General features: G+C 44.0%; 2 protein-coding genes across 2 annotated transcripts in view; one reads left to right on the plus strand and one right to left on the minus strand.

The window, feature by feature from the left end:
* The first annotated feature begins 6797 nt into the window (after positions 1-6797).
* LOC137544320 (bone morphogenetic protein 8B-like) lies at positions 6798-90487 on the plus strand. Its single transcript, XM_068265382.1, has 7 exons — positions 6798-7182; positions 47004-47196; positions 51190-51338; positions 54074-54268; positions 64315-64394; positions 75400-75510; positions 89762-90487. The coding sequence occupies exons 1-7, from the start codon at positions 6798-6800 to the stop codon at positions 89909-89911; spliced, it is 1263 nt and encodes a 420-aa protein (XP_068121483.1). The 3' UTR covers positions 89912-90487.
* Positions 90488-131460: 40973 nt separating this feature from the next.
* PPIE (peptidylprolyl isomerase E) overlaps positions 131461-144179 on the minus strand; it is a 36548-nt gene continuing 23829 nt past the window's right edge. Inside the window, exons 8-10 of the mRNA XM_068268774.1 lie at positions 137508-137693; positions 133843-133985; positions 131461-131684 (exon numbers count right to left, since the gene is read on the minus strand). Of these exons, the coding sequence (XP_068124875.1) occupies positions 131616-131684; positions 133843-133985; positions 137508-137693 (398 nt within the window). The 3' untranslated portion in view covers positions 131461-131615. The remainder of the gene's footprint in view (positions 131685-133842; positions 133986-137507; positions 137694-144179) is intronic.

Genomic DNA, 144179 nt, shown 5'->3' on the forward strand with positions numbered 1-144179 from the left:
AACTACTAATGAGCCAATTTCACTGAACGGCTTGTCAGCTGGGGTGGTGTAGAAGATATACTCATTCTTAATGTGCTTGTCATGCTCTGCTTCTGCTGGTGACATCCCTGTGAATCTGGTGCTTGGACCTCTTCCCTTCACCAGCAGATGTCCTCATGAACTTTTCTTTGAATCATGTTGTTTCTCTGCCTGCCAGCAGAGGGCTCACTCCTCCAGAACTTGTATTACGCTTCAGACTGTTGGGAGGAGATCTGAATGGTCACCTGATCTCTCAGCACAAGGATATAAACCAAGCCTGAGCACTAATCCAGTGCTAGTTCATCGTACCAGTGTTCTGGCCCTCCTAGCCTGAGTTATCAGCCCTTGTTACCCGTGTCCTGATTATCCTGTATTCTTGTTCCTTGTTGCTATCCTGTGTATGACCTATTGCTTATCTCTTGACGATTATTTGCCAAAGGGATTACATTGTATGGTTTGATCTCCTGGTTTATGACTTGCCTGTATGACTACCCATTAGCCTTGTGTCCTGCGAATTGTCTTGTGTGTGTACATATACTTGTAAATATCTATTGTATATAGTAACCAGGTTCCAGGGTTTGTGTGCACACTATTGCATATACACTGGGTTGCTCTGCATTACTCCTTATGAAGGGAGATCTATTGTATATACTGTGGTTGGCATCTGTATGCCTATTTTAATACACCTGCCTGCAAGGTTATTATCTTGTGTTTATACCTGGATATTATTGCATTGATTTCTATTACCGTGCATGAGGTTAATGTACGCTACTTATTACGTTTCTTCATGTTCATTTGCCTTTGTTAATAAACTCACATTCATTTATTCCTTGCCTCGGCATTTCAGTTATTTCCTGAATAGTGACATCTCCATTTGGTTGTAGTTTCATGCATTGCTCATAAAGTGCTATGCAGGATGTGCAATGTATAATGTGTATGCAACCCTTACAGTGCTCATACATATATACAGTAAACAGACAGTAAAACCTGTGACTCGACATGTTTCAACCCAAAGGGCGTCGTCAGAAGTGCAAATTGGGGCACAAAGTGCCACCTACATACATATATACAATATAATAATTATTATTATTATTATTGATTTATATAGCGCCAGCATCTTCCGTGGCGCACACAGCATATCACCACCACCCAGCACTGACTGGGGCTATATGGGGAGTGGTGTTTTTTTTTTTTTCTTTGCTTTTTATTATACAATATTTCATTATTTAATATGTGGGATTGAATATTTGGTACAAGACAAAACCCTATCTATCCTTATTATCTATGTTAGGTAAGCTATATAAGAGCCACAATTCAAAAAAATGTCACAACACTTAAAGCAAAACTATGATCAGGCACAAAGAGCTTTTTGCTTTGGCGCTAGTGATGTGGTTAAATTAAAGAACGAGTAATTTATAACACCAAGTTTACTTGTTCATCCACCGATGCTGCGAAATAGAAAAAAATGATGGTGGTCACTATGTAGCAACTACCAAGCTCTCTGCTCATCCTGTCTGCCAGTGCCAGCCTGCAAGAAGCTCAGCTTTAGTGCCTACCAGTCTGTTTTATGGTGTTCCCTTGTAATTCTATACCTTTAGATTGGGAGCCTACAGTAGTAGGATTCTGCCCTTTTTAATTCTTGTAATTACTGTTTTGTATGTATATTGCCTACCAACTTTGTATTGTGTACTTGTCAGGAACACTGTTGAACCCTGATTCACCGGCTGGTGTTATCACAAGTCACCAGCAGGTGGCTCTGCTATCTCTGCTATGTTACCTGCAGTTTCCAGTTTCACCACAAGATGGAGTATCACCTTCTGGGCATGTCTCTGATCAACAGGTGCTCTCCTAGCAGTTTAACATTTCCTATTTAAGACTACCACACCGCTTGCAGGATTGCCAGATCTCGAGTTAGCTTGGCTTCTGTTGCGTGGTACACCTTCTGATACCCTGCTCGGTAATCTTTTATCCTGATCTGCCCATGTATGACCTTAGTTTGTCCTCTGACTTTGATCCTGTTACCTGATTCTGTCTGCTCTGTACTCGTTAATCCTGATCTGCTCGTGTATGACTTTAGCTTGCTGTAACGATTGGTGTCAGCAAGCACCTCTATTCTGATTATTGGTGATCTGCAGTATCGCCAATAATACAGATGCTATACCTGATTATATGGTGATCTGCAGAATCACCAATAATGCAAGTATAGTGTGACACAATCCAATCGTATGCAAGAGGGTGCTTGGTACAATAAAGTATCTCTATAAGGCACAGAGATACAACCTCCAGCAAGCTGGAACAGCAGACAACAATAATAATATACAGTGTACATTCAAGTCTGTGGAAATATCCACCACACCGTAATTCCTCAGAGGTGTGGTTACCTCTGAATGGGAACCCTGTGTGTGAGATCCTCCAAAGGACGGAGTGGAGGAGTCTCAGCCTCTAGCAGCAATGGTTTGCTAGTGGCGGTCGTCTCAAAGAGGCAAGCCTCTGATAGAACCCTACAGTGGGAGACGTTCCACTGAAGGGAGAAAGGTCAGACAAAATGAGGTTCGGCAACAGATCAGGCGGCAGCAGTACAGAAACGTGAGACAAGAGAATAGTCAGAAACCAAGCCAATAGTCGATAACGGTACGGGCTGGCGAAGTACAGAATCAGGAAGCAGAAGAGTAGTCAAGACAGGCACAGAATCATACACGATAAATCAAACAGTATAATATGTGTATATATTGGCGATAAACCAATATATAACACAATATCAGAGACAAGGCTGACTAGGTCTGAGTGCTGACACAGGGTATCACAAACACAGACGAAGTGTGACTGAAAAGCACTTCCTTATATACTGCCTGGGAGAGCAGTCTCCACCCCAGGTAGCAACTAATCAGAGCAGGCTAAAATGTCAGCTGACCTCCAGGTCAGCTGACACGCTTTCTAAGAGTATAAAGGCGTGTCTGTCGTGCGCGCCCGCCCCCTAGAGGGAAGATGGCAGAGCCCTGGTGAGCAGAATGCTGGTGAGTGTGGAGCAGAGTGCTCGGACGGGTTTGCGCAGCGGATGCGGACGAATTTCTGCATCCCACGTTGGAAAGTCCTCTTGCCGGATTGGATGCGACCATATTTCCGCAATCCATCCGGCGTTGCGGATTTTTCGTTACACTTGCTCTTTGACATTGCTCCTGTTACCTGATCCTGTACCTCGATTATATGAATATTGTGATATTGTATATTTTGTATATAGTTGCTAGTTTGCTGTGTGTTTGTGGAAGAGATTACTGTCACTTGTATGTATATAGCACAGTTTATTAAAAGTACAGTTTCACTTATCTTTGTGTCCAGACTTTTATATATGCTGCTAAACGTAGTCACCAAATATCTTGTCTACAGAAGTCGTAACAGTACTATTACCTTTATTTTCTAGCCATACGGTGGGTGAGACTAATTAATTAATACAATACTAATACTAATAATAGTATTAATATTTTTGTCAACAATAAATACAGTAATAATGGTTACACAACTTGTGACATCTCCCTTAAAGGGATACTGCAGGGGGGTCGGGGGAAAATGAGCTGAACTTACCCGGGGCTTCTAATGGTCCCCCGCAGACATCCTGTGTTGGCGCAGCCACTCACCGATGCTCCTGCCCCGCCTTCAGTTCAGTTCTGGAATTTCTGACATTAAAGTCAGAAAACCACTGCGCCTGCACGCCCGTGTCCTCGCTCCCGCTGATGTCACCAGGAGTGTACTGCGCAGACACAGACCATACTGGGCCTGCGCTGTGCGCTCTTGATGACATCAGCGGGATCGAGGACATAGCAACGCAGGCGCAGTGGTTTTCTGACTTTAAAGTCTGAAATTCCAGAAGTGAACCGGAGGCGGGGCCGGAGCATCGGTGAGTGGCTGCGCCAACACAGGATGTCTGCGGGGGACCATTAGAAGCCCCGGGTAAGTTCAACTCATTTTCCCCTGACCCCCCTACAGTATCCCTTTAAGGAGCTACAGAAGATGTCACAAACCAAATATTAATCTATACAATCACACAAACAAGCAATTATACACACTTGACGCTCCTGAGGATGGGCAGCCGGTAGTGTAATATGAGAGGGGAAGAGGCTAGCAAAGAGTATGGCAGCTCCCACACCAGGAATGCCATAGAGGCTTTTATACTCAACAGGGCAGGGTGCATGGAGTAGTAAACTTCACGTTAATACGTTAACTTGCCCTTTAATTATTAAAGGAATATGCTCCCAGACAATCCCATAAGTTTTAAATTAAAAAATGTGTTACTACTTTGTTTTAAATATTACCTTTAGTTTTGCAGAACTTAGGTTTCAATCAATCAAAATTTAATTTAACAATCAAAAATGCTTCATGAATACATAAGAAATATCCCAATGGTGCATGTACGGTAATAGTTGTCAAGTAGTCATCTTACCATAGCTCCCAACTGTCCCTTTTTCGGAGGGACAGTCCCTTTTTGGGAGCCCTGTCCCTCTGTCCCTCTTTCACCCTCATTTGTCCCTCTTTCAGGACTTTGTCCCTCTCTCTATGTAAATATATATATTTCTATACTAAAAATGTGTTTGATTGACTCTAAACTTTATTCCCATCCTTTAAATTGATATATTACTAATTTTAAAATGTTACTATGAAGGAAAATGAACCAGGATAGAAAGGCAAGACTAGAGGCATGGTGAGGGCGTGGCCAGGGGTGTGGCAGGGGCGTGGCTTAAGTGCCCCTTTTTCTCATCTCAAAAAGTTGGGAGGTATGATCTTACTACTGCAGGTAGCCATGACACCCTCTATAAATCACTGTCATGTTGTGTTACCATGGCAAATACTAGCTTAGGAAGGTTGGTATTTGCATATGGGATAGCAGAGGCTCCTGGTTCAGCCAGCAGTATGGATAGAGTAAAGACATATCTGATCTTTTGATAGGTTGTCGTTGTCTGTTTCTGTTAAAGAATAATTTCAGGAAATCCACCTTAGAGCTAGATAAATCAACTACTGCATGACTTAAAAGTTGACTTGAACAGGAAATGTCATCATAGGAAGAGGTTCTGTCGTGTCATTTTGATATTCAGAACCTTCTATCCGCTTTCATTACTGTTTACACAACACAGCCTAGTCCTGTGAGATTGCTCACTGCAAACTAAATTTCAGACAGACTTTCTATTCACTCAAAGCATGCAGATTAATAGGAATCAACTAGAGACAGTTGGTAAGGCAATCTCATAATGGCTGCAGTTGTTTAATTAAACACAAATTATGGTTACATTTTTCAGGCCCTGAACGCAAGCAAAGTAATTGGAGTTCTTCCTTAAGAACATTTCACAACCTTCCACTCCAAGTGAAAGTTGTCATAAAGAAATCAGGATTTATTTGTTTTATTGCTGTCACCTAAATGGCCACTTGTCCTGCTAGGAAAACTATTGATTTCCCTCTCCTTCCTTCAATCCTTCTGGAGAGTTTGCCTAATTTCTTGTTTTTCTGGGACATGATGTGAGGTGAAATCTGGGACTAAGACAATAGTAAAATTTGGAAAACTAAAAGAAAAGTTCTGCTTTGACTTTAAAGTTATTCAACATGGGAATTAGTAAGGCACAGTGTTTAATGACAACAAACAAATCAAGCTGTTATCCCTCATCTTCTACTTCCTTTTTTCACAGTACGGCACAGGAAGTAGAATTATAGGAGTGTTTTTTGCTTGCTGGCTTGAAAGATGGATATTTTTTACTTAGCATGAGATTTGGTAATACTGATGTGTTCTTCCATCAATTAATACAAAGTCAAATTTTTGGATGTAGGTCCATTATGTGCAGAAGATACAAGACATATGTTTTTTATCTCCATTTTAAGGATTATACGATATATGATATTTGTGTAACGTTTTCTGTTAAAGAAGTCTCTAAAACCTCTCTAACCAAATAACTCCAGTAACAAAATAACAAACATACTTATTATAATGGGTTAACATGATGTTAAAATTGATAATGATAACAATTCATGACTTTTTTTCTTCCTCTTTCATACTAAAAAAAGGTTATTAATCCTTAAAAAACCCTTTTCTAATATATTATTCTGTTTTACAGCACAGCACACAAAATGCAGAGTCATAGTAAATTAAATATTTTCTTTTTTCTTTTTAGTGCATAAGCAGTCATTCAGTGCACGGTGGTTAGATTACAAGTTAACACCTATAATCTAATTTGCCAAGTTGAAGAGCAAGGAGGGAGCTTTGAGACCTCTAGAGCTCAGTGCAGGGGGAAGGTCTGTAGACTGAAGAGGCAGGCAGCAGGTTTAAGAATAAGAGCTGGCTATCACTTTAGGAAGCTGTACTCAGATCCGCTGCTACACCCTGCTCTGAGGACTAATTTCCTTATGGTGAGCAAGATTGCCTTGGATTTTTGCTATGTGTGAGAGAGGTATCCAGTGACACTGCATCACAAAACTGTAATATGTTTTCTCTTGTCCTTACAAGTACTTCCATCTGCTTAGTGTATAAACTGGGATTCCCTAGGCAATTAAGATCAGCAATGTTCATTTACTTAACTTGGAATTAACTTATTGAAGTTTTACAAAGGAATGCTTTGTAAAAAAAATATTAGTCTACGCACATTGTACAATGTGCCTGCTTTTGGAGAAAAGACACTAATATAACTATACAGAAATGTTCCTTCTCTTCTATTTTTGCATTGAATTTATGTAATTTTTTTTTTAAATATATATAAGTGATAGTACAGATATTTAAAGACTAAATTGTTTAATTCATGGTGAAGATGTCAAATGTTTTACAAAATCTTTGGACCATGATTTTTATGATTGGATTTTTATGGCATTTTACCAATGAAAGCTTTGTGAGGAATCATCTACGATCAAGTTTTATCCAGAGGAAGCTGAGCTTCAGAGAGAAGCGTGAGATGCAGAGGGAGATACTCTCCATCCTGGGGTTACCGGGGAGACCCAGACCTGTGAGTGGTGGTCATTTTCCATCGTCAGCACCCATGTTTATGCTGGACTTGTACCATGCTATGTGTAGTGATGAAGAGGATGATGGAGTACAAGGAGTATCAAGGGCACTTTTCACTACATTAAGCACCCAAAGCCCTCCCCTAGGAGCGGTGATGAGTGAGGCTGACACCGTCATGAGCTTTGTCAATATGGGTAAGATCAATTTTTTTTCATTGGTGACAGTTTTTTTTAATTGTCCATAGAGTCATAGGTATGAACTGCGCATACTAACAGATATTAATCTTGTAGGTTGCTTAATCCTGATACATTTAGCAGCCAGAGTCTAATTAGCGACAAATTTATCAAAACCAGTTAATTAACTAACTTTAATCTGTTTTTATCAGTTATGAGTGTTATACCAGGCTCAAATTCTAATAACTGCAAAAAAAAAATGGACATTATAATCATCTTTTTAAAGAGAACCTGTCAAAAATGGGCATTTATAGAAATTGGAATCTCCACTATCATTTAGTAAGGAAGAGTTATTTGTATGGGAGCATTGCTTTTCTTTTTTTCTTGCCACTTTACCAGTGCAGAGTAGTGGGATCAGTGCTAGGTTGGAGAGCCGACTTATGTTCTGCATGGGCTTATTACTAAACCTAGGGATATGCAGAAAATAATAATAGATAAACACACACCATAAATCCTAGAAGTCACTGGGTGGTGATCAGCTGTCAGCTGATTAAATAACACAGCCAACTGATTGATCAGCAGCCAGTGGCTTTCATTTGCTAGCAAATTTTCCAGTTCCTGGGTCAGTGGACATCTATAATGTGAATAAGGTGTTGTGCTCATTCCTAATGATATCGTACACTCAAATTGGTCAGATACTTTAGTTCCTGTCAGAAATACATGAAATAAATTTAAGGATATGTTAAAGTGAGACTTCCCCTTTAATCAGGAGAAAACAAACGTATCCAGGTTGCTTTATATGTTAAAAGGGAATTATCAAATATTATCTCATACTCATATTTTCATTATATTATGAATAAATAAAATACTGCAGGATCTTCCAAATAGTAAATGATACCTGGGTATGTCAGTCTGCTATAATGATTTCAGCAGTCCAGGGTGTGCAAGAAGTTGAAATGAGAGTGGGCTTCATTTGCAAAGGCAACGCTACAGAACTCCAAGTTTGTCTTGTGGTAACAGTCTAAGTGATCCAGCAAAATCAGACCGGTTTTATTAAACATTGTCTGCTATTAAGTAGTACAAGATTGCAATGTTTTCCTGGGTCATGCTGAAACATAATGAGGTATGTATATTAGCAGTTGTTTGTGATTGGTAGTCTCCTACCGGCATCCGCCACCAGAACTTTTTTGGAGATTTTCTAATAAACCCAGCCTGTTCAGAATATATCAAAGAGAAAAACCTCTTACTGTGTATAATATACCCTATTCATCTGCAATCACACAACAAATAATTCACAAACATCTCTCAGCAACCTTCACTATCAGATCTAAGCCCAGACAAAGTTGGCAAATCTTAAGCAGTTTATTTTTAATTCATCCAGCCCAGATTTGTTGGATCACTTGCAATATCCCCATTAGAGATACCTAGAAACCTCTGGAGATGCACTGGCAAAAAAAGCTTGTTTAAATGTAACAGTTTTTCGATCTGATTAAATTAAATGTAAGTTTTCTTCCAATACACACTCAACATTTACCTATTATTCTGAGCATCAATTACCCAAACAGGGCAATGAATATTTGAAGATGTTCTGTACAACAAATGGATCATTCTGTATGTTAGTTATGTTACCATGGCTACAAGGAGGTGATATTTGAACTTCCTGGCCATTTAAAAAATATTGTAGTTGGCTGCAAATAGTAATATGAACATTAATTTTAATTGCATGCACGTTTTAAATAAATTTCTAGTTTAAACAGGCACCATAATAACATATAGCAGGATGTGGTAAATTATTCAAGATATCCACTTTTACATTAACCACTTAATCACATGCTGACTTATAAAAACGTCCTGCTAGAGCCTCTTAAAGGCTCCAGGACGTTTTTATAAGTCAGACAGTGTTACTGCTGCTGTGCGCGTGCGCGTGAGCGCTCCCACGGGTGCAGGTGCATCCCCATGCACGTGAAAATAGTGGGGGGAAAAAACCCACCAAAACAAAAATACACCTTTATTTCCAAATGATGTATTATCACCATACTTTGTACTAGGGACATAATTAAAATCTTGTGATAACCAGGACAAATAGGCAGATAAAATGTGTAGGTTTTATGTACAGTAACAGTGTTTATATTAAAACCATAGGGGATGAAATTGGAGAAATTGTGTATTTTTTCCTTGTATTTCCCTTTAAGATGCATAGAAAATAAAGTAATTACTGAAAACAAATATCAACCCCAAAAAGCTCAATTGGTGGTGAAAAAAACAAGATATAGATCATTTCATTGTGATTAGTAGTGATTAAGATATTGTCAAATGACAGAAATGAGCATGGAAAGGTGAAAATCGCTCTTGTCCATAAAAACCGCCTTGGGGTGAAGTGGTTAATCATCCTGGTTTTAGCATCAGAAATGCTTTTTATGTCTATTTATTACTATATATTGGTATGCACGGTAAAGGTGGCCATACACTGGCCCGATTCGCGGCCGTTTCGACAGCAGATTCGATCCTGGGATAATCGATCTGGCAGGTAAATCTGTCAGAAAATTGTATTGTGTGGACGTAGTATTAGGTGGCAGATATAAATATAAATATACATATGTATATAAACACATCTTGTATTTAAAATAATTTTTTGGCACCCTGCAATTGAAAAATACCAAAAAGTTTGTGAAAAGGTAATACGTACATTTTTATCTTGTTTGCTGGTGAATTAAAAGGCAAGTTGTGAAAGTATCACCTAGAATAAAACTTGGGTAAAAATATTAATTGCATATGGACCCAGGTGCTGTTTCTAATCACTTTGGAACACACAACAAACAAACATTCTGCAGTGATGGTCCTTGCCAGCAGTAAAGATGTCGCCACCTTTGATACATTTAAGAGTGTAGATTGGGGTGAGGAAAGATTTTACAATGTGCAAACACTGACTAAATTATTTATAAATGAATATTGTAAAAAACAAAAAAACTATGTTATTCATTAATGTACATTCAGTACAGTAAAGTTTGTCTTTAAATTTAAGTATACTGTAGGTTTTAAAGGTAACCCTAGAGATTTTGTTATCAATGCTTAATTCTAGGAGGTTACAGACAGACTTCTGTGCGGTTCATCCAGCCTGCTACAAAGCTGAAATATTTAAAGAGAACCTGAAGTGAGAGGGTTATGGAGGCTGCAATATTTATTTCCTTGTTGCCTGGCCTCCCTGGCTGTTGCCTGGCTGTCCTGCTGATCCACTGCCTCTAATGCTTTCAGCCACAGACCCTGAACAAGCATGCAAATCAAGTGTTTCTGACAAAAATCTGACAAGATTAGCTGCATGCTTGTTTCAGGTGTGTGATTTAGACAATACGGCAGCCAAAGAGATCAGCAGGGTTTCAGGCAGGGTGGAGCTAGAACTCACTGGGCACCATAGCAATGTTTTTGCTGCCCCCCTCCCCCCTCCTTTCTGGACCCCTCAGCCACCCATTGTCTAAGGGTCCCCCTTAATCCCTATACCTTTCCCTGGTAGTCTAGTTGTCCCCCACATACCCCTATATCTTCCACTGGTAGCCTAGTAGTCCCCCTTTGCCCCCTGCCTGGCTGCCTGGTAGTCAAGTGGTGCCCACTCCCTGGCCATCTGGTGGGTAGCTACAAATTAAAAAAAATCCTCTGCCACTGGGGCTGGATCCCCAGTGGTGTAGGGCCACATATGGTGATCCTTGTGCCCCTGATGCCAGACAACTTGCATTGTTTAAAATGAAATAAATATACCTTTCATTTTAGGTTCCCTTTAGAGATAATAAAGTTAAATAACAGGGCAAAAAAGACATTTCTATCTGGTAGAACTGTACAAGTAAGCATTTCAGAAATAAAGTTCAAATGATTAGAAATGACTATTTGGGACTTTTTGGGCCTTGATCCAATTCACTTTTCAATTTTCTCCTAGGAGATCATTTTTCATCTCTGTTTTAAATTACTTTTCAGAATTCTGCAAATGAAAAAGTCCCACAAAGTAGGTGACAAAGTACTGCCAAAATTATTCAGAGTATTTTCTTGCTTGCTGGTTGCTGAAAAGGCATTTTATTAATAAGATGGGAAAATATCACCCAGGAGAAAACTTAGGGGAAAAGGGAATTGGATTGAGCCCATTATCATTTACGCAAACCTAATGTGAAAATAAATTAATAAAATAAATAATTTTATCTTAAGTCCTAATGCTATAGAGGACTTTCCTAGAATTGTATAGTATATAATCTGTACATTTGTTCCAGAGTTACATTTTTCTTACCCATGTTGCTGTCACTTACAGTAGGTAGTAGAAATCTGCCTATAGGTTTTAGACTAGTACATCTGCTTACACGGGATTCTCAGGATATTCTTTATCTTCATAAACACTTACTGGACGGCAGTTGCTCACTCCAACTGCCAAAATATTGCACAAAAGAGTAGGGAGGCTGGCTGGCACTTTGTACAGATCTTTTCCTGAAATCCCCTATAAGGAGATGGACTGGTCCAAAACCTATCAAACTTGTCAGAACGTTACTACCTATTGTAAGTTACAGTGACATTGGAAAAAAGTAATTTATAGTGCAAATTACTTAGATGTAGAGGCTCTAGGCAAGGTAGTAGATTTGGGGCCCCCTTCTGGTCCTTTTGGTAAGTTGAAGTGGAGAGTCAAATAAGGTGGCAGGGGGGCCCCACACCCACTAGACCCCTAGCTCCTGCCTAGGTAGCCTAATGGAGGATCCTGCTCTGCATCTTCTATAAATGTGTTAACAAGTATTTTAAATCTGAAATGGTTTGCAGGACAGTGGTCCTTTCATGAAATGTTGACTGACTTGCAGTGTGCACTTTTCTAAGAAATTAAAGTAATTTATAATACGACTTAATAAGGCTTTACACGTGTGAATTTGAAACCAGGCACACATCCAGAACTGCTGAAGTGCAATGTGTGCTTTCCACTGATGTGGAGCGGCTACTCCAAATCAGCTGTATGCACCATAGCTTAGCATGGCTCAGTAACATTAATAGGTCATAGGCACACTTTGCACTACAGCAATTCTGGAAGTGTGTCTGGCTTCCAGGAAATGAAAGGGTTGATTTACATAATAGCAGTGTTGGACCATAGGAGATCTTTCTTGCGCACATAAAGCTGAATAATTACAAATATTTTCTGTAACACATATTTATATTTAAAATAGCATTTTCAGTAAAAGGGATTGTCTAGCCCCTTTAAGTCCTTTATAACATCCCAGTGGTTCTAGGACACCATGGGCTTTCTGAATACTCTAAAATACTTTCTGGGAAAAAGAGTGCCTATGGAACTCAAATGCATTTAATAGTCACATATATGTCAAAAATGTACTACTTCATATCTACTTCTATTGTAAAACAGCTGGAATTGCATTTAGCAATTGTTGCTCTGTTTTGATGCTAGGTACACACGATACAATTTTCTGGCAGATTTTCCTGCCAGATTGATTATTTCCAACATGTCCAATCTGATTTCCGATGGGTTTTTCGACTAATTTTCCGTTCACTTCTATGGAAAATTGGTTGGAAAAATCAATCGGAAATCAGATCGGACATGTTGGAAATAATCGATCTGGCAGGTAAATCTGTCAGAAAATTGTATTGTGTGGACGTAGTATTAGGTGGCAGATATAAATATAAATATACATATGTATATAAATATATTGTATATATTCAAATGGGATGTTAAAATCAAAGCCTATAAGACAATCTCCAAACAGCTTGATGTTACTATGACAACAGTTCTAAATATTATTACATGGACCATTTGAGGTCCATGGTACTGTAACTACTCTGGATACTAGTGCAAGGGGAAAAATCATCTTTAGAATGGGCCGAAGGGTGGTGACAACAGTAGACAAAAAGCCAAGGACATCTTACAAAGAAAGTTACCTCGAATTGAAGAAACAAAACAACAAATAAAAAATAGCTTTATTAATACAAAAACAAAAGTTTGCTTTCTTAAAACAGAAAGAATTTGCGATAATTCAGGTTGGAGTGAGCTTGAGATTTCTCCTAGGGCATCACTGCTGAATATATGCAAATTAACCATTGTACCCTCAGAAGCTAAACACACCTCCAGAACCGCTGGAATGCAATGATGTGTCAGCTTGTTAATTTGTACAGAGCCATAATAATCCAACATGCATACAGACTGTTTCGGATTGTTTGATCCTCATCAGTGCATGGCATGGATTAATTTGGCTCTATGCAGTAGGGCTTGTAACACCGAGAGGTACAGACTAACCAGCAAGCTCATGGTGACCCAGAACTCATTGGAGTGTGTAAGGGACAAAATACAAAAAAAAATCCTTCTGATAAAAAAAATCTTTTAATAAACTTTCTTTTTTTCTTCAAAAAAGAGTGTGTCTTTAGTAAGGTAAGTAAGTCGACTACTACCTAAGTTTTAAACTGTTTTTAATATATTTTATATTACTGGTGGCGCTGTTTTACCTACTGTTACCAATACTTGTCATCCACCCTTGGTGGATGAGTGTCACCCCATTCCTGCTACAGAGAGTGACTTCTTAACCGAAGTGGGGTTGGGTTTGTTATCCTCAGCTGCAATTACAGTGGTTGCCTTTGTGGTAATCCTTGTTTGTGAGTATTACTCTACTGTAAATTCACTTACTAATTTTGTTTGTTACATACTACACTATATCGGGCTCTTGGTGTCCCCTTTTCTGTATTTCCTCAAGCATTTTCCAAAGAGGAACTAGACTGGTGACAGCGGGCTCAATTCAAAAAGACTTAGGAGGATTCCACAGTTGAAAAAAGCTTAAAAAGCCAGACTGGAATTTGCTACAATGCATTTTGACAATCCACAATGCTTCTAGGCTAATGTCCTTTCGGGAAATGAAACGCAGGTGGCACTTTTTGGCAAGTCACATAAACTATATGTCCACAGATAATAAAATTAAGCTTTCAAAGAAAATAACAGATTGCCTGCTGTGGAACAATAAAGAAGCTTGGTTATATTTTGGTGCTGCTTTGCTGTGTCTGTTGGTGTGAAGTGAAGCTGCCCAGTGTCAGGAAGCTCCAGTTTTGGGATCTTCCAAGAGGGTATTGCCCCACATCACACAGCTGACAGCACCCAAGAATGGCTAAGAACAAAACATTGGACTAGCATGACATGGTCTTCTGTGAGCCTTGTTTTGAATATTGTTGAACATCTACAGGGAAAAAAAACCTTCAAACATGAAGTCTAGAGAACACATCTGACAAAGCTATAAAAGCTGTAGCAGTTTTCTCAGGAAGAGTGGTCCAAACCACCTGTTCACATACTGGATCTTGTGAGAAACAAAAGACACAGAGGGACCAGGAGCCCGATCGGGTGTGATATCGTCAGATCACCAAGAGGTCTACGTAATAGTGTAGTTGTTATACTCACAAAATTAGGTTGCTCATCTTGCAACCACTCTTTGGGCACGTGGGGAAATACCGTCCCCACTCGGCCTTGCTTCCGTCAGGGGTTTGGATGTGGCTCAGAGACTCGGTCGCTGCTCCGACAGAAAAAGTTCCTTTTGGAGGCCTTCCAAAAAGAGAGCACTCCCCAGAGTGGGGGTGGTTCATAGTTAGGAGAGGGATAGGAGGCGCCCGTAGAGTCAGGAGATGTTTGGTAAATCTCCTTATACTCTAAGTAGTTATAACCAGGGTTGGTAAGAATGACATTTTCCTACCTTAAAGAAACAGTATCTTAGACGTGGTATCTTAAACAAATTTTCTTACGATTTATTTGTTCAAATAAGCACTTGACAACGCGTTTCACGGCGTAAGCCGCTTCCTCAGGTCTATGGAAAGTGCCTGGAGGAGAAATGTGCAGTCCTGGGCGCCGTAGCATGCCGTAGCATGCTATGGCACCCAGGACTGCACATTTATCCTCCAGGCACTTTCTATAGACCTGAGTAAGCGGCTTACGCCGTGAAACGCGTTGTCAAGTGCTTATTTGAACTAATAAACCGTAAGAAAATTTGTTTAAGATACCACGTCTAGGATACTGTTTCTTTGAGGTAGGAAAATGTCATTCTTACCCACCCTGGTTATAACTACTTAGAGTATAAGGAGATTTACCAAACAGCTCTTGACTCTACGGGCGCCTCCTATCCCTCTCCCACCTGTTCACATGTCTCATTGAGAGCTACAGGAATCACTTGTTTGCAGTGATTGCCTCTAAACATTCTGCAACAAAATATTACTATAAGTGTTGTATTTTTTTGTCCATGCCCTTTTCATTTGCGTTATTTTTTTAAATATCATGAATCAAACTTTAAAATAGTACAAGTGTTGCTAAGTATGGAAGTAACAATGATGGAAGCCTGTTTCTTGTGGCAGTTTAAAATTATTTTAGAGTCAATTATTTGTTATTGCTTTTTCGTGGAGGAGTACCATACCAAAAAATCTCTATAAATCTGTATATTTACATGTATTTGTCTGTCTATATGTAACATGTATGTGTCTGTCTATATGTATACATATACAGTATATATATAACTGTGTACACACATATTATATATACAGACATATACATATACATTGCTAAAAATATGTCCTGATTGTGACCATATGTTATATTTACCTGGGTTCATTATGCAAATAGAAACACAGGCAACATATCTTGGCATTCTCAACTTATAATTTTCTTGTGGTTACTTTGGTTGCTCCACTAAAGAACAGGTTACCACAATTCTCCCACCCACATTCTTCCTGGGCTAGCACATGCTGCAAAAACTCTAAAGTAATGCTGAAACTACATCTGGAGAGAGAAAGGGTTGATTTTATCTTATAGTGGGGTTTTTGTTTAGCTGAGATGCAGGCAGAGCTAGAGAAAACGAATGTAGGGATAGTATGTCATAAAGTTCTAAGTATGTGACTATATAAGTTCATGTATATGTCATGAGGTAAGAGAACGTTACTAAGTTGACAAGGTTAAAGAGGGCACATAAGTATTGGTATTTTAGGAAGAAATCCCAGAAACAACTTTTATGGTGTATTTGTATTTTTTGTACAATACACCTCTGAGTGATATTTGTTGCTGTCCGCATCCCTAGTGAAAATATTTATCCCCTTCCAGTCTAAGCATAAAATGTATTGGTGTTAATGGACTGTCATAATCACTAAATCCGAGCAAGTGCCTGAATTCAATCCATTGCCACTTGCTCATCCAGTCAGCCTACAAACAGTGAAAAGTCCACGGGCCTCAGCTAATGACACTGTATCACGAGGAGTCACAGATTAAGGTGGGAGGTACATCAAGCCTCCAAACAACTAAAGTCCATACACATGCAATCCAATCCGGACTCGACTCTTCAGAACCTATTTGGTTCAGAAAGAGTTGACTCCGGATTGGATTGCATGTGTATGTCATCCAGTCAGCCCCCTTTCACATTATTTCAATTCCTTATTTTGCATCTCTCTCCTTTGCTTTGAGCGTGTATCTTTCTCTATGCCTGTCTACCCCTCACAGCCATGGCTCAAGTAAAATTATAAGACAGGTATTTATCGGACCACTATTGTGAAAAATTATTACATTGAAAATACATGTAAACACTAATAAGACATTCATTTCTCCTAGAGTAAAATGCACTATAATTTTTTTTTTCCAAGATTACTGTCACTTATGGTAGGGAGGAAACATATGAGAGATCTGACAGTTTTGTACTAGTCCTTGTCCTCCTGGGTGTTTCTCAATATCTCCTTAATTGTTTACAAAAGCATTTCCTGGAAAAAAATATAAGGGATAAGACCTCATCTGTTTAGGTCACGCTACTATTTTTAGTCTTGAACCAACGGAGCAAGACATTTCCATTAGGACATGTAAATAGGCTTCCCTAGAACCAGCCACTACAAGTGATTTAAAGTAAATCAGTGCTGAACAGATTGTGTAGGTTGCCATATTCAACTACATCATAAAATGAAAACTACTGACTATACTGACAAAACCTGTGTGAGGCAGCCAAAACAATGATGAGTGAAGTACACTGGAAAGGCAAGTCCTACATCCATACTTGAGCACCCACAAAACTACAGATGATCATCATGTCCAGCACTATCCAAGTATGGAGAAGTGTCCTCCTTGGGACCTGTAAGAAATAGGAGTCCCTGACACACATCATTGCAGAGGGGCTGTGATATTCTGTTGGAGTGCACTGTGGTAAGGTTATGTTTCTTGTTTGTTAAATGAACATCTACAGTCGAGGCCTGCTTTCAGGTATAACGTGTGTGTGTATTCTCTAAATTAATAGGAGTTATTAGCAGGAAAACTAATATAAACTTCATCATCTAACTAGCTAGAAGTCATTGTCAAATTTGCTGATATATTTGTGAACCTCTCAAGAAACTGCAATATTTTTCAAAGGCCCCCAGGCTCAGTTTATGTTGACCACTACTGCACATGCAGTGCAAGGGTCTTTGGTGTTTCTCTGTGAAGCCACACTCTGTTTTGTGTTTTTTTTAGTTAAAAAAGGTAATTTGTCCTAAGCAGTACAACAGGAGAACTTGTGTGAACACTGTAGGAGAATTGTGGTATGAGGCTACCTGGAGAACAAGGTGTTATAAGGCTATTAGGAGGAGAAGGATTAGTGTTATGATGCTACTAGAACTTGTATTAATGTTATGAGACTTCTAGCCTAGAATAATTTGAATTAGGGGAATTAAAATGAGAAGAATTAGTGTTTGGTTTAGGAGAACTTATAGATCAGCAAGATAAATCCATTCACACAGTGACAGGCCTTGCTGCCTTCTGAGGGCACATGTAAAGCTGGCCATTAGATGAAGTGCTTTGGAGATCCCAATTTGTGTGCATAAAACTACTGTCAGAACAACGTATCTAGGGATAGCTGTCTTGTTTTACCTGCATTTGGATGCAGATTACCGTTACTTATTTCTATGGTAGGAGAAATATTTGTTAGCACTTAATAAAGTATATTTACCTTATAATCCCCTTTCCAATCATTTATTGCTGCTTTTCATTAAAAATACTTGCGTAGCTGGAATTCTGGTCCTCTGTCCTGAGCTGCAACAAGCACATGAAATAAGAAGTTCAGAATCATAGCCAGAAACAATCATATTTTGGGAAGCCTAGATTTTTTTTCAGCAAATTGTCTCTACTTCATTTAGATGGGATGGTCATGCAAACTACTGGAAAAACCACATTAGCAGTTTCCAGGCATCTGCAAGCCAGCTCTCAAGTGGTTATGAGGTGGCTAAACCAGGCACTTAGCTGCTCTTATAACTGCACCTTGCAGTACATTCTACAGTTCTCTGTGAAGAATCAAAGCAATACTGCTACATCGGTATGTGGGTGAGAAAGATTGATGCAGCCCAAACACTCAAGTAGCAATCTCTTTCCACAACTGCACTACCCCATAACTGTATAAGTGTGTATGGGCCTTTAGGTTAATTTCTTCCTGTTTTAGAGGGTAGTAAAACACAGCCCTTTCCCTCACTTAAAATGGCCATATAAACAAGGCCTTAAAGAGAACCCGAGGTATGTTTAAAGAATGTTATCTGCATACAGAGGCTGGATCTGCCTATACAGCCCAGCCTCTGTTGCTATCCCAAACCCCACTAAGGTCCCCCTGCACTCTGCAATCCCTCATAAATCACAGCCGTGCTGTGAGGCTGTGTTTACATCTGTAGTGTCAGTTTCAGCTGCTACCCCTCCTCCTGCATAGCTCTGGTCCCTACCCCCGTCCCTTCCCTCCAATCAGCAGGGAGGGAAGGGATGCAGGCGGGGACTGGAGTTCTGCAGGAGGTGGGGAGAGCAGCAGACTGACACTATAGAGATAAACACAGCCAGCTCTGACAAGCTGTGTGTCAGCAGCGTGGCCGTGATTTATGAGGGATTGCAGAGTGCATGGGGACCTTAGGGGGGGGGGGGGGGGGGGGTTGGGATAGCAACAGAGGCTGGGCTGTATAGGCAGATCCAGCCTCTGTATGCAGTTAATATTCTTCAAACCCACCTCGGGTTCTCTTTAATGTTGGCAGCACAACTGTTAAAAACCGCTTAGTGAAGCCAAACAACCGTTAGTTGTCCAAATTGCCACCCGGCACCCACCAGCCTCAACCCCTCAGCTTCAAAGACTAAGGTATGTGTACACTATGATGTATGGTAAATTAATGACAGAGATGCAAGCTCACTGAGGTATCACCTCACTCCTTTTGCACAGATTGCCATCTATTACCTAAAGCTGAGAACGCTAAGCTTTCAAGTAGCAGAAAGAATCCATCAGGTATACATATTCCAACCGACTTGAACAATTTATTTAAGCTAAACTATGTTCCTCTCCTCTCTAGAATCACTAAAGACCCGGAAGGATGGACTAAACTAAAGATCTCCTGGCTGGGCAGAGCAAACCGTTTAAAATGGATATGTGCTTTCTAAACTGTTCTATGTATTGCAAGCAATTCCAGTGAACGGCCCTAAGCAATTCTTCCAAGCACTTAAAACAACAGTGATTGGTTTTCTTTGGAATGGCAAAAAATCCTAAAGCAATTTTAATTTTCTAATGAGATCCAAAGAGATTTGGGATCCTTTGCTTCACTAGATATCATTCTGCAGTGCATTTAATACTAATCTTTTTCATAGCGAAGACCAGAAACCATAGGTTTCACTTATTTCAAAAGATTCCCCCATGGATCCAAAAGCAATACTGTGGACACTTAAAAAGATGGACCCTTAAATGATGCTCTACCATTCTTGTTGAGGGAACTATTAGAGTTGGGATAGAGCCTGATCCAATCACAACTTGTCCACAATCCAATGCCCATCGACACATATCCTAGATAACATAGAATTTGTACATACAGTAGATTACAGTACACGTCCTATCCTTTTTAGGCCGAGGATGGGAAATGGCCTCAGGTCAGACACTACCTAAGAGCAAGCGCATTGCTCCCCCCAAAAAGTTGGATGGGGAACAACAGTACAGTACAGTACAGACAAGATGTATCGGGGAAGGATCGCTGGTCGCCGCTGATCCCGATCTATCCTTATGTGGGTACTCAGCTTATATTTGAATGATGACTGTTACAACCAGTAACAGTCATGATTTATAAAAACAAGTAACAATGTTAGGTAAATAGTAAGGCTCTGTCGTGCAATGCGAAATCACACACAATGCTTTTCAAAGACGACGCGGGCTTTTGTTTTCTGCCTGTGATTTATGCATTGTAACAAAAGATGATTCCGGGCAGTATGAAATCACAATGCTCATACAATTCTCATGGACTGCTAGCAGGTGCTGGCTTTTTATGGTGGATGATGCATGTGTGACAATGCGCAAAATTGTCCATAGGAAAATGCTAGTGCTTTCCACGCAAGTGTGGCCTCTCCCTAACTGAACCTCTCTTACAGCAGTTCTGTTTTACCTCAGATATAGATGTTCTGAGGTGAGAGGAGCTGTTGTGAGGTGTCACATAAATTTGGGTGCAGTGTGCGCTGATAAATTTGGCTGCCACCATAGGCACCATGTAAAAAGCTGATAATATCAGCTATATCTGGGGCAATGCAATCAAAGAATGGTTCTGTAACAATTAGCGCAAAAAAAAAATACCTGCAAAAAAGCCATAGTCACACCTTGAGAATAATTGCTGTGCATCAAGTTTGTTATCAAATGACATACAGTCAATAATTTTGTGGAGCCTATTTTTGTAGTTTTGTGTGACAGTACACCATTTTGAACACTGCTATTCCAGCGCAGGAGACTTGGGCGCAGCTGGTGCCACCATAGGCCGTAATAGGAATTACGGCTATAGCGGTGCACAGGGAGTAAGTTTGGCGTGTCAGAAGATGGAGCTGAAGATACTTGTAAAACACTATAATTTGGCTTCCATTAATTGCTGGAAGCCAAATGATTTAATTCCCCACTATCCATGGTGGCCTAGAGGGGGAATAGTATTTAACGTCGCCGGGAACTTGTGCAACAGCAGGATCTGCCATATACCGGCTGTATCCTGCGCCGATTCCTCTTGCATGCTGTCCAATTTCCCTTTTTTTGTTTTGTGTCCTCCTCTATGCCCCTTTGTGTCCTCCTCTATGCCCCTTTGTGTCCCCGTGTCCTCCATTTATCCCCATGTGTTCTCCTCTGCATGGGCACAGTACAGGGAGTCCCCGACATTGCGGCAGGTTGGAGGTTCGTATTGGCAGCGTTCACAAGTCAGGAGCTCTCTGCATTTGTACTATAAGACTCAGTGACTTTTTTCTCCACTTTTGGGGGAGAAAAAGTGAGTCTTATAGTCCACAAAATAGAGTAATTTGGGGCAAAAAAACCCCACAAGATATAGATCATTTAGGCTTGATGTGTAGTGATAAAGCTATTGGGGAATTAATATGAGGAGCGCTGAGACGTGAAGATTGCTTGGATGCATGAAGTGGTTAAACACACTTACATTCTTCTTCTCAAGGAAGAATGCCTTAAGTGAGCACAGGTTCACTTCACTGCACTTTATTATATTGTCCTTTAGTAAGTCATTCCACAGATTGTGCTTGTAGCTTGTCTTCAGAAGGGTGCAAACACCACTTGCTGTTCTATATACATAAATCAGTGATATTTATGGTCTGCCTTTCTTGGCACAATGCTCAATCCATTTTTTCCTCTTATTTTTGGACTTTTCCTCATGTGATGTGGTTCATCACTTTAGTGTCCCTTCTAATTTAGTGTCTGAAAGAAAGAATGCCAGGCTAGTAATTATAGATGATGTGTCATTTATAGTAGAAGAAAAGCTTACAAAGTCAGCTTACAATAAAAACTGGACCACATTTCAGTGGAAATACATTTTGCTGACAATGTGTGGGAAGCAGACTACAGTGTAGCAGGATCATTAAACAATCAGCATTACAGTAGGAACAAAGTGTCACAATGGGAAGCTTTGTTGCTCTTTATTTCCCAATGGCCTCTAATATTTATGTTTGGCACCGATATGTGGACTTTAAGCAGGGCTGGAGACAAGCACCAGGCTATTTTAACATCTGGACCCATGAATGCACTTCTTCTGTTCTTTACATGTGCTATTATCATTGCTGCAACAAAAGCTCACCTCAAGTAAACTTACATATTCTGTACTCTGTTGCACTTTCAGCTTTGCTTACCTCCTATTCATAAAGAGATCATTTGCATATTCCGTAGTGATGCATTGTGGAAGACCACAGTCGTTCATTTAAAGCTGATTTGTCGCAAATACCTTCTATTTTAAGAAGGCAAACTACACTGAGCATTGGCTTTTTAGTAGGAGGGCTTTTTGGTCTCTTTTAGTCCCCGATACCTTTCTAGTAGTTTTGGTTCACCCCAAGCTGCTTGGGTATTCTCTTCCCCTATTTATTGTGATAGTAAAACTAAGAATGGACAGTGCAGTTGGTAGGAAGGACATAAAGAATGTCCAGGCACTCAAACACTTCAAATCTGAAGTGCAATTGTAATCTTAATATTCACAAATGCAGACTTATTCTTTATTCTTATAGTGAAATACCACATTTGTAAAAACAAAATTGCTATGACATGTATTAGTGGTATACAAGGCATTTTTTAATGTAACGTATAGTAACAGGTGTAGATTGGACTTACCCGTTTCTCCCAATGTTGCTCTGCATTGGGGTCACCCAGGACAGCTGTTTCTGCAGCATGTAGAGCTAATATATTCTGACATTCCAGCCTCAGTCTCTACAAAGCCACAGGTAGGCTGCTTTCCAGCATGTAGCATGTAGTGTGTAAAAAATACAAAAAGAGTTCATCTCTCAACTGGCCACAGGAGAAGAAGGGGTGGGTGGGCCTTTAAAGCATATTACAGAAAACTGGAGTGGAATGTGGAACCTATTTGTTCTCCCCACTGCTCTCTCCACTATCCTGTGTACCCCTGCTACATACTCACTTATCCCATGCATGGTGTCTTTTTACTGCTCCCCCTTCCATCCTGTGCACTCCTGGTGCTTCTTCTTTTCTCCTATCCTGTGCCTAGATCTGTCGATTCCACTTCAAATATTTGTGCTCACCTGCTGCTTCCTACCCATCCTGTCACCAGTCTAACTGCTGTTCATCTCATCCTGTTTTTCCCCCCTGTAGCTTCCCCTTCAGCCTTTGCGTCTGTCTACTGCTACTCTTGCAACTTTGTATGTCTACTGCTGTTCCACTCACGCTATGCTCTCTCTTCTGTCTTGTGTGCCCCCTTGATGCTGCTTCTCTATTTCTATGTGTCACTTCTTTGCTATTCTTTGTGTTCATTTGATGTCTCCCTCCAATCCTGTGGTTCTCATACTGCCCTCTTCCTGACCACTTTGACCAATGTACCCAGTTGCTGTTTACCCTCATTCACCTCAACTTGTACCTGTGCCATCTGTTCTCAGTTTACGGCTATGTTCTGCACTTCCAATTCCCATAAATGCCTCAATGCTCTCTCAAATGTGCAGTTTGATCCCCGTTTCTATCTGAGATATGCAGTAAGGGGAGCACTAAAACACAGTAGAAGAGTACCTAAACACTGCAGGGGATGGTAGAAAGGTGTGGCACAGTATGGAGTGCAGTGAAAAGCTGCAGCACACTACTGAGGGCACTGGAACTTTGGTACAATATACTTTTACTGTATGTCACAAATACATCTGTCCACTTTTAGCTAGACACAATTCAGCTCTCCCGACCCAACCCCCTTCTTAAAAGCCTCTTGTTTGTCTTTGGCCGCCAAGTCAGGTGGTTCCCAACTTTCCCTTGGGTCACTCTTCCCTCAGTTTTCTGTGAAGGTTTGGATTGGTTCAGGCTATGGTATAGCCCAAGAAAAATAAGACGGTGTCTTGTCAACTATCTGTTTCTCTTTTTGCTGTCTAGAAGATGTTTCATCACAACTCCAAGTTGCTTCTTAATTTCAGATGAAGTAGGACATTTCAAGATATTTAAATGTATGGTTAATTCACTGACTCCAGGCACCAAAAACCTAGCCTAGTTTAGACTCATTAAGCAGAAATTAATTATTCAAGATTTTTGTTTGCTCAAAGTGGTTAGTAAAATCCACGAAAAAGGGTATCTATGCTAGTGTGGCCTAGTGTTGGGCGAACAGTGTTCGCCACTGTTCGGGTTCTGCAGAACATCACCCTGTTCGGGTGATGTTCGAGTTCGGCCGAACACCTGACGGTGCTCGGCCAAACCGTTCGGCCATATGGCCGAACTAAGAGCGCATGGCCGAACGTTCCCCGAACGTTCGGCTAGCGCTGTGATTGGCCGAACGGGTCACGTGGTTCGGACCCGAACGCGCTCTGATTGGCCGAACTGTCACGTGGTTCGGGTAAATAAATACCCGAACCACGTCATATCTCCGCCATTTGTCTGTGGGTTTAGCTTTGGGTAGGCAGGCAGGGTAGTTCGCGCTCCAGCCACGCTAGCCAGGGTCCCCCCCAGTCATTGTGTGTCGCTGCTGGGAATAGTAGTACACCGCTCGCTCAGCATTCTGTTTACTGCCACTCTGTGTACCTCGCTCAGCCACACTATATAGCATTCTGTTTACTGCCACTCTGTGTCTGCTGGGAATAGTAGTACACCGCTTGCACAGCCACACTATATAGCATTCTGTTTACTGCCACTCTGTGTACCTCGCTCAGCCACACTATATAGCATTCTGTTTACTGCCACTCTGTGTCTGCTGGGAATAGTGGTACACCGCTCGCTCAGCCACACTATATAGCATTCTGTTCACTGTTCTGTGTCTGCTTGGAATAGTGGTACACCGCTCGTTCAGCCACACTATATAGCATTCTGTGTACTGTTCTGTGTCTGCTGGGAACAGTAGTACACCGCTCGTTCAGCCACACTATATAGCATTCTGTGTACTGTTCTGTGTCTGCTGGGAACAGTAGTACACCGCTCGCTCAGCCACACTATATAGCATTCTGTTCACTGTTCTGTGTCTGCTGGGAATAGTGGTACACCGCTCGCTCAGCCACACTATATAGCATTCTGTTCACTGTTCTGTGTCTGCTGGGAATAGTGGTACACCGCTCGCTCAGCCACACTATATAGCATTCTGTTTACTGTTCTGTGTCTGCTGGGAATAGTGGTACACCGCTCGCTCATCCACACTATATAGCATTCTGTTCACTGTTCTGTGTCTGCTGGGAATAGTGGTACACCGCTCGCTCAGCCACACTATATAGCATTCTGTTCACTGTTCTGTGTCTGCTGGGAATAGTGGTACACCGCTCGCTCAGCCACACTATATAGCATTCTGTTTACTGCCACTCTGTGTACCTCGCTCAGCCACACTATATAGCATTGCGTACTCTGCCAGTCAGTGTGTATATTGCTGGGATCAGTAATACTCCACTCACCGTCAACCACTATATGAGCTCAACATGAGTTCCCCAGAGACCTCCGCTGTGAGCAGCACTCCCAACAACAGCAACAGCCAACGCCCCACGCAAGCTATAACATCCACCCCAGCAGCCAGTGGTCAGCAGCAGCCCTCCCCGGAGGAGAACGTTGTGTCCATCAGTCCGTCGCCAGAGCGATTAATGAGGGCTGCCATTGAGGAGATGATGGGGCCTGATGTGGAGGAGGAGGTCTGGCTCAGGCCAGCATCCCAAGTTAATGTTGAGGACGATGAGGGGTCTGTGTCTGGGGATGTTGGGGTGGCAGAGGTGGTGGGTGGGTCAGACTCAGGAGAAGAGTTGTATGATGAGGATGATGATCGGGACCATCTGTATGTGCCTCAGAGTCCGACCCCGGAAAACATGTTGTATCGTGTGTTTAGGTACTAAAATCTGCGTTCCCTCCCAGTAGTGTTGGGCGAACAGTGTTTGCCACTGTTCGGGTTCTGCAGAACATCACCCTGTTCGGGGTGACTATATAGCAGACTATATAGCATTGTGTTTAATGCCACTCTGTGTACACGGCTCAGCCACACTATATAGCATTGTGTTTACTTCCACTCTGTGTCTGCTGGGAACAGTAGTACACCGCTCACCCGCCACTGTATAGCATTGTGCTCTGTGTCACTGCTGACAATAGTGGTACACCGCTCACCCACCACTGTATAGCATTTCTGTACTGCCACTGTACTGCTGCCAGTCAGCGTGTACTTTAAGGATAAGTGAAATGAGGAAGAAATCCGGTGAAAGAGGGAGGGGCAAGGGAAGAGGTGTTTCCCCTGACGGTTCACGTACAGGCCACAGGGGAGCACCCAAGAAAACCCACTCAATACTGCCCATGTTGTCCAGGACAACAACCCTCACAGATCCAAAAGAACAGGACCAGATAATTACTTGGATGACCTCTCAAGCGTCCAGCAGTGGGTTAAGCAGCACCAGCACATCACGCACGAGGTCCGAGTCCTCAGCCAGTTAAAGTCTGGGCTTTCTTTGAAGACTGCACTGAGGATGTTACCATGGCGATTTGCAAGGTGTGCAAGACCCGCCTGAGCAGGGGGAAAAGTATTAACAACCTCTCCACCACCAGCATGAGCCGCCACATTCTATCCAAACATCCCACTCTGTGGGCAAACGCGGCAGGACAGGGTACCACCAGCAACACTGCCTCCCTTGGGTTCACCAGACTCACCACCAGACCCGCCTCAGCAGCAGCAGTAGCCCAGCCATTGCGTGGTTCACAACATTCACAAACATCAGACGATGCTGACACTGTCACTTTCCGGACTAGTGCTCTTGAGGTCTCCCAGTGTTCATCAAACACAACAACCAACAGCCCTTCGGTGTGCAGCGCTACGGTTGAGTTGTCTGTTTCTGAGATGTTTGAGCACAAGAGGAAATTGCCAGCAAATGACCCCCGGGCCGTGGCAGTAACAGCCAGCCAGCATAGCCAAGCTTCTGGCCTGCGAAATGCTGCCATATCGAGTGGTGGAGACAAACAGCTTCAAGGGCATGATGTCAGTGGCCATCCCACGTTACGTGGTTCCCAGCCGCTACCACTTTGCGCGCTCTGCAGTGCCTGAGTTGCATGAGCACGTGGTCAGCTAAATAACCCGAAGCTTGAAGAATGCCGTTGCCTGCAAGGTTCACCTCACCACTGACACCTGGACGAGTGCGTTCGGCCAGGGTCGATACATCTCCCTTACCGCGCACTGGGTGAACCTTGTGGAGCCTGGCAGCGATTCCTCACCTGCTACGGCGCGGGTGTTGCCCACGCCGCAAACAGCTGGATAACAACAGCAGCACCTACCTCTCTGACTCCTTCTCCTCCAACGCATCTCAAAGCTGTACCTCATCCGGAAATGCTAACCCAGCACCAGCAGCAGTAGGATCGTGGAAGCAGTGCAGCACAGCTGTTGGCATGCGTCAGCAAGCGTTGCTGAAGCTGATCTGCCTTGGGGATAAGCAGCACACAGGGGAGGAAATTTGGAGGGGAATAAAGGAACAGACGGATTTGTGGCTGGCACCGCTGGACCTGAAACCGGGCATGAAGCTAGACACCTGGCACGAACTGGCAATGTACGCAATAGAGGTGCTGGCTTGCCCGGCAGCCAGCGTTATGTCGGAACGCTGTTTCAGTGCTGCCGGAGGCATCATCACAGATCGGCGTATCCGCCTCTCCACAGAAAATGCAGACCGTCTGACTCAAATTAAAATGAATCAATCCTGGATTGGAAACGACTACGCAACACTCCTGGACCCCAACCAAGTAACATGACCGATGAACATCTGGGATGGTTTAGCGTTTCCGGTCCCTGTTTATTGAACCTCTCATCTGTATTACATTTATGACTGCATGGCGGCAAAAAGCATTGCTGCTATATCCGCACGCTTTTTGTCCTCATGCAAGGCCTGGGTTGTTGTGTCTCACAAAGCGTGGCCTTCTCCTCCTGCGCCTCCTCCTGTTCCATCACGTGTGCTGCTGCTGCTGCTGCTGCTGGGTTAGCGTTGCCGCGTGGTCCCTGTTTATTGAACCTCTTATCTTTATTACATTTATGACTACATGGCGGTACAAAGCATGCTATCCGCACGCTTTTTGTCCTCATGCAAGGCCTGGGTTGTTGTGTCTCACAAAGCGTGGCCTTCTCCTCCTGCGCCTCCTCCTGTTCCATCACGTGTGCTGCTGCTGGGTTAGCGTTGCCGCGTGGTCCCTGTTTATTGAACCACTTATCTTTATTACATTTATGACTGCATGGTGGTACAAAGCATGCTATCCGCACGCTTCTTGTCCTCATGCAAGGCCTGGGTTGTTGTGTCTCAAAGCGTGGCCTTCTCCTCCTGCGCCACCCTCCTCCTGTTCCATCACGTGTGCTGCTGCTGGGTTAGCATTACCGGTCCCTTTTCCTGGAACCTCTTATATGTATTACATTTATGACTGCATGCCGACAAAAAGCATGTTACCTGTGCAAAGAAAACAGACATTTCCCGCATTTAAAAGACAGTTTTCCCTTTGAAACTTTAAAATCGATTTTCTCAAAAACTATAAGCTCTTTTTGCTAAATTTTTTTTCCCTCTTGTACCCACTCCCAAGGTGCACATACCCTGTAAATTTGGGGTATGTAGCATATAAGGAGGCTTTACAAAGCACAAAAGTTCGGGTCCCCATTGACTTCCATTATGTTCGGAGTTCGGGTCGAACACCCGAACATCGCGGCCATGTTCGGCCTGTTCGGCCCGAACCCGAACATCTAGATGTTCGCCCAACACTAGTGTGGCCATACACTGGAAAGCATTTTAATAGATTAGACGTTAGATTCAAACCAAATCATAATGTATCAATTCCCAGGGCACTCTCTGATGATTATATATATATATATATATATATATATATATATATATATATATATATATACTAGCTGATTGCCCGGCGTTGCCCGGGTATGTATTTGGCTGGTGTTGGCTCCGCCCATTTTTTTTAGCCCTAACACACAATTACTCAATTACCAAGTTTATGAGCTTTGGGTTCCTTGCAGGGGCGTACCTAGAAATCCCCGGGCCCCCCTGCTAAGAAAAAAAAAATCCGCCCCCCTAGGGTCCGCTCAGGGACTTTTGGGGGGCAGGAGGGGTCGCAGCATAAGAGGAGAGTGTGGCAGATCGGTGGGGAGGGGGGAAATTCCCTCCCCCCCTCAATTCCCTCCCCTCCCTCACCTCGGACTCTCCTCTCAGCGCTCCCCTCCTGCAATCATTGGTGGCAGCAGCAGCGGCGGCGGCAGGCTGAATCCATTCCCTCCTCCCAACCGATCTGCCACACTCTCCTCTTATGCTGCGACCCCTCCAGCCCCCCAAAAGTCCCTGAGTGGGCCCCTAGGGGGGCCCGGGCCCCCCCACGACGGCAGGGGTCGCATCCCCTATTGTTACGCCAGTGGGTCCTTAGCATAAATAAGTTGCATTTTACCATTGAATTTAAACAAAACTGATTGGCTGTATTTGGCCCGCTCCCTTCATAATTTAAACCCCAGTCTCCCAGAGACTGACTGTACCAGATTTGAGGCCTCTGCCATTGAGGGTGTATGAATGGCAGCAATGTAAATATTCCCCTTGAAAATCAAAAGGTGAATTTTGATTTCCTGCTGTAGGCTCCACGCACTTTCCTGAATATTAGTCCCAGTCACCCAGTGGCCAACTGTGTCATGTTTGAGAACCCTGCCAATAAGAGAACAGCTGAAATCAATGTAACAAATCTGATTGGCTGTTTGTGGCTCCACCCCTTTAGTGAATTTGGACCTCAGTCACCGCATGACTGATTGTATAAGGTTTGAGGCCTCTGCCATTAACAGTGTAAGAATGGTAGCAATGTAAATATTCTCCTTGAAAATCAATAGATCAATTTTGATTGGCTGTTGTATGCTCCACCCACATTTCTGAATATTCATCCCAGTCACCCAGTGGCTAATTGTGTAAAGTTTGGGAACCCTGCCACGTTAAAAATGTAGTTGTTGGCACCGGCCACTTTTTCTAACCTTGACATACAGTCACTCAGTTATCAAGTTTATCAGCTTTAGGGGCCTTGGTATCAATACTTTGTATATTCCCATTGAAAAATAAACAAATATGGCTGTTTGTGGCTCCACTCCTTTTCTGAATTTGCACCCTAATCAACCAATGACTGATTGTATCAGGTTTGAGGCATTTGCTATTAACAGTATAATATTCTCTTTGAAAATCAAAAGGTGAATTTTTATTGGCTGTTGTAGGCTCCACCCACCTTCCAAAATCTTAATCTCATTCACCCAGTGACCAACTGTGCAAAGTTTGAGAACCCTGCCATTAACGGTGTAAGAATGGCTGCAGTTTATATTTTCCAGTAAAAGTTGTTTTTAGCTCCGCCCACAATTTGTAACCTTGACACAGTCACCCAGTGACCAAGTTTGTGAGCTTTCAGGTTCCTGGCATCAAAATGTGTGAATGGAAGCAGTTTATCCACCAAGGAAATCTGATTGGCTGTAGGTGGCCCCGCCCCTTTAGTGAATTTGGACCCCAGTCACCCAATGATCAACTGTAGCAAGTTTGAAGCCTCTTCCATTAACAGTGTAATAATGTGTGAGAAAACGTGGAAAAGCCGCCGCGAGTACTCAAGGTAAGGCGGCTGATTCCGCGTTCAACATGGCAGTTTGCGCGCATGGGCCTGCATCCACTGGCCTGACGGAGCACGGAGAAACCGCCGCATGCCCAGTAAACAAGGCGGCGGATTCCGCGTCCGACGCAGGGGTTTGCACACATAGGCCTACATCTGTCCGCATGGCGAAATGCGGAGAAACCGCCGCGTGCTCGGATAGCGGTGCGGCTGGTTCCGCATCCTGCACAGCAAAGACATTGCAAAACAGGTCTGGTGTGGCTGGGACTGATAGTCCACACAGGTTTAGAAGGACGCGCGCGCGCGTTGAGAGGCAGAGCTTTTATGACAGCCAGAAGGGTGTCAGCTGACCAAGCCGGTCAGCTGACAATTTTACCACTTCCCATTGGTCCAGCACTTAGGGGAGGCACTGGAGAGCGCTAGGGTATATATACTGGATGCTGGTCATTTCTCTGGTGTCTGCCATTGCGATCACTACGTGGTAGCACTCAGACCTTTTGCTAAAATCTGTGTTGTTATTTCTCTGTTATACTTCAGACTAGTTCCAGGGTGTTGATGATCAAGAAACTAACACCCAAGACTAGGGAACTGTATTATCATTCTGTTATACTTCAGACTAGTTCCAGGGTGTTGATGATCAAGGAACTCACACCCAAGACTAGGGAACTGTATTACCACTCTGTTATATGTCAGACTAGTTCCAGGGTGTTGATGATCACGGAGATCACACCTAAAGAATAGGTATTGCTATTATCTGTTATGACTTCCTGCTTTCCTGACAACTCTCTTGATCTCTGATTTGGTACTTCGCTATATCTGATACTCTGTTGCCAAACCCTGCTTGTCCTTGGATTCAGATTCTGTCTTCTGTCTTTGTACCTGATCTGTCTGTCTATTGCCGACCTGGCTTGTCCAACCTCGAGAACTATCTCTTCTGTTTAGAGATAGTTCACAGATCTGTCAGTAACACTCCACCATTGGTGTCACTCACACTCTGGTCCTTCCCACTCTCAGTCTGACTCCTCCCCTTGGGGGAGCCTCAGGCCATTGGAAGGAGCTTGTTCTTGGGCAGTATCTCTTACTGCCTTGCACCTTCGATACGGGTGCTCTCCTCAAAGTATTACTGTTGCACCAAACACTCATCTTACTCAGGTGTCCAGAGGTTAGAGCTATATCTGATTATCGGTGATACTGCAGATCATCAATAATCAGGTATATATCTGTATTCTCGGTGATACTGCAGATCACCGATAATCAGATCCTCTCTGTGTTAAACCGATGATCGTTACAGAACGGCAGACCAAACACAAATGGACGCTCTCACCAGCCGTCTGGGCACACTTACCACTTCGGTGGAAAACATCAACCAAGTGCTGGGTAGCCACCAGACGCTAATAAATGCCCTGTCTGGATCCGTACAAACCCTTCAGACGGCTGTGGATGAGGTGCGATCCCCTCCTAGCACAGACATACGTATGCCTGTACCTGAAAAATTTTCTGCCCACAGATCTGATTTCCGAAATTTTAGGAGTAGAGTGTTATCATACTTTGAGTTGAGACCTAGATCTTCAGGAACCATGGCCCAAAGGGTCACATTTATTAAGACTTTGTTATCAGGCGATTCCCAGACCTGGGCATACAGTTTACCCGCTGGAGACTTAGCCCTGACCTCTGTAGAGGAATTTTTTAAAGCCATGGCAATAATTTACGATGATCCAGACATTGCCTCGACTCATGAGCGGAAGCTCAAGTTATTACGTCAAGGCAAGAGTCCGGTCGAGGAGTATGCTGCTGAATTCAGAAGGTGGTCAGTGTCAGCCAGGTGGGACACCTTTGCCCTGTTAGATTGTTTTTTATCAGGGTTGTCAGATGAGGTCTCTGATCTAATGTTAAGTCAGCCTGAACCTAAGACCATTGATGAGGCCATTTCATCGGCCATCAGGATCGACCGTAGGCTACGCTATCAGAGACAGACCCGGGGTAGAAGCCATGTAAGAATGGGGTCCTACGCAGCACCTCCTGCGACTCCACCTCCTCCCGTTTCACCTCCACCTGAGCCAATGCAGATTGGTCGGTCAAAATTGTCGCAAGTGGAGCGGAGACGCAGGATTTCCGAGCAGTTATGTCTTTACTGTGCAGAGGGGGGTCATAGAGTTCAGAATTGCCCTAAAGAAGTCGGGAAACCCTACTGCCTAGGAGTAGTTGGGGGTAATACCCTAGGCGTACAACTTTTACCCCTAGATGATAAAAGGTTGCTTCTTCCTTGTACGATTACATGGGAAGATAAATCTGAAGTCACTGGGGCCTTCGTTGATTCAGGCTCAGCGGCTAATTTTATGGATTACGAATTTGCTAAGAAATTGGGTATTCCACTCACCCCAGTGACACCACCTATCCAAGTTACGGCAGTGGATGATTCCCCCCTGCAACGTAACCGTCCTCTGTCTCAGACACCAGAGGTGGGAGTCACTATAGGGGTGCTGCATAGGGAGAAGTTGCATTTTTTTGTGTTACACATGACAACCTCCACTATCATCCTTGGCATGCCTTGGTTACACCTTCACTCCCCTCAAATCAATTGGGCCACTGGTCAGCTAACAACCTGGTCAGCCCATTGCTTTCATCATTGTTTAGTGAAGGTGACCTTGGGTCAGACCAGAATTCATGTGGAGGGAGTACCGGAACAATATTCTGAATTTTCAGATGTGTTTTGTCCCAAAGCTGCAGATAAACTACCTCCACATCGCCCTTTCGATTGCCCCGTCTGGTTGTATGCCCCCTAGAGGTCATCTCTACAATTTGTCCGGGCCGGAAAAAGTGGCCATGCAAGAGTACATCCGGGAAAACTTAGCTAAGGGTTTCATTCGCCCTTCCCGGTCGCCTGCCGGAGCAGGTTTCTTTTTTGTGAAGAAAAAAGACGGAGGCATTCGGTCATGCATTGATTACCGGGGCCTGAATAAAATCACAGTAAAAAATCGCTATCCATTGCCTTTGATAGACGATTTATTTACTCAGGTCACCAGTGCTAAGATTTTCTCGAAATTGGATTTGCAGGGTGCATACAACCTGGTGCGGATCAGAGAGGGCGATGAGTGGAAGACGGCCTTTAACACACCCGATGGGCATTACGAGTATCTGGTGATGCCCTTCGGGTTGTGTAATGCTCCGGCCATCTTTCAAGAACTCATTAATGAAGTATTCAGGGAGGTATTGGGTAAATTTGTCCTGGTATACCTAGATGATATACTAATCTTCTCAGATAACCTCTCTGAGCACAGGGCTCATGTCAAATGGGTGTTGCACAAGTTAAGACAGAACATGCTTTATGCTAAATTGGAGAAATGCATTTTTGAGGTAACATCTGTCACCTTTTTGGGGTATATAATTTCCACCTCGGGCCTGTCTATGGATCCTGCCAAAGTCTCTGCTGTCCTGGAGTGGCTGCTGCCAGTGGGACTGAAATCGCTCCAGAGATTTTTGGGATTCGCTAATTAGTATAGAAGGTTTATAAAGGGGTACTCCACAGTCATAGCACCCCTCACCAGTCTCACAAAGAAAGGGGCAGAAACTAACCACTGGTCCCCTGAGGCTCTGGCTGCTTTCTCCACCTAGAAAGAATTGTTTTGCTCTGCACCCATTTTGAGACACGTCGACACCTCCTATCCCTTTATTGTGGAGGTAGAGGCTTCGGAGGTCGGGGTAGGGGCTGTGCTGTCTCAGCGTTCTGGGTTGCAGGGAAGATTACACCCGTGTGCCTATTTCTCTCGTAGGTTTTCACCAGCAGAGAAAAACTACGATATAGGCAACAGGGAGCTCCTAGCCATTAAATTGGCCTTCGAGGAATGGCGTCACTGGCTAGAAGGAGCAGAACATACGATTACCGTTTACACTGATCACAAAAATTTGGAGTATATTGAGGGGGCTAAGAGATTGAGTCCCCGTCAGGCTCGGTGGTCACTGTTTTTCTCGAGATTCAGATTTGTAATTACATACACTCCGGGTAGTAAAAACATTAAAGCGGATGCTTTGTCCAGATGCTTTGAGCCAGAGACAGCACAGACCTCAGACCCAGAGACTATTATTCCACAGAGAGTTGTGTTGGCAGCCACAGAGACCTGGAGAAACTGGATGGAGACTTTAAGTCCCTTCCAGCAGGATGTCCCTGAAGGAAAGCCTGAAGGGGTGATGTTTGTACCACTGCCATTTCGTCTCCAGATATTGCAGATGTTCCACTCCCACAAGAATGCTGGACATCCCGGGGCCACCAGAACACAGGACCTCGTTGCCAGGTGTGCTTGGTGGCCTTCATTGACAACTGACTGCAAGGAGTATGTTAGGGAGTGTGCAGTATGTGCAAAAAGCAAACCCTCCCGTCTGGCACCTGTGGGAACGTTGCAGCCTTTGCCCACCCCGAGTGAACCATGGACCCATGTGTCCATGGATTTTGTGGGTGAGCTTCCGAAGTCTGAGGGCATGTCGGTCATTTGGGTGGTAGTCGACCGTTTCAGTAAAATGGCCCATTTTGTGCCCCTGAAAGGACTCCCCTCGGCCCAGGAGTTGGCCGATCTTTTCATCATCCACATTTTCCGGCTACATGGCATTCCGGAAAACATTGTGTCAGATCGGGGAGTCCAATTTATTTCCAAATTTTGGAGGGCATTTTGTCATCAAATGGGCATGGAACTGTCATTTTCGTCAGGCTACCACCCACAAACCAATGGTCAGACTGAGAGAATTAATCAGTCATTGGAACAATTTCTAAGGTGTTATGTTGCGGATGCGCAAAAGGATTGGGTCAAATCCTTGCCGTTTGCAGAATTTGCGCACAATAATTTGAAAAGCTCTTCCTCTGGATTTTCTCCGTTTCAGGTGGTAACTGGAAAGTTGCCTAAGTTCTCCCCACTCCCAGTAGCTTCCACTCCGTTTCCAGCTTTGGAGACTTGGCAAAAGTCGTTTAAAAACATTTGGGGGATCGTGAAAAGTAATTTGGAGAAGGCTTTTCAAAGTCAGAAAGGTCAAACTGACAAGAAATGCTCCTTAGAGTGGAAGTTTCGGCCAGGAGACGTGGTCTGGGTGTCCACGCATCATTTGACCCTGAAACAGCCCTCGCCCAAGTTAGGACCCAGATTTGTGGGCCCTTTTCCAGTAACCAGGAAGATCAACAATGTTACTTATGCCATTGATCTTCCTGCCAGCATGCGTGGTGTAAGATCCTTTCATGTGTCCCTGCTTAAGCCAGCAGTGCATGTAGGTTCCACTCCTCCTCCTCCTGTGATGATAGATGACCAAACTGAGTATGAAGTAGAAAAGATTTTAGATTCACGTGTTTTACAGAACTCAGTGCAGTATCTGGTTCACTGGAAAGGGTATGGTATTGAGGAGAGAACGTGGGTACCTGAGTGTCGCATGCATGCGGATAAATTAAGGAGGGAGTTCCACGCCTTATATCCTGAGAAACCGGGTAGGAGCTGTCCGGAGTCCACTCCTCAGGGGGGGGGGGGTACTGTGAGAAAACGTGGAAAAGCCGCCGCGAGTACTCAAGGTAAGGCGTCTGATTCCGCATTCAACATGGCAGTTTGCACGCATGGGCCTGCATCCACTGGCCTGACGGAGCACGGAGAAACCGTCGCATGCCCAGTAAACAAGGCGGCGGATTCCGCGTCCGACGCGGCGGTTTGCACACATAGGCCTACATCTGTCCACATGGTGGAGCGTGGAGAAACCGCCGCATGCTCGGATAGCGGTGCGGCTGGTTCCGCGTCCTGCACAGCAGAGACATTGCAAAACAGGTCTGTTGTGGCTGGGACTGATAGTCCACACAGGTTTAGAAGGACGCGCACGCGCGTTGAGAGGCAGAGCTTTTATGACAGCCAGAAGGGTGTCAGCTGACCAAGCCGGTCAGCTGACAATTTTACCACTTCCCATTGGTCCAGCACTTAGGGGAGGCACTGGAGAGCGCTAGGGTATATATACTGGATGCTGGTCATTTCTCTGGTGTCTGCCGTTGCGATCACTACGTGGTAGCACTCAGACCTTTTGCTAAAATCTGTGTTGTTATTTCTCTGTTATACTTCAGACTAATTCCAGGGTGTTGATGATCAAGGAACTCACACCCAAGACTATGGAACTGTATTATCAATCTGTTATACTTCAGACTAGTTCCAGGTTGTTGATGATCAAGGAACTCACACCCAAGATTAGGGAACTGTATTACCACTCTGTTATATGTCAGACTAGTTCCAGGGTGTTGATGATCATGGAGATCACACCTAAAGAATAGGCATTGCTATTATCTGTTATGACTTCCTGCTTTCCTGACCACTCTCTTGATCTCTGATTTGGTACTTCGCTATATCTGATACTCTGTTGCCAAACCCTGCTTGTCCTTGGATTCCGATTCTGTCTTCTGTCTTTGTACCTGATCTGTCTGTCTATTGCCGACCTGGCTTGTCCGACCTCGAGAACTATCTCTTCTGTTTAGAGATAGTTCACAGATCTGTCAGTGACACTCCACCATTGGTGTCACTTACACTCTGGTCCTTCCCACTCTCAGTCTGACTCCTCCCCTTGGGGGAGCCTCAGGCCATTGGAAGGAGCTTGTTCTTGGGCATTATCTCTTACTGCCTTGCACCCTCGATACGGGTGCTCTCCTCAAAGTATTACTGTTGCACCAAACACTCATCTTACTCAGGTGTCCAGAGGTTAGAGATATATCTGATTATCGGTGATACTGCAGATCATCAATAATCAGGTATATATCTGTATTCTCGGTGATACTGCAGATCACCGATAATCAGATCCTCTCTGTGTTACACCGATCGTTACAGAATGGCAGCAGTTTAAATATTCCCCTTGAAAATCAATAGGTTAATTTTGATTGGCTGTTGTAGGCTCCACCCATTTTCTTGAATCTTAATCGCATTCACCCAGTGACCAACTGTGTCAAGTTTGAGAACCCTGCGATTAAGAGTCTAAGAATGGCTGCAGTTTACATTTTCCCATTTAAAATGAATGGCTGAAATTTGATTGGCTGTGTTATGCTCCTCCCATTTTTTCCTGGATTCGTAACCGCGGTCACCAAGTGACCAACTGTGCCAAGTGTGGGGACTCTGGCTTGATTACTGGCAGAATGGCAGCCTTTTCCATTTTTTCCATTGACTTGAATGGGTGAAATCTGATTTGCTGTTTGTAGCTCCGCCCAGGTGTGCAGGGGGGACGCGAGACCCCCAGAACATATCATCCCAGGTAGTAAGGAATCTGCATACCAAGGTTCGTTCAAATCGGTCAAGGCGTTTTCGAGTGATCGCGGCACATACACACACACACACACACACGCATACATACATACATCTGATTTTATATATATATATATATATATATATATATATATATATATATATATATAAATATAAATATAGGATTAATCAGAAAACCTTTTTTCTTTTTTTGAAATTAAATTAACGTGTATGATGAAGTTTCTTATGGCATAGTTAGCATTTATCTCCTACATCTTACTTATGTGTACTGTTCCACCCACAGATGTACAGCAACTTTCCCACCATTTAGCCAGCGAGGCCATTGTTTCATGGGAACCTTAATTTATTTTAATAGTTAATTAGAGTTGCTGTGAAGTAATACAATTGTGCCCATTGGGGTGGGTTGGCTGGGTGTGTAAACATTGACTTTGCTGGCTGTAAAGCAGTGAAGGGATTCAGGGCTGTGTACCTATGCAGCAGGGATTAAGTGCTAGGTGTAGGGCAGAGGGAGAAGGAGAAGGAGTTAAATGTTGGTTGGCTGCACAGGTAGAGAATGGGATGTGTTCAGGGTATTAATACTATTTTAGACCCCACATCTCCTTTAGTCACTGTGTACAAAGCACAGATGTTCTAACTTCTAACTAAAGGGACATTGTATGAATCTTTGAAAATCATGAATCATTTCCCTTGTAGCTCAGGAAGCCTGCTCATGGTGTTCTCATTTATGTGTAACGTTTTCATCTATTTATATAAAGAGAGGTGGCTTGGCACAGCAAGCTGCATTGTGGCATCGCAATTGTCCCAAAGTCTCAAATAATCCTACTAATGATGTGTTTTGGCTTTACCCATCTGGCTCATGAGATGGACTACAGATTTGTTTATCTTCTTACTGCAAGATCCTGGAGAGAGAAACAATGATACATTTTCACTCTATAGAGCAGACCTGCCATGAAAAAAATGACAATTTGAATGTAATTTATACTACCTGGTTAGTTTTGTTAAGTAAATGAAATGTGTGAGAACAGTCATTTTCAGGTTAAAATACCCTGCGCACATCAAAAATTCAGGCATGCCAGTGTTGACAGGCTCCTCCGGGTAGTCTAGTGTTGTGCTGTCAGCAACATCACTTTGACAGATTGGCAGCTATCCTACAGCACCATATCAGTATTTGGTGTATCTGTACATATTGCTTTTAAAAAGGAACAGAGAATAGGTAGCCGGGGTATGCTCAGATCACTTTAGAATGGGTAGCAAAATCAGTGGTACATTATCATTGCATTATTTATCTTTGGGTGGAAGTTTGGAATTAAGTCTGTAAATGTATGTTATAACGAAATATCTTTTAGAGTGTATAATTGGTTTCAGAAATAGGACATTATTGCTTTCCATGTGGCCTGGATTCAATTTAATGGCATATGATTATGATTACAATTGTTTTTGTTTTTTTTTATATTCAAAAACGTTGATGCACAAATTGCAGAGAAAAATTTCACAGTTATTATATGAAGCTGACTGAAGCGTGAAGTCTAACCTTTGATGTTGAATGAACTCCACTACCCATGTTAGCACTGTCCACTAGACTGTGGTATCCACTAATAAATACTTGAAATACCAGCCTCCACAGATGGAGGGTGCATGGCCCTTTCACAGCCCAATGCTATAGGACTTTCAGTTCACAGGGTATACCACCAAAATGCTGGGATTCAGGATGTCATTCCTAGGTGTCAAAACCTTCACTGTCTGGATATGTACTGGTAAAAACAAGATGGCAGCAGCAGAGCTGGATCATCCACAAGGCAAACCTAGGCAGTTGCCTAGTGCCTGGATAGCATCTAGGGGCCTGGTGGATGCTAGCCCCACCAAAATTTTACAAAAAAAGGCCAGGTGATCATCAGCGGTGGGAAAAAAAACTGCCATCTTGCCTAGGGTGCAGGTATGGGTGTGGTCAAAGACTTCCTAGAATGGAAAACAAACACTGAGAAAATGGGAACCCCAATGGTGTAAGTCACAACAGGAAAAAAGGAAAGCAAAAAAGCTAAATGTGTTCTCACAAGGGAAGTTAGCAGAAGGGCAACCAATTGCTATAGGGAGGTGGAGAGATCTATAAACCCAACTCCACGTAGGTGTCCAGGCCAGCTGGGTGTGGTCACATTCTTGATGTAAAAAACAGGACCCCATTTCATGTTAATCCTTTTTTTGGGCATCAGCATATATTAAGAGCCAGGGATTCACTAGAAGCAGACTAATCCAATAAGTAGATGTAGACCTTAATTTTCTGTGGGTAGAAAGGAATTTCTATCTCTTCCAGGTGAATGAGAAATTTGTACATTTTATTGCGTCCACAGCTGACTTTTTATTCAACATTTTTGGGAGGCTCTCTACTCATATTTGAACTGATCTGCAAGCAGTAGATAGACTTCATTGTATCTGTACAGATCTCCAAGTCCATTATGCTCTAACCTAGAGTGTGTCTTTCAAAACAATTTGACAGAAGGTAAAAACATAATACCACCATTCAGGTCCTAGATAATCTTGGGTGCACCTCCTATGGCAGTCCAAACTGGAACCACTGCAGTTCCTATTCTCCATCAGAGCCTGGTAGCCTTTAATTTGGAGCTTTGTAAACCAAGGCTACATTCACAATTTCTTTCAGTTTTACAGATCTGATAATGGACGTCAACGGTGAAAGGAAGTGGTCACTTTACAGACTCACTGGACCTTCAGGAATGACCTAGAAATAATACTGAGATAATACTTTGTGATATCCTATGTTATTAATAGGATTCATTCACACGTGTCATTTTTGCAACAATCCTTGCATTCGTTGTGGTCAGGCCTGGGATTTAGCTCAAAGGCCAAAGTTCTGCTTTATGTGCACCCCCCCCCCCCTTCATTATACAGTTTGGGGAAATATCCATCATTCACAACAGCACTTTTAAGAATGATTTACTGTTTTGCTTATAGCATTGTTATGATTGAGAAAAATCACTGACCTGGGTTATAAAGAACACTAGTTCATTGTTTCCCATAAGGTGGTCCTAAGAGCCATACAACACTTCATTTCAAAAACTAAAAAGAAGTTCCATTTCAATCAGGAGTTCTCAATCCTAACTCCTACAAACGTTATTCTCTGGTTGTAGCTAGAGCCATCAAAGCCTTTCTTAAAGGAGCAAAAGCCTTCAGGTTCTGAGGCAGGCTATTCCTGACTTCAGTAAGGCACATCATGCTTCATTAGAGTTGGTAGCTCCCTGGTCAATTAAGACAGACCTAGAAAGGAGCCAAACTTAGTTCTCCAAGTCATTTAACAGCTCACTTCACCAGAGGGATAGCATTATTTTGGGCAGTAGCAATGGAGACTATGGGGCAGAATTATCAGAGCCAATGCAAGGAAAACTGGAGTAGGCCTGCTATAAAAATGGAGCAGAGATCCAAGCCAAAAATTTTGTTTGGTTGCCCTGAGCTAATGATCCACTTCTGCATTTTTGTACAAGATCTATTCCAATTCTCCTTCCACTGGTTGGTTTCTCATTTGAGTCAGAACTGTCTCTCAGTTAATATATTTATGCACACCACATAGTAAACTGAGTGGCTTTATTTTCTGTTGAATTTGGCAAAAATAAACTTTTCTCTATTCACTTCTATTGATCATTAAATCATGTTTTCCTTCTCATTCAGCATTTACATTTTATAGCATCTCATTAGATCCCACATGTGTGACATCAGGAAAGTGGAAAATTGTGTCCTGAAATTGTTTAACCTCCCTTTGCTATTGTATCTCCCTTGTCACAATAGCCCCCCCCCCCCCCCCCCCCCCCTACTTGTGGCAGCTCACTATAGCAACTAAAAACACCTGTCTAAGGGCAGAGGCCTTCTTTATGTAGCGAACAGCCCTTTCAGTGCTGGGGCAGAGCTACTACTCCACACACATACTGCTGTGGAGATATAACAAGAATTGAAAATTACACAATTCACAGACACAGTTTTGCATTTTGTAAAATCACAAATATGTTCTTTTTTACTATATATTTATCACAAATATGTTCTTTTTTACTATATATTTACATCTCAGATATTCTCTATTTACTTCATGCAGGGATGGAGGAAAATAAAATAAAACAAATTGAAAAACTGTCTAGACTTTAAATTGACATGTCCAGAAGATTTCCACAATGAGTGCAGACCAAGTGCAGGCAAGACAGTGACAGTGACAACTCTGAGATGTAGATATATTAAAAATAAAATAGGATATTTACAATAGTGTGGCCATCATGCTACAAAGAACCACTTTACAGTGAGTGCTATATAATGTGAAGGGTAAAATAACTTAACTCTTCCTTCATCATAATATGCCAAGGGTTAAGATCAGATCAGATTGCTTGCTTTATACTTTGCAAATATTCAGTTTACCTTCCTTATATTTTCAGCTTGCTCCTCCGTATATAAATGTTTGGCAAGATATGTATATTAAAACCACATAAAGAGGTCCTGAAAAGTAAACTCATTACTGTATTCACATGGTAGGAAATACCCTCAGGGCTTCTGAACACTGGGAACTCCTGTTTCATTCCACAGGTTGGCATAATTTGTCCCGGATTAGTTCTATTCACATTTCATAGCTGGACATCACAGAACCACTCTTGTAGGCTTGCTTAGAAAAGCAACAAGCGCAGACACGTACTGAACTGCCTCTATTTATATACTGTAAATGTTGAAATTTAATGGTTTGTCACACAAGATTAAAAAGCAGGAACACACAATATAATGATTTCCATCCTGTCCCTGTACAGCTCTCCACCTCAGTAGGCCAGCCCAGAGCCACAAGTGTTCCCCACATACGTATGACAGACTTTGTCTCGCCAATATCTGGATCCTTTAATGGTGTGCAATGCTAAGTCTTTCAATTACATTTTCTCATTGTATTGTCCAAAAGGCTGATACAGCTAACCATTTGTTTGCAAAAAAGATGTGCATGTTTTAAAGGCAAGCAGCAGATGGAAGATTATACATTTCCCCATCATCCACAGCTACAATATAAAATAAAAATAAGTAGCAATGTGGCAAATGTTTTCAAACATCCAAAAAACATGTTTTTTTTTTATTTTTATTTGCTATAGGTTGTCAAAATTCATACGTAAACCTTGCACAGATTGTTACCTGACAAAAAATTGTCTGTAGTCATTTTGGGTGACAGCCTGATGCATTTACAGACATCTCACCTCATCTGCACATAACCAAGCTTGGCGGAAAAGCAATTGGCTAATTGGATTTATTCAGGCGATTGCTACTGTATATGCAAAATTGGGTCAAGGATACAAGTTTTGTCAGGGGCAGTGTTCCTTTTCCTGACTCCAAAAGTTGGGAGGTATCTTTTACTCTTTTGCTTTCTGTTTGTGGTGATGATGGGTATCTCTACGTATATTATGAAGATCATAAGTTATTTTAGCAGCAATGCCCTTGCTTTCAGCACATACTTAAAGAGACACTGAAGCAGAAAAAAAAATATGATATAATGAATTGGTTGTGTACAATGAATAATTACTAGAAGATTAGCAGCAAAGAAAATATTCTCATATTTTTATTTTCAGGTATATAGTGTTTTTTCTAACATTGCATCATTTTATAATATGTGCAGATTACACAACACTCAGCATTCAAAATGATTCTTTCAGAGCAGTCTGTGAACTAATGACCTCTCCTCTGTCAGAGAAAAAGGAATTTGTTTAGTAGCAGTTGAGATAATAAAAGTCAGATAACAGCCCTCTCCACGACTTTGAAAGTCGTAGAGCTTAATGGCTTTTTTCCATAGAGATAACAACTGGAGTTTCTTAACTCTTCCTGTACTGGAAACAATTAGACTGATGTATCTGATCTTAATGTTTTATTTCTTAGCTGTACTACACATACAAATCATAATATCATATTTTTTTTTTGCTTCAGTGTCTCTTTAAAGGACACCCGAGGTGAATGTAGACTGATGAGATAAACAATTGTATCTATCATCCTCCTCCTAAACATGACTTTTTTTTAGATATCTCCATTTTATTTTATATTTAAATCGACTTTTTTACGTTTTTACGGTTTCATTGTCTCTGCTCAATGACACATTCATTGAAGTATGCTTAAGCTAAAATCTATGAGCTATTGACCCTTTTTATCTCTTTCCTGCTTTCAGAAGCCATTTTCTGCTTGGAAAGTGTTTTATGGTTGTAATTCCTTATCACTGAGGGCTACACTGCCGTCTGACCCAGTCCTAACCCAGACAGACACTATCACTTACATACCTGATGTTTAACTCTTTCAGGCAGATAAAGAAAAAAAGGAACACAGCATAGTTATTTGTGTGTCTGGCACTGTACATACACATGTCTGTCTCATCATGTCACATGTCACCTCGGGTATCCTTTAATGTCTATGATTCTTATTCTGTCTGCAGCCATTTTGCTTGGTCTCAGTCATAGGCATTATACATTTTTCTTCTAAGGCCTCTTGCATTACCTGCAGCACTCCCCACAGCTGATTTTTCAGCACTTAAAATTGGTTTGTTTCTTTCCTCTTATGTACGGGTCTCTGTATGGAGAGCAGCCTACAATAGCTGCAGTTTTTTTTTCTCCTCTCTCGCCAGTTTAAAATTTTTAAGAGTAAAATCATCAAAACCATAAGTCATTTTTACCATCAACATTTCTCACATAAACAGAACCATATTTGGCTACTTCATGTGCTGTAGGCAAGCATGTGTTTCGCTCTACCCATTCAGGCAAGTAGCAAAACAATTACTATTGTTTGTGACCCTCTTAGAAAAATATAAATCAATTCTTGTCCTCACATGAATCATGAGAATACCCAGGTACCTCATGGTGACCCAGAACCACTAGGAAAGTACAGGGGATGAAATGAGGCCCAAAAGCCTTCTTACTAAAAGCGACACTCAGTTCAATCTGCCTTCTTAAAACAGAAGGTATTTGCGATAATTCAGCTTTAAGTGAGATACTGTGGTTTCCCATGATTCCATATTCAGGAGTCATGAACGACAGTAAGTGAGAGAAAACCCAGGGCTGGGTCTCGTAACAATGCCCCAGGGCAAAATTAACCAGCCCACCCCAGCAGACCCCCCCCCCCCCCCCCCCTCTGACCAAAAAGTGGCATTAGGGGTTATTGCACCCAAATTTCCCTCTTGGGCCCTGAGCCGCCTGCTGACACTTCCTCCCAATCACCTCTCAACTTACAGTAATTATGCTCCATGGGGCCCCTGCAGAGTGTTTGGCCTGCCTTCCAGCACAGGTGAGATGCTACTCTGCCAAAGACTGTGCAGAAGCCCCGGGGAGCAGCAGTTAAAGAGGAACTCCAGAGAAAAGAATGTAATAAAAAAAGCTTAATTTTTACAATTATGTATAAATGATTTAGTCAGTTTTTACCCATTGTAAAATCTTTTCTCTCCCTGATTTACATTCTGACATTTACCACGTGGTGACATTTTTACTGCTGGCAGGTGATGTCACTGGAAGGAGATGCTGCTTACTTTTTTGGCAGTTGGACCCAGCTGTTATTTCCCACAATGCAATGAGGTTCCCAGACAGGAAACTGTCAGGACCATGGTCCTGACATCACACTGTAGGAGGGATTTCACCACAATATCAGCCATACAGAGCCCCCTGAGGATCCGTTTGTGAAAAGGAAAAGATTTCTCAAGGGAAAGGGGGTATCAGCTATTGATTGGGATGAAGTTCAATTCTTGTTCACGGTTTCTCTCTTGAAGATGGGGAGAGACACCTTGGGAGCCCCTACAGGCTGTGGGGCCCTGGGGCAATTGCCCCCTTTGCTTCTATGGTAGTGCCGGCCCTGAGAAAACCCACACACAGGGACACAAACAGCAATAGAATCTGTCTAAAAATAAAAAATGTTTTGGGTGGACTAGAGCTTTATCTTTACATTTTTCATTTGCACAGCGTCTTTGACATAGTGGTTTTATATTAGTTAATATGTACCTGTGTTGCATTGCTGCACAGTGCATAAGCGTCCCCATTAGACAGTGCTGTCTATGTACTGTCTGATGTCCCTGCATATCACACACTGATACACATTGCTGAAATATGCTCAGCAACACAGTGTGCAGGCCTTTACAGCTGAAATATTGTTTTGTATATGACAACCCTTTAAAACTGTATGGATGATATAACTGTAACGGTGGCCACACACCATGCAATTTTTTAAATTTCTTTTCAATTTAAGGATTGCAATCAAATTTGCTTTTTGATTGTTTAAGGATTGCCATCAATTTTGCTGTTTGATTGTTATATTTAAAAAAATCTGACTAATTTACCACACACGTGTTCAATTTTTCCACAATTCTGAAAAAAATAATAATTGAAAACTCTAAAAAAAATTGCTTGGGTGTATATATCAATAAATTGACAATCTACCCTACACCATTACATTTTCAGAAAAATTGATCAGAAAAATCCACCACTCTCGATCGACTTATATGGGGGAAAAACCCAAGAAACCGGATTGGATTTCTTGCTCGAATAATTAAAAAAAAGCTTTAGATTCTTTGGGACAACTGATCATTTTTATAGAATTGTTGTAAAATTGGATCATTTTATTGTATTGTGTGTGGCCACCTTTGTAGACATCTTAAGGAACAGTCAGTAAAAATTTGTGCTCTGTCCATCAAGAGGTCAATATGATTAAGAGGACTGTAATTCTTTTGTGTATTTATTGCATTGAGCTCTTTTAGGAATCGCCGGAAGTAAGGCTATGTTCACAGTTGTGCGTTGTGGTGTGACGCACTGGCCACATTGGAATATTGAACTACAATGCACCACTTATGCGACAATCACAGACTACATGCTGTGTGGTGACCCATACTTTTCATTGATTGCCTGTTTTACTGTATGCAATGCAACGGATTTACGCAATTCCCACTGTGAAGGCAGCATTAATGTTTTGGGTTTTTCAGCAGTCTGACAGGTGAAAGAATTTGGTTGTTCTCTTGCACAGGTTACTAGTATCTGCTCATCTTCTTGGTAGAGGAGAAAGAATGTTCTATTTGAAGCCTTTATTAGAGTACTCCTGATTTATTCACACTTTTACATTGTTACAGTTGAACATGACAGAGATATCTTCCATCAAAAGCCATACTGGAAAGAATTCAGGTTTGACATGACGCAGGTACCTGCTGGAGAAATTGTGACAGCAGCTGAGTTTCGACTTTACAAGACTCGCAGTTTCACGCGACACTTGAATCGGACGCTTCACCTGAGCCTGTACCAGATACACCGAGACCATGCAAATCGGTATGTGATCTATAGCTTAAAGTGAACCGTGCACCATTTTTAGCACCCAGGGCATCTCAATAGCACATCAAAGATGCATGCCAACAATATGTTTCATTATTGAAATGAACTTCCATTTTACCTTTTATTTAACATTCATAGTAGTTTTATTAGCCTACTTCAGGAGGCCTGCCCGACGGCTGCAGAGATTTCAGGAAGCTGATTGTTTTATTGGGGTCATTACCAATAAGTAAACAATACCTTTTCATCAACAGAGGAGGTTTGGTAATTAGGACAGTTTCTTCAAAGACGTTGTGTGTGTCAATGTGTCAAGATAGCATTTCTGACTTGTATAAATAAGGACTGTGAGAAGGGGAGGGGGGAACATGGCAGCTTCTATGCCAGGAGAAATTCCAATGAGAGAAAAGGTGGTTAGTTCACTTTAATTGTGATATGCAGCCATTGCCACCGGTGCACATACCCGAGTGCAAGCAGAGAAGCACTCAAATGGATTGGGCGTATCCCAGAATAGATACTCTGAGGGATTGTTACTGTACCAGTGCACCTCACAGACAGCAAATGATTGGCCTCAAGGCTCCTGTGACTACTCTGCTCTCTGGATCTCCTCTCTGCATAATGGTCATGCGGAGGGGCAGAGAGCAGTAGTCACAGAAGAGAGCAGAGTGGGAGATTCGAAGAGGAGGAAGAAGACAGCAAGCGAGACTCCGAGTACCCAGAAAGCTCATGGTGACCCAGAACTACTAGGAGAGTGTAAGGGGCAAAAAGAAACCAAAAAGCACTCTTACTGAAAAGTGATGTTAAATATAATAAGGCAAAATTATATTTAATATCGATTTTTTAGTAAGAGGGCTTTTCGGCCTCTTTTAGCTCATTATACTCTACTATTAGTTTTAGGTTACCATGTACTATCTGGATACTCTGTAGTGCTGGTGTAAGCCCTATTCCATAGACCTATATCACCCCATGCTATGCACTGATGAGGACTATAAAGGCTGAAACAGCTGTATACATGCTGGATTGGTGTGGCTCTGTAAAATTTATAAGCTATAGGCTCCCTATACACCAGCAGCTCTGGGTGTGTGCCTGGCTTTCAGGGGCATAAAGAGATGATTTGCATAGTCAAGCGTGATGCAACATGGGAAACCATACTTGCTCACTTAAAGCTAAATTATAGCAAATACAAGCGAGAAACAGAGGTAAAATGTAGACACTCTTCTGCCAGCTCTGCTCAGTGCATAGATACATTGCCCGAGGACACGGAGGAGGAACTTACAAGGTGGACAGGCAGAAAAAAAAGAGCTTAACTTTCTAGGTCCTCTTCAGCTTCTCCTCAGAATCCTTAGAGTCCTGTCTCCATGGCTGCAGTCAGTGTCTCTCATCATATGACTAGGCAGTATGAGCTACTGAGTCATGCGGTGAGAGAATGGCAGCTCAACCTGCTGCCACTAATATTTCCGGCGACGTTAAATACTATTCCCCCTCCGAGTCATAGCAACTCGGAGGGATTCAGAACCCCAAATTATCCTTACGTGCCCCGCACACTATAACATTGCTGCTATAGGAGCACCCAGCTTTGCTGCTTGGTGCAGAGTGCCGAAACCACCTGCTTCATGAGCGATGCGGAGTGCAGCCATGAAGACTGGACACTTTGCCGCACTGACGAGAAGAAACTGAAGATTCAGCGTGGGAACCTCGAGAGGTGAGATACTTCACCAGGCTACCTCCACTGGGGGCATTACGGCTACCTATACTGAGGGGACTCTTGGGCACCTATAATGGGGGCATTATGGTTACCTATACTGAGGGGACACTTGGCTACCTACACCATGGGGATACTTGGGTACCTAAGCTACGAGCATTATATTTACCTATACGGGGGGGGGGGGGGGACACTTGGCTACCTATACTGGGCGCATTATGGCTACATATACTGGAGGTATTATGGCTACCTATACTGGTGGCATTATGGCTACCTATACTGTGGGAAATTATGATGAGAGGTCATACTGGAGGTATTATGGCTACCTATGCTGAGGGCATTATGGCTACCTATACTGGGGGGAGTTATAGCTACCTATAGTGAGGAAATCCTTGGCTGCCTATACTGGGGGCATTATGGTTACATGTACTGGATGTATTATGGCTACCTATAATGCTTGCATCATGGCTACCTGTACTGGGGAAATTATAACTACTTATACTGAAGGGACATTGGCCACCTATACTGGGGGCATTATAAAAGATGTGGTTTTCATCAAACTGAGATAAGGAAAGGGGTGTGAACATGCAGGGGCAGGGGCATCAAAGTTTTGCTTGGGGGCCTATGATGGAATTTGCTGGGGGGGGGGGGGCAGGTGGAATATCTAAATGATCCCCTTCTTTCATGCAAGTTTTCTTCATGTTCAGAAGGCAAAATTATATATTGTGGTGCTTTATCAGTGTGATAAGGTGCACTACAAAAACAAGAACAAAAAAAACAGTTGTGCCTTGTTTTCTATGATCATGATATGATTCTCTGCTGCTGACAGTCTATTTTTTCCCTGCATGCGAATTTGGAGGCAGTGTCTCCCCGCCCAAATTTGCATGTGGGGAAACACTGCAAATTGCCCATGGTAGATATGAGCCCTAACTTATTGCCCTAACTTGTTGCGCTCTCACAAGCCCTACCTATAGTATAATACTTTGAGACCCAAATAATGCTGATATTCAATAATATTAATTGCAATTAAAGCCTATTATAATAAATAATGAGCTGCACTGGTCCTTTTCTGCCCTATTTGATGATCACGCATCATCATAGCTTTCTACTTCCTGTCAGGCGTCTTACTCTACTACATATGCAATACAAACTTTTGATGCCCTTAAAAGAAAAAATACAAAAAAATAATACTGTTAGTGAAAGTGATCAAATAGTACAGGATATAGGTAAAATACCCTGTCAGGTATTTTGATACATAACATTTACTTCCAAATACAGTATATTATGTACAGTATATTATTGAATGCATGAGTAACATGCTATAAATTTACAAAGTACACCATTAAAGAGTACTAAAAGCACAATTTCTTGCAACGGTTTTATGCATGTATGGTGAAAAGTCCCAAACGATCTTTAATGTCACACACTTAAAATTACTGCCTGACACATATCATGGCTCAGGCCTCTACATACAGTACGGTATGAGTGTGTTTTTATCACTACAATACTCCCTGCTCAGAAAATAGACAATTCCAGCTAAGCTTTCACTGAAGCTAAATATACAACTACTCTCAAGTCACTCTCCAGTCACTGAAGCAAACCTGAACTGAAAATAAAAGTCAGAATAAACATATACACGTCATACTTACCTCCTGTGTAGTCTACTTGTCAATTTCTTTCTCCTTTCCCGCATCCTGTTTGTCCACTGTGATCAATGGAATTCTACGTACTCCATTTTAAAAATGGCCATTACCACATAACAGCTTCCTGGTCAGCACACTGTTAAACTGTAATATTGCCCACTTGAGCCATAGGGAAGCATGAACATTACCTTGTACATCACTTGTCCTGTCAGTTATAACTGACAGCAACTGATATCTGACAGCAACTGATATATTTCAGTTCTGACAAAATCTTGTCAGAACTGTAAGGAATCATGGTTAGAAGAAAATGGTGAGCTTCTGAGAGGAACTGACAGCGAGGTAAGTATAGTATGCAATATTCATTTGTAGGTACATCATGTGTTTATTTTAAGTAATTTTGCGCGGTTCAGATTCACTTTAATGATGTTCATCTTTGGCCAAAAAGTACACAGCTGTGTACTAGCAACATTCTTTTCTACCTCCACTTGCCATCGTGGTTAGTGCATACTTATCTCATTATGCTACATACCACTTTAGGTACCCTTTAAAACAGTCATAATAAAATCAGGAATGCTACAGTACGTCTGTGCATGTATTCAGCTGTTTAAGCCTATTTTTTTATGATTTGAATTGTATTGCTTTCTTCTCTAGGCAACCGGAGTTAACCTTACTAGACCATGAGAACATACAGACAGGGGAAGAAGGATGGCTGGTCTTTGATGTCACAGCTGCCAGCAATCACTGGTTGCTCAACCCGAAGCATAATGCAGGACTCCGACTCTATGTGGAGAATGAGGAAGGTGAGATAGGAACATGCTGCATCCGATTTACTAATGTTTCCCAAGACCAGACTTATCATAGAGATCTGGCTTGGATTCATTTAGAAATTGGAAACATCTCACTATAGATTTATGCACACCACTTCTACTGTACAACCTCTAGTGCTCTGTGGCCCAATCTGACCGGGGTGAAGATTCAGTTGAGATCATATACAGTATGGTTCATGTATCTTCTTATTTACCGGTACTTGCAATGCAAAATCCAGTATCTGCAGGCAGTACTACAAAAACTGCTCTCAGAGTTCTCTTTTAGCAAATACACCATAAGAAGTTAACCAAAAACATGCTGGAGCAGGATATTAGAGTTAACTTGTGGTTGCGGAATCATGACTGAAGCCAGTACCTAAGGCTCATACACACATCAGACCATAGTCTTTTGAAAATGAAAGATCACAGACCAATTTTACCCCCTTCCATGTAGTATGAGAGCCATACCTACACAGTCTATTCTATGGAGCTGAGCTCCCCATCAGACAGAAATCTTTGCAAGATGCTGCACACAAAGATGCTGTAGACATTCAAAAGATCAGTATCTGCAAAAGATCTGTTCCTGCCAAAGATCCGTTCCTGCAAAATGCATTCACAGTCTATGATATCTGCAGATCATCATACACACCTTGTTTAACAGACATTCATCTGTAGATCAGATCCACCAGGATGGATTTTCAGATCTGCAGATGATTGTCTGATCCAGGGGCGTAACTAGGCCCCACCGGGCCCCCCTGCAAAATTTCAGAGCGGCCCCCCCCCTCTCTCCCTGGGGCCAGCTCGGGGCCGTGGTGTGGGAGCTGGAGGGGTGGCAGCATGAGGGGAAAGCCTTGGCCACAGTCGGCGGGGAGAGGGGAAGTTCCCCCCTCTCCCTCACCTCGGGGCTCTCCCCTCTGCGCTTCCCTCCAGCTAACGTTATACTGTGGGCAGCGGGCAGCGGCGGGCTGATACATACCTTCCTTGCGTTCCACCGCATAATCTTCGCTTTGGCGTCTGGCGTCACTTCCGGAAGTGACGTCACTTCCGGAAGTGACGTCATAGGCCAGAGCGAAGATTATGCGGTGGAACGCAAGGAAGGTATGTATCTGCCCGCCGCTGCCCACAGTATAACGTTAGCTGGAGGGAAGCGCAGAGGGGACAGCCCCGAGGTGAGGGAGAGGGGGGAACTTCCCCTCTCCCCGCCGACTGTGGCCAAGGCTTTCCCCTCATGTTGCCACCCCTCCAGCTCCCACACCACGGCCCCGAGCGGGCCCCAGGGGGGGGGGCCGGGCCCCCCCCGCAGGCGCAGGTGCTGCAGGGCCTATTGGTACGCCAGTGGTCTGATCTGCAGATGAATGTCAGTTAAACAAGGTGTGTATGATGATCTGCAGATATCATAGACTATGAATGCAATTTGCAGGAATGGATCTTTGGCAGGAACAGATCTTTTGCAGATACTGATCTTTTGTGTCTGTACAGCATCTGTGTGTGCAGCATCTTGCAAAGATTTTTTTCTGATGGGGAGTTCAGCTCCATAGAAAAGACTGTGAAGGTATGGCTCTCATACTACATGGAAGGGGGTAAAATTGGTCTGTAAATCTTGCATTTTCCAAAGACTTTTATCTCAAGTCTGTATGAAGCATAACACTGCAGTGTGGCCTGTTGAATGTGCCCTTCGTGACTGCACCTCTAATGCACTTTGAGTCTAATCAATCCAATCGACCTGATTGAATTGGTTAGCGGGAATTCGTCCGTTAATGGGCACAACCGATCGTTGCTGGTCAATTACAGCGGTGATCAGAAACAATCAATTGGCACTGGGATTGTATGGTTAATGGACACCTTAAATGCCTTTTAAGCCACCAGCAAGCAAGAAAATACTCAGATTAATTTTGACAGCATTTTTTCTCCTACTTCTTGGTACTTTTTCAATTGCAGAGAGCTGAAAAGTTATTTTAAAGGGGAACTGAAGTAAGAGGTATACCGAGGCTGCCATATTTATTTCCTTTTAATCAATACCAGTTGCCTGGCAGCCCTGCAGGTCTATTTCTCTGCAGTAGTATCTAAATAACACCAGAAACAAGCATGCAGCTAGTCTTATCAGATCTGACTTTAAAGTCTGAAACACCTGATCTGCTGCATGCTTGTTCAGGGGCTATGGCTGAAAGTATTAGAGGCAGAGGATCAGCAGGGCTGCCAGGCAACTGGTATTGCTTAAAAGGAAATAAACATGGCAGCCTCCATATACCTCTCTCTTCAGTTCCCCTTTAAACAGAAGATGAAAATGATCACCTAGGAGAAAACGTAGCAGAAAAATGAATGAAATTGGGCCAGACCCTTTATGTTCAACCTCTAGAAGTATTCTCATCTATTTATTTGGTGATTTAAACTACCCAACACACTAAGATATAATATATTAGGTCACAAGGCTCTGTGACCTAATGCATAAAGGAGTTATTACTTAGACCTGGAGTTATGCCACCGCCACAATCAGCATCGGTCCGAGTAAAACCTGCCCTGAAAGCTGGAACCTTGTTATTGACTATGGAGAGATCACTCCATTTCTCAGTAAGAACACACTGAACACATTGATACGTCAAAGTCCTCTGCTGCATTTTGCTAAGCAAATGTGTTTTCTGTGAAGTATACTGGAAATGAATGGAGGAATGTACATATATGTGTCAATATGCCATACAGCATTTGTATAATTATGTGTTTTAATATAACAGGGCAGAGCATTGATCCAAGTTTGGCAGGCATCTTAGGAAGACGTGCACCCCGCTCCAAACACCCATTCATGGTCACTTTTTTCCGGGCAAATAAAAATCAGATCAGATCTCCACGGGCAGTAAAACAGCTGAAGAAACGGCAGCAGAAGAAGCATAACGACTTACCACATCCCAATAAACTTCCCGGTGTATTTGGTAAGAATTGGAGAAAGGAAAATGGACTATACTGAATTCTGTATTATTCCTATAAATGGCTTTACTGTAAATATCAGGCACAGGGCCATACCAGGAAGAGCACCTCATATTTAGCTCTGTATTGTCTGACAAGAGTTAAAAATCCCCCCAGCATGCAAATCTTCACTGACCCAATGCTAGCAAATTAAAGTCACTAGCTGCTTACAGTTTAACTGGCAGTTGTATTAATTAATTGGCTGTCAGCTGATTGATTGGGAACAATTAGCTTACATTTGCTAGTGTGGCTTCCACTTCCTGTGTCAATAGAGATTTACAGGCTATGTTAATGCTCAGGTCATTCCTAGTTAGCCATGTATAGTACAAACGCATCTTGTACAATCCCTTTTCCAAAGAAAAGTTGTAGATACAAATAGAATGCAATAACTTGCAAAAGTACAAAGTTAGCATGGCAAATGTTAAACTGAAAAATGTCATTTTTTCAAATAGAAGTTCATTTTGTCAGAAATACCTTTCAAAAAAGTTGGAGCAGGGACAACAAAGGATAGGAAAAGGTGTGTAATGTAATAATGACAATCCCCAACGTAAAGGTACAAAATGATAGATTTTACCATCTGCACTACATAAATCATTAAAAGATTTTGGAAAATCTAAAGTTATCTCAGTCAGATAGGGACAAGTGCAAAATTCAGTAATGGATGTCTATGATCTTCAGACACAATTGTCTACACAAAAACACTGCATGAGGTCAAAGACACTAGTGAAAATCATTGTCTGTGATTGATTCATCTACAAATGCAACTTAAAACTATGTATTGAAGTTAGTAATGAAGGGTTAAGATAGAAAGGAAGATAGGCAATTTAAGAGATACAGTATATAATAAGATAAGGGATGCGCTCAAAAGTCCAGTCCCACACTCAATAGAGTCAAGTAACCTACAAAAAATCTCACAGAGATTGCAGCAGATACAGTTCATATATTGGTGAGTGACATTTACATGCCACCCCTCTTGTGGATTGACTCACCAGATGATGCGGCCTAGCTGGGCCCGTCTGCACGTCAGGGTATTGGCCACCCCTCAGCCTCTCTGGCAAACCTCCTCCACAGCGTGTCTCCAATCAGTTCAGGCCTTGGCTATTCAGCTATATGGAATTTTCCTCCCATTGCATTCTGGGAGACTGGGCGTTATTTTCTGAAAGCCCCTCTGTGTAGCTTACCAGTTGGTGTGATCTCCTCAGTGCACAGATTCACTGTAGAAGAGGTGGCGACATCTTTCAGTCAGGGGCAGCTCTGTGGAATCTTTGTTTCTGTGAATCCCGAAGCCAATGAAAATAACGCCCAGTCTCCCAGAATGCAATGGGAGGAAAATTGCATATAGCTAAATAGCCAAGGCCTGAACTGATTGGAGACACGCTGTGGAGGTTTGCCAGAGAGGCTGAGGGGTGGCCAATACCTTGACGTGCAGACGGGCCCAGCTAGGCCGCATCATCTGGTGAGTCAATCCACAAGGGGGGTGGCATGTAAATGTCACTCACCAATATATGAACTGTATCTGCTGCAATCTCTGTGAGATTTTTTGGAGGTTACTTGACTCTATTGAGTGTGGGACTGGACTTTTTAGCGCATCCCTTATCTTATTATTATCTACTGTATTTACCAACAGGAGAGCGCTCCACCGATTCCTTTTTGGTGTTTGTATTCAGCCTCATAGGCCGCACAGGCCTTTACTAGATTGTACTGTATTGTTACATTGTGTGCGCTTTCATACTTTTATGTTTAGTAATTTAAGAGATACGGTTTAGGCTTATTTAAATGTGTTAAAGGTAGGGAGAAAGCCTAATGGGATAAAGAATGGGATTCCAGAGAATGGGGGAAGCCCTAGAGAAGTAGACTCAACAGAATCATTCAGTACTTGCTGACTACACTGCCACATACAGTAGTCCTCCCAATTACTGAACTGCCCGTCACTACCTAATACTATTATCTGGGGGAAAGGAGTCATACATGGCAGAGTGTAGACTACACATGATTTGTGATGTGCTCCTCCCCCCTGATGAATTCCTCCTCAGAGCCTGCTGCTATCAATACAGCAGGTGTGTTGGTTACCTCAGAAACAGCAATTCCCCTCACACACTGCACCAGGGGCGCCTCTAGCCATTTTGTCACTCCAGGCGAGAAAACCTGTGGCGCTCCCCCCCCATGAAAATAATAGTAATGCGGCAGCGTTTCACTAGAAAATAATCGTAATGTTGCAATGTTTCAACAGAAAATAATCGTAATGCAGCAGCGTTTCACCAGAAACTACACTTATTGCGGCAGTGTTTCACCAGAAAATACGCAATGCGGGCAGCGTTTCACCAGAAAATACACATAATGTGGGCAGCGTTTCACCAGAAAATACACATAGGCAGAGCTCCTCTCCCCCCCCCCTTCCCATTAGTTCCCCCTAATATCCCTGATACCTGCCTGCACCTTTAAGAAAAAAAACATTTACTCACCTGCAGAAGACTCCACTCCTTCCTGTGCCCAGCAGCTCCCCCAATGATCTTCGTGCAGCAACTGCGGCTGCAAAACTCCCGCGCTGATAGAGAAGGGCTATGTAAAAATTGCACCCGAAGCCCTGCACTGGAGACATAAATAGTTTCCAGTGCAGGGCTTCGGACGCCATTTTCCTGTAGCCCTGCTCTGCTTGCCAGAACTCACAAACTCCGTCGGCTGCAGAAGTGAGCTTACGGGCTGCGGCCAGTAAACTGCTGCGGCCAGTTCACCACCTGGGGACACACCATCGGGCAGGGGGGTAGACGCAGTCCTACCCCCCATGCCTCCCCTGCACAGCAACCGTGACCACCTGGTTGGCCTGGTGGACCAGGGGCCTCTGCAAGAGAGTCAGAAGGAGGCACAAAAGGGGACACAAGGAGTCACAAAGGAGGACAGAAGGAGTCACAGAAGGACTAAAAGAGGCACAATGGGGGACAGAATGAGGCACAAAGGGGGGCAGAAGAAGGCAAAGAGGGACTGAAGAAGGCATACAGCGGGACATAGGAAGGCACAGGGGGACAGAATGAGGTATGAGGGTCAGAAGAAGTAGAAAAGGAAGACAGAAGGAGGCAAAAGGGGACAGAAAGAGGCACACAGGGGGACAGAATTAGGCACAATGGTGGACAAAAGGAGGCACAATGTGGGAAAGAATGAGACACAAAGGAGGGCTGAAGGAGGCACAGGAGGACAGAAGGAGGTACACAGAGGGGCAGCGGGAGGTACAGGGGGGCAGAAGAAGGCATGATGGCCAAAAGGAGGCCCAAAAGAGGACAGAAGGAGGCACAGGGGGACTACAAGAGGGGGTACACAGGGGGACAGAAGGAGGTAAAAAGTGGGGCAGAAGGAGGCACAAAGTGGGTGTGACGATGGGTGTCTGCACACAGAGAGTGTCTGATTATTGGGGATCTGCAGTATCACCAACAATACAGACGTATACCTGATTATTAATGATCTGCAGAATCACCAATAATACAAGTATGACTAACCTCTGGACACCTAACAAATGTAAGTGTTTGGGTGCAACAGTCACTTTAATAGTTTGACCAGACCTCACCAGAGGGCTGGTGAGGTACTATCAGTACACTATACGTGCACTAGCGTAAGTTCCAGCAGGCTGGAGAGTACAGTAACGAAGAGGCTGAATCTCCCGGGGAGCGGGTGATTCAGATACTACTGCAGGCACGAGGACACCCGTGGGGCGGGTGACCCAGACTGAACAACAGCCAAGGAGATACAATACAAGTGTGATGACAGATGCTCTAATAGAGCAGGTAATTGGGGCTGTACTACAGCTTAACAGAACGGTTCCACCAGAGGAGCTGGTGTAACCAGTACCTCACCAGTGGCGAGGGCCTACTGGTGAGTAGAGTGGTCAGGCAGGCAAGGTTCGGCAACAGTGAGGTAAGTATATACAAAATCGTGAGACAAGAGAGTAATCAGTAATCAGGCAGAGGTTCAGCAACAGGAAGGTACGTATCGGTATAGAATCGTGAGGCAAGAGAGTAATCGGTAATCAGGCAGAGGTTCAGCAACAGGAAGACAGATGGGCAGAAGTACAAGATCAGAAGACAGATACAAAGTCAGAGTGCTAGCCAGAGTCATATACAGGAGATCAATACAATAGTAATATCCTAGTCTGGGTGTGACGTCCTTGGTATCAACACCCCGGATCTATTCTACACACAATAACAACAACAAGAGTAATATTCCTAACTTGGTGTGAAATCCATAGCATCAACATCAGGGAAGCTATCTAAGGTCTGCGCGCTAACATTCAAGTATTTACGACAACAGACGAAGTGGTAATGCAGGCTGGAGGCTTATGAAGCAGAGGACACCTCACTGGCACGCGCCCCTCTCATCAGCCAATCCTGGGTGCCGTGGGTTTCCCCTGACGTCAGCCGACCAGCAGGTCAGCTGACGGGATACCTCCCCGCATAAAGTTCTTGTCTATGCGCGCGCCCGCTCGCTATGGCAGCCCCCTGCCCGGGAGAACGTTCCGTCCTCGGCGTCCTGCACGCCGAACGGACGGATGGCCACATGGAGGCAGCTGCGGCGGCGGTGCTGTTCGCCGCAGCTGCCTCGGATATTACAGTGGGGCAGGAGGCAGCACAATGGGGACAGATTGAGGCACAAACTGGGACAAAAGGAGGCACAGGGAGACTAAAGGAGGCACACAGGGGACAGAAGGAGGCACAAAGGGGACAGAAAAAAGAACAAAAGGGGGCAGAAGGAAGAACTGGGAGACAGTAGGAGGCACAAAGGGGGGCAGAAGTATGCACAAAAGAGGGACAGAAGGAGGCACAAAAGAGGGACAGAAGACGGTAGAGGAGGACAGAGAGAGCCACAGGGAGACAGAAGAAGGCACAAAGGGGCACAGAAGGAGGCACAGAGGGACAGAGGAAGGCACAGGGGACAGAGGTGGCACATGGGGATTGAAGAGGTACAAAGGGAGACAGAAGGAGGCACAGGGGGAAAGAAGGAGGCAGAGTGGGATTGAAGGTGGAACAGGGGGGCAGAGGTAGTACAAGGGTGCATATAAAGGCAAAGGGGACATAAGTAGGCACAGGGGGACAGAAGGAGGCACAAAGGGGCACAGAAGGAGGAAGAGGTGGCAAGGGGGACTGAAGGAGGCAAATGGAGACAGAAGGAGGCACAAAGGGAGACAGAAGGTCAAACAGGGGGTCAGACAGACATGGGACAAGGGAGTGAAGGAGGCACAAGGAGACAGAAGGAGGCACAAAGGGGGAAAGAAGGATGCACAAGGCACAGAGGTGGCAGCTGCCTGCAACTTACGCTAAGTAGATGCAGCAGAAGCAAGTAACAGAACACACATGGAGTGAGGCTTAGTCTGGGGGCGGGGCTTAATTTGGGGGTGGGGCTTAATCCAGCAACAAGGCGCCCCCCAGGACCAATGGCACTCCAGGCAATGGCCTATGTCTAGAGACGTCCCTGCACTGCACTGTCTGAGAGATCTTCCTAGCGCCTCCTATTTTACAACAGTTTTAGAAGGACTCTGCACCTAATGATTTCTTAAGATGCCTGAGACCGTTCTGCACGGATTTCTAAAAACATACCAATATTTTGTCTCAGCCACTTAGCCTTCTTAGATGTTGTATCTGAAAGCGCGTGACTACTTAATTCTTGTTTAAGAGCAGCACCTGGCTACTTCATTTTTGTATTTAGGGAGCACCTGGCCACTTACCGGTAATACTTTTATTCTGAAGCAAATGGCTACTTATTTTATCTGGCAGGACATAGCTACACAATTCTTGGGGGTATTGTGGCTATTTAATTTTGGTATCTGAGGACATCTATTGCCTTTGCTGAGCATCCTTTCAACTGATAAACTGGGAGCTAAATATCTCTGGCCAATCGCCATGATACATACAGTGGGATGCGAAAGTTTGGGCAACCTTGTTAATCATCATAATTTTCCTGTTTTTTTTCACTGGTTGTTACGAAAAAAATGTCAGTTAAATATATCATATAGGAGACACACACAGTGATATTTGAGAAGTGAAATGAAGTTTATTGGATTTACAGAAAGTGCGCAATAATTGTTTAAACAAAATTAGGCAGGTGCATAAATTTGGGCACCACAAAAAAGAAATGAAATCAGTATTTAGTAGATCCTCCTTTTGCAGAAACGACAGCCTTTTAAACTCCTGTAGGTTCCAATGAGAGTCTGGATTCTGGTTGAAGGTATTTTGGACCATTCCTCTTTACAAAACATCTCTAGTTCATTCAGGTTTGATGGCTTCCAAGCATGGACAGCTCTCTTTAACTCACCCCACAGATTTTCAATTATATTCAGGTCTGGGGACTGAGATGGCCATTCCAGAACGTTGTACTTATTCCCTTGAATGCCTTAGTGGATTTTAAGCTGTGTTTAGGGTCATTGTCTTGTTGAAAGATCCAGCCCTAGCGCAGCTTCAGCTTTGTCACTGATTCCTGGACATTGGTCTCCAGAATCTGCTGAAACTGAGTGGAATCCATGCGTCCCTCAACTTTGACAAGATTCCCAGTCCCTGCACTGGCCACACAGCCCCACAGCATGATGCAACCACCCCCATATTTTACTGTAGGTAGCAGGTGTTTTTCTTGGAATGCTGTGTTCTTTTTCCTCCATGCATAAGGCCCCTTGTTATGCCCAAATAATTCAATTTTAGTTTCATTAGTCCACAGAACTTTATTCCAAAATGAAGCTGGCTTGTCCAAATGTGCTTTACCATACCTCAAGCGGCTCTGTTTGTGCTTTGGGTGGAGAAAAGACTTCCTCTGCATCACTCTCGAATACAGCATCTCCTTGTGTAAAGTGCGCTGAATGGTTGAACGATGCACAGTGACTCCATCTGCAGCAGGATCAGGGCCGGCCCGCTCATGAGGCGGGGTGAAACTTTTGCCTCAGGCGGCACTTCTTGGGGGGCGACAACCACAGGAACCACAATTCAGTGGGCGGCGTTGCAGGAAGTGAAGTCAGTGGAGCACACGCTGGAACCGGAAGAGGTGAGTGATCCCCGCCCGTCCCTCTTACTATCGGCAGCTATGGAGCTATTTAAAGCTGAAGGTGGAGCGCAGATCGGGGGACCCAGGCGAGGGAGGGGGGTCCGACCCCCCCTCCCCACCACTAGGGCCAATACCCCCTTCCTGCCCGCTACCCCCTCCAGCTCAGCGGCCCGCCCCCCACCTACGGCTTGGGAGGGCGGCAATTTTTTCTAAATTGGCCTCATGCGGCAAAAAGTCTAGGGCCGGTCCTGAGCAGGATGATGTTCTAGGTCTTTGGTGCTGGTCTGTGGGTTGACTCTGACTGTTCTCACTATTCGTCGCTTCTGTCTATCCAAGATTTTTCTTGGTCTGCCACTTCAAACCTTAACTTGAACTGAGCCTGTGGTCTTCCATTTCCTCAATATGTTCCCAACTGTGGAAACAGACAGCTTAAATCTCAGTGACAGCTTTCTGTGTCCTTCCCCTAAACCCTGATGGTGAACAATCTTTGTCTTCAGGTCATTTGAGAGTTGTTTTGAGACCCCCATGTTGCTACTCTTTAGAGAAAATTTAAAGAGGAGGGAAACTTACAATTTGAGTTCAAATAATTAGTTCTAAAGGTTTTGGAATCAATAAAATGACAACAGTGCCCAAATTTATGCACCTGCCTAATTTTGTTTAAACAATTATTGCGCACTTTCTGTAAATCCAATAAACTTAATTTCACTTCTCAAATATCACTGTGTGTGTCTCCTATATGATATATTTAACTGACATTTTTTTATCGTAACAACCAATGATTTTTACAGGAAAATCATGGCAAATAACAAGGTGAAATTCAGTATGATTGCGCTCTCAGTATAAATCTCATACATCCACCTCTCCCCCCTTCATGGACTCACTCACCAGATGTTGTGGTCTATTAGAAGACCAAGCAGCGCTTTCGGGGTATATGGCCCCCCGTTGCCTCACGATCTCACTGGTTCCACTCCTCAGTAGGTGCAGACTTTCCCAGTCCGTGTTGAGTAAGGTCCTTGGGTTGTAGAGTATGTGAAAAAAAAAAGGAAAATGGGAAGACCAGCTTCCTATCGTGTAATCCAGTTTATTTTAAAAAAGTTCATTGTAGAGCGAGCGCTGTTATATTTATTTATTTTTTAAATAACAAGGTGGCCCAAACTTTTGCATCCCACTGTATCAGGAAGAGCTGACATAAGTTAGAAAGACAAATGTATATACATGTTTGAGAGCTTGAGTATAAAGTCTATTCTAATACTAAGACGTTACTGGCTAGGCTTTCACTCTCTACTGTGTCTAGCTGTCAGATCCTTGTATTTCCCCCTCTGGTGATCAGCATGAAAAGTTACGCAAGTCCTATGAGCTACGAAATATGTTTCCATTGCACTGCACAAATCCTTTTCACAACACGTGGAAATGAGTGATTATAGTGTTTGCTGTTTAAGTATGATGTTTACTTTTTAAAAAACAATTGATAATTCATAGCCTTGAGCAATCTGGGAGAACAGAGGAGTATGTTTTGATAACTAAAGCAATATAAATAACTGTGCATCCAAAATCTGGGCAAGAGCAACATAAATATACAAAAATGCTTATAGTTATGGATATGTTTACAAGAATTGCTATGTTGTCATGTATATGACTTCATAAATAGTTTTCCTTTCTGTGTTTCTTTTAGACCCCTAGAGCATAATTTTCTTTTGTGGCGTTACTATTATATATATGCTACTTTTTTATCCTTGCCACTTCCACACAGTCCATTTTTTGTTTAAAGGTAAACAATGGGATCATATCACCACTAAATATCATACATTAGGAGTTACTAGGTTTCCTCTACCTAGGTAGCGTTTTTTTTCGGGATATACATTTCCTAAATTGGGAGGAAAAGTTAATTGTGTTAAATGTCGAAGGTCTGGCCAGGCATTCCTTTCCACAAGCTCTTACCGATCCTGAAATGTGCGCCGTCTCTTCCATCCATCTCCGACGCTGTATACAGACAATTCTGCCGCAGTATACAGTCGTCCTGTGTGGCTTCTGTCTTTCCGGGGTTCACTGGTGCCCTCTAGCTGTGCACTGCATAAGGTCTTATATGCTGAAAATACGGTAAGCATCTAATTTTTGTGGTTCACTTTAAATTTATTTGCCTGTTACAGTTGAGCTCAATCCTTAGAGCAGCATTGCAGGCAGTAAGCATTATACAGTCAAATTGCTCCTGTTTTCCTGAGCAGCATGTACTATTTATATGGAGAAGAGGGACAACATTGCAGCATACATTGGACAGGCAAAGTGCAAGGAAATAAGCACATTTATTGGTGCTGTTTAGAAATCAGGCATGCCATGCCAGGTCTTTAAGAGACTGCTCGTCCGATGCAGCTCCATTGGCTGCCTTGGCCCAGTTCCGGCTAGTGCGTGCGTGAGGCTTTAACAACTACACGACCGCGTCACACCGATGGGCGTGATCGTGACAGCAGCCCCAGGACCGCCTAATGCCATAAAGTCCTGGGGCGGGGATTTGCAGGAGATCGCACACACGGATGCGTACGCATCTCTGCTTGGTCATCAGTCTCCCAGTGGGCGCTAGGAGACTGTTAGACAGCAAAACCGCCATTTATTTAGTCTGTACAGCGCTATGATCTACGGCAGCGCTGTACTGGAGACAGCCGTGTGACACGGCTGTCCCCCGGGACGCAGGAGAGCAATCAGCTCTCATTGGCTGCAGCCTATGACAGCCATTCGCAGTTAAAAAAAACATCCTGGGAGCCATCACAGAAAAGGGGGCGGCTATCAATTGTGTGCTGAGTTGTACAACCCTGCAGCGAGGCCTTAAAGCTGCAGTGGCCTATTTTGTAAAAAATGGCCTGGTCACTAGGGGGGTTTAAGCCCAGGGTCCTCAATTAAACCATGCAAGGATAGACTTGGCAAACACATTTGATAAGTAATGTGCTGCAGGTGCAAGCATTTGTTTGTTTTAAATCACTTACTTTTTATAAACATTATGCAATTTCAGATCACGTTCATGTTCCTGATGGCAGACAAGTATGCAAAAGGCATGAGCTGTATGTTAGCTTCCGGGACTTAGGATGGCTGGTAAGTCTCTTTTATATGGATAAACTCTTTACTATCGTATAAACTTAAAGCGATGCTTTACCTTATTCCAGTAGTCTAGTTTTCCAAACTCTCACTGTATTCAGGTACATCAAAAGCAGAGAAAACTAGCAGAAAAGCATAAGTGAGGGAAAAATGGTGAAATAAAATGGTTCTGTAAATCTGCTCAAAGAAAACTGGAGATCTGATGCACTTAGCTTCCTTAGGCCTCTTTCAGAAGAGAGACTGAACTGTGTGCTTGTTGAGCAGTTCGGCATTCATTCTGCTACCCACAAGCACCATTCGGGTGCAATTAAAATGCAGCCAAATACCATTGTTTATATTACCAAATGTGTGTCAGCGTTTGACACAAATTGGCATTACTTGGCAGAAGAGAGGTCAGATGTGATGCCACGGGGTGGGAAGTTGCCTGTCCAGCGCCAGTACTGACTGCTAACAAGCACCCCGACCAGTGCAGGAGAGCAACTGACAGGGAGCGAATTTCCCTCCTGCCAGCTGCCCATCTGGAAGAGGCCATAGCACAAGAGTGTCCATTGAGTAGATCTTGATCTACCGGTACACTGCAATGGAATTCTGGGTAGATCCCCCACTGTCCACCTCAGTGCCGTGCTCTGCCTCTTACTTGGATGAGCTTAGCGCAATATGCTGTCCTGAAGTTTTGCTCAGCACTGTGACTCTATTTGATTGAGCACTTTTCTATTTGACTTACTGAGGAGGACTCTAGGATATGCATCTAATTGACTGGCGGCTCGTGGTAATCCCTGATGGACTGCAGCCGAGCATGTGCAGCAATTGTGGCTTGCATGTGTAGGTAGATTCTACCTGGTAGACCACTTTTAATTCATAGTTTTTGAAGTAGCTCACAAGCTGAGAAAGTGTGGGCATCTCTGCCATAGCAGGTCCATAGCCTGTTTTATCTCATGATTTTAGGATTCTACTTATCTGATGGTTTATGTACGGTTAATACGTTTTAGTGCCTAATTATACATCCAAGTTAATGCATATACAGATTACCAAATAATTTACAGCACTCTTTCAACTGTCTTTCATGCAGTAGTATATGAATAAAACCTGAAGAAAAGATAAATATCAGCACACTTGCCTCATTAGTGTGTGCCAAGGCTGTCAGTGTATACTCATTAGAACATAAGGAAATACAGCCCTTAGAAAATGGCACCACCCCAGGATATATATGCAAATTACAAAAATATTTATTCTTAGATATACAACACTACAATTCCTTAAAATCATGGTGCCATTTTCTAAGGGTTGTATTTCCTTACGTTCTAATATTAATAAAACCTGTGATCATAGGGGGCATGGAGGACAGAGAGGTCATAGGGAGTCCGGGGGCCAGAGATGGGCATACACTCTTATCCACCCTCCAGAGCTCCCCTGGCTGCTGCCATAGCAGAGGGGTGGTGCTGTTGCAGAATGAAGTAGGGAACCATTTAAGGCTATTATATTTATCTGGAGCACCTGCATTCTCTCCTTGTATCCAGTTCCCATTGCTGGCATTCATGGCTGAGATGTCACAGTGGCTCAAGCAGCAGGAAATGAAAGGATGCGAGGAGAGAAGAAAACTCGCCAGACAGCAATGCAGACAGCAGAAGGAACAAAAGTTTGCATTAGACTTGTAAAATAAATGGTTTATTACCAGATACGATTTGAAGCTGTCCAGGGATGGAGTTTCATGGGCTGGGCTGAGGAGTGACTTCCATAGAATTGGGGCTGCATGTGAGGCCTGTGCACCATATGTTTGTAAGTGTATCCTGGGAATCATCAAGTTACATTTGTCTTCAGAGTGTGTCACAGTGTGCAATTCCAGTAGTTGCTGCAGATATTTTGGATGTAGGTTATATAACGCTTTGAAATTCAGCAAACTAAAGTCTCTATTTTACTGGAAGCCATTGAGAATTTGGAAAGATGTGTGAGCAGCAGGAGGGTGTGCTAGGGGTCTAGAAGTAGCATATTAGACTCACTGTAGGGGGTGAAGGACTTTTTTGTTGTTTTGATGATGCGTAGTTATGGACAATCACGTTCGCCCTATACTTTACCATGATGTGATTTTTTTTACCCATTACCCTTAAGTCAGGTGGGGCAGGACAGCCAATCAGACATTTTTACCACGTGGGCCACACTTCCCCACCCCCATAAAAGAAATAAACGTGGCAGCCATTTTACATTTTGCCTGAGTCACTGTAGGGAGAGGTGTGCTGCTGTTGATTGAGGGATGCAGAGATAGGTGTTTCCTGTGTGATCCACTGCTGTCTAGCTACTTTATAGGTATTCTGCTCCTTGTAGTTCACCAGCTGGGGACCCTAATAGTCTTTGTCAAGGTTGACCATGACCCCCAATTGTCCTTGACAGGACTGATATTGAGCTTACTGTTAATTTTATTTATTGTAGTTGCTTTTCGAGGTGTGCTGTGTTGTAGTTCATATTCAGCACCACCCATATACAGTGTAGTGTGTGGCTGCGTCTCTGTTACAGCCTGTCAATGTATAAACTGCAATTGAGTGTCACCATCTGACACTGACTTTTGTGATAACCACTGCAGTTTTCACAGTTACTGAAGTGCAGTGTTAGTACCACACTGCTTCACGCAAACAGCATTGTGTTATCACTATCACTGTTATTATTATATGGACTATGTATCAAAATTTATGAGGTATAGATCTCAGAGGGTTACAGCTAGAGATGTTGAGCGGAAGGTTTGGTTCGCGCGAACATTTGCGAACTGCAATAGACTTCAATGGGGAGGCGAACTTAAAAATTTTGAAAAATTTCTGCTGACTGCAAAAATGATAGAAAAGATGTTTCAAGGGGTGTAATACCTGGAGGAAGACATGGTTGAGTGAAATACACTCAACCATGGCTTTTGACATGCTACAAATCCTTAAGCAAGCTAATTTTTCTCTTGGATATATCATAATGGTACATGCTAGGCTGGCTTCAGCATGTAGTGTTGGTGGTGGTATAGTGGGTAAGTGAGTTACCTACCACACACTCAGACCTGGGTTCCATTCCCAGCCAATGTGAGTTGGCTTTTGACATGCTACAAATCCTTAAGCAAGCTAATTTTTCTCTTGGATTGATCATAATGGTACATGCTAGGCTGGCTTCAGCATGTAGTGTTGGTGGTGGTATAGTGGTTAAGTGAGTTACCTACCACACACTCCGACCTGGGTTCTATTCCCAGCCAATGTGAGTTGGCTTTTGACATGCTACAAAGCCTTAAGCAAGCTAATTTTTCTCTTGGATTAATCATAATGGTACATGCTAGGCTGGCTTCAGCATGTAGTGTTGGTGGTGGTATAGTGGTTAAGTGAGTTACCTACCACACACTCAGACCTGGGTTCAATTCCCAGCCGCAGTATGTAAGCTGGCTTTTGAAATACTACTATTCCCTGGAAGACGAGACCCGCCTCCCTCCGGGAACAGGGAGAGAGGGTAATATAAGGAATAACAATCAGCTAGGAACAAGGCTACAAGAGCTTAACTAAACTCTCCCTAGCAGAGTCTGTCAGCAGCTGTCCCTTAACTAATCACTGTAGGCAGACGAGTGAGTAAAACGACAGGAGAACCTTGCCTTTTATAAGGGGGGGGGCTCCAAGTGTTAGTGTAGTCTGATTGGTGCTAATGTGCCTGCTGACTGTGATGTAGAGGGTCAAAGTTCTGCTCAATGGAGCATTATAGGGTGAATCGAACTTCCGCAAAAGTTCGCCTTCGCCGGCGAACGCGAACCACCTAAAGTTCGCCTGGAACCGTTCGCGGGCGAACCGTTCGGGACATCTCTAGTTACAGCATGGACATGTAATGGCCATTCCTTAGGCCCACCCATAGCTATCCTTCACCACTACCCACTGCAAAATATTGTCCTACCTGAATTTTATTTATACTATTTATCAATAGGCTGGTGCATGCTACTTATTTCAGGTCTTTAATACAGTGGATGAAAGTAAACATTTATTAGGTAGGTAACTACCCTTTTTTTCAGGCCTCTCATATAGTGGCTGCACAGAACAATTTTTAGGCAGGTAAACAGGGCAGTCATTCTAAAGACCTTCATTTGAAAAGTCTAGTAAATATATGTAATTTTTCACATAAAAAAACCTGTAAGTAAAATATGTATTTTTTTATGAACACTTTGCCACTGATCCCCCTGCCCTATGCCACTGTAAAGGTTTTTGGACACTTTGGATATCTTTTTTTTTTTTTTTTTTAAAGAAATTGTGGCTGCAGAGCATTGAAGGTTTTAGATGTCCGCCGCAATGTTAGGTTTGCAAACTTTGGCAGAAACGTTAGTGAGTAGTCTGCGAACGTTTCTTCTCGATTTTGTCCATCCCTATTGGAGAGAGATTTAGCCAGCAGACACATGTAAAGAACAGCGAGTGTGACACTTCCACTAAGTTGCTAATGTGATTTTAGTATGGTACTACACAAACCTGCATAAACTGAGAGCTTTCTTTGATATTAGATGGGAAAGACCTAAGTTCCCATTTTTCTTCCCTTCTTTAATCAGCTCTCAATAACTCATCCTTAACTAAAGTTCTCAGCTGACTACTTGATTACAGGATTGATATCAAGAACACTATTTCAGTGTGCCATGCCTGAAAATCTGGTTCCTCACTGCTGTGAAATTAGAGTCTGCTTGATGCTTGTTCATTGGGTAATGAATGGCCACAAAACCACACAGCCTCCTTGTAGAAATTTTCTAATGTAAGCAAACTGATTGAAGTTATGCAGACTCCACCCAACCCTTCCTGTGTTTAAGTAAACCTATGGCACATTCACACTATTCAGTGTAAGCCACTGGCAGTGCATTGTCGTTCTAGAAAATGTACTTATGTTCGGAGAGGCTTGACAATGTGCTAGTGGGCCGCATGCAGGATTTTACTCTGTTATATTTTTCTGTCCTTCCTTTCCCCTAAGAGTCTTTTAGGTATTGGTGTATAAAACTTACTAAATAAATGCAGTTTCCAAATTCTAAAAGGCATTGTATTTTTCTACACGTTATTATTTTTTATTTATAGAACGCCAACATATTCCATAGCATTGTACAACATGCAAAACATACAACAATAGAAGCATAGATACATGAGCAGTTCAACATACTGTACAATCACAAGTACCGATCCATACAACTGATGCGTAGTTTGAATAACATCGCCAATACTGGTAGATGTTTGATAAATTGCACAGAAACAGGAAACAAAAGGGGAGGTCCTTGCACTTGCAAGCTTACAGTCCAGGGGGTTGTGGGGTGGAGATACTGGGGGAGTAGACAAAGGGGTTAGCAGATGAAACAGCGAGCTTTAAATTCTAGCTATAGCAAATTATAAGCATGTCTTAAGAGGTGTGTCTTGAGGATACGTTTGAAAGTTTCTAAGTTTGGAGCATGACTGATAGGCTGTGGTAGAGAGTTCCAAAGGAGAGGTGATACCCGTGAGATGTCCTGATGCGAGAGTGAGAGATGGTGACCAAGCTGGATAACAAGAGGGTCTTTTTGGAAAAGAGAAGGTTTCGGGATTGATGATATTTGGAGATTAATAAGGAAATGTTGGGAGGGGATAGCTTATCTAGCACTTTTGTATGATAGAGTTAGGAGTTTGAACTGGATCCCTTGGGTGATTAGTAGCCAATGGAGGGATTGACAGAGAGGTGCAGCATCAGAGGAGCAAAAGGAGAGGTAGATGAGAAAGCAGCAGAGTTCAGTAGGGACTGGAGAGGTGCCAGTCTGTTTTCTGGTAGGCCGCATTGTAGGCTATTACAGTAATCAAGACAAAACATGATTACAGCATGTACAAGCATTTTAGTAGCTTCTTGTGTAAGGAAGGGACTCATTGTGAAGGTTTTTTTTTTTTTTTTAAGACATTTATTGAAAAGTCAAGTTGAACTTATACATTAGAGTTGGCTATTACATGCTTTATCATCTTATACAGTAAAAGAGTAGCATTAACATGTATTTTCTTCACTTATTATTATTGCAAACATACGAGTTGTAGAGGTATGGTGTATAAATGTCATAGTGGAACAAATATATATATATATATATATATATATATATATATATATATATATATATATATATATATATATATATATATATCATGCACTTATTCAATTTGTCGTTCCGTAGAATGCAAGGAGGAGTATTACAACCTCTCCCCATTCCTGGAAGAGACATTTGTGAGCTTATTGACCGGAGGGCTAAGACTAGCCTCAATAAGCTATAAGGTTATATGTTTTATGTATTATGTACCGTGCATTCCTTGGTGTACCAACCATCATATTGTTCAGTCTTTCTGCGCATGGAGCACCTCAACATGCAACATTCTTAACTTTATTCAACAAGACCTAAAACTGAAAGGATTAATAATCTGAAGTAATAACTTTTACCATGAATTAAACATTGTTTCTTTATTGGTCCATAAAGTGTGCTTTTTATTAGTTCCCTATCCAAGTATTTGGGATACTAAAGTCATATTTTCCCCCTGTTGTTCTGCTTTTGATTTATTCTGAAGGTATTTTTGAGATGGAAGTAACATGAGGTTATTAATGTGTTAATATGTGGTTGAAATGAGACTCAGGGTTCAGAGTTACCTCCAGACAGAGAGCTCTAGGAGTTGAGGTTATTGCGCCATTTTCTACATTAATTGTAACTATAGGTTGGGGAGCAGAGAGGAATGGAGGAATTTTGTTTTTGTTAAGTTCGAGGAAACGGGATGACATGAAAAGCACACAGACAGTCAGGAACTCTAGATACTGTAATAGTGTAGAGAGGTCAGGAGCTAAGAGATAGATTTGAGTGTTATCAGCATAGAGGCGATACTAGAAACCAAAAGAGTGTATTACAGTAATTGTCCCAGGCCATGAGTATAGATGGAGAAGAGAAGAGGTCCTAGAACAGAGCTTTGTGGTACACCAACAGATAGCGTGCGTGGAGAGGAATTAGTGTTGGAATAGGAGACAGTGAAAGAGTGTCTAGACAGGTAGGAGCTAACCCAAGAATGTGCTAGGCCCTTGAGACCCAGTGACAAAAGTATCTGGAAAAGCAGAGTGATCTACAGTGTCAAAGACAGGAAAGCTCAAGAAGTATTAGTCCAGTAAATTGGTCTTTGAATTTTGCAACGAGGAGGTCATTTGCAACTTTAGTAAGAACTGTTTCAGTGGAATGGTGAGATCAGAAGCCATACTGGAAGAGGTCTCTCAAGGAGCTAATAGACAGGAAGTTAGACAGTTCTGAGCAGATGTGTCATTCCAGCAGTTTGGAAACAAAGGGAAGATTTGAGACTGGACAATAATTATAGAGGGCTGTAGTGTCCAAAGAAGGTTTTTTTGATTAGTGGTGTTATGATCACTTGGTTAAATGAGGAAAGGAAAATGCCAGTTGAGGTGAAAAGGTTAAAAATAGTAGTTAGGGCAGGAATGGAGGAGGGAGAGGAGAGCTGGGGGATGAATAAGATAAGAGGGAATTTGGTCCAGAACACAGGTAGTGACATGAGCTTTAGAGATTAGTGAGGAAAGGAGCTGTTCGGTGAAAGCCGTTGCATAGAAGCTGTGCAGAGAAGTGGTCTATAAGGTAGAGGCTGGTCATGAGGATTATAGATTACAGCAATCTGGAAGTGGTGGGTAGAGTAGACACTGACAGCATGAAGTTCAAAGATGAGAGAGATAGTGAAGGTGCAGGTTTAAGAGGTTTGAAGAAACAGTGTTCAGAAAGGAGAATACCCACTCCACCCCCCTTTTTGTCATCAGATCTAGGAGTGTGGCTAAATTTAGGCCCACCATATGAGAGGGCAGCTGGAGATACATTATCAGATGGATTTAGCCATGTCTCAGTAAGGCCCAGGAAGGTGAGGTGAGTTAGAAATGAAGAGATCATGGATATGGGCTAGTTTGTTAGGGCCCTGGATTTGGTGATATGTCCCCAGCAGAAAGTAGCAATAATAGTGGTTAGAGAAGTGAGGATGAGATTTGTATGCAATAAAGTGCTGTATAATAGAAGCTGAGGAGGGCATGTGGGAGCTGAGAAATAAGAATAATTCATGGCTAGAGAGAAGGGAAGATGGTAACAGAGAAGGAGCGATGTAAATGGCATTGCTGACAGCTGGGAAGGGGGAGGGGGTTGAAGTGTTTGTATTTTGAGCAGAAAGGATGAAAGAGCAATGGCTGTAAAGAAGACACTAAGCATTTTGGTTGCAAAGTAATGTATGCACAGGGCCGGTTCTCTCATGAAGCAAGGTGAAACATTTGCATTAGGCGCAGAGATTACAGGGGCAGCATGTTTGTACTGTACACTAACAACATGCAGTCAGAGTAGGAGAAGCAAGAGGAGAGCAAGATGAAGAGGTCATCTTTGGGGAAAAGCAGCTTATTGTACTGTGTGAGGAGTCTGACAGTAAGTGAGGAGGGGGGAGGCAGGAGAGCAGCAGTGTTTAATGGGGGGGGGGCACATCCTCAAAAGTTTGCCTCAGGCAGCAAAAAGTCTAGAACCGGCCCTGTGTATGCAGCATGAAAATGTCTTGTATGACACACTTATGGGAAGCACAGCAACCCCTCTATTAGGACTTGCTAATATAATGATGGCACCCCTTGTTTATAAATGCTTCCAGAAGTAAACTTCACATTGAGGTAACTTCAGGGGAGCAGCCCATGAGACCGCAGGGAGCCAAGAGCTGTAAGGGGGGCCCAACTACTACTGCACTCCCTCTAATAAACGCGTTTATCCTTCAGATCAGCTGTTTTTGTGGCTTCACTTGTTATGGGTGTGAAGATTACGATGTCCACACTTGTTTCATGACCATTGCAAGATGGGCCCCAGGCTGTGAGAGTTGCCATGGATAGGCAAGGGAAAGGGTGTGAACACTGAGGCACCCCATCAAATGTTTTGCTGGGGGCTTTCTGATTTATACTTACACCACTGGTAACATAACAAAATAATATTTCATAATATTACAGTAACCCTACCATGCAGTTTCTAATGATGCAAACTGTTTTATACAGGTTGATATTTAAGATTCTGAAAGTTGTATAAATGGTTTATTTGTATGAAAAATAAAGTTGAATGTTTTTGTATGAATGGACAGGACAGCTAGGTAGTCTCAAACAGTTAAAAAAAGAACAGGTCTAAGAGGAAGTCAGTAAAATGTGTATCGGATGTAAAGTGTTTTGCTTTGGATGTACTGGGATTCAGAAGCTATTCTGGACAGAGCGGATATACTGTATATAAAGATAATTCCCATGTGTTGAAGTGGAGGATATATAATTAGTGTGACACTGTTTTGGATTTGGGTTAGGTTGGCTGGAGCATAGAGTCAGCTGTGGGTAGAACTTTTAAAACAGTGCGAACACAAGGAATGTGGGTATTCTCAAAGACGTGTGTAAAGAAGACCAGCAATTTCTCAATAACCACTTCCATAGAGTACATTGCTTGGTCTATGCCAAAAGTAAAGTAAACCTGAAAATGTGTGTGGTCTGTAAATATAGTTCCTTCCATACTATGCCCCTTTATGGTCTCTCCAGTTATGCCACCCCTTTTCACAGCCCACCTCATAGTGCAAACTGGTTTCCTCCCATCCTTGCCGAACTGACTAGAGCATGCTTCAAGTATGGCTTCTTCCCCTTGATCCTCCTAATGCAGTCACCTGCCATGCTTCTACGAGACAAGCCTTCTGTACGATTTCTTCCCAGACCCCAACATGACATGACCAGGATGCCAGGTGGAAGGCACAGATGAAACATGACAGGGAAACTTTGAATGGCAGCAGATGACTCTGTCTAATAGGTACAAAGAGAGGTCACTATTAACTTACTGGGAATAGTGGTCTGTAAGCATAAATACAGACAGCATGCTATACACTTTGGTGGCCAATTTTACCAAATAAGCAATGTACAGATGGGATAAATGTCCCTGAGCAGCCCATACTGTTCTATGGTGAGGGGATTGAGGAAGATCAGAAGTCCCTCTGCTGGCTGCAGGAGGAACTAGTGGCCACGGTATTTACCACGGCTCATAACTTGAGGGTGAGACACCCATAATTACCTGAAGTAATCACAAACAGTTGTGCCAGGCGCCAAATGCAGCTTAAATAATTGCAATTCATATTCATACCTTTTACCACTTGCTTGTAACTGGCTTTGAAAGGTTGCTAAAAACAAGCTGTTTAACGCCTTTATGTCACGGCACAAATGTAAATTGTGCTTTTCTGTGATAAGAAAAATAAGTAAAGCCTCCTAGGCAGAACTTGGCCATTCTGAATCTGTTGATTTGGTAGCTGTCAATCAAGTACTACAACCGATTTGACTGGTTTCTCAAACTACTACAATTAATAAAGCAAACAAGCTTAAAAATGCATATATTGCAAATATATATCAATGTACTTTCTCTTGTTACTGCACATTTTATCTTATTATTACCATTTGCAATGTGACTTTTGCCCCTTATGCTTACTGTTCCTTCTTAAAGCGGATCCGAGATGAAAAACTAACTATAAAAGTAACTTGTCTATATATCTTATCTAAAGTTTAGATAGTTTACACAGCAAATCTAGCTGTAAACAGCTTTAATAGAATATGATTATTTCTTCCTGTGATACAATGACAGCAGCCATGTTGTTTGTAAACGTTACACAGAGGCAAGCTTATCTGCATCTTGATAAAAAAAAACCTAATCCCCCCCTCCTCCTCCCTCCTCCCATCTGCCTCTGAAATCTCTAGCTAGTAATACCTCCCCCTCCTCCTGCCCAGACTGAGCTCCCATGAGCCCTTGCTACTGTCTGAAAGTGCCTTGGCTCTCTGAAATCCTGTGGGCGTGGCTTGTTTCGTTTATAGGGAATTAGAGTATTAAAACAAAAACAAAAAAGTATTTGGCTTGAGGAATGCCCTATAACCTATATGTAAGGAACACAATTATGCAATGAGTAAAAGTTCACCTTGGATCCACTTTAAGGCTAGTCCTTATGACGTATTTTTTCCTTTGTAGGACTGGGTGATTGCCCCGCAGGGGTATTCAGCATTTTACTGCGAGGGAGAATGCTCATTTCCACTTGACTCTTGCATGAATGCCACCAATCATGCCATCCTACAGTCACTGGTAAGGAACATTATTCTGAAATGTGAAATTTGTGTTTATTAATTATAAGGCAACTACTATAAACTTCCTTCCTTTAGTGCAAACCATAAAATGAGCTGTGATCGAAAACTTTACTAAAAGTGGAATTACAGAGAGATCGGATCTTGATTAGTATAAGAAACAACAATGATATAATTATTAAACCTGGAGTTGGCACTGGGCAAGCATATTGTAAAATGTGTTTCAGTGTGTTACTGAGGAACTTTATAGCGGTATAAAACCCTGACATAATATTCAGTAAAAACATGTTTTCCTACTTTTTATATGTCATACGGTTAGCATATTTGATTTTGTGCATAAGTATTATTATTCATTTAGAAATTATACGTTTCTAAAATACACTTATTTTACTCTGAGAGCTGACTTTGCATTTTATTTATAACTGCTTTATTCATCCTCTAACTTAATCAGAAAGCATTTATGCTTGTCTGACTTTGTTCAGGGGACCGGGCAGTGTGAGAGAAGGCTTTGTTTTCATTTCTCACTTGATACAATTAAACACAAGATAACATTATGTAAAGTTCGGAAGCGGCCAGCTCATCAGGCAGGGAAGCTTCTAAAGCCTGTGTTAACCCTTTGAATGCAGTTCTAGTAAAAAAATGTGGGTTGTATATAATATGCTGTAAATAATCTATTAGAGCAAAGTAGAAATGCTGGGTTTCATTCCGCTTTAACCTAGGATTAAACTTCATCCCAATCGATACATGATACCCCCTTTCCCAAGAGAAATCTTTACCTTTTCTCATATAGATCATCAGGGATCTCTATGGCTGTTATTGTGGTGAAACCGCTCCCACAGTCTGATGTCAGGACCATGGCCCTGACAATTTCCTGCCTATGAACCTCATTGCATTGTGGGAAGTTTCCAACTGCCAAGCAAGCAATATCTCACTCTGTGCATAGAATTGTCAGTAAACAAACACCTGGAAGGATTAAAGATTTTGCCACCTGTGATGAATTTCAGAATGTAGTTGAGGGTGAGGAAATACTAGAAAGATAAATCATTAATAATTGAATATTGAAAAATATAAACAATTTTATTTATTATGTTATCTTGTGTGCTGCATCCCCGCTCATCCAAGGGATGACAAGCGTGTTGTCCCAGCACTTTGTTACACCCAGGCATTTAAGTGCGCAAGGTATAGAGACTGATAATCAGAAGGCAGAAGTACCACCAACCCAAACTGAATACTCAGGCAAGTGTATGTAGACAGTCCAGGGTCATTCACAGAGTGAGCAATATAACAAGCCAAAGGGCAATCAGATCCAAGCAAAAATGTCAGTCCAGGCAGCAATCCAATAGAGTTGTCAAAGTCTAGGCAAATATCAATCTATTGAGCAATCTAATAGAGTACTCAGAGTCCAGGCAATATTCACAACAAAAGATCAAAAATAATATCAGCACACCCGGCAGCTAGAGTAGCTAATGCTATAAAGGGCATTTTCAGAGCACGTTTAGAGCACAGTTCCCCAACCCTGTCCTAAAGGCCCACCAACAGTACATGTTTTGCAGGAAACCACAAACATTCAGGTGGGGTAATTAGTGTCTCAGCAGAGCCGATTACCTACCTATGTGGATTTCCACAAAACATGCACTGTTGGTGGGCCTTGAGGACAGCGTTGGGGAACACTGGTTTAGAGCAAAAGCAAATTGTTTATATCAGCACTCACCAATCAGTGGCGGGCCACAAACACCATCCGCTAATCAGGTATCAAACCTCACTTCCTGTTATGCCCCTAACAGCTGACTTCCACTCTACATTTGCGTCCTATTTCAATTAATCTTTGCAAAATTCAGCAAAACCAGTTTATGGTGGTTTTTGGCAATTAGATCTATATGCATGTGGGGTTGATGTGGCTCTGTAAAATGTAAAGCTATATGTGTGATATACACCAGTGCTTCTGGATTCAAGCCTGGCTCCAGGGGCATAGAGAGATAATTTGCATATTCAGTAGCAATGCATTGTGAGTAACCACAGATGTTCAATTAAAGCTGAATTATTCGCAAATACCTTCTGTTGTAAAAAGGCAACTCACATTAAACATTGCTTTTTAGTAGGAGGGCTTTTTAGTCTCTTTTAGTCCCCTATACTTTCCTTGTGGTTTTGGGTCACCCGAGCTGCTTGATTACTCTGTTATCTAAGGGAAATGACCATAAAACAGCAAACACTTTCTTATAGACTTCAATGCATTTTGGATAAAATTGTCAAAACCTCGTCGGCTCCCTACCGGCAGAAATTAATGCTTACTTTGTATTGTTCTAATTAACTCCAACTCAGGAAAATTATAACGACATGTTTTTATATATTACTGCACATAGTTATTGTCACAGGAGCCCTAGTGGTCAGACCGCAGATTGCCTTCCAATCGATTTTAGCACACAGACCATGCAAGCTTTGGTCGCGATCTTTGCGCAGAAACAGACAGGAATTTGGGCAGCAGCCCGACCAGAAGGGAGCCTGTGAGATATGGGTGATTACAGCTTACACAATTCCAGGGTATCTGCCACCACCACTGGTATGGGCCAGTGGACCCGATTTACTGACTGACTGGTCCTGCGAATAAAAACGGTTAAAACACGCTGTATTCTGTCTAGCCAACAACAAACAATAGTAGCGTCTCTTCCGAGGTCTGGTTCAGTTGTGCGGCTGATAAGCAGGGTAGTGGACAGTGAATGACTTTGATAAAGTCGTTTATTCACGGCAATATAAATAATTAATGTATACAGACAATTATTAAAATCAACAATTATTAACACAGTTATAGCCAGTATGAAAAATAAAAGAAGGGAGAAAAAATACTTAGTTCCTGGAAAGATGTCCTTTTTGTGGGAAGAATCATAAAGTTCTTGGTTTCAATCAAAGTTCAGAGTTCAGACCAGGTGGATGCCAGCATATCCTCAAGCTGGCACAGATGAGTTCAAGATGTTTCAGGGTGAAGGACACTGAGTTTGTCTCCTCTGCCATTCTTATGCCCCTGATCCAGTAGGAGGGAGTGAGGGCGGGGCCACACACCCCCTTAGAACATGAGATGAGTCCTCCCCTTGTCCTGGGGACTAGAAATCATATCTTAACCATATATGGGCTCTATCTCACAGAACCGTACAGGTCAGGGCAGATTTACTAATATTTTCAGGTCTGCCTCGATGTACCCAGCAGCCTGATACCAAACATGAGGGGTGGGACCCCTGTGGTATCATCAGGGCACTTTCGAACTGCCTAACTGGCAGTCTTTACCTCAGAATGTTCTGAAAGCCACATGTCGGCTCCCCTGCTGGGGGAAGGAGCCAGAGTGTCTGAGTTTTCCCACTCTAGATTGCTTCTGTCATGGTGCTTGTCACCTATACCTGATGGATGGGCCATCAGCACAGCTTGAAGCCAGGGACTCTCTGCAGAAGGCTAGGGCCCTTTTGGTGGAAGGAGCGAAAGAGAAAAAAAAAGAAAAAAAACCCCAGGGATGTCATTTCTGATTCCTGTAATGGCTGCACAAATTTAGCCAGACAGCGATCAGAAATTGGACTGTGCGGCTCCTTCCAATTCACCCGCGTTTCTCACGGCTGTTCCGTGACAGCACCCCCTGGGGAGAAGGCAGATAGACATGCATCAGCAAGATGTGTGTCATTGCCGCTAACCTGCGATATCTGATCTAGTTCCCCGTTGCAACGGGATAGCCCGTCAGCGTTCTGGTGTCGGCTGCCTGCCTTGTGTTGAATCGTGAAGTCATACTGCTGTAATGACAGGCTCCAACGTAAGAGCTTGCCATTGGTCCCAGCAGTACGGTTTAGCCAACTGAGGGGGTTATGGTCGGTAATGATCGTGAAAGAGCGGCCGTACAGATACGATTGTAGTTTCTGTAGGGCCCACACGATCGCTAGGCACTCCTTTTCAGTTGTGGAGTAGGCTACCTCTCGGGGCAGGAGCTTCCGGCTCAGGTAGAGGATAGGGTGTTCATCTCCCTCTCCATCCACCTGGCTGAGGACGGCGCTGAGACTGTAGTCAGAGGCATCGGTTTGCACAACAAACCGACGACTGAAATCCGGGGCTTGAAGCACAGGGGCACTCGCGAGTGCCTGCTTCAATGCTTGGAAGGTGTTCTCGCAAGCGGGGGTCCAGCTAACAACCTTGGGGTGTTTCTTGCTAGTGGCATCGGTCAGGGGCTTCGCCAGGGTACTATAGGCTGGAACAAATTTCCTGTAGTAGCCGGCGGTCCCCAGGAACGCCTGGACCTGCTTTTTCGTGATAGGCCGAGGCCATGCCAGGATGGCGTCAACCTTTCCCGTGTCAGGTTTCAGGGTGTTACCCCCCACCCGGTGACCTAAGTACTGCACCTCGGTCATACCAATCTGACACTTACTCGGCTTAACTGTCAGATTGGCTGCGGCCAGCCTCTCTAGTACCTGGGACAGGTGTTTGAGGTGTTCCTCCCAGGTGGGGCTGAACACCGCAATGTCATCCAAGTACGCTACAGCGAACCCTTGCAGTCCCTCCAGCAGGTCGTTTACGGCCCGCTGAAACGTGGCAGGAGCGTTCTTCATTCCAAAGGGCATCATCGTGAACTCGAAGAGGCCAAAAGGGGTGATGAAGGCCGACTTCTGCCTCGCGTCAGGTGCAAGTGGTATCTGCCAGTACCCCCGGCTCAGATCCATGATTGATAGGTACCTGGCGGACGCCAGCGTATCCAACAACTCATCGATGCGAGGCATGGGGTAGGCGTCTGTAGTGGTGATGGCGTTCAACTTCCTGTAGTCCACGCAGAACTGAGTTGTCTGGTCCTTCTTGGGGACCAGGACAACAGGGGCTGCCCAGGCACTACAGGACTTTTGAACCACCCCTAGCTCCAGCATCTCCCTCACCTCTTTCTGCATGTCCGCTTGCACCTCTGGGGAGACGCGGTAAGCGGATTGCCTGATGGAGGGGATGGGTGCCCGTATCTACCCTATGCACTGCCAGACTGGTCCGCCCCGGGACACCGGAGAAGGTGTGCTGGTACGGAGTCAGCACCTCCTGCAACTGCTCTTGCTGGGACGAGGAGAGTTGTGGGTTGACGCTTAGGTGGCTGTCCACATCTCGTATGTCAGCCAGCAGGTCTAACAGGGGGTCTGCCTCTCCCTGCTCTAACCGGCTGCACACTGGCAGCACATACTTGGTCCTGTCATGGTGGGCCTTCAGCATGTTGACATGAAAAATTTTCTGTTTCCTGCCTCCCATGTTCACCAGATATGTCAGAGGGTTTAACCGTTGCACTATAGTGTAGGGTCCCTCCCAGGCCGCTTGCAGCTTGTTCTGCCTCACTGGAAGAAGGGCATACACTTTGTCACCTACTTCAAATTACCTCTCTCCAGCAGTGCGGTCATACCAGAGTTTTTGTTTGGCCTGAGCCTGGGCCATGTTTTCCGTTACCATTTCCGTGAGGGACTCCATCTTGTCCCTGAACTTGAGAACATAATCAACTACATAGTCATCTGTGGGGTCCCCCTTGCCCTCCCACGTCTCCCGCATCAATTGTAGGGGTCCACGGACATTCCTACCATACAGGAGCTCGAACGGGGAGAACCCGGTAGATTCCTGCGGCACCTCCCTGTATGAAAACAACAGATGAGGCAGGTATCGTTCCCAGTTCCCACCTTGCGACTCAACAAACGTGGTCAGAATTTGCTTCAGCGACCCGTTGAACCTTTCACACAGTCCATTGGTCTGCGGGTGGTAGGGACTGGAGACAATGTGTGTCATCTGTATCTTTTTGCACAGGGCCTCCATGAGTCCGGACATAAACTGGGTTCCCTGATCAGAGAGCATCTTCGCAGGGAACCCGACTCGGGAGAAAATGTTAAGTAGCGCGTCGGCTACCTTGTCCGCCCTGAGGGAGGAAAGTGCCATGGCCTCAGGATAGCGGGCGTCAGGATGTACCTTTTGCCACTGCTGCTGGGAGTGGGCAATGGTCCAATTATGTCGACTGCCACTCTGTGAAAGGGCTCACCTATGATTGGCAGTGGACACAAGGGAGCTTTGTGGGGATTCCCAGCCCTTTTTACCTTTTGGCAAATGGTACATGAGCGGCAGTAGTTCGTCACATCTATCCGCATTCGAGGCCAGTAGAAATGTCCCCGGATACGATCAAGTGTCCTGTGGATCCCCAAGTGCCCGGCCAGGGGAATGTCATGTGCGGACTTCAGCACATGCCCCCGGAAGGCACTAGGTACCACAAGCAACTTGGTACCCATCCTCATTTCACCTTCGGTGGGGTGTACAGGCTCACTGTACAACTTCCCACCTTCCCAGTATACCTTGAACGTAGCCTCGTCTGTGAGGGGCTCAGAAGCCTGTTTTCTGAGGGCCTCGAGGCTAGGGTCAGTCTGGAGTGCTTGCACAAATGCAGCACTCTCACTCTCAGCCAGCTGGCCCGTGGCATATGAGGTTAGTGGCTGAAGGGTACCATCCCTGTGGTCAGAGGAGGGGGAGGAGGCCGGAACCTCCTCCACCTGTTCTGAGCTCAGGTTCTGAGCAGTACGGCTGCGTGTTACCGCTAGCACGGGTGTATACCTTCAGAATGGCACATATTGGCATTACCTACATCATTGTTACAAGCATTAATAACAGTAACATTTTCATCATAGACAGTTTGTACATCAAACACAGGTACCCTTGAACTGGGCAGGTTCAACCCACCTCCCCCCTGTTCTTGCCTCTGGGTGCAAAGTACCTGGGTGTGGGCAGAGAGTCCGTCTCCGTCCTGGCATTCCACAGAGCTGGGTGCAGGTTCATAGTACGACACCAGCGTGCCCAAGTTGGTCCCCAGCAAAACAGGGACCGGCAGTTGGTCCAGGATCCCAACAACCTTCTCTTGAACTCCCACCCCCAGTCGATGGACACCCGAGCTTGGGGAATGTGAGAAAGAGTGCCCCCCACTCCAGTGAAGGTGAGGTACTTGTCAGGAATGATGGCCTCTGCGGGGACAAGGTGCGCACGCACCAGAGTGACATCTGCTCCGGTGTGACGGAAACCAGTGACAAGCTGGTCATTCACAGTAACCAGCTGGTGATTGCTTGTGATGGGGGAGTTCCCTGCCCCCTTGGCAAACATCATGTTGGATGCGGCTCCTGGTTGGGGTACACTGGCGGATGGTGTCTGCCGCGGGCAAGGTGCAGGTGGTCCAGGTGTTGGGGTGGTCTGCCTCTGCTCCGGACAGGTGAATTTCATGTGTCCCGTCTTGTGGCAGTAGTGACAGGTGACCTCTCCAGGGGCTGCAGGCCTGGGTGCAGCAGCTGCACTGGGTGGCCTCTGTGGCTGACGGCTCACAGGGGCAGGAGAGTCTGCCGGGGTATTGGGCTGACCTCCTCTCCAGCTGGATGGGACAGTTCTGCGTGTATCAGACACCCGGGTAGTTGTAAAGGTCTCAGCGATGTCTGCAGCGACAGTTGCTGACGCAGGCTTTCGCTCCAGCACAAACTGTCGTACATCAGCAGGGCAAATGTTCAGAAATTGTTCTAGGACTATCAAGTCCTCCAGGACACCATAAGACCCTTTGGTGAGGCCTAGAGTCCACTGGCGGAGTGTGGTGAGCAAGCTGCTGACCACATCTCGGTACGAATCAGAAGACTTTTTCCGCCAGGCCCTGAATTTTTTGCGATAGGCTTCTGGCGTCAGCTGGTATTTGGTAATGATAGCGTCTTTTATAGCGGCATAATCATTATCTATCTCCGCAGGCAATTCTGCGAAAGCATCAAGCGCTTTGTAGCGCAGCAAAGGTGTCAGATGTCTGGCCCACTGGTCTTGGGACAGACGATACTGATGGCATGCTTTTTCAAAAGACCGCAGAAACAAGTCAATGTCAGTGTCTTTTTCAATATTAGCAAATTTAAATTTTGCCCTTACGGGTGGTGCAGCTCCTTCAGCAGGGAGGCTGGGCGAAGAACTCCGGCTGGCCTGTTGCACTTTTGCTATGTTTAGCTCATGCTGTCGTTGGCGCTCCCGTTCTCGCTCAGCGGCATCCCTCTCCGCGTGGCGTTCTGCAGATTGGCGTTCCTCTCACATGTACTGCAGGTACTTGTCCAGGTCCGTCTCCATTAGCTGTCGTAATGCCTGCTGCATTAGCAGATCAGTACAAACGGACAGTCCAGTACTGGCCGGTTCCGGGCTAGTACCTACAGGAACTCTGGTATTGGGGTCCATACTGACAGTCTCTGGCGTAACTGTTGCAACAGGGCCCACAGGATGCTCAACCTCTGTACGCGCAGAATCTTCAGTCTCTGGTTCCCCTTGACTTGGGTCAGATGGGCTGGTATCCACTTCAGCGGACACATCCAGCTCCCGCAGTTGCTGGCTATCCAATCTGGACAAGTCTGCTATCAGGTCCCGTTTTTTCTTGCGGAGGATGTCAATGTCCCTCGCTTCGCAAAGATTTTCCAGGTCTGCTAGGCACATGTTCTGATAGTTCCCGGACATTTCCATGCCAAATAAAATAAAACTTTGGGGGGGGGGGGGGGGGGGTACTGGCTACACAGTCTCTCTGTATATATAAAAAATATATTGCCTTCCAGCTACACCAACGAATTAGTTCGTTTCTTGATAGCGCTAGCGCTATCTTAGATACTTTCAGCACAACACTGGTCCCAACCGCTGCCAAACACTGTCACAGGAGCCCTAGTGGTCAGACCGCAGATTGCCTTCCAATCAGTGTTAGCACACAGACCATGCAAGCTTTGGTCGCGATCTTTGCGTAGAAACAGACAGGAATTTGGGCAGCAGCCCAACCAGAAGGGAGCCTGTGAGATATGGGTGATTACAACTTACACACAATTCCAGGGTATCTGCCACCACCACTGGTATGGGCCAGCGGACCCGATTTACTGACTGACTGGTCCTGCGAATAAAAACGGTTAAAACACGCTGTATTCTGTCTAGCCAACAACAAACAATAGTAGCGTCTCTTCCGAGGTCTGGTTCAGTTGTGCGGCTGATAAGCAGGGTAGCGGACAGTGAATGACTTTGATAAAGTCGTTTATTCATGGCAATATAAATAATTAATATATACAGACAATTATTAAAATCAACAATTATTAAAACAGTAATAGCCAGTAATAGCCACACACCCCCTTAGAACATGAGATGAGTCCTCCCCTTGTCCTGGGGACTAGAAATCATATCTTAACCATATATGGGCTCTATCTCACAGAACCGTACAGGTCAGGGCAGATTTACTAATATTTTCAGGTCTGCCTCGATGTACCCAGCAGCCTGATACCAAACATGAGGGGTGGGACCCCTGTAGTATCATCAGGGCACTTTCGAACTGCCTAACTGGCAGTCTTTACCTCAGAATGTTCTGAAAGCCACATGTCGGCTCCCCTGCTGGGGGAAGGAGCCAGAGTGTCTGAGTTTTCCCACTTTAGATTGCTTCTGTCATGGTGCTTGTCACCTATACCTGATGGATGAGCCATCAGCACAGCTTGAAGCCAGGGACTCTCTGCAGAAGGCTAGGGCCCTTTTGGTGGAAGGAGGGAAAGAGAAAAAAAAAAGAAAAAACCGCTAGGGATGTCATTTCTGATTCCTGTAATGGCTGCACAAATTTAGCCAGACAGCGATCAGAAATTGGACTGTGCGGCTCCTTCCAATTCGCCCGCGTTTCTCACGGCTGTTCCGTGACAGTTATAGATAAAAGAGATTTTATTATAACTAAGTACTGTATAGCCTGTGATAATTACATTATAAGTAGTAATAAATGATATATCAATTTCTGCTATCTGTGAGGAAAGTATCATAATTTATTATGGCTTATGTATAACTGGTGGGGATGTTATATAACTTTGGAGTCTAGATGACTTAAAAACAATAATGTAATGATGGTGTACTATGAGGATGGTGGGGATTTAAGTACCAGTTTTCTTGCCTATGGGCCGTCAAAACTCAAACCTCTCCCTACATAAACAAGATCAAATTTGTGGTAGATTTGAGCACTATGATTGAAGGTGCCAGTAATCTATTTACACCCGCAAGCTGAAAAAAACTTCTGATAACCAATGGAACAAATGACTAGGCATGGAAGAAAGGTTTCCTTCTGTTTGCAGGACGTAAAAAAAGCAAGTGATGAAAAGCCAGGTAGCTTTGTGCAACATGAAGCAGTATAATGCAAGCGGGGCCAGGTCTGGCACTTACATAGGGGAAAACAAGACAATTACAGAAGGCCCTAGAGCTGGTTGGAGAGCTACTCCATCAGTCTGTGGTTTTCCATCTTCATCCTCACCGGCTGCCTCTTCTCCCTGACCTAGCGCCTATCCAACTCTGGAGCCCCAACCCTCGGAGGTCAGAAACAAAGGGGCCACACTACACCTAGGCAAAGGGGGGTATCAGGGCTGGCCATATAACTTTTGCCAGGGTCCAATTGTGGCTAAAACGGGCCCTTAACGGGGCAATAGTTTGATCGTCTCTCAATCGCTTTTCTGCTGTGTAGCAAGATGGTAAATCTAATGCTAATTTGGGCAGAAGCAATTACTTGCCAGATCAGGCCAACATTGACCAGTGCATAACTAGCTTCAGAAGACTGCAAGAGTATAGATAAAAATCCATAATTTAATAGTGTGGGCAGGGGTGAGCCTGGGGTGCCTGGCACCTGGGTGCAAGATTTTCTCTGGCGCCTATGGGCGTGGTTAAATTAACCGCGCCCAACCACATAACTACACCCACACCTTCTACCTCTTTACGAATGCATGTGATACCCCATTCCTACCCCTCTTCCATGGGCTTGCTCCTTGCTGGCTTTGGCTGCCTGCGAGTCTGCTAGTCTCTGGACTGACTCAGGCTGAGAGGCTCTGCGAGTGCGATGCAGTCACACACTGCGTATTTATGGCTGCCTGCGGCCACCCTACTCTCGCTCGCTGACGTCGGCTCCTCCCCCCTGCCAAGCCCAAGGTGGGCTGCCTGTATCTTTCCCGTTGCGCCACACAGCCTGCCAGCGTTGCCAACCTTTCACGTTATTTTTTTACTGACAAATACCTAAAAATTTACTGACAAAAGATCATTTTTACTGACAAAATTTCCCCACTAAATGCACATAAGAGACAGCTTTTCCCCATGTAAATGCACATAACAAGAGACTGCGTTTCACCAGTAAATGCACATAACAAGAGACTGCGTTTCACCAGTAAATGCACATAACAAGAGACTGCATTTCACCAGTAAATGCACATAACAAGAGACTGTGTTTCACCAGTAAATGCACATAACAAGAGACTGCGTTTCACCAGTAAATGCACATAACAAGAGACTGCGTTTCACCAGTAAAGGCACATAAGAGACCGCTTTTCACCAGTAAAGGCACATAAGAGACAGCTTTTCACTAGCAAATGCACATAATAAGAGGCAGATTTTCACCAGCAAATGCACATAATAAGAGGCAGATTTTTACCAGCAAATGCACATAATAAGAGGCAGATTTTCACCAGTAAATGCACATAATGACAAACAGCCAGTGTCCCCAGAATATATAGCCAGGGGGTATATGTGCCCAGTATATGTAGCCAGGGGGTATATGTGCCCACTATATGTAGCCAGGGGGTATATGTGCCCACTATATGTAGCCAGGGGGTATATGTGTCCACTATATGTAGCCAGGGGGTATATGTGCCCACTATATGTAGCCAGGGGGTATATGTGCCCACTATATGTAGCCAGGGGGTATATGTGCCCAGTATATGTAGCCAGGGGGTATATGTGCCCACTATATGTAGCCAGGGGGTATATGTGCCCACTATATGTAGCCAGGGGGTATATGTGTCCACTATATGTAGCCAGGGGGTATATGTGCCCACTATATGTAGCCAGGGGGTATACGTGTCCACTATATGTAGCCAGGGGGTATATGTGCCCACTATATGTAGCCAGGGGGTATATGTGCCCACTATATGTAGCCAGGGGGTATATGTGCCCACTATATGTAGCCAGGGGGTATATGTGCCCACTATATGTAGCCAGGGGGTATATGTGCCCACTATATGTAGCCAGGGGGTATAGGGTCCCCGTTCAGGTGGTGAGTGATAGGAGCGCTCCCCTCTCCTCCCTCCCCTCTAGCAGCTGCCGCTCCCGCTCCCCCTTCACCTTGCATTAGCTTCAGACCTCAATCAGCGGGCGACCCGACCAGTAAGAGGGCGCCGGACGCACCCGCTCTATATGCGGAAGTGATGTCACTTCCGCATATCAGTGCGGCGTGCTAGGTCCTAGCGCCCGCCTGATCGAGGTCTGACGCGACGCGGGAACCGGCGGCCGGCTAGAGGGAGGGAGGGAGCGAGCTTCGGCCACAGGGGGAGAGCGGCGGCCGGGCGGCGCCTGTCAGAGGCAGGCACCTGGGTGCCTTGCACCCGCAGCACCCGCCCAGGCTCGGCCCTGAGTGTGGGACAAATCCAAATAACTTTTTGCCTGAATTGAGTAAGATGCAATCAGAAGGTCCCGCTATGACGGACATAATTAGATGACTCTCTCCTAAGGAAACATTGCCACTAATTAAAAACATGGTAGATGGTCACAGCACCTACAATAACTGCTAGCTTGTTCTTATTATGCACAACCGACCACAACGGGAAGGAACAGGAGTTCCAGACAAATATATTGGATAAATGGTGTAAAGGTTACAGCCTGTCATGTTGTAATGATTATTACTATTGGGAATACTTTCCATTGTTTCCTGTTCCAGTGCCTCCCAGGATTATGTTGTGAATCATGTCAATGAAACGCAAAATGGTTCATAACACTGTATTGGGAACATCAGCAGCAATGTAATATAGACAGAGGTACTACACCTTCAAAAGCCTAGCAATTTTTATAGCTGTCATTATCTTTATCCCCATTACCTGTTCTTGGTCACTGGAACGGGATATGTGAGAAATTCTCCCCAGTGACTACACAGCAATAACCAACTGATAGAAATCTAACCCCTCTCCACTCTATACACATTAAGAAAAGGAGGGTTTGAGCATTATTGGGCATTAGCACTCTCAAATATACAGAATTCTCTCATTGCTATCATTCCTGCAAGTGAAAAACAAATACTTGGAAAACGAGACAGTAATTGTGATGAATGAGTCTATTATAACTGAATCACACCACTGTGGCATAATTATAACTGATGCTTCGAAAAGCTGTCTAGACTCACAAGGACAACTACACTCAGATAACTGGGGGAAAAAAAGAAAGAATAGCTGACTGTGAGTATCAAAGATAAAGATATCAGAACAAAGTGCAATACAGGCGGCTTGGCAGGTTTGCCATAGTAGCACCTACTGTAAGCACTCCATCTCCATGTCACCTCCCTGTACTGCCAGTCACCTGATGCTGCCAAAACGCTCATTACAAAAATCTGCTTCTCTGTCGCTTATTTGTCTAGTGAAATATGATGTTGCTTGCAAAGCTGTTTGGAGGATGAAGTTAAACAATTCCATGTAAAACTTTTTGATGTGGATAGAATGGGAAATGTAGCACAGATATAATTGTTTTTAGTACAGGAAGAGTTAAGAAAAGTCATTTGTTATCTATGCAAAATAGCTTTTCTGAGCTCTCTGACTAATTTAGTCAGAGAGCAGTGCTCTTTTCTGAAGCACTTATCTCAGCCTTTTTCTCACTGTTTCTTGTTTAAGGTTTTACTGCAGAGCTAATGACCCTTTGAACTTTCCTGCCCGTTTTATAGTTTAAAAACAGAGTATAGTTTGTAAACTGCAAATATTAGAGAATGATGCAATGCTATAAAAAAAAAGCCATATAACTGAAAATAAAAGTATGAGACACTTTTCTTTGCTACTAATGTTCTATGCATTACCTGTACTACACATACAATTTCATTATATCATAAGGGTTTTTGTTCCTTCCGTGTCACATTAAAGTGATCAAATTATTAACTTAGTACAAAGTAACAAAACAAGCGACAAGCCGGTGTGTCATCTGTCAGCGATGCAGAGACATGCAGCCATCTCTTTAGTGTAGCGAGTAGTGTTCAAGAGCCGCTTTGAAATAAGAAGTAATCCAACGTAAACTAGTCAACAGTCTGCCAAGAAAAACAGTCAAGAATCTAGTGGAAATAATCTGACTACTGAACTAAACGCTTCTCTGTGAAGAATTGCCCTTTTATAAGTATTTTTAATACTGTTTGTCTGTTTATGCTTTGTGTTCTTTTTAGATATAGTAAATATATAGAAAGAGTACTTGGCAGTAACTGATATTTTTCTCGCCAGGTTCACCTCATGAAACCAGAAAGTGTCCCTAAAGCTTGCTGCGCTCCAACAAAGCTTTCTGCCACATCAGTGCTTTATTATGACAACAACAATAATGTCATACTAAAGAAGCATCGGAACATGGTGGTCAAGTCTTGTGGATGCCACTGACCGAGGTGGAGGACAGGGAGATGCACTGAGAAAATAGATAACAAAAACATATTTCTGTAACTTTCTCAGATGATATTCACCTGTACGAGAACAGGATCATCCACCAGGCAACCTAGGCAGGGGCTTGGGGCCTAGTGGTGTCAAGGGGACCACCTACCACCTTTTTTACATCTCTCCACTTCAGCTCACAAAAAGGAACACAAGGTGGCCCCAAATCTACTACCTTGCCTATTACAGCTTAATCCATCTCTGACGTATAGTCTTATACTGCTAGTATAGTCGTATACTGCTAGTCTTCAACACAAGCTGTGACTGGTAATTATTCGCAGTATCAAAGACTGGAATTGTAGGAAGACATGAAGCCAGAAAGATCACTAACGCTGTTTCCTGATTGTTAACAAAACTTAAAGGAAGGAAATCCCAGAGGCCTTCTGGCACAACGATATTGGTTCATTTATGTAACGGTTTTCTGCATAGAAGTGTTCTACAGGATGCCGACAACCAGGGGTGCTGTTAGGTTCCTGAAAGAACTTAGGCACTCCTAGACTGAAATGTTGCAAGTTTAAGCAGAACTAAATGGCATGTATGTAGAGCAAAGTCACAATAGTTGTTTAAAGTCTTACTTTTTAGAAATTACCATATTTTTCAGAATATAAGACATACTTTTTTTCTCCCTCAAAACTTGGGGAGAAAAGTGGGTAAGTCTTATATTCAAAATATATGAAATAAGCTATGCAGAGTGCGCAGGGAGGCTACCGGTATATTATACCTGCTCCTGCTGCAGCAATCCTCTCGCCCTGGCTCCGGTCCTGCTTCTTGTATGGTCCTCTTCTGCATCCTCTGCGATCCTCTCGCCCTGGCTCCTGGTCCTGCTTCTTGTATGGTCCTCTTCTGCATCCTCTGCGATCCTCTCCCCCTTGCTCCAGGTCCTGCTTCTTGTATGGTCCACTTCTGCATCCTCTGCGATCCTCTCGCCCTGGCTCCTGGTCCTGCTTCTTGTATGGTCCTCTTCTGCATCCTTTGTGATCCTCTCCCCCTGGCTCCGGTCCTGCTTCTTGTATGGTCCTCTTCTGCATCCTCTGCGATCCTCTCGCCCTGGCTCCTGGTTCTGCTTCTCGTATGGTCCTCTTCTGCATCCTCTGTGATCATCTCCCCCTGGCTCCGCTCCTGCTTCTTGTATGGTCCTCTTCTGCATCCTCTGCGATCCTCTCGCCCTGGCTCCTGGTCCTGCTTCTTGTATGGACCTCTTCTGCATTCTCTGCGATCCTCTCCCCCTGGCTCCAGTCCTGCTTCTTGTATGGTCCTCTTCTGCATCCTCTGTGATCCTCTCACCCTGGCTCCTGGTCCTGCTTCTTGTATGGTCCTCTTCTGCATCCTCTGCGATCCTCTCGCCCTGGCTCCTGGTCCTGCTTCTTGTATGGTCCTCTTCTGCATCCTCTGCAATCCTCTCGCCCTGGCTCCTGGTCCTGCTTCTTGTATGATCCTCTTCTGCATCCTCTGCGATCCTCTTGCCCTGGCTCCTGGTTCTGCTTCTTGTATGGTCCTCTTCTGCATCCTCTGCGATACTCTCCCCCTGGCTCCAGGTCCTGCTTCTTGTGAGGTCCTCTTCTTCATCTTCCACGATCTTCTCCTTCTGGCTCCTGCTTCTTGTGAGGTTCTCTTCTGTATCCTCCACAATCCTCTCCTGCATCTTCCATGTTTATCTCTACCTGGCTCCTGGCAGCGCCCTCCTGTTCTGTTACAGCAGTAGGCAGGGACATTGGCTGCTTACCGCTATGCAGTACCGGCAGGTACTCCATACTGCTAGTTCCATGTGCGTTGTCCCTTTACACTAGTGGCGTACATGCGTCTGGGGTCATGCATGATGTCATGCGTGACCTCCAGCACACATGTCCCACTAGTGTTCAAAGACAGGGTGCATGGAACTAGCAGTATGGAGGACCTGGCGATTCTGCATAGCGGAAGGCAGCCGGTGCAGGAGAGGATCGTGGAGCATGCAGAAGAGAACCTCACAAGAAGCAGGACCCAGAGCCAGGGGGAGAGGATCGCTGTGACAGGAGCAGGTGTAGTATTAAAATGAAAGTGTAGTGTAGTGTAGTTTACCGTAGTTAAAGGATACCTCAACTGACATGTTACATGATGAGATAGACATGTGTATGTACAGTGCCTAGCACACAAATAACTATGCTGTGTTCCTTTTTTTCTTTCTGTGCCTGAAAGAGTTAAATATCAGGTATGTAAGTGGCTGACTCAGTCCTGACTCAGACAGGAAGTGACTACAGTGTGACCCTCCCTGATAAGAAATTCCAACTATAAAACACTTTTCTAGCAGAAAATGGCTTCTGAGAGCAAGAAAGAGATAAAAAGAGGAATTTCTTATCGGGGAGGGCCACACTGTAGTCACTTCCTGTCTGAGTCAGGACTGAGTCAGCCACTTACATACCTGATATTTAACTCTTACAAATAGAGAAAGAGAAAAAAGGAACACAGCATAGTTATTTGTGTACTAGGCACTGTACATACACATGTCTATCTCATTATGTCACATTTCAGTTCGGGTATCCTTTAAGTGTAGTGAAGTGTAGTTTAGTTAATTGTAGTGTAGTTAAGTGCAGTGTAGTATTAGTGTAGTTTAGTTTAAGTGTAGTGTATTGCTGTGTAGCTTAGTTGGTAGGGCAACAGGTATACGTATAGTGTAACTGGTAGGAGAAACAGGGATTAATGTAGTGTAGCTGGGCAGTGTAGGGTAGATAGAGTAGCTTAGAGATAGTTTTTTTGGGGGGTAAAAGATCCATAAGATGCCCATGCACTATAGATGCACTAGGTTTAGTTATTTTTTTTTTCCTGATTTTTGCTCTCTAAACCTAGGTGCGTCTTATATGCCGGAGCGTCTTATATTCCGAAAAATACGTGCATAACCTTTGAGAGATAATAAATATGCTTACCAAATGTTTTACTTCAGTAAATATGAAATGTTGTCTTCTGTGCTGTAAAAAATATGATGGAGTAAGGACCCAGTAAGAAGCAGTGCACACTATGCCACTGTCCATGTGACCAGTTTGTCAGAGTATGTCCTCCAGTTTGCTTTAGTGTGCAGAAGTGAGTTAATGTAATGGAGAAGCACAGCCAGAGGCAGTGTGTGTGGTGGTTCTGAATAATCTGCTCCTCTCAGCACATCTAATGTGAATAAATACCTAGCGTCCCATCATTAACCACTTCAGGATTCGGCGTACGCTTAACTACGCCCCTGAATCCTGAAGTGGATTGCATGGAAACGGCCGCTCGTATGAGCGGCCGTTCCATGTCCGTTCACGGAGGGTGTCTCCGTGAACACCCTGCGAGCCTCCGATCGTGGCTCGCAGGGTAAATGTAAACACACGGGGAAGATCTTCCCCGGTGTTTACATGTATACGGCGCTGCTGCGCAGCAGCGCCGTGGCGGAGATCGGCGATCCCCGGCCTCTGATTGGCCGGGGACCGCCGGCACCTGATAGGCTGAAGCCTATCCTATCTGGCGCAGGACGGAATTCCGTCCTGCGCCGCTCACAGGGGGAGGTAGAGGGAGGGAAGGGGAAGGCCGCCAGGAAGCGCTGCGGAGGGGGGCTTTGAAGTGAGCCCCCACTGCAAGCGCAAGCAGCCGGCGGCGATCAGACCCCCCCAGCAGGACATCCCCCTAGTGGGGAAAAAAGGGGGGAAGTCTGATCGGCCTGGCTGCTAGCTGATCGGTGCTGCGGGCTGGAGAGCCCACGCAGCACCGATCAGCAAAACCACCCGGTATCCGGAAGTGGTTAATATTCCTTAGTGTACCTTTTTTTATATGGTACACCACTCCTGTTCCCTACCCTTCCTTGTTGCATACAAGTTAGTTCCAAGCAGGAGCTGCCCAACACATTTAAAAAAATATATATTTGTAGAAAACGTGCTTTTCAAAAGATAAGACATTAAACATTGTTAGTACTGACTTTGAGGTGTGCTGGCAGCTTTATTGACATCTTGAATTCCTTTTTAATGTAAGTAGCAGGAATGGTCAATGAGACGCTATGTTATCTTAATTGTATGCAAATGTATGCAACTTGGAATTGCACTAATCAAAATACAGTAGCTGACGGTTTTGATTGGCCCAAGATCCTTAAAATTTACCATACAATGTGCATCAACTTTAAATGAATGATCATCTCATCAACCAGCTCCATAAAATAAACATGACATTTGCATCAACTTCAAATTATTAGCATCTCATTGTCCATCTCTAGTAAGTATTAAACCAAGGTGATGTGTAGATGTTTTATTGACTCTGTACATCCACTTACTTCTCTCGCTCTCCCTATGCCTGTTCTCTTACAAATGTTCAATTCTCTTCAGCAGCCTTCACATTTCTCTCTGCGTTTTCTAGCCACATATTTCCTTTTTTTTTATTTGCAATTCTGCGTTTTTTAAGGTTCCAAATCTTCTTATTTTTGTTTGCGTTTTTATGTGAATTTTTACATTGTGATTTTTCTGTGGGTACCAATGAAGTTGCTTTTCATGAAATTGTATGTAATTAACTTCACATTCAATACATGTGAAAATTTGCAATTCCCATTGACTTTTCCAGTGCAAAAAAAGCATACATATCAGCAGTTTTTTCATGCAGAAAATTGCATCTGAAAATTCAGACAACGCAAGTCAAATGCGGAGCCATTGACTTGCAATAGATGTCTGGTGAGCGCGAATTCGCAAAAAGCACAAATTGCACACAAATTCTGTTATGTGTGAAAGGGGCCTAATTGAGAAAATTGTCAATGTGGTCTAATAAGAGAATTGTATGAATCAATGTACAGGAAAAACATATCATATGGAAAAAAACAAAGATAGAATGTATGATGGTAAATATCTCCACACCTGTAAATTTACAAAAAAAAGTACCACAAAAACATGTTTTTACAAAAGCACTTAAAGAGACACTGAAGCGAAAAAAACTACGGGTAGAACTTACCGGTAGCGGTATTTCTACGAGTCCTCCAGGACGGCTCCCAACATGAGAGATAGCCAGTTCCTCCCCCTAGGAAACACGCCCAGTACAAGTTTTACATAAGCCCCTCTCAACCCAGAATCCCTCAGTATTAGCAGAGTAGACCAGATCCAGGGATTGAGTTTAAGTTATATTCCATCCTCCACTTAGGCAGACATTATATCTTACCCAAATAGGGAGGGAACTAAGGTAGCCGTCCTGGAGGACTCGTAGAAATACCGCTACCGGTAAGTTCTACCCGTAGTTCTCTCCTCGTCCTCCAGGACGGCTCCCAACATGAGAGACCACCGAGGACCCCAATTTACCTTAGGGAGGGATAATGTTCTGCAACACCTTCCTTCCAAACTACATGTCTTGGCTAGAGAGGAGATCCACTCTGTAGTGCTTGACAAACGTATGGTGGTTCTTCCAGATGGCCGCTTTGCAGATCTGCTCAAGTGATGCGCCAGACCTTTCAGCCCAAGAAGTTGAAAGTGACCTAACTGAATGAGCCTTAATATTTTGTGGGGGTGATTGTCCCTGACTGGAGTAAGCAGACACAATAACTTCCCTAAGCCACCTAGCGATAGTATCCTTGGATACCTTTAAACCCTTCTTTACCCCTGAAAAGGACACGAAAAGATGATTCGATCTCCTAAAGGGAGAGGTAGCTTCGAGATAGGCTAAAACTGTCCTTTTGACATCAAGTCTATGCCATTCTTCTTCCTTGCTATTTGAAGGGGGAATCACAAAAAGACGGGATAATAATCTCTTGGGATCTGTGAAAAGTAGAACTAGCCTTAGGGAGATAGGTTGGGTCTGTCCTGAAAACTATTCTATCAGGGAAAATTTGCATAAATGGGTCCTTTATGGAAAGTGCCTGTAAGTCACCAATCCTACGTGCTGAAGTGACTGAGACTAGAAATGCAGTTTTAAACGTCAGAGCCCTGAGGGTAGCCTTATCCAAAGGCTCAAAAGGATCCTTAATTAGAGACTTCAAAACCAAATTTAGATCCCATGGGGGAACCAGTTTTGTCGGCAAGGGTCTAGACCTAGCGACTGCTTTCAAAAAATCAATAATGGCCTGTTCTTTGGCCAACCTAATATTCAAAAATAAAGAAAGGGCTGTCACTTGTACCCGCAGCGTACTAGGAGCTAAGCCCAGATCTACTCCGTCCTGTAGAAAATCAAGAATAACAGGGATATCATTACTTATGATCCCCTTTTTTAATTTCCATGAACAATAAACTTTTCAAAATTTACAGTAAATTTTTCTTGTGGTGAGTTTTCTGCACTTCACCATAGTCAGAATTACTCGATCTGAAAATCCTCTATCTTTTAAGGATCTCCATTCAAGAACCAAGCTGCCAGGGAAAATTTCCCCGGGCTTGGGTGAAACTCTCCTTTCTGTATCAGTAAATCCCTCCTCCAAGGAAGGAACCATGGGCCCTTGGTTGCCAAGTGACAAAGATCTGGGAACCATATCTGTCGAGGCCAAAACGGAGCTACAAAGATCACCCGGGCTGCCTCTGTCCTCACTTTCGATAGGGTACGAGTGATTAGAGGAAAAGGAGGGAACGCATATAACAGTTCCCCCGGCCATGGTACCGCCAGAGCATCCAGTCTTTCCAGAGGGGCAGATGGATCGAGAGAAAATAACAGCTTTGTTTTTGCATTGAGGGGGGACGCAAACAGGTCTACCCTGGGGGACCCCCACATGTTTGAGATTTCCTGATAGACCTCTTCGTTTAAGGACCATTCCGCTTCCACTAGCCGGGGCCGACTTAGCTGGTCGGCCAAAAAATTTTGCGAACCTTTTATATGAATGGAGGCTATTGATAGCAGGTTTCTTTCTGCCCACTCCATGATTTCTAGCGCCAGAGTTCTCAGCGCTTTGTTCCTTGTACCCCCTTGTTTTTGAACATAAGAGACTGTGACTATGTTGTCTGATAGAATCACAACATGAGTTTGCCTCAGTAGAGGTAAAAAATGATCTAGTGCCAGTTTTATCGCCATGAGTTCCTTGTAATTCGAAGATGTCGCACACATTTGTTGACTCCACACCCCCTGTGTGTGTGAGTGGGCACAATGCGCCCCCCAGCCGCTGTGACTGGCATCTGTGTATATCCGCATCACAGGGGAGGGGTGCCAATATTTGCCCTGATTGAGACTGGATGAGTGTTCCCACCACTCGAGTGAGCCCTTTACTTCCTGGGTTAATAGGAAGTTGTTGTCTAGGGGAGTCCTGCCGTGGTTGAAAAAATTCAGCACCCATTCTTGTAGGACTCTGGTGTGACTCTGTGCCCACACTACCGCAGGAATGACAAGTCATCAACCCTAGAAGCGACATAGCTTCTCTGAGGGACACCCTCTTCTTTGCTCTGAAAGAACGTACCCTCTGTATTATGACCTCCTGTTTTTCCTCTGGAAGGAAAGTCATTTCTCGTGATGCATCTATCCAGAGCCCTAGATACATCACCCTTTGGGACGGGACTAACATCGATTTTTCCAAATTGAGGAGCCAACCCAGTTTTGACAATACCTGCATGCTTAGATTCAGGTCTGCTGTTAGTTTTTCTTTCGACTCTGCTAGAATAAGCAGGTCGTCTAGGTAAGGAACAATTTTGATCTGGCACAGATGTAGATGCGTAGTGACCTCTGTCATGATTTTGGTAAATATTCGCGGGGCTGTGGAGATACCAAAAGGCAGTGCCTGGTACTGGAAATGACATATAGTGTCTCCCAGAATCACCGCAAACCTTAGAAACCTTTGGTATGAGGGGTGTATGGGCACGTGGAGATAAGCATCTCTTAAATCGAGGGTTACCATGAAGGCCTCTCTCGGAATCAGGGACTGCACCGAGGACACCGTTTCCATCCTGAATTTTACTACTTGAATATATGGATTTAGCGACTTTAAATTGAGAATCATCCGGTATTTCCCCGAGGGTTTTTTTTATCATGAAGACTCTTGAATAGAATCCTTGGCCCCACTGTTCCTTTGGGACTCTGGAGATTACTTCCTGGTTGAGTAGTGACAGCACTGATGCTTTGAGTGTCGATGATTTCTCTATTTCTTTTGGGCAGCCTGTTAGGACAAAATTTGTTGGGGGGCTCAATGTAAATTTGATTTTGTACCCCGACGCAATCAGATCTAGGATGAACTGATTTTGGGTAACCTGACTCCACTGGTCTATAAATTGAAGGAGTCTCCCCCCTACAGGCACCATGTCACTTGTCCTGTTTGGACCCTCCAGCGGGGCCCTTGTTGAATATAAAGGAGGACTTTCCACTTGTAGAGGGGTAGGTCCACTTTCTCTTCTGTGGCTGCAATCGTTGGTCTTTTTGAAAGAAGGGTTTCCTACCTCGAAAGGACCTCTTTGGCTGTAATCTCTTCCTTTTATCAGGGAATTTCTTCCCCTTGCCTGAGGATCTTTCTAGAATTTCCTCCAGGTCCTTGCCAAACAGGAGGTCTCCCTCAAATTTCATGGCACATAATTTTTGCTTGGAGCTAAGATCCCCTTCCCAGGTGTTGAGCCATATCGCCCTTCTAGTAGTATTAATTAGGGCAGAAATCCTAGCGGTTGCTCTAAGGAATTCTGTTGCGGCATCCGCTAGGAAAGCAACCGCTCGGGAAATGACGGGAAATGATTCAAGTATTTCTGCGTGAGGGGTCCCTGCAATAAGATGATCCCTTAAACCTGCCAACCAACTGTTTAAGTTTCTGGCAATACAGACTGAGGCAATGGCTGGCTTGAAAGCGAACGCAATGGCCTCCCAGGCTCTTTTAAGCATCGTTTCAGCCTTCCTGTCCATCGGGTCTTTTAACGACCCTGTATCTTCAAAAGACAAATCTGTGTCCTTAGAATATTGCGAAAGTGCGGCGTCCAATCTAGGACACTTGGCCCAATGGGATATGTCCTCTTCCTTAAAAGGGAATCTACGTTTAAAGGATTTGGGAATATATATTCTCTTTTCTGGATCATTCCACTGATCCGTAATGACTTTAATAATTGCAGGGTGAACAGGGAAGGATCTACCCTCTATAGATTGTAACCCCTGATAGTTTCCATCTCTAGCCGAGGAACCCGGGGTTTGCTCAGAAATTTCCTCAGCCTCATACACCGCCCTCAGAAGCTCTGACGTTTCCTCTGCACTAAATAAATACTTTGCTGATTTAGCCTTGGAAACGGACTCAGAATCCAGCTTATCCTCAGTCTCCTCAACAGAATCATCTGCGGAGGTAGTTACAGCATAACCCTGGACCTCACCCTGTCCTGTCATGGAGGTACCAGCCTGCTGGGTATCCTGGGGGGCCCCCTGGCCTTGATCTACCAGGCTCGGCTGAGGAGAAACAACTGGAAAAACACTGGATGACATGACAGTGCGGAAAGCCTGGAAAGTTGAGGAAAACTCTTTCCTCATTGACTCCATAAAGTTTAACATTACTTCAGATGGGTCAGCTTTCTCTTTTGTAATACATTTCTGACAAGTAGACTTAGTGGATGAGGCTGAAAGTTTAGCATCACATTTTGAGCATCTCTTAGATTTTTCTCTGTGTTTGACAGCCGGCGTCTACAATAAAGCACAAACAAAAAACCCCACGCAATATTTGAAGTTTGTTGTTTCAGAAATAACATGCAAGACAACTTATTCATGGGGCTCCATGTTTGTTCAGTGACCCACAGCATAACCTGCTCACTGAAAAACAGCAATGCCCCCAGCCACAGCAACGCTGTGGAGATAGAACTGCCTGAATTCCGCATACCTGGCTGGCTGGATCAGGGGAGTTCTTGCGGCCATCAGCGGAGGAACCTGCAGCCTGCTCCATGTCCTCCCTGTTAGTCCGAGTGGCTGGACTGCACTGGCGTGTAACACGCCGCCGCGGCCACGCTTAAACAGCGTTGTGCCCTGTGACCCGGAAGTATACGCGTACTTCCGGTTACGCCGTACGATACCTCTACCACCGCCCCTTCCAGCGTCAGCCGACACTATGCTCCCGGCCGGCGTCTTCCGCAATGGAGGAATCCGCAAGCGAGCACGGAGATCAGGAGAGTCACTGTCCATTCCCTCCAGCCCGACACTAGCTCACCCGCAGGCATCCAGGGAGCGAAGGGGAGAGGCACTTCCAAACAGACAAACCTGCCCAGGTAATACAGGCCTAATACCTGCACTGGATGTTTCCTGGGTGGGAAACACAGCAATACTGAGGGATTCTGGGTTGAGAGGGGCTTATGTAAAACTTGTACTGGGCGTGTTTCCTAGGGGGAGGAACTGGCTATCTCTCATGTTGGGAGCCGTCCTGGAGGATGAGGAGAGAAAATTATGATATAATGATTTGTATGTTTAGTACAGCTAAGAAATAAAACATTAGGAGCAGAAACATACGTCTAATATTGTTTCCAGTACAGGAAGAATTAAGAAACTCCAGTTGTTATCTATGCAAAAAAAAAAAGCCATTGAGCTCCACAACTTTCAAAGTTGCAGAGAGCTCTGTCTTCTGAAGCTTGTTATCTCAACTGTCAGTCACTGTATCTTATTTTTCTCCACAGAGGACAGGTCAATAGTTCACTGGGCTGCTCTGTAAAATCATTTAGAATGCTGAGTAGTGTGTAAACTGCAAATATTAGAGAATGATGCAATGTTATAAAAAACACTATATAACTGAAAATAAAAATATGAGAATATGTTGTTCTAGTAATTATCCATACTACACAACCAATTCATTATATCATAATTTTTTTTTTGCTTCAGTGTCTCTTTAATGATGGGGATCATCGCATCTTGGCCGTCATATAGACCACAAAGTAAATTTGAGGCTGTAAGGCACCAGGTGCTTAGTTGTGGTGCAGATAGCAGTAGGGACAATGATTTAAAGCTGTAATCAATAACTTAGTGTTAATAATTAACCTAAGTTAGTGTAAAAAAAAGCTGTTTATTGTAACGCCTTCTAAATTGGCTGCAGGAGCAGACTGTTCTTTCGGGCCATATTGTTGATGGTATATTTGTCAAGATTAATGTCCTGCACTTTATATCATCCTTCTCCTATGGTTCCCAGTAAATGTAATTTAAAAAAAACAAAACTGCTTTCTATTGGCTGTTATTGCAAATATATTAGTATTGTATAAACCGAAATCTAAAATTTGAATTTCAAGAAGACATATCTGTCCTTCTTGTCTTTCATGAGGTTGATGAATCTTATTGTTAATTACCGTAGATAATAGGTCAAAGGATATGTTATTTTAAGTATTTTATAAGGAATTTGGAATACAAAAAAATTAAAAAAGGAAATATTAAGATAATCTTTTTACTTAGACTATTAAAAAACCAGTATTACAAAAAGCCCTTCTAATGCTAGGTACACACCATACGTTTTTGCGGCAGATAGATGGTTCGATAGATAATTTCCGTCATGTCCGATATTATTTGCAGTTATTTTTCTGGTCGATTTCTCATAGATGTGAATGGAAATACTGTAGATAAGAAAAGATAAGAGAATTGAGCGGGAAATCACCTGGAAAATCAAATAAAAAATCGATCGGACGGACGGAAAATCGACTGGAAAAATGCATCTTGTGTACCTAGCATTAGGGTTTGTACCAGTAAGAACCCAAGGTAGATCTTAAATAATGCAAAGTAAAGATAAAGTAAAGGGTAAATAAGATGAAAAAGGCTGCCAAATGTGCTGGAAACACACAGTGGAAAGCTCCCACTATCCCCAATGTTTGTGCTGTGTGTAACTACAATGCAGAATACCGTAACTACATTTAGGGTCATGCGAGAGAATAACAGAAAGTGAAGCAGTGTCCTTCTATGAGGCTCTGCAATACCTAAAGCTAACTCTTATTTCACAGTTTCTTTTTAATGGTATATTATGTTCATTAATTTAAATAATTATGCCTAAAAAAAACTGATTGGTAAAAAGAAGCTGTCATTTTTGTAAAATAAAAAAAAAGTCATATACCTGCTGCAACATTTCACAGATCCTCACAGATCTCCTCAGCAACATCACACAGGATGATAACTGTCATTTTTTTTTTTACAATATATTTCATGCATGACTAGTTGAAAATTATGTTGTAAGCAGAACAAAAGACCTGAGCCTCAACAGCTTGACGGCTCAACAGCTGAGTGGCTGGAAAGTGTAATGGTTCCTGTTTAGTAAGACAGCACCTATTCAGAAAGGAGTCCTTGGCAAGACTCTCTTACACTTCTACCGCCTATAGAGCACACCCTAGTGGCTGCAGCTCAAGTGCTTGGAGTCCGCCAGGAGAACAGCACAATATAATTATTATTTGTGTTGTCTTGAACTCAGCTTTTACAAATGTCAGAAGTTGAAAAGGAGGATTGGGAATTGTGTGCTTTGCTGTCAGTGCAGTGAGATTTAACAGTGGAATAGATGGTTTATTAGGAACCTCCAGCAGGGATATCTAACAGTGAGGGACCTGGAAGATGACCAAGCGTGTCACTCAATCAAGCTTCTGTCCATAACTAACAAATCAGCATTGCAAATAGGGACTGTGTAATTATGCTATTTAAAAGAAAAAATATATCACATTTTATATGATCTTATCACTAAATATTGCAAATATTTATTACACTGTATATTGTAAGATAAGATAATTTATTTTCAAAATGATAGGTCTCTGGCAAATTCACTGCTCATAAATATATTGTGTTCGTAATGTTGATGTTTATTTCTGTGGTTGATTTTTTTTTTTTTAGTTCATACCATTTTTATTCTAGTTCACCAGTGGTTGACAGCCCAGCAACAACTTGACCAAGGACTGCTGTTGTGGTAAAAGCCATTCAGAACAGTCTTTCACTTGGCATTTTGTACAGTAGATAGTCAATGAGATACAAATTATTGCATCTGGCATGTACCTTTCATGGAAATTGTTTACAGTTTGGAATCGAGCCAATCACTTTTAACTGGAAATAAATCTGATTGGCCCAATTTTAAGCTGCAAGCAATTTGCATGTATTGTGCATGCATGCTGGAATTATTTGCATTTCATTGACTATCTCAAATAGACAGCATACTGCAGCACAGAGCGAAAGCGCAGAACATGCTGATCGGCAGAGACCAATGAATGCTGGAATATTATTGTTATTAAAAGAGAACAATACCCATTTATAATCAGTGTTTATAGGACTAAATTTTCCACAGCACGCAATTATAATTACAGACAAAATAGCAAGGTGATGTAGATTGTATTACAGAATAAGGCTTTGTGCACCACGCTGGTTCTCCAAGGCAGCCTGTCAGGGCCACCTCTGTCACGTGGTACAGGTGACCATGGTGACAATTAAAAAATACACCGGAGGAGGCGAGGAATTGCGTCGGCATGACAGAAAAGCCTAGAATGCGAATCTCGGCCCCAGGGGTACCCATACACTTGGGGGGAGACCAGGTGGGGGTCTGTCGGCCATCGGGAAATCAAACGCTGTTACTGCCACGCAACCGGTGAAGCCCTTGTGACCAAGATATGTCAGCATGCTCAATCAATCCATTTGACCAGTTTCTGATGGAAATCGATCAAAACGATTGATCGGGTGATCATATTGTGGCATCAATTTCTGACAGATCAGATCATTACGATCAAATCAGCCAAATATTGATGCTGAAAGTCGAGTAATGTATGGGCATCCTTAGTTCACCCAATGGGATAGAATGCCCAAGATGGTTGATGCATAATGATTTAGGTGGTGTGCCTCTTGAATGTATAAGATAGATTATACACCTAACAGAGATTGTTGGGCACTTATTGAAGGTATGGATGAAGTAACACTGAATATATAATGACAAAATCAGATGTTAAATTTATATTTAGTAAGAAAATGTCTTTGTTATCTTTTCTTGTTAAAAATAAATAAAAATTAATCTAAAAAAAAATGTCTGAGTTCAAAGTCCGGCATCATCTATCATTGCAGGAGGTGTAAGAGAGGTATAACACCCTTATATAGGATAATCTCTGTTTCTTTCATAGCAATGAGTATTGATGTCCATAAGCTTGTTGGTTGTTACAGTACAGTGAATTTGTCAACAGGGTAGGGAATGGCCACTTTGGTAAAGCTTGGCAGTTTAGGGCCTATTTCCAGTAGGCATGATTGGCGGCCGCTTAACACGACTGGGTATGCAGAATCGCAGCCTATTGAAATCAATTGTCTGCATTGGAATTACGTGGTGGGGGAAAAATGCTGCATGCTGCAGTTTTCCACAGCACTAACCCTGATCCTCACAGTCGTGTATGGCAAAGCGGTAGGGTTGCGAATTTGGATCAACAGGAATAAGAAAATTTTGATGGTTGCCAACTATGAAAACAGGAGGACACAGGAAGGAGTGTGTTCCAGCCAGACATGTGAGTGCACTCCAGTGCCACTATACTCTGCAAGAGCTGCGGGGATTATTAGCTTGGGAGAAGCAAGAGACAGCTTGGAGGGGGAAGACCTGGCTTCAGCAGCACCCACTGTAATGTATAATTCGGTCCATAAGATGCACTTTCTCCCGCAGTTTGATGTGAGGCTCCATTCATATGTCAGAATACACAAGTAGTATGTCATTGCGACCTTCCAAAATCAAAATGGCAGCCAGCCACTTCCTAAAGAAGCACTGACATCTAGTTAACTCACCCAATATACCCATTAAAACTGGATGTAGAGTTGGGCCGAACCTCCGATTTTAGGTTCGCGAACCGGGTTCGCGAACTTTCGCGTAACGTTCGGTTTGCGTTAAAGTTCGCGAACCGCAATAGACTTCAATGGGGATGCGAACTTTGAAAAAAAAAATTATGCTGGCCACAAAAGTGATGGAAAAGATGTTTCAAGGGGTCTAACACCTGGAGGGGGGCATGCGGAGTGGGATACACGCCAAAAGTCCCCGGGAAAAATCTGGATTTGACGCAAAGCAGCGTTTTAAGGGCAGAAATCACATTGAATGCTAAATGACAGGCCTAAAGTGCTTTAAAACATCTTGCTTGTGTATACATCAATCAGATAGTGTAATTAAGGTACTGCTTCACACTGACACACCAAACTGTTCACTGAACAGAACAGGTATGCAGTGGCGGGTTCACTGAACACAACAGGTATGCAGTGGTGGGTTCACAGAACAGGTATGCAGTGGTGGGTTCACAGAACAGGTATGCAGTGGCAGGTTCACTGAACAGGTATGCAGTGGTGGGTTCACTGAACAGGTATGCAGTGGTGGGTTCACTGAACAGGTATGCAGTGGTGGGTTCACAGTACAGGTATGCAGTGGTGGGTTCACAGAACAGGTTATCAGTGTTGGGTTCACTGAACAGGTATGCAGTGGTGGGTTCACAGTACAGGTATGCAGTGGTGGGTTCACTGAACAGGTATGCAGTGGTGGGTTCACAGAACAGGTATGCAGTGGCAGGTTCACTGAACAGGTATGCAGTGGTGGGTTCACTGAACAGGTATGCAGTGGTGGGTTCACTGAACAGGTATGCAGTGGTGGGTTCACTGAACAGGTATGCAGTGGTGGGTTCACAGTACAGGTATGCAGTGGTGGGTTCACAGAACAGGTATGCAGTGTTGGGTTCACTGAACAGGTATGCAGTGGTGGGTTCACAGAACAGGTATGCAGCCAGGAACAAGCTAAGCCTAACTAATCTTTCCCTATGAGAGACAGTCTGCAGCAGCTCGCCCTACTCTCACTAATGCAGGCACACGAGTGACCGTAATGGCCGCCGCTGCCTGCCTTATATAAGGGGGGTGGGGCTCCAGGGGCTAGTGTAGCCTAATTGGCTACACTGGGCCTGCTGACTGTGATCATGTGCATTATGGGGCGAACCGAACTTCCGCAAAGGTTCGCCTGCGGGACGCGAACGCGAACCACGGAAGTTCGTATGGAACCGTTCGCAGGCGAACCGTTCGGCCCAACTCTAACTGGATGTCAGGCCAAAGTGAGGGTGACAACATGCACAATGCAATCCCAAGGATCCACATGGGTGTTCAAATGACCAGAAAAATAGGTGTTACCTATTCAGGTCCTGCTGTCTCGGTTTAATGTCTCATGCCCAAAGCAGCACTGGAGAGGGTTCTCAGACTAACAGGACCATTTATCTGAGGTCTGGATATCCAGGCAGGGAAGGCACAGAACTTGTCTGGTTTCCACAAAAGGTTGAAGTAAGGGGGTAAAAGAAGAATAGTATGCTTCCATGGAGATTTCATGAGAAAAATAATTTAAAGGTACTTCGTGGAAAAATAATTAAAAACAATGTAGGGGAGAAGTGGAGCAAAAGTTAAGCAGTTTCTCAGAACCCTAAAGCTCAACACACACCATACAATCTTGGTTGTCCAGACTTACCAAATCTATGTGGTATAAAGGGCCAACAGATTGAAAATACCTTGAATGATTGATTGGATAAGCTCTTATACTACATGAAAGTGGTAAGATTGAACAACCAAGATTGTATGGTGTGTGCTGAGCCATAGCCTGAATTCTTTCTCTGAGCAAAATATCCAACTTTTCTTGCTCCATCCATATAATAAAACCCAAATGTCCCTGCGTCCGTCCCTGTGTCAGTGCTTTTTTGCACTGTGCATGTGCAGAGACAGACGCAGAGACACTGCAGAGAGCCGGAGGAGGATGGGGCCAGAAGGGGCCGGCGTGCGTGTGCGCACGTCAGGCAGGCGCGATGGGTGTGCAGCGGGTGTGCGCATGCACATGGCGGTGTTAGTGACAGACCTAGCCCGTTTTTAAACTAGTCACTAGTTTCTAATAAATCTGCTCAGCTGCTTTAACCTGTTCCAGGAAATATAGATTCTACGTCCTAATTAGTGCTGCTGTATGTTTCAGGACATAGACTATGTCCTGTATTAAAAACAGCCACCTGCCGCCGTGTGTGCACATGATCGTGCACGCTATTGCGGGTGCATGTGACCGTGCATGTGCAGTCTTGTGAATGATTGTTTCTAGCTAATAGCAACAATCATCCAATAATGTTAGGGGGAAAAAAGTAGTAAAAAGTTGAATTTTTTGTTTTCCTTTTTTAAATGACATGGTCCCAATAAAAGTTTTTTTAAATCCCCATTTAATTTTTAAAGAGAACCCGAGGTGGGTTTGAAGAATATTATCTGCATACAGAGGCTGGATCTGCCTATACAGCCCAGCCTCTGTTGCTATCCCAAACCCCCCTAAGGTCTCCCTGCACTCTGCACTCCCTCATAAATCACAGCCACGCTGCTGACAAACAGCTTGTCAGAGCTGGCTGTGTTTATCTCTATAGTGTCAGTCTGCTGCTCTCCCCGCCTCCTGCAGAACTCCAGTCCCCGCCTGCATTCCTTCCCTCCCTGCTGATTGGTGGGAAGGGACGGGGGCAGGGACCGGAGCTATGCAGGAGGTGGGGGAGGAGCTGAGACTGACACTACAGATGTAAACACAGCCTCACAGCACGGCTGTGATTTATGAGGGATTGCAGAGTGCAGGGGGACCTTAGTGGGGTTTGGGATAGCAACAGAGGCTGGGCTGTATAGGCAGATCCAGCCTCTGTATGCAGATAACATTCTTTAAACACACCTCGGGTTCTCTTTAACCCCAGCCTAGCTTATTAACCCCTGCAATACCTATACCTGTTTATAAGCTTTTAATGACTACCGCCTGTAGCGATCAGATGCGATCACTAGGGCGAAAGTTTTGGGCCACAATGCTCTACAGATGTAATGCTCTGCCGTTGCCTAGCGGTGCATCTGTACAGCTCTATGGCACCTGAACAGTCACCTTAGTGAACGTATTCAATCGCCACAGACGCGCAGGCTGGGGAGAACGGTCCGCCACATGCTCAACCAGAAGTAAAATAGGGCATATGGGGTATTGTTTTCATCAGGGAGGGCCAAAAATGTCATTTTTATGTGTTTAATAAATGGGAATTTTTAGTATTTACGACTAATTTTTCCCCATAAAATGACTATAAAATTAAATAGATTTAGAAGAAAAATGTTACCTAAATAAAGCTGAGATTGTAAAGAAAAAAACAGGACATATATTACTAAGATCGTATAAGTAACACAGCTAATCAGGGGTGAGCCTGGGGTGCCTGGCACCTGTGTGCAAGATTTTCTCTGGCGCCTATGGGAGTGGTTAAATTAACCGCGCCCAACCACATAACCACACCCATGTTCTGCCTAATCACACCCACACCTTCCACCTCTTTATGCATGCATGTGATACCCCATTCCTACCCCTCTTCCATGGGCTTGCTCCTGGCTGGCTTTGGCTTCCTGTGAGTCTGCTAGTCTCTGGACTGACTCAGGCTGAGAGGCTCTGCGAGTGCGACACAGTCACACACTGTGTATTTATGGCTGCCTGCGCCGTGCGGCCACCCTACTCTCGCTCGCTGACGTCGGCTCCTCCCCCCTGCCAAGCCCAAGGTGGGCTGCCTGTATCTTTCCCGTTGCGCCACACAGCCTGCCAGTGTTGCCAACCTTTCACGTTATTTTTTACTGACAAATACCTAAAAATTTACTGACAAAAGATTATTTTTACTGACAAAATTTCCCCACTAAATGCACATAAGAGACAGCTTTTCCCCATGTAAATGCACATAACAAGAGACCGCTTTTCACCAGTAAATGCACATAACAAGAGAACGCTTTTCACCAGTAAATGCACATAACAAGAGCCTGCTTTTCACCAGTAAATGCACATAACAAGAGCCTGCTTTTCACCAGTAAATGCACATAACAAGAGATGGCTTTTCACCAGTAAATGCACATAACAAGAGACGGCTTTTCACCAGTAAATGCACATAACACGAGACTGCTTTTCACCAGCAAATGCACATAACAAGACAGCTTTTCACCAGCAAATGCACATAACAAGACAGCTTTTCACCAGCAAATGCACATAATGACAAACAGCCAGTGTCCCTGGAATATATAGCCAGGGATATATGTCCCCAGTATATGTAGGTAGGGGTATATGTCCCAGTATATGTAGGCAGGGGGTATATGTGCCCAGGATATGTAGCCAGGGGGTATATGTGCCCAGGATATGTAGCCAGGGGGTATATGTGCCCAGGATATGTAGCCAGGGGGTATATGTGCCCAGGATATGTAGCCAGGGGGTATATGTGCCCAGGATATGTAGCCAGGGGGTATATGTGCCCAGGATATGTAGCCATGGGGTAATATGTGCTCAGTATATGTAGCCAGGGGGTATATGTGCCCAGGATATGTAGCCAGCGGGTATATGTGCCCAGGATATGTAGCCAGGGGGTATATGTGCCCAGGATATGTAGCCAGGGGGTATATGTGCCCAGGATATGTAGCCAGGGGGTATATGTGCCCAGGATATGTAGCCAGGGGGTATATGTGCCCAGGATATGTAGCCATGGGGTAATATGTGCTCAGTATATGTAGCCAGGGGGTATATGTGCCCAGGATATGTAGCCAGGGGGTATATGTGCCCAGGATATGTAGCCAGGGGGTAATATGTGCCCAGTATATGTAGCCAGGGGGTATATGTGCCCAGGATATGTAGCCAGGGGGTATATGTGCCCAGGATATGTAGCCAGGGGGTATATGTGCCCAGGATATGTAGCCAGGGGGTATATGTGCCCAGGATATGTGGCCAGGGGGTATATGTGCCCAGGATATGAGGCCAGGGGGTATATGTGCCCAGGATATGTAGCCAGGGGGTATATGTGCCCAGGATATGTAGCCAGGGGGTAATATGTGCCCAGGATATGTAGCCAGGGGGTAATATGTGCCCAGGATATGTAGCCAGGGGGTAATATGTGCCCAGGATATGTAGCCAGGGGGTAATATGTGCCCAGTAAATATAGCCAGGGGGTATATGTGCCCAGGATATGTAGCCAGGGGGTAATATGTGCCCAGGATATGTAGCCAGGGGGTAATATGTGCCCAGTATATATAGCCAGGGGGTATATGTGCCCAGGATATGTAGCCAGGGGGTAATATGTGCCCAGTATATATAGCCAGGGGGTATAGGGTCCCCGTTTAGGTAGTGAGTGACAGGAGCGCACCCAACCCTCCCCTCCCGCCGCCGCTGCGGCCGCTGCCGCTCCCCCCTCACCTTGCAGCAGTTTCAGACCTCAATCAGCGGGCGACCCGACCAGTAAGAAGGCGCCGGACGCACCCGCTCTATATGCGGAAGTGATGTCACTTCCGCATATCAGTGCGGCGTGCTAGGTCCCGTCCTAGCGCCCGCCCGCCTGATCGAGGTTTGACGCGGTGGCGCCGGCGGCTAGAGGGAGGGAGCGGCGGCCACAGGGGGAGAGCGGCGGCCGGGCGGCGCCTCTCAGAGGCAGGCACCTGGGTGCCTTGCACCCGCAGCACCCGCACAGGCTCGGCCCTGCAGCTAATGTGTCAAAAATGTCAGGAACCTTAAGGGGTAAAAACCATGGAACACCAACCAGTTAAAAGGACACCGGAACTGAGAAGTATATGGAGGCTGCCATATTTATTTCCTTTAACCAATACTAGTTGTCCTGCATCCTGCTGATCTCTTTGGCTGCAGTAGTATCTGGATCACACACCTGAAACAAGCATGCGGCTAATCCAGTCAGACTTCAGTCAAAAACATTTGATCTCCATGCTTGCTCAGGGTCTATGGCTAAAAGTATTAGAGACAAAGGGCAGCCAGGCAATAAACCCTTGTTTAAAAGGAAATAAACATGTCAGCCTCCTTATCGCTCTCTGTTCAGGTGCCCTTTAAAAACACACCAGCAGCATGAGGACAATTCACCATGACAGCCGCCCTTCTTGAAAACATATTAAGACACACAGAAAACTGGAAATGCAGTTACCATATAAATTTGAAGTATTTGTGTTTATTTCAACTTCAAGCAGTTAACAATTACTTTAATCTCCGAAGTTGTGTTTTATGTTGGCAATATAAAACATATGCAGCTCTATGAGCTCATAAGCAAACTGTGAACTGTGTGTTGACCATATTATCATTATAGCGGCACAGACTCTCACTGCAGTCTATTATGCTCAATGGCATTCATTACAGCTTTGAAGAAATAAACACGAGTGCTGGTTGAGCATTACTGTTTAAAGTGGAAGAAAAAAAATACACACAGCTATCTATCTCTCAGTGTATATTTACATTTTTTTTTGTTTCAGGCCTCATGTTTTCCTTTCCACAAGTCATCAGGTCATTCCTCCCTTAGCCGTCAGCGTGCTTTCACATCCCGAAGACCCGTGCCAGTGTTTTCTGCTGGTTTGTGATCTGAGCCCATAAGGGCTTGCAGTTTAAGTGGGCTAGAATAACAAGGGCCGTCCTTAATGCCCTGCCAAGTGGAAATTCAAACGCCTTGGCCTTTTTTATTTTTTTTTATACCTGTTACTGTATGCTTTCATTTAGAAGCACTCGGTTCAGCAGTTCACCCTGTTCAGTCACTGAGAACAGCCATTCATGCAGGCGCTGGGTAAACACCCATGAAGCATGAGGTGAATTCGATACAGAACATAGCCTGTTAGCCATGAAAATGGTAACAAAAAAGCTGCAAAGCAACATAAACACACATGTACTGTGCCCAAGTTTCAACAGTGTTCAAGCACTCAAATGTTGTACTGCTAGGAATATGATACGCTCGCCAAGCAGCAGCTTTTAATCCATGCATACATAAACTTAAAAAGCGGCTCCAACATTTCAGTTACTGGAATGCATAGTGGGCATCATGGGCGTCCGCAGAAAATTTTCCAGGGGGGGCAAAAAGGGGGGAGGAAAAAGCGGGCCGCGCCGAAAATTTGGAGTTGTGTGCGCGCCAAAAAATAGGGGTACGTATGCGCGCGGCGCCAAAAAATGGGTGTGGTCATGAATCAGAATGTGGGTGTGGTCGCGGGTGGAGACAAGTTTACATGAACTAAGCAATGGTGGGACATTAGATTAGGACAATGGTGGCGAACCTTTTGGAGGTCGAGTGTCCAAACTGCAAAGTCACTTTACTATCACAAAGTGCCAACAGCAATTTAAACTAAATACAAACGTTTTAACACATACATGAACATTATGGAAAATCCAAGTTGAAAATAAACTGTGAAGATAAACAATTTCATCCATCCTACTCCTGAAAAATGTATTCATTTTTTTAGAACCTCCCAGTTTCATTTTCTGTTTTAAAAAGCAGAAAAAGTAGGTTTAATGCTATTGTCTCATATGATGATGATTCAGCTTTTTCCATAGTCTCGCAGCAATCATGTGACCCCCAACAAGACAAATTCAGCAATCATGAGCCCCCCCCCCCCCCATCAAGACAAATTCAGCAATCATAAGGCCCCCAACATGACCAACTCAGCAATCATGAGGCCCCCAACAAGACAAATTCAGCAATCATGAGGCCCCCCCAACAAGACAAATTGAGCAATCATGAGGCCCCCAACAAGACAAATTCAGCAATCTTGAGGCCCCCAACAAGACAAAGTCAGTAACCATGAGGCCCCCAACAAGACAAATTCAGCAGTCATGAGGCACATAAATAGACAGCATTTCACATAAATAGGCAGAATGCCCCCTTAATATGGTAGACCCCTCTCACCTGGCAGCAGTTCCCCAAAATACACTCAATCTGACAGCAGTGGTTCCCCAAAAATAGGTAGCCCCAGGTCTATAGGTGTCCCCAGAATAGGTGGCCAGCGGTATAGATGTCCCCAGAACTGGTAGCCAGGGGTAGAGATGTCCCCAGAACAGGTAGCCAGGGGTATATGTGCCCAGTATATGTAGGCAGGGGTATATGTGCCCAGTATATGTAGCCAGAGGTATATGTGCCCAGTATATGTAGTCAGGGGTATATGTGCCCAGTATATGTAGTCAGGGGTATATGTGCCCAGTATATGTAGTCAGGGGTATATGTGCCCAGTGCATGTAGTCAGGGGTATATGTCCCCAGTATATGTAGCCAGGGGTATATGTGCCAAGTATATGTAGTCAAGGGTATATGTGCCCAGTATATGTGTTAGGCTTGGTGGTGTATTCTCCACAGTCAGCATGCAACGCATGAGCTGGCGTGGAGGAGGTACACACACCAGCACAAGGAAACAGGCTATCCCTAGTATAGTGGAGGGGAGGACTGACTCCAATAGGAGATTGTGGCGCACAGAGCCGGTGCAGATCTGACAGCCACAAACAATGCTTTCGTTATAACGTCTCAGCGCAAAGTAGCGCTGAGCGCATAAACCAGAACTGAGGAGATCAGGACAGGTAGACAGAATGAACGCTTGCTAGCTAGCGGCTACTTAGCGACAGCAAGCGTCCAAAACAAGACAGACTGGAATGAGGCAGCCAATGCGATTGCAGCGATGGCGTGCCTCACAAAGACAGGACAGGATAGTCAGGAAATAGCAGGATCAAGATAGATGAACGTAACACAGACAAATATACAATAAGTATGTTTTCCTAGCGTATTACAATTACAGCTATCAATGAAACTATTTGTAACGTCTGACTAACATATGTATATATCGGCAATGAACCGATATATGACATAAGCAGGAACGCTGACTAGGACTGGAGTAATACAGGGAACAGGACTCAGAAGGATTCGCTATCTCTTCGCAGAGATGAACGCAATCCACAAACGGTAACAGAACAGGATTCAGAAGGATTCGTTATCTCTTCGCAGAGATGAACGCAATCCACAAACAGTAACAGAACAGGATTCAGAAGGATTCGTTATCTCTTCGCAGAGATGAACGCAATCCACAAACAGAACCAGGAGCAGGGTAACTACCTCAGCACGGGTGGTCACGGTACGCGCAACCTACCAAAACGTGCTGGAAAGCTGACTAACTGCACACAGGATATAAACAGTTCGTGTACGTATACATCAGCGACACTGATGTATCAACGTAACACAAATACAAGGAAAATAATAAACGCGCTGGTATGCATATATATTGGCAATGAACCAATATATGATGCAAAGACCAGCAAAGTATCTTTAGAACAAGAAACACGATCGAGGGCTGAAGCGACAGCAAGACAGGCTTAAAGAGAACCCGAGGTGGCCTTGTATTACGTAAGTGGGGCACAGAGGCTGGTTGGGCACACTAACACCAGCCTCTGTTGCCCCATCGTGTGTGTCAAAGACCCCCCTGCTCGCCGCTAAACTCCCCGCAGTGCTGGCGACACGCAGCGCGTCGCCAGCACAATGTTTACTCTATCGCTGTCTGTCAGCGCCGCTCCCACGCCTCCTCCGCATCGCCGCTACCCGCCCTCGTCCCTTCCCTCCAATCAGCGGGAGGGAAGGGACGAGGGCGGGTAGCGGCGATGCGGAGGAGGCGGCGGAGCGGCGCTGACAGACAGCGCTAGAGTAAACATTGTGCTGGCGACACGCTGCGTGTCGCCAGCTCTGCGGGGGTATAGCGGCGAGCAGGGGGGTCTTTGACACACACGATGGGGCAACAGAGGCTGGTGTTAGTGTGCCCAACCAGCCTCTGTGCCCCACTTACGTAATACAAGGCCACCTCGGGTTCTCTTTAAACTGAAGCTATGAAAACCCAAGGAAACCCTGCAGGAAGCAGATCTTTATACTGAGGTCATCCAATGGGAGCAGACATGCAGATTCCCACACAGGTGAATGATAATCAGTCACAAGCTGACAGCAGGGAAAGACAGACAAAGCTATGCAGCTTGCATGGAAAGACATCAGAACTGCCTGAGCTGCAGCACTACTACTTCCAGCAACACCTGCTGCAGCAGCGATCATTACAATATGTAGTCAAGAGTATATGTGCCCAGTATATGTAGTCAAGGGTATATGTGCCCAGTATATGTAGCCAGAGATATATGTGCCCAGTATATGTAGGCAGGGGTATATGTGCCCAGTATATACAGTGGTGGGAAAAACTATTTGCCCCCTTCCTGATTTCTTATTCTTTTGCATGTTTGTCACATTTAAATGTTTCTGCTCATCAAAAACCGTTAACTATTAGTCAAAGATAACATAATTGAACACAAAATGCAGTTTTAAATGATGGTTTTTTTATTTAGTGAGAAAAAAAACTCAAAACCTACATGGCACTGTGTGAAAAAGAAATTGCCCCCTGAACCTAATAACTGGTTGGGCCATCCTTAGCAGCAATAACTGCAATCAAGCGTTTGCGATAACTTGCAATGAGTCTTTTACAGCGCTCTGGAAGAATTTTGGCCCACTCATCTTTGCAGAATTGTTGTAATTCAGCTTAATTTGAGGGTTTTCTAGCATGAACCACCTTTTTAAGGTCATGCCACAACATCTCAATAGGATTCAGGTCAGGACTTAGACTAGGCCACTCCAAAGTCTTCATTTTGTTTTTCTTCCGCCATTCAGAGGTGGATTTGCTGGTGTGTTTTGGGTCATTGTCCTGCTGCAGCACCCAAGATCGCTTCAGCTTGAGTTGACAAACAGATGGCCGGACATTCTCCTTTAGGATTTTTTGGTAGACAGTAGAATTCATGGTTCCATCTATCACAGCAAGCCTTCCAGGTCCTGAAGCAGCAAAACAACCCCAGACCATCACACTACCGCCACCATATTTTACTGTTGGTATGATGTTCTTTTGCTGAAATGGTGTGTTACTTCTACGCCAGATGTAACGGCACATGCACCTTCCAAAAAGTTAAACTTTTGTCTCGTAGGTCCACAAGGTATTTTCTCAAAAGTCTTGGGAATCATTGAGATGTTTTTTAGCAAAATTTAGACGAGCCTTAACTTGCTGCATGCCGTGCAGTATATTCACGGGCCTGCAAAAAAGACAGGATGCACCAGGGCCGTGAATACTCCCGTTCGCGCGCACCGCCGTTACCGCCGCTTAGAGGGGAAGTTAATGAATGGGACCGCAGGTCCCATTCATAAATCTACCGGTAAGTCCCCGATTCAATGAATACCAGCGTCTACGAGACGCCGGCATTCATTGTATCTTCCTGCGTTACACAGCCACAGATTACTTCCGATTCACGTGCTTACGTATGTGAATCAGAAATAACGACTGAGGACATCTTGTGGCCAAATACTATATTGCACAAAAATTGCTTTTTATTTAATAAAAATCCCACACTGACTGTAATTAACTATTTCCCTCCCACACCCTCCCATAGTACCCAAACTTTTTTTTTTATTTATAAAAGGGGGGAAAAAATGTACATTAAAAAAAATATATATAAGTAGTTACCTTAGGGACTGAACTTTTTAAAAATTTAGGTCAAGGCATTATATTACTATTAATTTTTAATTTATGGGCTTGTAATTAGTGATGGACGCAAAACTGAAAAAATGCACCTTTATTTCCAAATGAAATATTGGCGCCATACATTGTACTAGGGAAATTTTTTAAACGTTGCAATTACCGGGACAAAAGGGCAAATAGAATGTGTGGCTTTTATCCACAGTAGAATGTTTTATTTTAACACTATAATGGTCAAAAACTGAAAAATAATGCATTTTTTCATTTTTTTTCTTATTATTCATGTTAAAATGCAATTAGGATTAAATAATTCTTGGCATACTGTAACTCCCAAAGAAAGCCTAATTGGTGGCAAGAAAAACAAGATATAGATCATTACACTATGATTAGTAGTGATTAAGTTATTGGCAAAAGAAAGGGAGGAGCACTGACAGGTGAAAATTGCTCTGGTCCACAAAGGGAAAAATGCCTCAGGTGTCAAGTGGTTAATGTTCTTTTTGCTTAAAAGTGGTTTGCGCCTTGGATATCTGCCATGCAGGCCGATTTTGCCCAGTCTCTTTCTTATGGTGGAGTCGTGAACACTGACCTTAATTGAGGCAAGTGAGGCCTGCAGTTCTTTAGATGTTGTCCTGGGGTCTTTTGTGGCCTCTCGGATGAGCTTTCTCTGCGCTCTTGGGGTAATTTTGGTCGACCGGCCACTCCTGGGAAGATTCATCACTGTTCCATGTTTTTGCCATTTGTGGATAATGGCTCTCACTGTGGTTCGCTGGAGTCCCAATGCTTTAGAAATGGCTTTATAACCTTTACCAGACTTATAGATCTCAATTACAGTACTTTTGTTCTCATTTGTTCCTGAATTTCTTTGGATCTTGGCATGATGTCTAGCGTTTGAGGTGCTTTTGGTCTACTTCTTTGTGTCAGATAGCTCCTATTTAAGTGATTTCTTGATTGAAACAGGTGTGGCAGTAATCAGGCCTGTGGGTAACTACAGAAATTGATCTCAGGTGTGATAAATCACAGTTGAGTAAATTTTTTAACAAGGGGGGCAATCACTTTTTCACACAGTGCCATGTAGATTTTGAGTTTTTTTTTCTCACTAAATAATAAAAACCATCATTTAAAACTGCATTTTGTGTTCAATTATGTTATCTTTGACATAGTTAACGTTTTTTGATGAGCAGAAACATTTAAGTGTGACAAACATGCAAAAGAATAAGAAATCAGGAAGGGGGCAAATAGTTTTTCACACCACTGTATAGTCAAGGGTATATGTGCCCAGTATATGTAGTCAGGGGGATATGTCCCAGTATATGTAGGCAGGTGTATATGTCCCAGTATATGTATCCAGGGGTATATGTAGGCAGGTGTATATGTCCCAGTATATATAGCCAGGGGTATATGTCCCCAGTATATGTAGTCAAGGGGTATATGTCCCAGTATATGTAGCCAGGGGTATATGTCCCAGTATATGTAGCCGGGGGTATATGTCCCAGTATATGTAGCCAGGGGTATATGTCCCAGTATATGTAGGCAGGTGTATATGTCCCCAGTATATGTAGGCAGGTGTATATGTACCCAGTATACGTAGGCAGGTTTATATGTCCCCAGTATATGTAGGCAGGTGTATATGTCCCAGTATGCAGGTGTATATGTCCCAGTATATGTAGGCAGGTGTATATGTCCCAGTATGCAGGTGTATATGTCCCAGTATATGTAGGCAGGTGTATATGTCCCAGTATATGTAGGCAGGTGTATATGTCCCAGTATATGTAGGCAGGTGTATATGTCCCCATATATGTAGGCAGGTGTATATGTCCCAGTATATGTAGGCAGGGGTATATGTGCCCAGTATATGTAGTCAGGGGTATATGTGCCCAGTATATGTAGGCAGGGGTATATGTGCCCAGTATATATAGCCAGGGGTATATGTAGGCAGGGGGATATGTACCCAGTATATGTAGCCAGGGGTATATGTGCCCAGTATATGTAGGCAGGGGTATATGTGCCCAGTATATGTAGGCAGGGGTATATGTCCCCAGAATAAGTAGCCAGGTGTGCCCCAGCAGGAGGGGAGCAGCGCAGAGAAGAGAGAGAGCTATGGGCACAGTGGGGAAGGGCGGATGTCTCCCCCCCCTTCCCTCACCTTAGGGGGCTCTCCCTCCCTCGCCGTCCCCTCCGGAACGAAGTGTGCAGCGACTGGGCAGCGGGCGGAACTTACCTCGTCTCGTCGCTGGCGCCGGATGGATTAGCCACGGTCCAGACCAGAGTGCGGCACCAGAACTTCCGGCGCAGGAGCGAGACGAGGTAAGTTCCGCCCGCTGCCCAGCCGCTGCACACTTCGTTCCGGAGGGGACAGCGAGGGAGGGAGAGCCCCCTATGGTGAGGGAAGGGGGGGGGGGGAGACGTCCGCCCTTCCCCACTGTGCCTATAGCTCTCTCTCTTCTCTGCGCTGCTCCCGTCCTTCTAGCTGCACGGGCGTGCGGCCGGGGAGGGGGGGGCAGCGGGCGGCTAGGGTCGGGCAGATGCCCAATTTTGCCATATGTGCGGACGCCCATGGTGGGCATTTACCACATGAGATGTGCAGTCTACTGCGGCAGTGCTGATTTTAAAGGGCTACTATCGCAAAAAAAAGTAGGCAGTTAAAATCGGACAGAACCGACATGTTTTGGGCCAGTCAATCTCCTCATGGGGGATTCTCAGGGTTTTCATTGTTCTGAACAGCATTTCCTGAACACCAGTTTAGGGGAATGTAGGAGGCAACCAAGGAAAAACTCTATTATAGAGGTAAGAGTACATACCCTGTGGGGTATAACAATATAATCAGCCCAGACGCCAACTTGATTTGATGAAGCAGTTTGTTGCCGTGAAAACGCGTTGTCTGATGTGCACAATAAAAGGTTTTACTTTTATCGAAAAATTTGCATTCAGAATCAGAATCCGCTTTATTCGCCAAGTGCGACCAGAGTCGTACTTGGAATTATTTGTGGTTCACATGGCATATGCAGGTACAAAGACAGGCACATAGGTGCGCAGGCAGACAAAAACAGACATCTACAAATGTTCAAGCTACATAGACATTAACAGAGTTTGACAGATAAGAATGGCCCCATGGGGCCTGCGTAAAGTAATTTAGATGAAAATCGCTGCAACGAATCCGCATGCGCTTGTAGTTTCGTTGCCGTTTCTATGCGGATTAGCGCGGAATCGCTCGCGGTTTTGCACTACGCGATTTTAACCATGTCAATTGACATGGGTTTTTAAGCGGAAACACCGGGAAAACCACAAGACTAAAATGCTTGCGGTTTTCCTATTCAGTTACATTACCGACGAATCGCATGCGGGTGTGCGGCGTGCGAATTCTGATGGGTCTGCCGTGCACATTTTTTTTCTACACAGCAGAACGCACAGAATTCCTGACAAGTGGAAACAGCCCCATCCACTTGTATTGGTTTTGCGAATCTGCATGCAGATTCGCTATAGTGGAAACGGACCCTCAGTCCTTGACCTCAAAGTCTGAGAGGCAAAGACAACTTTTTCTAGAGCAGCGACCACCATATCTTCTCACAAATGCCGAGTGGGGACAGTACCTCTCCACATGCTTGTACGAGTGGTTGCATCTTCTGCAACCCACCTTTGTGAGTATTTTTGAACATTACATACAATGGCCTCAATTCACTAAGCTTATCTCAGGGGCAAATCCAGGATTTTCAAGGGGGGATTCCTGAAAGGTTTATCTCGGCTAAGAACAATATGAAGTTCATACTGAATCAAAACACACATGACATATACTAGTTTTCTATCTCTTTGATAAAGATTACTAGTGTTGCAAGTTGCAGCACACTCTTAAATTGTGCCAATTCCACAGTTAATGTCCCCAGTATATGTAGTCAGGGGGTATATATATCCCAGTATATGTAGCCAGCGGTATATGTCCCAGTATATGTAGCCAGGGGTATATGTCCCAGTATATGTAGCCAGGGGTATATGTGCCCAGTTTATGTAGGCAGGGGTATATGTGCCCAGTATATGTAGGCAGGGGTATATGTGCCCAGTTTATGTAGGCAGGAGTATATGTGCCCAGTATATGTAGGCAGGGGTATATGTGCCCAGTATATGTAGGCAGGGGTAAATGTGCCCAGTATATGTAGGCAGTGGTATATGTGCCCAGTATATGAAGCAGGGGTATATGTGCCCAGTATATGAAGCCAGGGGTATATGTGCCCTGTATATGTAGCCAGGGGTATATGTGCCCAGTATATGTAGCCAGGGGTATATGTGCCCAGTATATGTAGCCAGGGGTATATGTGCCCAGTATATGTAGCCAGGGGTATATGTGCCCAGTATATGTAGCCAGGGGTATATGTGCCAAGTATATGTAGCCAGGGGTATATGTGCCCAGTATATGTAGCCAGGGGTATATGTAGGCAGTGGTATACGTGCCCAGTATATGTAGGCAGTGGCATATGTGCCCAGTATATGTAGGCAGGGGTATATGTGCCCAGTATATGTAGGCAGGGGTATATGTGCCCAGTATATGTAGGCAGTGGTATATGTGCCCAGTATATGTAGGCAGTGGTATATGTGCCCAGTATATGAAGCAGGGGTATATGTGCCCAGTATATGAAGCAGGGGTATATGTGCCCAGTATATGTAGCCAGAATAGCTGGCTTCCAAACATCCCCCCGTCCGACCCTCCCTCCTATGTGAGCCCTTGCTGCACTTGCCTGAGGGGAGAGACCGCCCGAGCTCATCCAGCATCACTACGTCTGGACTTCTGAAGTCAATCCAATGGCCTTCAGGGGGATGAGCGCGCCCGCTGCGGCTGGATGGCGTGGTGACGTCAGAGTCATCGGTAGCCATGGAGACCAGTGGGAAGCCATCACCGGCCGCCGCCGAGACAGGTAATGTATCTGCGCCGCGGTCTGGGCCCCCCCCCCCCCCGCTCTAGTCAGAGAGACAACCTCCTCGCCGCACACATGAGTAGGCGGCAGCTGCGCTATACCATCTGCGGCTGCCGCTGCTCAGATTCAGAGGAGAGGAGGATGCCATGCGAAATAGCACTTCCGGTCTCGGTGCAGGGGGGTGTTCCATACACCCGGAACACCCCTTTTCGTGCACCACTGTATCTCCTGTCTTTAACCACTTGCCGACCGCGCACTCATAATGCGCGTTGGCAAAGTGGCAGCTGCAGGACCAGCGACGCAGATCTGCGTCGCCGGCTGCAGGCTAATTAATCAGGAAGCAGCCGCTTGCGCGAGCGGCTGCTTCCTGTCAATTCACGGCGGGGGGCTCCGTGAATAGCCTGCGGGCCGCCGATCGCGGCTCGCAGGCTAAATGTAAACACAAGCGGAAATAATCCGCTTTGTTTACATTTGTACAACGCTGCTAACAGTAGCAGCGTTGTACCAGATCAGCGTTCCCCGGCCAATCAGCGGCCGGGGATCGCTGTCACATGACAGGCAGGAGCCTGTTAGAGGCTGCACAGGACAGATCCGTTCCTGTGCAGCCTCCGATCTCTGGGGAAGGGAGGGAGGAGAGGGAGAGGGGGAATCCTGTGGTGGAGGGGGCTTTGAGGTGCCCCCCCCCCCCCAGCGACACGCAGGCAGGAGCGATCAGACCCCCCCAGCACATCATCCTCCTAGTGGGGAAAAAAGGGGGGTGATCTGGTCGCTCTGCCTGGTGTTTGATCTGTGCTGGGGGCTGTAGAGCCCACCCAGCACAGATCAGCAAAATCAGCGCTGGTCCTTAAGGGGGGGGGGGGGGGTAAAGGCTGGGTCATCAAGTGGTTAATAATGTTTCTAGAGTTATCACCATGGTGATGAGGCATGTAGTATTCAGGAAACATTTTACCTCAGGCAAACCTAAAGTTAACTCTTCTGTCTTTAAGTTAACTCTTCAATCCTTAAAATAACTCCAGAATTCTAAAGTTAAAGACAGGCTGTTAATTAACTGCGTGTGAAAATAACTACAGAGGAGGTAACTTATCTACAGAGGCGGTAACTTAAGGAATGAAGAGATAAGATATCACCACACACAGAGAGTTAAGTTTTCTCTTGCCTTATCTCCAGCATGATCTTAGTTAATTGAGGCCAATATCTCCTCCACACCGACGGTGTTACACGATATTGGGCTCCTGGTATCTGTGTCTTTTTGTCGGCTTTTCAAGAGTTTCCTGAACAGCAGTTTAACTGCCAAAATAGTAAGATACCAGCCAGACTCCCTACTCACTTGCACCCTATTTTTTCAGTTAATACTTTGCGACTGCCATTCAGGAAATGCTGTTGAACACAAGGAAAACCCGGAGAAACGCCTGTGAGGAGATGGACTGGCCCAAAACCGGTTGGTTCTGTCAGATTTTACCGTAACTGCCTACTTTTGTTATGCGATAGTGGTCCTTTAAACTTATAGCCGTGCTGAAATATAAAGGCTGCCATTGCCAACCTGTCTGATTTAGCCCTATATAGAAATGCATTCAGGATTTGTGCAGTGCTTTGAATAACTGATATTATTAATCTGCAGATTTTCCTTTTGCCAAAACAATCCTTCCTGATCATTTTAGCTAGAAATCTAAAGCGTGCACAAGATGTGCCTGGCCTTATCTTTAGCAGTCCGCCAGGAGAGGTTGCTTAAATCCTTTTGTTCACTATGGGTACTTCAAACTACGGTAAGTTCTTGAAGATGGGAGTAACTTGCCCATCTGTCCCTCATTCCATCTCTGTAGCATTTGTACCAAACCTGTTGCCCAAAAATGATGGTTTAAAGTAAACCTAAGCTAAACTTTGCTTCACTTTATCACATCTCTGCCATGTTCCACATAGCCAAAAAGTGTGGCCCTTATTCAATTCACTTTGGTACTTTGCAGATGAAAAAAATTATCTCCTGGGTGAAGACTTTGGAAAAAAAAGTGAATGTTATAAGGACTTATGCCCTCTGACCTTGCTGACACGAGCTGTAGACTGTATTGTTTGTCACTGTGTCATGGAAGCTGCAGTCTTGCTTCCTATAATTTCTGAAAATGGCATTCCTTCCATCTCAGTCATTTTCTCAAAAGGGGAGTAAAGGTACCAGGAATATTTGACAGTAGAGATCATCAGGGAGATGCTCATAATTTTAGTTTGCATGCAAATATAATGCAAATAATTTTGTAGCTTACAACAGTCAATTAAATGCACTTCCTCTTCTCTCTGGCCCATTTCCAAGTTGGAAACAATTTGCATTATATTTGCATGCAAGCTAGAAATATTAGCATCTCATTGACCATATCTTTTGTCGATGGTTCTAGGTACCTCAGCGGCCGGTTAGTGGCTGTATTCATTATAGTGCCTGCCCCATTACAGCGGTTATATTGGCCTCATAGTGCTTGCTGTATAACACTCTGCTCCATGTAGTGTAGTTCCTCCCACCCATAACTACAAATCATTGCACCTCCCAGCAATTCTGTGCTGGGGCCCCCTCATCGTCTACACCCCTTCCCCATAAGTTGTCCCCCAAAATAGACCTGCTATCAGCTAAATCCAAAAGATATGCTAAAAAGAAAGCATCATCTATATATTAACAGGGTCTCACCTCATATAACTATACAATGCCAAAAAGAAAGTGGGACACTTCAAAATAAATAAAAATATACACAATTTATTAAACCCATCCAAGCTCATAAAAGAATGTAAACCATTTAAAAAACACCCCTTGTGAGAACAACCTGCCCTCCAGAATAAAAACAATCGGTCCATTCTGAAGCAAACACCTCAATAATTCAATAAAAGCCTAATGAGCTGAAGTAGAAGACTGCTGAATAGTCCATGGACACAATCTTCAGTTTCGATATGCTGTAATCAAAACAATGCTTCAATAGTAATGGCTCCGGTATCTACAGCTTCTGCTATGCCTCTACGCTTTATAAGGACGCCCTCATCACTTGCACTATTGTGCAAAACAGACTTCTCCACCTATGACACTACCGCAAGGCATCTACAGCATCAATAACGGCAATGCAGACCTACACCACAAGCGGACAGCATCAACAATCACCAGTAGTTTGCATTGCCGTGATCAGATAGAGGTCTGCCAGTCCATATTCCATGTTCAGTTGCTAGAATGAAGGTCGGCTTGAAGTCTTGGAGGATGGAAGCTGAATCGGCCTCAGGCTATATCGGGGGAAGTACTATATTACATCTGACCGGCCACGCAATGGCGTTTCATCAGATGTTTGTGGCTAGAACATACTTCCTGTCTTTTATTACACTGGGGCAGTAGTATACATATAAAAAGGGCGCTGGGAAATTTGGGCGCCGGGTGAAGCTGAAAAACATTTCACCTCGCTATTGCACATTTCCTGGTGGCGTATTTTACTATTTCCCCCCCTTCCAGGCTGCCATTGACTCAGGTAAGATGGAATTCAGCTGCCAGCTATTGCTTTCTTCGTAATTTAGGCTCTGTCTTTTGCCGGCGCCCAAATTACCCTCTGAGCACAGCTATAGCTGCAATTCACATTACAGTCCATAGTGGTGCCCAATGTCTGCCACCCTTTTTACCTGTCTCTGGGCCAGTCACCTGATGTTCTCTTAACCACCAGCGGTCTCTGCCCCCTTAAGGACCAGAATCCGCTGGTACAATACAGACGGAATCCCGACGAATTGCCGCGCATACCCACCGCAACCTCCAAGGTCCTCCTGACATCCACTCTGCCGTCTTTATGACGGCAGAGTCATGTGAGCCAGTCAGGAGCCGCTTTCATTGGCTCCTGACCGTGTCTATCAATACAAGCCTATGGGAGCAACTTACATTGATAGACACGGCCAGGAGCCAATGAAATCGGCTCCTGACGGCTCACATGGCTCTGCCATCAGAGAGACAGGCAGAGCCAGTGAGCTGCAGTGAAAGACGTCGGGTTTTAGCGGCGAGATACGGAAACGGCAGATGCGCGCAGCGGCGGCTGATTGAAATCTACGCCCTGCCAGCCAGGTGAGCACCAAAACAGGGCGTAGATTTCAATCACCGTGGTCCTAAAGTAGTTAAAGTGGTATAAAACCCAGCATTTCTTCTTTGCTCTAAAAGATTATTTACAGCATATAATAAACTACCACATTTTTTTTTTTAGCAGAACAGCATTCAAAGGGTTAAAACACAGGACTTTTTCAATAGAATGCTCCCTGCAGGGAGATCCGCATCCGAAGTGGCGATAACATTATCTTGTGTTTAATTGTAGCAGAGTGTTTGTAGCAGAAAGGAATGTAAATATTCCCTGACTGTGTGCAGGAACTTCTAATGTGTCCTGAACGGAAACACTGCTCAGAAATCATTACTGGGTACATTACAATATAAATACACCTGTTATGAATAAAATGCAATGGCAGCTTTCAGAGCAAATACAACTGTACTTTAGGAACTTGTAATTTTTAAATAAATAATACTTCTGCACAAAAGCAAATATGATAACTGTATGGGTGATAAAAAGTAGGAAAACTAAGTTTTATTGAATATCATGTCAGAGTTAAATACCGCTTTAAAGTATACCTGATAAGAGCGGGATAAATATGGAGACTGCCATATTTATTTCCTTTTAGCTGCTTCCCGACCGCCTAACACCAATAGGCGTTGGGAAGTTGGCAGCTCCAGGACCGCATAACGCCAATTGGCGTCAAGTCCTGGGGTGGGCTCCGCTCCGTCATCAGTCTAACAGCGGCGAGTTAGACGGCAAAACTGCCGTCTGTTTACACTGTACAGCGCTGCGATCTACGGCAGGGCTGTACTGGGGACAGCCGTGTCACTCGGCTGTCCCCTGGGGAGGCTCAGAGAACGATCTCCTCTCAAAGGCTGATGTCTATGAGAGCTGATCTCAGTGATTGGGTGCCAGAAGGAGACAAAAATAAATAAAAAAAATGACAAATGTATTAAAAATAAAATGGACACAAATGAATAAAAAAAACCAAAATAAAACAAACAAAAAAAAAAACACGCTGCAGCAGCGGTCAGAGCCCACCAACAGAAATCTCTGTTGGTGTGCTCATTTGTATGGCTCTGTAGTAAGCCATTAAAACTGCAGAGCACCAATTTGAAAAAAAAATAAAATAGCCTGGTCACTAGCGGGGTGTAAGCCTGCAGTCCTCAAGTGGTTAAACAAGACCAGTTGGGGACTTTATTGAACATTTTACAGTAAAAACAATATTTTAAAAAGTTAGTCCCTGCGTGGCTTACAAAAAGACAATTTAACAATGCCACATGCGGTTAAATTAACTATAACAAAACATGCAATTTAGTGCATCAAAGTCGCTTTGTATCAAAAAAAGTATGTACTGACACCAGCACTGACTCACTCTTATGAGCCTCATACATTAACTGCTTTGAGACCGCCTAACGCCTATGGGTAGTCACAGAGTGGCTCCCCCAGGACCACCTAACGCTGATTGGCGTCAATAGTGGTGGGCGGAGATTAGCAGGGAATGCACATCCCCACTGAGTTATGTAAAACAGCCTGCCAGCCGCGATCGGAGCTGGAACGCTGTCAGGGGAAATAAAACAGTTATTTTCTTTTGTACATTGCTGTGATCTAGCGCAGCGCTGTACTGGGGACAGCTCTGTCACTGAGTTGTCTCCTCCAGTGGCTCATAATCTGATCCCTCTCATAGGCTGATGCCTATGAGAAGTGATCACAGTGATTGGATCCTGGGGGAGGCATAAAGTTTTTTTTTTAAAAAATAGCAGCCTTAAATATAATTAAAAAAAATAAAATCATAAAAATCACAGGATCAATCAGATCCCACCAACAGAAAGCTCTGTTGGTAGGCAGAAAAGGAAATAAAATTCATTTGGCTGCTAAGTTGTAGGGTCGAGCACTAAACTGTAAAAGCTGCAGAGTGCAGAATTGTAAAAGATGGCCTGGTCACAAGGGGGGTGTAAACCTGTGGTCCCCAAGTGGTTAAAGGAGCACTAGATCAAAAAGTGCAAAATTTAAAATACATACCGTATTTTTCGGACTATAAGACGCACTTTTTCTCCCCCAAAAATGGGGAGATAAAGGGACTGCGTCTTATAGTCAGAATGTAACAACTTACCTGTCCGTGCGTCAGCCACAGCAGCGTGATCCTGTGCGGTATAGCAACAGCCGCTGAAATGATCTACAATGTCTGTGTCCATCTTCCAGCTTGTGCCTGGAGCGTCAGCAGCATGATAAGTGTTAATAGCTCCCCAGACGCATAGCAGCAGCCGCTGCAATGATCGGTAATGTCCATCTTCTATCTGGCTTGTCCCTGAGAGACAGCAGCGCATTCAGTGTAAACTCCCCGGGGAGGGCAGCATAGCAGCAGCCGCTGCAATGATCGGTAATGCAGGTCCGCTCTTCTTAGTGGCGTTTTGTCCCTGATTCAGCCCCATGTCAGCTAATCCAGGCACAGCGGGATATCTTCAGCCACGATGCTCGCAGTGTCCATCAAAGGCCACCATACTGCCTTGAATATTGGCGCCCTCCTATAACCTGCAGCGCACGTGCACTGCAGGTCAAAGGGTGAACCAATAAGCAAGGCAGTATGGTGGCCTTTGATGGACACTGCGAGCATCGTGGCTGAAGATGTCCCGCTGTGCCTGGATTAGCCGACATGGGGCTGAATCAGGGACAAAACGCCTCTAAGAAGAGCGGACCTGCATTACCGATCATTGCAGCGGCTGCTGCTATGCTGCCCTCCCCGGGGAGTTTACACTGAATGCGCTGCTGTCTCTCAGGGACAAGCCAGATAGAAGATGGACATTACCGATCATTGCAGCGGCTGCTGCTATGCGTCTGGGGAGCTATTAACACTTATCATGCTGCTGACGCTCCAGGCACAAGCTGGAAGATGGACACAGACATTGTAGATCATTTCAGCAGCTGTTGCTATACCGCACAGGATCAACGCTGCATCACGCTGCTGCAGCCTCACCAGGAGCCTCATCATGATGGGTGAGACCTTAATTTAATTGCAGTGGTTAGTTAGTGTAGCTAGGTTGCAGGGAGGGAAGCAGGGGTTTGTGTAGTGTAATGAAGCTGGGGGAGGGGGGACATCAGGGTGTAGTGTAGTATAGTGTAGCTGGGGACATCAGGGGTTAGTGTAATTGGTGGGGGCAGCTGAGGTAAGCATAATTAGGTAGTGTAACTTAGAGACATCTTGGGGGTCTAAAGGACACTCCTGGATCATGGATGCACCTAGATTAAGTTTTTTTCCCCCTGGTTTTCGCCCTCTAAAACTAGGTGCGTCTTATAGTCCGGAGCGTCTTATAGTCCGCAAAATACGGTACATTAAAAAAATTCACATTTCTCCCAGAGTAAAATGCACTATAAATGTATTTTTTTCCTATGATGCCATCACTTACGGTAGGTAGTAAAAGTTTACAAAAGCTTTCCCTGAAAAGCATCCATACATAGATGCCGGCTGGCCTTACTAAGGGCCCATTCACACTAGAAGCGCTTTTCTGAGCGTTTTGCGATTGATTAGCGGTTTTTAAAATTTGCTCCCATTCACTTTCATTAAAATTGCGGGAAAAAGTTTCCGCAAAGCCGCAGCGATTTTTACGAAAGTGAATGGGAACGATTTTAAAAAACGTTAATCGCAAAACGCTCAGAAAAACGCTTCTAGTGTGAATGGGCCCTAAATGCTTGCACACTATTTTGGCAGTGAGCAACAACCCTTTTGCTTTTGTAAATAAAAAATACTTGAGAATCCCCCATGAGGGCATGTACTAATTCAACACGTGTCAGATTTTCATTACTTAATGTAAGTGACAGCAACATAAGAATAAAAAATGTATAGTGCCTTTTACTCTGGAAGAAATCTACATTTTTATACGTATCCATTTTACAATCGTTTTGCGATAGTTGTCCTTTAGGGCAACATTATTGCATTGTTGCTAGACAGCGCATCAATAACATATTCTAATTAGGATGTAAGCAAAGTCAAGGATATAGGACACAAAAAACACATACACTCACCTAAAGAATTATTAGGAACACCTGTTCAATTTCTGTTTAATGCAATTATCTAATCAACCAATCACATGGCAGTTGCTACAATGCATTTAGGGGTGTGGTCCTGGTCAAGAAAATCTCCTGAACTCCAAACTGAATGTCAGAATGGAAAAGAAAGGCGATTTAAGAAATTTTGAGCGTGGCATGGTTGTTGGTGCCAGGTGGGCCGGTCTGAGTATTTCACAATTTGCTCAGTTACTGGGATTTTCCCGCATAACCATTTCTAGGGTTTACAAAGAATGGTGTAAAAAGGTAAAAACATCCAGCATGCGGCAGTCCTGTGGGTGAAAATGCCTTGTTGATGCTAGAGGTCAGAGGAGAATGGGCCAACTGATTCAAGCTGATAGAAGAGCAACGTTGACTGAAATAACCACTTGTTACAACCGAGGTATGCAGCAAATTTGTGAAGCCACAACACGCACAACCTTGAGGCGGATGGGCTACAACAGCAGAAGACCCCACCGGGTACCACTCATCTCCACTACAAATAGGAAAAACAGGCTACAATTTGCCTTGAGCTCACCAAAATTGGACAGTTGAAGACTGGAAAAATGTTGCCTGGTTTGATGAGTCTTGATAAAGTCAGAATTTGGCGTAAACAGAATGAGAACATGGATCCATCATGCCTTGTTACCACTGTGCAGGCTGGTGGTGGTGGTATAATGGTGTGGGGGATGTTTTCTTGGCACACTTTAGGCCCCTTAGTGCTAATTGGGCATCGTTTAAATGCCACGGGCTACCTGAGCATTGTTTCTGACCATGTTCATCCCTTCATGACCACCGTGTACCCATCCTCTGATGGCCACTTCCAGCAGGATAATGCACCATGTCACAAAGCTCAAATCATTTCAAATTGGTTTCTTGAACATGACAATGAGTTCACTGTAATAAACTGGCCCCCACAGTCACCAGATCTTAACGCAATAGAGCACCTTTGGGATGTGAAGGAACGGGAACTTCGTGCCCTGGATGTGCATCCCACAAATCTCCATCAGCTGCAAGATGCTATCCTATCTATATGGGCCAACATTTCTAAAGAATGCTTTCAGCACCTTTTTGAATCAATGCCATGTAGAATTAAGGTAGTTATAAAGGCGAAAGGGAGTCAAACACCGTATTAGTATGGTGTGTTCCTAAAAATCCTTTGGGTGAGTGTAGGTACGTCAGGCACTTATGAACTGGATAGGGGTTGCAAGTTAAAGGGACCATGAGCGGTAATTAAAAACGGAATTTGGATTTACCTGGGGCTTCCTCCAGCCACCCGTAGCCTGCGAGGTCCTCTGGCATCCTCTTCTTCCTTCTGCTTGTTCCACTGGTGGCTCTGGTAATTGGTGACTTTGGGTGAAGTTGCATGTGCGGCTCTCTAAAGACTGAACTGCGCAGGCTTTTGATGACGGCGTGATGACGTGATGGGTGTGCACGTGCCACTTCACCTGAAATCGACGATTACTGGAGCCGCCAGCAGGGCCAGGAGAAGAAGAGGTGACAGGGAACCTCGCGGGCTACGAGGGAGACGGGGGGGGGGGGGGGGGGGGTCGATGCGGAGGAAGCCCCAGGTAGGTCCAAATTCCATTTTTAATTACTGCTCAGGGTCCTTTTAAAGTGGCATAAATAGCCATGTTATCTCTCACTGATCTCTCACCTCCCATCGAGATGTAGAACAATAGTATACTGCATGACCAACCTAATTATCTCACTTGTTTCATTTGTTAAAAACAAGTTCCCATAAACAAAATCACTGCTGCATAAATTCCATATTCCAATACTGTCACAGCAAGTGTTTGGCCTTTATTCTTAGCATCACTAACTATACACCAGTCTTTGGCTTGTTTACACCCAATCTGGAATATGTTGTAACTAATATCCTAGGCCTGGACTGGGCAATAACAATGCTGCCTTCATGTATGAGGCGGCCCATGAGCACCATCAGTGAGTGCTATGCTACTGCTGTGTGTACTGACAGAGCTCTCACGTGGCTTTTAATAAATATTGACCTTAATTTGTGATTTTTGTATAGCTGATTTTACCACATGCAAGATCAATAAATCAATTCTTGTAATAAAAAATGGGTTGTAGTCCATGGTTGGTGTACTTTTTCTGTAAAATGTTGGTGCACAGTGAAAGTTACATCATTATTGATGTGGCTTTACACATTACCTAACTATGCAGTTAGCAACTTACAGTGTCAATAAGCTTGCAAATCTGTGTACTAGGAGAAATATGGAGGCAGCTAGTGTTGGCACGTATATATACACATTACTGATCTTCAATAAGCATGCACAGGTTGTGCATTACATCAGGCATGTGGCATTTTCTGAAAGTGGTCAGCAAAGGTATCTTCTGTATTGGTTGGTTTAATTCTCTCGAAGTGAAATCAGATGCTATTAGATGGATTTAGTTCACACAATCAGTTACAAAAGTTGGATATTTATTAACTGGTGAAAAATATACAAAAGATCCAGTCAGATTTTATCTTCATGGCCTAATGCGGTCAAGCCGATGACTGAACAAAATGACCCATCTGACCACCCCAACAAAGTCTGATTTTAAGGTTCAATGTCCAGTGTCATACATATTCACCACAGTCTGAGATGATCACTTTCTGTTTAGGTTTGCCATCCTTGTTTCCTTGTGCCTTTGAAACAACAAATAATAAACGAATTAGTGAAGAATGTACACACCAGTTGGATACACTATCCCCCTTTAAAGATAAATGTGAAGAACTATGCACACAATCCATATAAGGTGGTTTTCACATAACACCAGTACATTTGGGATTCAGTAAAATCTCATCCCAGAACGACCAATTCCAACAGGATAAAACCATAACAGGGTTTTTCTGTTTTATGTGGAATGCTGGAACGGCTTGTCAGAAGTGTTCTGTCAGTCTGGAGACAATAACCTACCCGAAAGACTTACAATTAGGGTACTCTCATAAATGTTTTGTATATATTAGAATGCTGAAGTGATATTACGACTTCGAAACCGCTTATAAACTTTTGCCAGTGCTATGCACACCATTCTAAAATGTTACATAATTAATAAATTGCCTTTCCATCTAAATTTGCTGACAGCTATTGTTTCCTTCAAGCACCCTGAACCAGGGGATATCCTATTAAATGAAGCCCTTTTCAGAAGTGTCCTGGTACTGCTCATTGTCCTCCGGGTCCCCCAGTCTTCGTAACTCCCACACCTTCTGAATGTTACAGAGAGCTGCACACAGCTATTCTGATCTTTGCAGGAGCCAGTTTCGTACCATGCACAGAAAAAAGAAAGCACTGGCGGATAAGCACTTACTCACTGTGCTCGCCCAGTTTGGAACTTGCACCCGCACAGTTCAGAGTCACGCTGCCGCTAGGGGGAGCTTCCTGGTTTTAGCACTTGACTGGAAGATCCCATCGAAATATGAAAAGGACAAGGAACGGGATGGAATCTGAAGAAAAAAAAGCAGCGCCAGGACACTTCTGAAAAGGTCATCTAGCCCACCATAGATTTTTTTTTTCCTCAGTTCAGGGGTATTTTAAGTTTACAGAAAGTTTCATTTCTTTGTACCCATGCCAAAAGTGCACCAATTGGGTGTGCTAAACATTTCCAGATACTTAACATCCTTCATGAGTAATTTGCTGCACAGAATATAAAGTAAATTAGTTATGTGTAGCACTATGGTTAGGGTTTCAAAGGCTAGTGCTGTGATCAGGCAAATCAATAGGGGATATAAGGTTTAGACCTGAGACAGCTAAAAGAATGAATGCAATCCGACATCCCTGTGTAGTGATTCCTATCAAGACAACACAATAGTTTTTGCTAGTTTATGCACATAAGAAAGCAAGGAACTACAGTAACGTAAAGAGAATCTAGAAAGGATGGTCCATTTTCTCAGCAAAAGTAGTGGAGTTTCACTTTTATATTCTTAAAGTGAACCCGAAATTAAAATAAACTTATGAAATAATGACATTTACATGTCATTTACAATTACATTACAACTACATTTCAGGAAACAAGACTGAATTCAGCAAGCTGTGTGGCAAGCTCTTTTGCATAGATAACTCAAGCTTTTTAACTTTTGCTGTGCTGTAAAACAGAAAGGTGCTTCAGATAATATCTTAGTAGAGCTACTACTGTATGTATACTATATATTATTATTATCTCATAAAGTCACTTCATGTATGCTTTAATGAGTGTCATAGAAAAAAAAAGCTGAATTATCAGCATGGAGTCAGGTCATAACGGACCAGTTTCAAGCTCAGGAAAAAGAGAAAAAACATGGAAGGAGAAAAGACTGGACTGTTTAAAGATAAGAAAACTGGGCATTTAAACATCAATTGCAAGAACTGGCAGCTTTTGTCCATTTTAATCAAATTGCATCATGGGGCATTAGAAAATGTCAACAAAATGCAAATAATTCTGGTTTGCATGCAGATTTCATGCAAAAAGAATGCAGCTTGGTTTTGGGCCATTCAGGAAGTTCATTTGATTTGCCCAACTCCAAACTGAATACAATCTGTATGAAATTTGAAGAGGGTCAGAATTATCTGATTAAACACCTCAATTACAGATTTGAAGTTCAATCCTCTGGTGCTGCCATCCTGTGCCAAATCATCCAGCACCAAGATAACAGTACCCAAAACAATTGCAATACCATTGCTGGCACAGTTAGGGCTGAAACCAAGCTTGGCCTCCTATTCTGAAGTTGCCATTTCCACATTACAATTTTCTGTATTTCACACCAAAAATATCAGATGTTATACATGGAGTACAAACATCTGTACTAAGAAATGAAACACAATACTAACCTCAATCTGCCGCACCACATCAATTCCCTCCATCACCTCTCCGAACACCACGTGTTTTCCATCAAGCCAGTCTGTCTTGTCACATGTGATGAAGAATTGTGAGCCATTTGTATTTGGACCAGAATTTGCCATACATAGCAACCCTGAAAAAAAAAAAAAAAATAAAGTTTGGAGCACGGCTGATGGGTCCTAATAGAAAAAGTGCATTTAGATATAAAATAGAAGACAATAAAATCAAGGTTTAAGTCTTCTGAATGTGGTAGCTCTTGTGAAGGCGCAGTGTTAAGTTTTTTTTTTTTTACAATTTTATTTTAGAACAATATACGCCTATAAACAATCTTTTACAATTCTATCCAAAGTCAGATGATGATGAAACAACAACAGTACTGAACAGATGGAAGTGTTAAGCTGATTAATCATAGTATAACTTAGACATTTTTCTGAAACCTATTGACCACTGGTAGTGTAGCGAGTCATCGATTGGCAACTGTTGGCTTTCAGAGGCTGTTTCTTTCCCTTCCTGGGTCAGATGAGATTTCCATACAAGGAGAAAGTCCTGATAATCACTAGCTATTGGCTGTGCTGCTGCACACACCAAACCCTCAGATGAACACTGGTTTAGCATATTAAACAGCTTAAACTGACCACCGGGAAATTAAAAGAAGATACAGGGGATGTTGTGCAGTAAAATTACCAGGAGGAAGCACTTTACTGAATACTCAAATGCAGCAAGTACAATTTTTTAACAATAGAGCAGCAAGTACAATTTACTGGTAAACTATACGTAGAATTTGCTCAGAATTAGGAGAGACTGCACCACAATATAATCTGGAGGTCCAGAAGACCATACCAGTTGGACAATATACCAAACCCTGACAGTTGGATATGTTGAGGCTTGCAGCTCATTATTCATTGGAACAATTTATAACCTATAATGTAAACATTTCACTTTCAAGTCTAGTTCTATGGGAAACATATCAAGACATGTTTTAGGCTTGGTTCACATTGGATTTTAAAGACAAACGGATCCGATAATGCGGATCCAGTTTCTGCTTCACCAGATCCGTAAGGCTTCGTTCACACTGGCTAAAGGATCCGTGAAAACGGATCTGATCACCAGTCAATCGGATCAGTTTTCACTTCGATCCGTGCACCTGAGCGTGCTGGTGAGGGAGGGTAAACTAACCAGTCTTCTGTTCCTCTTTGCGTCTCGCGTGGCGTCACATGAATACCACACTTCCTCCTTCAACCCGGAAGGAGGAAGTTTGATAGTCACATGATGCGACGTAGGACAACAAGGGAAAAAGACGGAAGCCTAGTAAGAAACCCTCCCTCACCCACCCGCTCTCACACTTGCGTGCCCACACACACCCACCCCCAGTGGAGCGTCTCTCCAGACCAACACCCCCAATGGAGCATCCCAACATTATCCCCAGATCCCCACTCCCAGTGGAGCTTACCCACATCCCCTCCAGACCCCCACCCCAGTGGATTAGCCCTCCAAACGGTCCATTTCTTTACTAGTGTGAAGAAATGTTCTTTTCTCCCATTGCCCCCAATGCAGGGCTTCATCTTCCATTTCCTGTCCACTGGGCTCAACGGTCCGGAAAAATTGGTGCTATAAAAAAGTCACATTCTGCCCAGCGGATCGTACGGAACGAATCCATTCGAGTGGATGGATGTAAACGGTTTCATTGGTTAACATTGGATCCGCTCACATCCGTTCCGATAAGCAAGGCGAGCAAGGAAATCTATCTTTACTTACCTAGGGCTTCTTCCAGCCCCTAGAAGTTTTTTGGGTCCCTCACTGTAGCTCCAGTTCTTTCCAGGGTCCCACTGGCAGCCTCTGAAGATCGTGACCCCCGATGGGTCAGCGTCTTCTGTGCATGCACGGGAGCGTGCGAGTGCCCACGCAAATGCACCAAAGTCATCAGGAGCGTACTGAACCTGTGCAGTATTATTGAAGAAACCCCAGGTAAGTAAAGATAGATTTAATTGCGCTACTTGCTTGTCCTTTAAATCAGTAAGTTAAAAATAGAAGAACGAGATGGCCATTTAAATGAAAGAAAGTATTATGTTTTTCAATTGAGGTATGAGGTTGGTCCACGACCTGCAATTCCGAACACCTCCTGGATATTTTCTAGGGTCTTGTGGACACATATCACCAGTGCTGCTCAGATACCCCTTTTCACTATCTGGATCAGATTCGGATTCGGTTACCATGATATCCAATCCGGGTCGGATATCAGAGTTAAAAATTTTCCAATCCGAATCGGATATCCAACCTCAGTATCCGGCCGGATTCGGATATTTGGATAGAAAAACCGGAAGTGGCCTTTAAATAGCTTTAAAACCGTTTTTTAGGGTAAATGAGGCATGTATCACCATTATTTTGTAAAGGGGGAACACAAATTTATGATGGGGTGACTTCAAATCCCCCTCCCCCCCAAAAAAAATGGCTGTCAATTAACATTAGGCCTAGGTTCCAGACAGCGGTCGTGCATCCCACATTGTGTCCAAAGTCCAACCGCACAACTGGGACATGACAGTTTTCAGCCAAGACACCTCCAAAAAAATTACGCAGCAATTGTGTTTTGGGTTAAATATAGGTGGTATCAGTGGCCTGTGGCCTCCTGGCCTGGCGGTGGGAGCTGCACAGGCAGCAGGAGCAGGGCAATGCAGCATCAGCAGGTGTAATGTGTGCCAGGAGCATGCCGGATGTGGCACTTGCCAAGTGTCATGCAACACTTGCCACGTGGCACTTGGCATGTGACACATGCCAAGTTCCACGTGGCAAGTGCCGAGTGACAGTCAGACAGAAGAGGAGAAGACACTAGTGCACACTAACTGTCACACTGGCACTGCTCACAGCACAGCAGTTCTGTAGAAAGCTAACACAGTGGTACCACTACTCTAACAACTACTAGCACTGACTGCAGTACTACAGTACTAACTACATAACACAGTAATCCTATCCCCTAATCCCTAACCTAACCTATACCTAGGGCTAATAGCTGGCCAACAGGCAGCAGCTGGTCTGGTCTGTGCACAGCACACACACAGACACATAGCTGCTGCCTGCAGCACACACTAACTGTGACACAAATGACATCAAGCTAACTAATGATTTAACAATAGTGTAGTCATAGTGAAGGGGTTAATCACTGAACAGCTTTCGGTTTATCACTGTGTAAAGCCCTTGCTAGGCTAGCAGCACACACTCTGACTGTCACACTATGACATCTATGACATCAATCAAGCTAATTAAACGATTTAACAACAGTGTAGTGATAGTAGTGGGGTTGGCCAGTGTTCCTTTCTGTGATTGGGTGTCAAGGCTTAGGCCGGGAGGCCACTGATTGCCTCAATGAGGTCAGGTGGAGCTGGCCAGGGTTCCCCTCTGTGATTGGTTGCTAGGGTTTCTGCTGGGAGCCCTCTGATTGGCTCCAGGACGTAATCTCCTTAGTTACAGTATTTCGGATCCGGATACCCACAATATCCGCTTTATGCGGCCAACTATCGGCAGATAACTATCTGGATTTCTACAGAAATCCGTTATCTTGAAACAGAATCGAAAAGCTGAAAATCCGGAGGAGTAGCCCTGCACATCACAAACATTCATACAATATGCATCAATTCCTGTGTTATTTGTCATGCTTACATACCTGCCCCTGTGTGCTTCAGAATGAAGTTCTCATCATCAAACTTCTTTCCATAGATAGATTTCCCTCCTGTGCCATTGTGATTGGTAAAATCTCCAGCCTGACACATGAACTGGGGAATGATTCTGTGGAAGCTGCTGCCCTTAAAGCCAAAGCCCTTTTCATGTGTGCAGAGGCAGCGGAAGTTTTCTGTAAGGCAGAAGAATTAAGAGTATGTTTACCACAAGCAGAACTCAATCCATGTCATTCCTTCCAGGAAAAACATACAGAAAATTATCAATTTTATTAGGTCTCAGTTTATGTATTTTTTTCATGACGTGCACTTTACAGTCAGCTCATACTATCCATTTGGTGGTTCAATGCATTAGTTTTTTGCTACACTGTTGTATATGGGGTTGTTCCCATATAAATGGTACACTTTACCAAAGAACAGTTAGCCTAATTTTTTTTTAAAGAGTAGATGGTCTGCTATAAAGATGGTAAAAACCTTGTTGCCTTAACCTGAGTCATATTGGAGGACTGATGAAGTTGGAGAAACAGTGTGTTGTGTTTGCATGCATGAACTTGTAGTTGTAATTTATACCACTACAGATTAGAGCGCATGACTACAATCACAAGACTGAATTTACAGCAGTCTTTGCAGAAAACTGATATGACGCACGGGAGGGCTGTAAGCTTTTGCCATGTAAACAATCTCAGCCATGTTCAATTCTCCACTGCTCTCTAGCTTTGGAGAACATTATTAACCAATGCCAGCAACTCATAACCTTTTAGTGGCTACAAGAGACAAAACCTATGATAAGACTAGGCAGGGAGAGGGTTTATGGCAGTGTTTTGTAAGACTAGTCATAAATAACACAATTTATATGACTTTAATAACTAGTAATAACTGGGTAACACAAGCATTCCTGCTTCACATAGATGGTGTGAGTAGGTGGAGAGACTGTGGTGAATATGGCATTTAGAGGAAGGGGCTAATCTGTCCTTGTCAACAATGACTTAAAATTCCAATCTCAAATCTTATATCGTTCTTATCAAATCTACTGAAATGTGATAAATGAAAAAAATAAAATAAATGATGGAAACCTGAAGTAGTGCCTGAATAACAGAGTGGGTTAATCAAACTAAGGTTCACTGCTTCAAATTTCTGTATTAGGAATGTCTGCAGAACCTTCTCTTATGTTTTGTTCAATTGTTGTCCCTTATCGCTGGGCATACACATGTATGATGTGGTAAAGGGATTGAGGTCTACCTAACCGACATGTGCCCCACTGGATGTGAGATCAGACTCAGGAATGATTTGATGTAATATCCCTTTTCTCTGGTTGCTGCAGCACAAATCTATGGAGCATTGTGCTCACATTCCTCCCACCTGAGCACTCCCCACACTTGATCTTTCATGGATTGGCCTCTCCCAATCAGTGTTTGAAGGGGTAGAACAGGCTCTTTTAAAACAGATGTTAGATTCACTAATTTAATCAAATAAAAATGTCTAGTCTATTAAAAATATTTCACGATCTGTAGTGCCGCTGTATACAAGTGCAACACGTCTGTACAGCACCTGTTCCCTGCAGTGTCATCCCCTAGATCGAGCTTGACCCAGACAAGCAGCTCAAATCTTGTGTATGTACACATCCGAACTCACTGAAAATGGCTTGCTTATCAGTTCAGTATTTCAGAAGACAGACTGAAGTTCTGTCTGTACAGGAGGAAACTACTGTAAACATGAAGTGCCGTTTTCTCCTGATTAAGTACACACATGAGATTATTGGAGTTGTAGGCTGGCCCTCTTTAAGTGTGCTATCTAATTTGAAAAAAAGTCTTGTTCTAGAAACTGGAATGCAATAAAATGCACTATTGTGACAACAAAAAGATGCTGTCGCATAAAAGTAGAGTACATGATAACCAGAGTTAGTACCTGCTAACGATGTTTTGAACAATCCTTCAGGGCAAGGTGAGACGTCGCTCCTCCCAGACGCAGGAACAGACAGCACTCCCCCTATAAAAAAGTCACATGGTCAGTACACCCTCAGTGCGTTAAGCCAAGTACCGGACAGGTGAACAACCACTAACCCACAATGTGCAACTATTTCACACAGACAAGACACTAACACCCGGGTGGGATCGTTGCCCTGAAGGATTGTTCAAAACATCGTTAGCAGGTACTAACTCTGGTTTTTTCATACAATCCTTCAGGGCAAGGTGAGACGATTAACAAGTAATACAACCTCAGGGTGGGACCACCGCTTGGAGAACTTTTCTTCCAAACGCCTGGTCATTAGCTGACATTGCATCAATACGATAATGACGAATGAATGTTGAAAAACTTGACCACGTAGCCGCTTTACAAATCTGCTCAGGTGAAGCGCCTGCCTGATTAGCCCATGACGTTGCCATAGCTCTAGTGGAGTGTGCTTTAAATGATGCTGGAACCTCAGCTCCCATAATCTTATATGCCTCAACAATAGCTAGCTTGATCCAACCGGCTATAGTGGATTTTGAAGCCCTCTGACCCAAGTTCCTACTTGAATGCAGAATAAACAAGGAATCTGATTTCCTGATATGTGCGGTTCTGTCTATATATTCTAATACACATCTCCTAACATCTAACATGTGAAAAATCTCTTCCTTCTCACTTTTTGGGTTTACCGAAAAAGTAGGCAGCACAATATCTTGTGACCTATGAAATTTTGACATAATTTTGGGACAAAATTTAGGATCCGTCTGAAGAATAAGTCTATCCTGACAATCCTGAAAATACGGGCTCTTTATTGATAAGGCTTGGATCTCACTCACTCTCCTTGCCGTAGTCACTGCCACCAGAAATACCGTTTTAAAAGTCAACAACTTTAATGACGCTTTCTGCAAAGGCTCAAACGGACTCTTACACAAACCGTTTAGAACTACAGACAGATCCCAAGGTGAAACATACGGCTTAAATATTGGGACCTTCCTAGACACTGCTTTTATAAACCTTATAATCAAAGGTGAGGAAGAAATTGGAATGCCTGAAAAAGCCGACAAGGCTGCAATCTGTACTTTCAAAGTACTGACTGATAGTCTTTTTTCCCAACCGTCTTGGAGAAAATCCAAAACCGCTGGAATGGAAAGGCCATCAAACTTTGAGTCTTTTAACCAGGAATGAAAAGTTTTCCAGTATTTCAAGTAAATTTTTCTCGTCACCTCTTTACGGCTGGAGATCAAAGTACCAGCCGTCTTATCCGATACCCCCATCTTCCTAAGCAACACTAGCTCAGGATCCAGACCGCCAGACTCAGCCTGCCTGGATGAGGATGCCATATTTCCCCCTGATGGAGTAAGTCTGGTCTTTCTGGAAGTCGCCAAGGCTCCCCTGACGACAGATACCTGATCCTTGCAAACCAACTCCTTCTTGGCCAGATCGGAGCAATCATTATCATTGGAGATCTGCAGGTTCTCCATTTGTCTAGTACTGCCGGAATTAGAGTCAGTGGTGGAAACGCATACAGAAGGGGGAAATCCCACTTCTGATTGAACGCATCCACTCCCAGACAACTGTCCCTCGGATTCAATGAGAAAAATTGTTTGACCTGACAATTTTCCTCTGTTGCAAACAAATCTATTGTTGGCATTCCCCATTTCTCTGTTATACACCGGAACACTTCCCTGTTCAGAGACCACTCTGAGGATAGAAGCTTGTTCCTGCTCAGTTTGTCTGCATCCATGTTTAGTGTTCCCCTGAGATGAAGTGCTCTCAAGGATAACACATGGCCTTCTGCCCATGATAAAATTCTCTCCGCTTCCTCCTGTAATAACGGGGATCGCGTGCCTCCCTGCTTGTTTATAAATGCCACCACAGTCACATTGTCTGACTGAATCAGTACATGCGACTGGTTTACTGTCGATTGTACTTCCAATAAGGCCAACTGTACTGCTTTCAGCTCCCTCCAATTGGATGACATTAGGGACTCGGCTTTTGTCCATTTCCCCTGAAATGCTTTGTGTCCTATATGGGCCCCCCATCCCCACGAACTTGCGTCCGTAGTTAGGATGAAGTCTGTTGGATTTCTCCAAAGACTGCCCTTCACAAGGTTTGATTCCATCAACCACCACTGAAGGGATAACACAACAGTTTTGGTGATGCATACTTTGAAGTCCAGCGTCTGCGGACGCCCGTCCCAGTTTTGCAGCAGAAATGTCTGCAACTTCCGCAAATGAGCTAATGCCCATGGTACTGCCACCATTGTGGAAGACATTAGACCCACCACCCGAGAAATCGTTCTCAATGATGGACTGGGATCCATTTGTAAATTTTGCACAGCACCCGCTAATTTCTCCACCTTTTCTGGTGGAAGGAACATCTTCTGACTTGTTGAGTCTATTAATATTCCCAGAAATATTATTTTCTGACTTGGAACAAGTGATGACTTGTCCACATTGATGATCCAACCCAGAGACTGAAGGTGATTGGAAACTACATTTAATACGTTTTCCATTTCCTCCACTGAGTTGGCTAACAACAGTAAGTCGTCTAGGTACGGGATCACCAGTATCGACTTTTCTCTTATAGGAATTAATGCTTCTCCCAGAATTTTGGTGAACATTCTTGGGGCAGAAGTTATTCCAAACGGGAGGCAAACGAATTGAAAATGCATCACAATCCCGTTTACCTTTACCGCGAATCTTAGGAATTCCTGTGACTTTACGTGCATCGGCACGTGCCAGTAAGCGTCTCTTAGATCCAGAGACGCCATGAATGCTCCTGGAAACAACAGATCCCTTACAGAAAAAATTGATTCCATTCGAAATCTTTTCTTTTTCATGAAAGGATTCAGGGTCTTCAGATTTAGAATCAATCTGTACTTCCCTGAGGGTTTTTTTACTAAAAAAATTGTCGAATAAAACCCCCTTTTTTGCTCTTTTAGTGGTACTTTCCGAATTACCTTTTGATCCAACATATTTTGCAAGATCTCCAGAATTTCTGGAGCCAGCGCTGGGTCTCTTGGTGGCTCTGATAGCACAAATCTCGACGGAGGAGGGTGGGCAAATTCTATGCGATATCCGAATCGAATCAGTTGACGAATGAATGGACTTTTCGTCAACTGACTCCACCCGTGGTAAAAGTATCTTAGTCTTCCCCCCACCGCCAGAAAAGAGTCACTGCGGTTTAGACGGGGCCTCAAGAGTCTTAGCTCTGAAACCCCCCTTCCCTGACCTATCAAAATTCCATCTTCTACTTTTCTTTTGATCTTTTGTCTGCTCCCTTTGATTAATTTTGGGCCTACGAAAAAAAGTTTTATTAGGCACCAATTTCGGCTTTTTAGGGAACGTTTTCTTTTTATTAGAAGTCCTCTCCAGAGCTGAGTCCAGCTCTGGACCAAAGAGAAGGTCTCCTGTAAATGGAACGCCACATAACCTATTTTTTGATGTGAGATTGCCATCCCAAGTTTTCAGCCACAAGGCTCTGCGGCAAACATTTATCAAGGCTGTGGACCTGGCCGTGAACCTAACCAATTCGGCCGAAGCATCAGCCAAATATGCCGCGGCTTTGAGCAAAACTGTAATAGAGTTTAATAACTGTTCCACCGAGGCACCAGCTAAAATACTAGATTTTAGTTGATTAATCCATAATTCAAGGGTCCTTGCCACACAGGTAGAAGCAACTGCTGGTCTGAATGACGTAGCACTAGCTTCCCAAGACCGCTTAAGATACGCGTCCAATTTTTTATCAATCGGATCTTTAAGATCCCCAAGATCTTCAAATGCCAGATCTCCCTGCTTTGTTACCTGGGAAAACGGGGTATCTAATTTAGGACATCTATCCCAAAGAGTAGTATCCTCTGCAGAAAACGGAAACCTTCGTTTTAATGCTTTGGATAATAACAGTCTTTTTTCCGGATCAGTCCATTCCTTCAGTATGGACTGTTTGATAGCCTTATGAACGGGAAACACCAGTCCTTCCCTTTCTTCCATACCTTTGTATAATTGATCGTGGACAGAAAGGCTAGCCGAACTATCCTTATTTAATTCTAAAGTATCATTGATAGCTGCAATCAACATCTCAGTATCCTCAATGCGAAACTTAAATCTAGAGTTTGACTCTGAGCCTATCTCCTCATTGTCTGAATCATCAGAGCTAACAGTTGTCTCCGTGACTTCCAAACTACCAGTTTCAAGAGCGGGCACCACCTCAACATCCTGTGATGATGGCTGCCCTGCACTAGAGAGGGATGATTTAAATGATTCCAATGAGGCATTAATTTCCTCTCTAAATGCTTTCAAAGTGTCCTGTACAGAAGGACCTGATTGCTCGCCCATAACCTTATCCATACACAATTGGCATAAGGTTTTTGCATATGGCAACGCCAATTTAGCACTACACACTGGGCATCTTTTGTATGTAGGTGGAGGCCTGGTCTTGTCAGCCGACTCTGACCCTTTCACCTGAAAGACATAGCCCAGAAAAATAAATCAGAGATGGTTTTGCTCCCAATGCTATCTAAGCAAGCAAATACACCAACCGCCCCAGAACGAGATTCAGCCATCTCACCTTCTGAGCCGCTGAGCTGCCTTCCGTCTTGTCTGTGGCCGACATGATCTTTCACATCCAGCCCAAGACGCTGTCTCTCACACGTGCAGCTGCGCGGCTTCCCCATATAAACCTTCCGGCAATCAGCGTGGAAGAGGCGGGACCGG

Source organism: Hyperolius riggenbachi, chromosome 2, assembly GCF_040937935.1.
Source record: "Hyperolius riggenbachi isolate aHypRig1 chromosome 2, aHypRig1.pri, whole genome shotgun sequence".
Lineage (NCBI taxonomy): Eukaryota > Metazoa > Chordata > Amphibia > Anura > Hyperoliidae > Hyperolius > Hyperolius riggenbachi.

What these genes read in the sequence shown, in the direction of transcription:
- LOC137544320 (XM_068265382.1), top strand. Translation starts at nt 6,798, where the DNA reads ATGTCAAATGTTTTACAAAATCTTTGGACCATGATTTTTATGATTGGA. An exon ending in CATGAGCTTTGTCAATATGG is followed by an intron (nt 7,183 to 47,003) that starts GTAAGATCAATT and finishes ACATTGTTACAG; the next exon opens with TTGAACATGACAGAGATATC. An exon ending in TAAACTTCCCGGTGTATTTG is followed by an intron (nt 54,269 to 64,314) that starts GTAAGAATTGGA and finishes ATGCAATTTCAG; the next exon opens with ATCACGTTCATGTTCCTGAT.